Source organism: Pleurodeles waltl, chromosome 1_2, assembly GCF_031143425.1.
Source record: "Pleurodeles waltl isolate 20211129_DDA chromosome 1_2, aPleWal1.hap1.20221129, whole genome shotgun sequence".
Classification (NCBI taxonomy): domain Eukaryota; kingdom Metazoa; phylum Chordata; class Amphibia; order Caudata; family Salamandridae; genus Pleurodeles; species Pleurodeles waltl.
Genome location: NC_090437.1, coordinates 1,176,432,147 through 1,176,576,325, shown reverse-complemented (window position 1 = coordinate 1,176,576,325; position 144,179 = coordinate 1,176,432,147).

Below are 144,179 nucleotides of genomic sequence, written 5' to 3'. Positions count from 1 at the left end.
GGTGTCTGAGTGCTTGCGTTTGTGTACTTTGGGAGGAGGGTGCACAGACATAGTGAGAGAGGACACAGGGGACGTGTGCATGGATGTGGTGGTGGTGACTGCCAGTGAGGGCTGTGTACTGATAGGCGTGATGGTGATGGAGGTAGTGGATGAGGATGTAGTACACCATGTGCAATTTCAAGATTTGGAAACTGTACTCACCCCCTTGTGGCTGCTGCGATACCCTCAACTGCCCATCCAACTCCGGATAGGCAACCGCCAGTATGTGGAACATCAGGGGGATCAGGGTTCGACGGGCACTCTTTCCTCGTTGGGAGGCCATCCCCAGTTGGCCCTCCGCCATCTTCCTTGCCCAGCGTCTCAGGTCCTCCCACAGTTTGCAACAGTGGGTGCTCCACCTGTCGTAGACCCCCAGGCTCCGCACATCCTTGGCGATGGCATGCCATATACCCTTTTTCTGATGGGCGCTGACCTGCAGACAAATAAACATAGAATAATGCTATCAGTCATACCATCCGGCCTGTTACACTCATAGCCCACCATATCCCTCCCATCCCCTTACGCACATACATTGCCCACCATACATGCAGCATGCTGCTCAGGACCCCTTCGACCCCCCCTTAGGCGAGGCATTCACATTTAGCACTCCATGCATTCATGCCCCATTCATCGTTCACACAGTGTACTCCCTTGTTGGTCTGGAGGCCCATAAAGCAATCAGTACTGGGGTAGGACCCCATCCACCAGTCTCTCCAACTCCTCCGAAGTGAAGGCTGGGGCCCTTCCCCCAGAGACTCGAGCCATTGCCGCTTCCAGACCCAGGTCACAGCAGCACTTGCAGTGTTGTCCTGTTGAAGATCAGTTAGCAAGTGAGTGAACAGATAGAAAATGGCGGTCACGTCTGTGGCGGTCACCGCCTGCGTTCATCACCATTGGCTACTCGAACCCATAGGGCCCAATGATAACCAAGGAGAAGTTGCACTGCGGTTCTTGACCGCCTCCTGCAACAGCGCACAACATCAGCGGAATTACCTCATTTCCACCTGTCCCTCCACACAGGACAGGCGTCCGCCATTTCAGTGGCGGCAGGCCATGTCACCTAACTGTGTCACATCCGACATAAGCACATTTTGGGAATAAACATAAACATACAATTTCTGTCACACATGCTATGCATTGTACAATGAGGAAATGTTGAAAACGGACCAGATGCTCATTGTTTTTCCCCCTAGAGTACAACCACTGAGGATGAATAGGAGATGTAGACATCCACCCATGTACAGGCCCCTGGTGGACTTGGCAACAATGACGGACAGGCACATTATCCTAACCTATAGAGTTTATAGGGGCACAATCTAAGAGATGTGTGCCCAATTGGAGCCAGACCTGATCTCAGCTATCCGTCAGCCCACTGGGATCGCCCCTCTTGTGCAAGTCCTATCAGTGCTACATTTCTTGGCAAGTGGCTCCTTCCAAGTGACAGTGGCCATGGCAGCTGGAATGTCACAGCCAATGTTCTCAAACGTGCTGACCAGAGTGTTGTCTGCCCTGGTGAAACACATGCGCAGCTACATCATTTTCCCCCAGGTGGAGGATATGAACACAGTGAAGGCTGACTTCTATGCAATGGGGCATATCTGCAACATTATTGGGGCTATTGATGGAACACATATTGCATTTGTCCCCCCCCCCCCCGGCGAAATGAACAGGTGTTCAGAAATCGAAAGAGCTTTCATTCTATGAATATGCAGATAGTGTGCCTTGCAGACCAGTACATCTCCCATGTGAATGCAGAGTATACTGGGTCTGTACATGATGCCTTTATCCTGAGGAACAGCAGCATCCCATATGTGATGGCTCAACTCCAGAGGCACCGGGTGTGGCTAATAGGTGAGCCCATGGTCTCCACCCAGTGTCTGTTGGTATATGGGTGTGGGGTTGGCCCTAAGGGTGAGTGTGTGGCTAACAGGTATCCCTCGATATTTGCAGGTGACTCTGGTTACCCCAACCTCTCATGGCTACTTACCCCAGTGAGGAATGCTAGGACAAGGGCAGAGGAACGTTACAATGAGGCACATGGGCGTACAAGAAGAATTATTGAGCGCACCTTTGGCATCCTGAATCCCAGGTTCAGATGCCTCCATCTGACAAGTGGATCCCTGTGCTACTCACCCAAGAAGGTGTGCCAGATCATCCTGACATGTTGCATGTTGCGCAACCTAGCGGTGGGACGTCAGGTGCCTTTTCTGCAGGAGGATGGGGCTGGAGATAGGAGTGTGGCAGCTGTGGAGCCTGTGGATAGTCACGAAGAGGAGGCAGAGGATGAGGATGTGGACAACAGAACAACTATCATATGACAGTACTTCCAGTGACACACAGGTAAGACACTGTAACTTCATCTACCATTGCAGTTTTGTGTAGTTAATTTTCTCTAGGCAGGCTGAAGTTCCCACTACTCTGGCCACTTACTGTACCCTTTGACATGTCTATTCACAGATCGTATTGCCCTACTCTGGCTCCTGGTGTATTGACTGCAGCACATTACAGGTCATACCCATGTATACATAACTGTACAGTGTAATTGTAATGTCTACGGATTGTTAAACGAAGACATCTTACTTGTATTTTTCAACAGGGTGTTTAACTCAGTGCTGAGAAGTGTCTGCGGTTGTGCAATGGGCTGGGATGATGATGGAGGAAAGCCCAGGATAGAGTTCAGTCTATTTGCATCACAGGTGCATTGTCCAAGGGGGCTTAGGAAGTGGAGCAATGGCAGTTCAAGGTGGACAGGGTGACAGAGTGGGACACAAGGGTGACAATCAAGAGAGTCTTATTTTCTGGTGGGGGTCTTGGCAATGTTCTCTGGCTTCTGCCTGGATCGCAGAGGCTGTTTGCGTGGTGGTTCTCCTTTTGCAGGGGGTGGGGTGCTGGTGGCCTGTTGTTCCTGTGGCAGGGCCTCCTGTCCATTCACGTTGGTGGAGGTGGAGGACTGTTCATCGGTGTGGCTAGTGTCAGGGGACCGTTGGTGTGCCACTGCCTCCCTCATGGTGTTGGCCATGTCAGCCAGCACCCCTGTGAGGGTGACCAGGGTGGTGTGGATGTCCTTCAGGTCCTCCCTGATCCCCAGGTACCGTCCCTCCTGCTGCCGCTGGGTCTCCTGCAACTTGGCCAGTATATGGCCCATCGTCTCCTGGGAATGGTGGTATGCTCCCAGGATGTTGTTGAGTGCCTCGTGGAGGGTCGGTTCCCTGGGCCTATCCTCCCCCTGACGCGCATCAGTCCTCCCAGCTTCCTTGTTGTCCTGTACCTCTGTCCCCTGCATCCCCAGGTCCTTGGACCTGAACAGTGTGCCCACTGCCACTGACCCCAGGTCCTTGATTGTCCTGTGTTTGTGGAGTGCCTGGGGTCCCTGTAGTGGTAGATGCACTGCTGATTGACGTGTCCTGGGGACAGAGTTATGGGCCCGCTGGGTGGGTGCTGTGCTGGTGTTTCCTGAGGAGGGAGGCTCTTTGGTGGTATGGAACTGTGGCTGGGTAACCAACTGTCCGGAGGTCCCTGATGGGCCAGGAAGGTCATCCTAATCCAGGCGTGCAAAGCTGTTGTCATCACTGTGGGCATCTTCTGTGGAGGGGCTGGATGTTGATGGCATCTCCTCTCCAGTGACATTGTGTGGGGGACCAGTGGGGATGTAAATGCAGTGTTAGAGTTTCTGCTTGTGTCATCTTGTGCATGGGTATGTTGCCCTCTATTGTTGATATTGCCATGGCAGATTGGCCTTAGTGAGAGTTGTTATTTGGTGGGTTAGATGATTGTCTATAGTGTGCATGCAGTCGTGATGGTTGTCCATGCAGGTCTGTGAGTGGTGTCCATGCATTGGTATATCATGCAGGGCTTGGCATTGGGATGAGTGGGTTGTGATGGTGGGGTGTGTGAGTAGTGGTGGAGTGATGGGAGTGAGGGTGGGCGTATGAGATGGCATGCAGGTAGTGGGGTGAAAGTAGTAAAGATTTGACTTACCAGAGTCCAGTCCTCCAGCTACTCATGCAAGGTCCTCAGGATGCAGTATTTTCAAGACTTGCTCCTCCCATGTTGTTAGTTGTGGGGGAGGAGGTGGGAGTCCACAGCCAGTCCTCTGTTCAGCTATCTGGTATCTTGCAACCAGTGAATATAGCTTCCCCCGTAGGTCGTTCCACCTCTTCCTGATGTCATCCCTTGTTCTTTGGTGCTGTCCCACGGCGTTGACCCTGTCCAAGATCCTCCGCCATAGCTCCATCTTCCTAGCAATGGATGTCTGTTGCACCTGTGATCCGAATAGCTGTGGCTCTATCCAGATGATTTCCTCCACTATGACCCTTAGTTCCTCCTCAGAGAACCATAGGGTGTCTTTGTGGTGCCATGGGTGTAGTGTGAGTGGTGTGTGTGAGGGTGTGTAGTGTGATGTTTTGGGGTGTGTGCTGTGAGGTGCGTGTATGGTGTATGGGTGATGGTGTTCTGTGACTCTGGTTCTGTGGGTGCTCTTGGTGCCTCTCTCTCTCAGTTGTAAATTATTTTGTAGCCGTAAAGGGATGTGGGTGGTGTGGGTGGGTGTTTTATAGTGGTGTGGGTGTGTGGGTGTGGTGTGTGTATGAGTGTCAGGTGTGAGTAGTTTGAATTGTCCAATGTGGTGCAGTTTTGTATGTGTGTGTGCATTTTGAGAGCAGCAGTATGTACCGCCAATGGTTTACCGCGGTAGAATGTCCGCTGCAGTGATTCGTGGGTCATAATGCTGTGGGCGTAGTTCTGTTGGCGTAACGGTGTGGGTTTTGCTACCGCCATTTTATCACTGACCTTTGGGCTGGTGGACTTGTGTGTGTGTCTGTATAGTGACAGATTTCTATGAGTGGGTCATAATATGGGTAGCAGTATACCCCTGCGGTCGCGGTATGTTGGCAGCAGTCGGCATGGCGGTAAGTGGAACTTACCGCCAAAGTCATAACGAGGGCCTATGTTTGTTAGGGAATAAATCCTGTAGGACAGAGTTGTCATGCCGTTATTGACAACAGCTAAAGCCTTTTCTAAGTTTTCCTTGTCTATTTGCCTGAAACAAAAAGTCCTGTAAGTATATATCTTCAGAAAGAGTGTTAAGATATTCTTTGACTGTGGCTAACGTGTTAGACTGTACCCATTGTTGGCACAGTTTACCCACACTGTATGTTGTAACTATACCTGTGTGTTGACCCGAGATGAAGCAAGGGTCTGGCCGGCTAATCTTGAAACCCCCTGAGGAATTAAAAAAAATGTGTCAGACATCCATTTGTGTATTTTGGTCAAATTAACCACCCGCCGGGTTTGGAAAGTGAAAAGTTATAGGTACCAGCCTGAACCTTTGCATCTAGCTCTTCGTCAGTGACATTCAGGAAGAAATGCCAACCATTAAACTTTGCCGCTGTGGGGATACTGGGCGTGTTCATTACTTTTATTTTTGCTAACCCCAGACAGGATGTTGAATCATATCATTTCAAAAGATTATTTGCACAGGGACCAGGCATGCTCTAAATAAAGCTTCCCTACCCTGTATTTGCCAATCTCGTGCTCCCCAAACACTCTTTAAATCAACAGTGTTCCTCCAGTATTCGTAACCTTCAACTGCAAGACGGAAACAAACGAATATAAATAAATCAGCGTTGAATCAGTTAGAAAGATTTTCCTAATTTTTGAAGGAGGTAATTTGAAATAGTATGACTCTGGATGTCTTATGTCATGCCCAGAAAAATAAGTAAATTTATCTAAGTAACGTTTTGGGCTCCCCACAGGTGGTGTTGAACAGTGTTCCCACTGTGGGTAGTTAAGTACTGGTCTATGTCTAGTGGCTCTGTGCAGGTAGTAATGTCCCCAGTTCTTGTAACAGAACATTTTCCCATAATTCATTGTATGTCTATATACATCACCCCTTTCAAACACTGAATAGTCCTTTATTTCAGTTAACATAGAATCAACTGTCTGGACATCCCAATCATCAGATACAATACCAGGTGTAATTACATCAGTCATAGAAATTTTGAATACATATGGAATTTAAATAACCACAGTAGGCCCGTGTATATCAAATGGAATGTTGTCTCACACAATCCCATCAGGAATTGGTACAGCTGAAATGTTTACAAGGGACATGTCTCGTCGGACCTTATGTGAGGAATGATATGGAGTTAAGACTTCATCCACAAGCTCCACTGAGGAGCGTTCAGGAAGGTAATGACCACTTAAAAGTAAAAAGAAAACCGTCACAAAACCAATCCATAGAAACAACGCAGAAAATGTCAAGCAGAACCATAAATAGTTCCATGGGTGAATTAAATAGTTATTTTTAAGCCAGAGGTACAGCTTACGTGTCTTTGAAACATTTTCAATTACTGGAGTGTATGAGTCTGAAGAAATGTAATCAATGTCGATGAAATAACCAGAGGCAGTATTCAGCAAATGCAGAAGCAGGTGCATCACCGGTGGATGTATTCACTTCATGTGGAGGCTCATAGTAGAAGGTGCTATCAGTCTGTGTGGTGTTATTGTAGAAAACAGCCAAATCTTGGACAGGTGTTATCGTTGAAATGCTAACTGGAATCAGCAAGAGCTCATTTTCCATCCTCCCCACGATCAAGGAGGTATTTGTAGCATTGTTGTACATTGTTGTGCAGTCCGAAGTAGTGTTGTTATTTCTACTTTGAAAAGGTATGTCCTGTCGTGTAGTGAGAGGGAACCGGGAACTACCCAAGGGACCTCTGGGTTTACTGTGCAGGATCGGGCACATGGTGAACTTTGACGTCATCAATGGAAATTAATCTGTTTGATCTGGAACCAGGCATTCGTGGTAAGATGACAGTTCTAGTACCTTGTACTCCCAGGACTGGGAGTGGTGCTCTGTAGGATGGACTGAAATCCTTCTTCACAGTGATCTTCTCACGAACCAGATCTCTGACTTTAGGAATCCAGCCAGTAGAAGTTGTTGGTAAATCCCTTATTCCAAAGGTGGCAGCACTGACAGAGGATTTTTCATCACAAAATTGCTGAAGCTCCTGTAAAGCAGTGAGATGTTCATTTATGTCAAAATGTGTGTCTGCTGCCACCAAACCAGGGTCATCAAGATCTGGGACATACATAGGTATCCCAAAGGGAACTTCATCTGGAGTGCGTCCCCTCAAGGACCGTCTCGGCAGATTATTCAGTGCTCTCTGGATCCCATATAGGTGATGAAGCCAGCTGCAGCCAGAACCTAATATTCTAGGGGTTAAGGACTGCTTTAGATCACAGTTCCGCCTCTCAACGACCAAATTTCCCTCGGGATGGTATGGTGAGGAGTAATGCAGTTCAACACCCATCGTCCCCATGGTGTCCCTGAATGCCTTAGAGGCAAATGCAGGGCGCTGGTCCGCACGGAATGCTGCAACCTCATATGAACCAATAAAGATCAGCAAGTCTTTTGTAACAGTTTGAGCGTCAGCTGACCGCTGAGGTCATACCCACAGGAATCTTGAACAAGAATCTACAGCGACAAAGATGTATTTGTATGCAGCATCAGGTTGAAGTGGACCGCAATGGTCCAGGTACACACATTGTAGTGACCTGCTGGACACTAAGAGGGATGTCTGCGGTGGGCGTTTGATGTTTGAGCCCTTCATCTGCTGATAAATGTCAAAACAAAGGATGTATTGTTTTGTCTGTTTGTATAGACCTGGCCACCAGAAGTGTTTCCGTAAGAGTGTTACTTTTGGTCGAAATACCAGCATGTGCAGAAGCGACAGCCTCATGCACTGCTTTTATTAGATCTAATCACTTGTCTTGATTGGGGATCGCTCGATCTCCACCTCCAGGAACTGGACATTCTGCGCACTGATGTGGTAAGCATATTTTGTATGGTATGCTTTTGGGAGAGACTTGCCTTCAGCCGAAGCTTTCACGGCAGTCAGAATTTTCATTATCCAATCTCGTCTGAGAATGAGTCACTGCAGCCACAGAAACCCTAGCTACTGCGGATTTGGCTGCTTCATCAGCCAAAGTGTTGCCCATAACATGTACTCCTACACGTTGGTGGCCCAGTGTATGTACTACATACACAACCTCCCCCACAATGTTTTGTGGTTTATGGTGTTCCCTTTGGAGTCTCTAAACCCATTCAGCTTCTAATGATTGAGGTACTCATTGTAGGATTAGGCGTAGTAGTGCGAGTCACAGACAATTAAAGTCAGAAATCTTGGCTCTGTATGTTCTAGCACTAAAATAAGGGCTTTGAGTTCAGCCAGCTGAGCTGTGCAGTCCCCTAGAGTCTGTGTGTAGGTATTGTGAGAATGGAAAACTCCATCCTTCATCACTCCACTCACGGCTGCGCAAGAGGCTGCATATTGAAGTTTGGTACCTACAGCTGGTTGTGCTGAACCATCAGTGTAAATGACAGTATGGTATCTGTCAAGTGGCAAAATATCTAGAGGAGCGGGGTACTCCTGTTCGTATTGGAGAAATTCTTGTGTCTGAAGTTTTGGATCGAAGATGTAGTCAACATCGGTGGCAGTCAGGGAGGTTGCCCAGTGAATCCAGCGTGGATATAATGCTTTAGCGTTAGGAATGCTTGCTTTGGTGATGGCTTCTAAGGATGGCACCGGGGTAACAACAATGGTGCATTTGCGTTGGGCAAGTCACCTCTTCTTAATGACAGCCATCTGAACTAGAGTTCAAATTATTTCCTTGGATGCAAAATGTTGTCCAGTGTCTGCCAGAAAAATCAGGATGTATTAAGTCATAGAGTAGCTTGATAAGTTGTGCCTAGTCTGGAATGTATGTTCTGCCAAAGTTGAAGAAACCAAGTAAGACTGTAGTTTCTTCAGAGTGTTAGGTGGTTGAAGTTGTTCACATTTCTCTAGAAAGTGCGGGCCAGGCTCCTTCCCTTGTTTGATAGCTCGTATCCCAGGAATAGTACGCTGAGAAAGGATATTTTAGTTTTTCTAAAATTGAATTTGTAGCCAAGGGCTGCGAATCCTAAGACGATCTGATCGACCCTGGCAAGATAAATGTTGAGGTCGTCATCTGTGAAATAGATGTCATCCACGTTGGACAATGCCTCGGAATCAATATCATGTAATATTGATGTTACACGGGCTGAGAACAGCCCTGGACTCTTCCTACAGCCTTGGGGTAAACGTGAAAGCATTTTTGTGAGCCAAATGAGAATGCACTCAGGTTTCGACTTTCTTGTGCTAAGTTCTGGCAGAAAAAATCTGTTCGAAATATCAAATGTTGTTTTGTATTTTTTGTGTACTATGTTGTTAATTAGTGCTGTGTTATGTGAATTTTGTATAGGTTATGTACGTGTATGACTGCTTAAGTGTCTATAATCAAAGACTTTTCTGTAAGAATGGTCTGGTTTTGCAACAGGGAATAACAGGTTATTCAATGCAAAGACACAGGGCTCAATTACTACCTGGTATTCGAGCTGAGTGAGGATCTCTCTCACAAGAGCTTTTGCTTTGTGTTTAACAGGATATTGTTGCTGAGGTTGGGGTGTAGAACTGATAGGTATTACATGACAAGGAGAATCCTTGTCCCAACCTACATGATTGCTGTCCAAAGCAGGTGCCTGAGCCAAAACCCAATTGACAGCGTAGGCTTGTCTTACCGCCACTGGAACACGATCAGAGAAAGAAGGCAAAGTGACATCTTCCTCATGTGGAAGCCTACAGACATGCTACGGTGGCCAGTCCCTATTGGCCAGCAGTATATCACAACTAAGTTCATCCCAAAATATCACGCCAATGGTGCGCTCTACTTCTCCCTCAATTTGGATATTTAAATAATAAACCCCATTGGGTGGGAGAACATACCCGTCTGCAGTCTCAACTGCAATGCAATCGCTAGTTGCTGTCGCATCCAGATGATCTTCAGACTCTGGCGACATATTGTGATATCTGCTGTGCTGTCTAACAGTGTTGCTGCCCACGTCTTGTTTTCAGCAATGTTCTCAAGTGTACTGGCTTTTTTAATTGACTGTGCTGCCACCTTTTTCTTTTTAAACTGTGGATTTTGTTGTGGGGACTTTTCTACTTTTTTGTCTGAAGACTGTGATGAGTCTTTCTTCTGTTTCACGGATTCAGGATGTTGATCAGGACGTCCCCCTCTCTCGATACGTCTATTCGGAGCATCCTGAAAGGAACGAGAGGGACATGAATCAGTACACCTGTCAGGAGCTTTATTATTTTCTCTATTTCTGAGAGAATATCTCTTTTCGAGTTCTCCGGATGTGGAGAATCTGCTCTCTGATTTCGTTTAACTTTAAATAGTTTTTGTTTATCCCAGCACTTCTTAGAACCCTGCTGTGCTTGTATAGTACCTTTCTAAGGGGTGGTACTCTGTAATTCAAGCTTCTTTCGGCTTAGCTCCCAAACTATCCCGTCCTATATTGGTATAGGTGTCTGAAATAATGTTCGGTAGCTCTTTCTCCCGGTCCAAATGTGGAATCTCTCAGAGGCACTGGGTATAGCCAGTGCTACTGCTTCCCCTTTGATATTACTGAGTATGATTGAAGAGACTGCGTCGAAGTTACGCAATAATTTAATCCCCAAATCCAGGGCTGATGCAGCCCATGCTCATTCTGCATTTGTTTTAACACTTCTGGAAAATTGGCAAGTGTCGGGGTACCATGTGTGGTAGTAGAAATTGCAGTGAAGACTGTACTTCATGTAGCACAGTCATCCACCGAGGGAACCATCCCGAAGGGCAAGCATATTGTGAGAATTGTATGTTTCTCCTGTGGTCCTGTATAGGGAAACACAGCTTCCAGCTGATTTGTTTTCTGGGCTATTCCGAACGGTATTTTCTCCCGTTCTGTGGGTACTTTACCCATGATAGTACGTACTGTTTGTGGATTAATCCCAGTAGCCAATTGATATCCAGCAGGTGCTGGTGGTGCTGGACGCGTTGGTGTTGTGTTCAAGGTTCGCATTACGAACTGAACAAATCATCTGCAGAGTGTTACTATTCCAAGATATAGGTTTCACAGGTCTGCTGCCTGCATGTTTTGTATACCTGGGTGAGGTATGTATGTGACAAACATAGGGCATGTTGGTCTTTCATTACCTAAGGGACCTAATCTGATGGGTTGTATGACATGTGATAGGGCGCCTTCAAACCATTTCTGATGCTCCTGATAAGTAAGTGGTATTTCATGATACTGGTATGCTTGGTACTGTATTGGTACATTTGCAATTCTGTATGTGTGGATGTGAATGTAGTGTTGTCTTCCTTAGGAAAGTGAACCCAGGAATAAATTGTTTCTGTTTGGTAAGCTTCACTAGCTTCCACTATGAATGTAACATTCCCGCCCTCTTCTCTTAAGCCATGCACTACTAGGTGTAGAGTTAGTGCTTGTCTAGCATTCTCAGGACTTTTTATGGCGTTAGCCATGTTGTGAAATGAGTAAAATAGATGGAACACCAAAGGGGGAGCAAAGTCCTTTTAAGAGTTTGAGCTCGAACAACCTACAGCCTAATTAGGTGCTCTCTGTTCAGCTGAGGAGGATCTTCCCCAAGACCATGGACATCTCTGTGTAATGGTACATAGGGTGCCTGAAGTATGTGAGACAGTGATAGTCGGCGTATCTGTAAATTAGTGCCTAAACACCATCATTGGTGGTGTCTAGTTTGACTCTTGCTCTAGGCAAGACTGCTGGTTTAAGATTGACAGTACTTATGTTTGTAGGCGACTATGCCTGTCCTACAACAAATCGCAACTGTCGTCCCAACCCTCCCGGCTCACAAACAGCACCTCACCAAAAACCCAAAAGGAAAAGGTGATTTGTGGCAGCCTTTATGCATGGACTCAAGAGTGTGACATCTCAGGAAGTGTTGTGGTTAAACAGAGATTACCCCTTTCTCACATAAACACCATGGGGGTCATTCTGACCCTGGCGGTCATTGACCGCCAGGGCCAACGACCGCGGAAGCACCGCCAACAGGCTGGCGGTGCTCCCAAGGGCATTCTGACCGCGGCGGTACGGCCGCGGTCAGAAACGGAAAACCGGCGGTGTACCGCCGGTTTTCCGCTGCCCTGAGGAATCCCCCAAGCTGCGCCGCCATGGGGATTCCGACCCCCTTACCGCCATCCTGTTCCTGGCGGTTTTGGCCGCCAGGAACAGGATGGCGGTAAGGGGTGTCGTGGGGCCCCTGGGGGCCCCTGCAGTGCCCATGCCAATGGCATGGGCACTGCAGGGGCACCCCTAACAGGGCCCCACCTGGATTTTCAGTATCTGCCATGCAGACACTGAAAATCGCGACGGGTGCTACTGCACCCGTCGCACCCTTCCCACTCCGCCGGCTCCATTCGGAGCCGGCTTCCTCGTGGGAAGGGGTTTCCCGCTAAGCTAGCGGGCGGCCTTCTGGCGGTCGCCCGCCAGCCCAGCGGGAAACTCAGAATTACCACGGCGGTCTTCTGACCGCGCAGCGGTATTCTGTCGGGGGGGTTTTGTAGGGCACCAGGGGGGCTCGGAGTCGCCGGTGGGTCCTCCCTGAGGTGTTGGTTCTCCACCAGTCGAGTCGGGGTCACCGGGTGCAGTGTTGCAAGTCTCACGCTTCTTGCGGGGATTTGCAGGGGTCTTTAAATCTGCTCCTCTGTAACAAAGTTGCAGTTCTTTTGGAGCAGTGCCGCTGTCCTGAGGAGTTTCTTGTCTTTCTTGAAGCAGGGCAGTCCCCAGAGGATTCAGAGGTCGCTGGTCCCTTGGAAAGCGTCGCTGGAGCAGGTTTCTTTGGAAGGCAGGAGACAGGCCGGTAAGTCTGGGGCCAAAGCAGTTGGTGTCTTCTGTTCTTCCTCTGCAGGGGTTTTTCAGCTCAGCAGTCTTCTTCTTGTAGTTTCAGGAATCTAAATTCTTAGGTTCAGGGGAGCCCTTAAATACTAAATTTAAGGGCGTGTTTAGGTCTGGGGGGTTAGTAGCCAATGGCTACTAGCCCTGAGGGTGGGTACACCCTCTTTGTGCCTCCTCCCAAGGGGAGGGGGTCACATTCCTATCCCTATTGGGGGAATCCTCCTTCTACAAGATGGAGGATTTCTAAAAGTCAGAGTCACCTCAGCTCAGGACACCTTAGGGGCTGTCCTGACTGGCCAGTGACTCCTCCTTGTTTTTCTCATTATCTCTCCTGGACTTGCCGCCACAAGTGGGGGCTGGGTCCAGGGGGCGGGCATCTCCACTAGCTGGAGTGCCCTGGGGCATTGTAACACGAAGCTTGAGCCTTTGAAGCTCACTGCTAGGTATTACAGTTCCTGCAGGGGGGAGGTGTGAAGCACCTCCACCCAGAGCAGGCTTTGTTTCTGTCCTCAGAGAGCACAAAGGCTCTCACCGCATGAGGTCAGAAACTCGTCTCTCAGCAGCAGGCTGGCACAGACCAGTCAGTCCTGCACTGAACAATTGGGTAAAATACAGGGGGCAGCTCTAAGATGCCCTCTGTGTGCATTTTTTAATAAATCCAACACTGGCATCAGTGTGGGTTTATTATTCTGAGAAGTTTGGTACCAAACTTTCCAGTATTCAGTGTAGCCATTATGGAGCTGTGGAGTTCGTTTTTGACAGACTCCCAGACCATATATTCTTATGGCTACCCTGCACTTACAATGTCTAAGGTTTTGCTTAGACACTGTAGGGGCATACTGCTCATGCACCTGTGCCCTCACCTGTGGTATAGTGCACCCTGCCTTAGGGCTGTAAGGCCTGCTAGAGGGGTGACTTACCTATGCCACAGGCAGTGTGAGGTTGGCATGGCACCCTGAGGGGAGTGCCATGTCGACTTAGTCATTTTCTCCCCACCAGCACACACAATCTGGCAAGCAGTGTGTCCGTGCTGAGTGAGGGGTCCCTAGGGTGGCATAAGACATGCTGCAGCCCTTAGAGACCTTACCTGGCATCAGGGCCCTTGGTACCAGGGGTACCAGTTACAAGGGATTTACCTGGGTGCCAGGGTTGTGCCAATTGTGGAAACAACAGTACATTTTAGGTGAAAGAACACTGGTGCTGGGGCCTGGTTAGCAGGGTCCCAGCACACTTCTCAGTCAAGTCAGCATCAGTATCAGGCAAAAAGTGGGGGGTAACTGCAACAGGGAGCCATTTCTTTACACCCACCATCTTGCAATATCATGAAATGACATGAGATGTGAAATATGTCCTAATACCCTAATGTCATGTACCTAATCTCTAACATAAAAGAGAGCTAGGGGTGATAAACCTAATCTGCCAATGCTATATCCATGAGAAGAGGCCCCCAACCCTCGTTACCTTAGAATGAGGTCTCTAACTCAGACTCCGTAGGGACACAAAGACTGGGTCAGCATCATGGGGACGTGCAGCATCGATAGCAGTGATGGCATCTGGTCGGAATCCCTCTGACTATCTGTCTAAGTGAGGAGTATTTATACAGATCTGCTTGGACCCCTGACGTAGGTTCGTTCCCAAACAACAAATAACAAGACATGCTTGGGACGGTAATTTATATAAACAATTCCCTCGAAAGCGTGAAGAGGGAAAGTACCTAATGCGAACACATACAGTTTGTTTATCTTTGTCGCTTGATATTGATGCCTTAGCACGGTGGCACTGATACCGCAAAACTAAAACATAGGCCTAACTAAAAACAAGGCTGTCATCTTAAAAGATTTAATTAAATAAATGTGCTGAAACAGAGCAAGCTAAGTAGGGTAAAAGTCACTAGGTGACGGGGGTACGAGTTTGCAAGCCAAAGGCTGAGCTAACTCCTGTATCCCATTAAAACAAACTAGGATTCACTACAGTATCTAGAGACTAGACACAGGAATCTCACACGGGTAGCTTGGGAACTACTAGTAGCTCATCAATTGTTAATAAGTAGCTACTGGGCATGGATCCCAGCCTGGAACATGATTTGGAGATTATGGAACTTCGTAATCATGCCTCCTGCATAGGGCAAGATATAGCACAGCTGAGCTCTAGACCCTGGAGTGGCAGACAGCAAAACTAATGGCAAAGCCCCACAACTGAACAGACAAACATTGTGACTGACAGCACAGAGCTTATAATCTGACCAATCATCATGTGGCAAAGCGACATGCTGACTGGTCGCAAAGCAAACACGCTGTTAGTCACACTGCATTTTTGTGTATAGGGTTGCAAAAAAGAGAAGAGTAGCTTGAGTGCAGGACTGTACGAGTTGATGTGAAAGTGTGTGAGCTTAATGTAAATGATAATTTGGTGACCTTGTTTGAGGTAGTAATTATTGTCATAGTTATTATATTTGTTCGGAGCGCAGAATTAATTATATTGATCAGAAGTAGCTCTGATTACGGAAAAGTTAGAGACCCCTTGATTAGTGGCATGTATCCATGCCAATTTGTGTTAAATTACAGTGAACACCATTTGGTAACTTTTATGCAAAACAGATGTTTTCTGATTTTCATTGTTAAAGCACAACATATTTCTGCCACAAGACGAGGGCTCCAACTTTAGCACTTTAACAAGATTTCTTAATTAGATGAGGCAGAAAGTATCCAAGCATTTTTTGAAAGATGTCATTCTCAAGTTAGAAATGCTTCCACAATAGCAACTGTGTTACTTGGGATTTCCAGGTCTGTCTGTTTTTCTGTTTCTCCTTGTGAGAAATTGGGATATTAGTTGATGTAGGAAGTACTCACCTTATGTAATAAATACAATTCTTGTCAGGCTAAATCACTAAAATCACTAAAACCAGTAAATAAACCTGAGCTCAACGGTGCTTGGGCAAAATATTTGGTATGAAAATATTGTGCTGCAAAATTATTGTGTCAAGAATATCTGGATTACCAATAAATTGTGGACAAGAATGCCGAAGGTAAAAATATTGTTTTAAGTGTTATATTTAATATTGATGTAAAAAATATCGCTATAGTAAATATTGTTTGATATGACATCATTTTTTAGTGTTAAATAGTATGTAATGTATTTTTTTGTATTCTATGTGTTTATATTTGAGAAAATGTCTTATTTATTAAATTGTTCTATTTGTAATTTTTTTAATTGTTTGAATTTGTTTTCTAATTATTGGATTTGTTGCAGCAGGATGTTGGGTTATTAAGGGACAAGAGTGGGGATATGATTGGACAAGTGTATATTCATTTTTAATTCTAAGTTAGAAATGTTTAAGATATGCAACTGGTTCAATAATTGTAATGTATTATATTATTAGTATATTATTGTTTTTAATGTTAATATATTATTGGTTATTTTATTTTTAATTTTAATGTAAAAGAAGATATATTTTAATATTGTTTTACATATATTAAATATTTACAAATATTAAAAATAATTTTGAAAATGTTTATAAAGTATTATAGTTGTATTTATTTAGATGATTAAATGAAAAGTATAATGTTTATGAAATTCTTATAATTGTATAAAAGAACTGTACAAACAATATTTTGAAAACAAAAATAAAAACTGTTTTAATTTCAAACAATTTAAACATTTTGTGAAAATGTATTTATAAAGTTTTAAACAAATGTAAATGTTGTTTATAAAAATATATGAATGGTAGAAAATAGTTTCTACAATTTTGGAAATGTTATTACTAAATAAAAAATAATTTTATAAAGTTTTAATTTTTATATAAATATTAGTTTAATCAGTGTGCTATCATTTAATATTTTTGAATTTTTTATAACTTGCTAAAGTATGATAATGTTTAGTATTACTGTGTATTTTTAAAATATAATATTAGAATGTTATTTTTAATTAGTTTGATTTAATTTGCATTTTGATGTTTTTACACCTTCCCCGTGTTTGTTTTGATTGGATTGGGAATAGAAAATCTCACCCCTTTGGTGTTTAACGCCTTAACCAAATTGGTTTAGATTGAAGTGGAAATAGCAAATTTCACCCCTTTAGTGTCCAACATCTTCCCCAAGTTTGTTTCGATTGGTGAGGAAATAGTCACTATCACCTCTGAAGAATCCAAGACAATCCTCAAAATGGCTTATATTGGAGTGAGAATAGTAAATGTCACCCTTTTAGTGTCCAACGCTGTCCATGAGTTGATTTATAATGGAGAGGGAACAGTAAACCTTACCCCATGAGTGTCAAACACCTTCCCAAGTGTGTTTAGATTGCAGTGAGAGTAGTAAAGGTCATGACTTTAGTGCCCAGCACCTTCCCTGAGTTGGTTTATATTGTAGTGGGAATAGTACATTTCACCCCTTTAGTGTTCAAGACTATCCCCAAGTTGGTTTGGATTGGAGTAGGAACAGTAAATGTCACCCTTTTGATGCCCAACACCTTTCACAAACTGGTTTATATTGCAGTGGGAATAGTAATTGTCACCCCATGAGTGTAAGATACCTTCCCCAAGTTTGTTTAGTTTGGAGTTTGAATAGTAAATGTCACCCCTTTAGTGCCCGCCACCTTGCCATTGTTGGCTTATATTGGAGTGGAAATAGTAAATGCTACCCCTTTAGTATCCAACGACTTCCTCAAATTGGTTTAGATTGGAGTGGGAGAAGTAAATGTCATCCCTTTAGGGTCCAACACCTTCTTGTAATTGATTCAGATTAGAGTGGGAATAGTAAATGTCACCTCTTTAGTGTCCAACAGCTTCTTCAAATTGGTTTAGATTGGAGTGGGAATAGTAAACTTTAGCCCCTTAGTGTTCAACACTTCCACAAGTTGGTTTAGATTGGAGCGGGAATAGTAAATGTCACCCCTTTAGTGTCCAACATCTTCCCTGAGTTGGTTTAAATTGGAGTGGGGTTAGTAAATTTCACCCCTTTAGTGTCCAACACCTTTCCTAGGTTGGATTATATTAGAGTGTGAACATGAAATGTCTGTTACCCCCTTTAGTATCCAACCTCTTTCTCAAATTTGTTTAGATTGGAGCAAAAATAGTAAATGGCACCACTTGAGTTTTCAACACCTTCCCCAAGTTTGTTTACATTGGAGTTGAAATTGCCACCCCTTTAACGTCCAACACTTTCCCTGAGTTGGTTTATTTTGGAGTGACAATAATAAATCTCACCCATTTAGCATCCAACACCTAATGTAAATTAATTTAATTTTGAGTGGGAATAGTAATGTCACCACTTTAGTCTTCAACATATTTTCCAGATTTGTTCATTTTTGGTTGTAACAGTGAATTTCACCTTTTTAGAGTCCAGCGCCTTCTCCAAATTGGTTTAGATTGAAGTGTGAATAGTAAATGTCGCCCATTTAGGGCCTCATTACGAGTTTGGCAGTCTGACTGCCAGACCGCCATGGTGGCGGCCACCAAAAGACCACCATGTTGGCAGTCATATAAAGTGCTGAATTGCGAGTCACACAGGCAGGACCGCCAAAACCTAGGCAAAAAACCGACACCCCCAGGACTCTTGAAGGTGGGAAAGAGGTGGTCCCACCACCAGCACCGTCACAAACAACCACCAAACCTATTATGACTAACAAATCACAATAACAAACCTTCCATGGCGAACAACCAATGGGGGTGCAAATCGGGGCCGTCAGCGGTCACCACATATCACACAACACCGCTTTGTATAGTCCAAATTCCACACAGATGCCACACATCCACTCACTTGACACACCTACACACTGCACTGTAAAACACACCCCTTCACACACCGCAATACTTTGCAACAAGAATGTCACACATAGAAGCCAGAGACAAAAAGCAGAGACACAGAGTACCATAGATTAGGCCTCCCTTCACACTTCACATACCACTCATCCCACAACTACACAACACATCAACCACACAAAATAGTACCTCTACACATCACACACCAACCGTCACCCTCTCACAATGCAGCACCCAAAACCTCATCATCCATTTTAAATAACTTTTCCATGTTGTTGACCACCACCATGTCACCACAGAAAATCCTTGTTTCACTGACAACAAGTTAAGGGTCATGGTGGACGAAATTATCAGAGTAGAGCCTCACTTATTTAAAGCCCAAGTCCAGCAAATACTATTGCTCGGAAAATGGAAATGTTGCAAAGAATAGTCGACAAGGTGAATTCTGTAAGCAGCTATCCACGCACAAGGGAGGATATCAGGAAGAGGTGGAACAACCTTTGGGGAAGTTTCATTCCATGGCCGCCAGGCACCAGATGGCGGTCATGAAGACTGGGGGTGGTCCCTCACCTCCACCCCCAACAATCACATCATGGGAGGAGAAGGTCTTGAACATCCTGCATTCTAAGGGCTTGACAGGAAGACCAGGGGGTGTCGAGTTGGGTAAGTCACAACACAAAAGATTGTCAACAAAATATATTGGCATGCATGCTCAGTGATCACCTTTTGCCACTTTGACAGTCAACCCACTCACCACCCCTGTGTCCAACTGTCTGAATACCACAGTTTGGCATCTCACGTGTGAATTTAACTCACCTGGGGGCACAGTATCTGTGTATGGTGTGGGTAGTACAGGGACTGATAGCACTACAACTCCCAGCAGGCACTGTTCCACCACTAAGAAAACCAGAACAGTGTACCACAGTGACAATTGCCATGCATGTTAACTAAACACTGGAGTAAACCCACCTGAATGCTCCACAATTGCACAGTCTATGGCAAAGACGGCAATGCTATGGACATCTGCCAGTACAATACCACTAACACACAGCTACAACTGTGTCCTCTGCTAAACTGTCCCTTCTACCTCCATTAACTATTGAACTGTACTCATCTGTGGGGATCTCACATATATGCAGTGTGCTGTTCTTTGTGTAACCTGACCCATATGGCCAGGTAGAATGGTTACTCTTAATCTGGTTGCAGGTCAGTGTCTACATGACTTTGTGCAGCTGTCTGTCAACTCAACAATGAAGTACTGCTAACTTGGAGGTGCCATTAAACAAATAAAGCTACACAACTGCCAAGTTATGAGTCAATGAACAGACATCCAACTGCCAAGATACTCTGATATCCTGTGGCAAGGTGACTTAAATAGGAATTGTCTGGAGCCCATATATCAGGTCGTCATCATTGAAAGCAGGTGTCACTGTCATATAAGGGGATCAAGCAAAGCTAATCTGTACATGATCCAAAACATATCTACCTGTCAAATGTAGTACCACATGTTACATGCCAATATGTGTCTGTCTGTTCCACATCTTCAACAGGTCTACTTGCCACTGGAACCATGGTGAGCACACCAAAGACAGCCACTTCCCCCCGAGATGAAGCCCTCAGTGAGAAGAGCACTCCTGGATGTGTGGACAATGAGGACGGCTCTGGCCCATCTGGGCTACCGGGTCAGACCACAACAGTTAGCCTCACCCTGCCCGCATCGACTCCTCCAAGCCCTGTTACATTTACATCCCAGGCAAAGTCGCCTCCAATCCTGTGTCCCAAGGACAGTTATATTTATGATGTGCCGCACAGTACAGGTACCAGAGTCACAACTTGAAAACTCTGACAATGAAGGACCTGGCACCAGTGGCACTAGGCAAAGGTGCCAAGGACACAGGTACGTGGGGGTAGGGTGCATGGGAGGGATGGTGTGGGCGAGTGGCTTGAGGCTGCTAGTGATTGTTCTGGCCAGGACACATCTCCAAGTCTTGGGAACCTACCAACAATCTCAAGGTGTGGTGGGCCAGGTACTTGCCATAACAGGGGAAATCAAGCCGATGCAGAGGGACAAACACCAGATAGCCATGGAACAGTGGGAGGCCCTCAATGCCAACATGGTCTCCCTAACAGGGGTTCTGAGAGACATCACCACCACCCTGAGCAGGATATGTCCACAACACCATACCCCTTCCATTGACCAAGTGACCAAGTAACACCATCTCCTTCAAAATATCGATATAGTAAATATTGTTGGATATAATATCATTTTTTTGTGTTAAATAGTATTTAATGTATTATGTAGCAGCCAGTGGAATGGAGACACTTCCAGGGGAAGGCCAAGCCTCAAACCCCCATAACTCTGCAGCTGAAGAACGCCCCCCCGCAAGCATGGATGTCCACCCAAACAATCAGGAGGTGCAGATGCCAAGACAACAACTACTGCCAGAAAGTGATCCTCAAATGACTGGTTCCCTTTTTGCAGAGATGCACCCTGTTGACTCTTCTACAACCATTGTCTGATTTACAGGAATAGTAGGGCACTGAACTGGACTACCACCATGTCACCACAGAAAATCCTCGTTTCACTTACAACAAGTTAAGGGTCATGGTGGACGAAATTATCAGAGTAGAGCCTCACTTATTTAAAGCCCAAGTCCAGCAAATACTATTGCTCGGAAAATGGAAATGTTTCAAAGAATAGTCGACAAGGTGAATTCTGTAAGCAGCTATCCACGCACAAGGGAGGATATCAGGAAGAGGTGGAACAACCTTTGGGGAAGTTTCATTCCATGGCCGCCAGGCACCAGATGGCGGTCATGAAGACTGGCGGTGGTCCCTCACCTCCACCCCCAACAATCACATCATGGGAGGAGAAGGTCTTGAACATCCTGCATTCTAAGGGCTTGACAGGAAGACCAGGGGGTGTCGAGTTGGGTAAGTCACAACACAAAAGATTGTCAACAAAATATATTGGCATGCATGCTCAGTGATCACCTTTTGCCACTTTGACAGTCAACCCACTCACCACCCCTGTGTCCAACTGTCTGAATACCACAGTTTGGCATCTCACGTGTGAATTTAACTCACCTGGGGGCACAGTATCTGTGTATGGTGTGGGTAGTACAGGGACTGATAGCACTACAACTCCCAGCAGGCACTGTTCCACCACTAAGAAAACCAGAACAGTGTACCACAGTGACAATTGCCATGCATGTTAACTAAACACTGGAGTGAACCCACCTGAATGCTCCACAATTGCACAGTCTATGGCAAAGACGGCAATGCTATGGACATCTGCCAGTGCAATACCACTAACACACAGCTACAACTGTGTCCTCTGCTAAACTGTCCCTTCTACCTCCATTAACTATTGAACTGTACTCATCTGTGGGGATCTCACATATATGCAGTGTGCTGTTCTTTGTGTAACCTGACACATATGGCCAGGTAGAATGGTTGCTCTTAATCTGGTGGCAGGTCAGTGTCTACATGACTTTGTGCAGCTGTCTGTCAACTCAACAATGAAGTACTGCTAACTTGGAGGTGCCATTAAACAAATAAAGCTACACAACTGCCAAGTTATGAGTCAATGAACAGACATCCAACTGCCAAGATACTCTGATATCCTGTGGCAAGGTGACTTAAATAGGAATTGTCTGGAGCCCATATATCAGGTCGTCATCATTGAAAGCAGGTGTCACTGTCATATAAGGGGATCAAGCAAAGCTAATCTGTACATGATCCAAAACATATCTACCTGTCAAATGTAGTACCACATGTTACATGCCAATATGTGTCTGTCTGTTCCACATCTTCAACAGGTCTACTTGCCACTGGAACCATGGTGAGCACACCAAAGACAGCCACTTCCCCCCGAGATGAAGCCCTCAGTGAGAAGAGCACTCCTGGATGTGTGGACAATGAGGACGGCTCTGGCCCATCTGGGCTACCGGGTCAGACCACAACAGTTAGCCTCACCCTGCCCGCATCGACTCCTCCAAGCCCTGTTACATTTACATCCCAGGCAAAGTCGCCTCCAATCCTGTGTCCCAAGGACAGTTATATTTATGATGTGCCGCACAGTACAGGTACCAGAGTCACAACTTGAAAACTCTGACAATGAAGGACCTGGCACCAGTGGCACTAGGCAAAGGTGCCAAGGACACAGGTACGTGGGGGTAGGGTGCATGGGAGGGATGGTGTGGGCGAGTGGCTTGAGGCTGCTAGTGATTGTTCTGGCCAGGACACATCTCCAAGTCTTGGGAACCTACCAACAATCTCAAGGTGTGGTGGGCCAGGTACTTGCCATAACAGGGGAAATCAAGCCGATGCAGAGGGACAAACACCAGATAGCCATGGAACAGTGGGAGGCCCTCAATGCCAACATGGTCTCCCTAACAGGGGTTCTGAGAGACATCACCACCACCCTGAGCAGGATATGTCCACAACACCATACCCCTTCCATTGACCAAGTGACCAAGTAACACCATCTCCTTCAAAATATCGATATAGTAAATATTGTTGGATATAATATCATTTTTTTGTGTTAAATAGTATTTAATGTATTATGTAGCAGCCAGTGGAATGGAGACACTTCCAGGGGAAGGCCAAGCCTCAAACCCCCATAACTCTGCAGCTGAAGAACGCCCCCCGCAAGCATGGATGTCCACCCAAACAATCAGGAGGTGCAGATGCCAAGACAACAACTACTGCCAGAAAGTGATCCTCAAATGACTGGTTCCCTTTTTGCAGAGATGCACCCTGTTGACTCTTCTACAACCATTGTCTGATTTACAGGAATAGTAGGGCACTGAACTGGACTACCACCATGTCACCACAGAAAATCCTCGTTTCACTTACAACAAGTTAAGGGTCATGGTGGACGAAATTATCAGAGTAGAGCCTCACTTATTTAAAGCCCAAGTCCAGCAAATACTATTGCTCGGAAAATGGAAATGTTTCAAAGAATAGTCGACAAGGTGAATTCTGTAAGCAGCTATCCACGCACAAGGGAGGATATCAGGAAGAGGTGGAACAACCTTTGGGGAAGTTTCATTCCATGGCCGCCAGGCACCAGATGGCGGTCATGAAGACTGGCGGTGGTCCCTCACCTCCACCCCCAACAATCACATCATGGGAGGAGAAGGTCTTGAACATCCTGCATTCTAAGGGCTTGACAGGAAGACCAGGGGGTGTCGAGTTGGGTAAGTCACAACACAAAAGATTGTCAACAAAATATATTGGCATGCATGCTCAGTGATCACCTTTTGCCACTTTGACAGTCAACCCACTCACCACCCCTGTGTCCAACTGTCTGAATACCACAGTTTGGCATCTCACGTGTGAATTTAACTCACCTGGGGGCACAGTATCTGTGTATGGTGTGGGTAGTACAGGGACTGATAGCACTACAACTCCCAGCAGGCACTGTTCCACCACTAAGAAAACCAGAACAGTGTACCACAGTGACAATTGCCATGCATGTTAACTAAACACTGGAGTGAACCCACCTGAATGCTCCACAATTGCACAGTCTATGGCAAAGACGGCAATGCTATGGACATCTGCCAGTGCAATACCACTAACACACAGCTACAACTGTGTCCTCTGCTAAACTGTCCCTTCTACCTCCATTAACTATTGAACTGTACTCATCTGTGGGGATCTCACATATATGCAGTGTGCTGTTCTTTGTGTAACCTGACACATATGGCCAGGTAGAATGGTTGCTCTTAATCTGGTGGCAGGTCAGTGTCTACATGACTTTGTGCAGCTGTCTGTCAACTCAACAATGAAGTACTGCTAACTTGGAGGTGCCATTAAACAAATAAAGCTACACAACTGCCAAGTTATGAGTCAATGAACAGACATCCAACTGCCAAGATACTCTGATATCCTGTGGCAAGGTGACTTAAATAGGAATTGTCTGGAGCCCATATATCAGGTCGTCATCATTGAAAGCAGGTGTCACTGTCATATAAGGGGATCAAGCAAAGCTAATCTGTACATGATCCAAAACATATCTACCTTTCAAAAGTAGTACCACATGTTACATGCCAATCTGTGTCTGTTTGTTCCACATCTTCACCAGGTCTACTTTGCACTGGAACCATGATGAGCACACCAAAGACAGCCACTTCCCCCCGAGATGAAGCCCTCAGTGAGAAGAGCACTCCTGGATGTGTGGACAATGAGGACGGCTGTGGCCCATCTGGGCTACCGGGTCAGACCACAACAGTAAGCCTCACCCTGCCTGCATTGACTCCTCCAAGCCCTGTTACATCTACATCCCAGGCAAAGTCGCCTCCAATCCTGTGTCCCAAGGACAGTTATATTTATGATGTGCCGCACAGTACAAGTACCAGAGTCACAACTTGAAAACTCTGACAATGAAGGACCTGGCACCAGTGGCAGTAGGCAAAGGTGCCAAGGACACAGGTACGTGGGGGTAGGGTGCATGGGAGGGATGGTGTGGGCCAGTGGCTTGAGGCTGCTAGGGATTGTTCTGGCCAGGACACATCTCCAAGTCTTGGGAACCTACCAACAATCTCAAGGTGTGGTGGGCCAGGTACTTGCCATAACAGGGGAAATCAAGCCGCTGCAGAGGGACAAACACCAGATAGCCATGGAACAGTGGGAGGCCCTCAATGCCAACATGGTCTCCCTAACAGGGGTTCTGAGAGACATCACCACCACCCTGAGCAGGATATGTCCACAACACCACACCCCTTCCATTGACCAAGTGACCAAGTAACACCACCTCCTTCAAAATATCGATATAGTAAATATTGTTGGATATAATATCATTTTTTTGTGTTAAATAGTATTTAATGTATTATGTAGCAGCCAGTGGAATGGAGACACTTCCAGGGGAAGGCCAGGCCTCAAACCCCCATAACTCTGCAGCTGAAGAACGCCCCCCGCAAGCATGGATGTCCACCCAAACAACCAGGAGGTGCAGATGCCAAGACAACAACTACTGCCAGAAAGTGATCCTCAAATGACTGGTTCCCTTTTTGCAGAGATGCACCCTGTTGACTCTTCTACAACCACTGTCTGATTTACAGGAATAGTAGGGCACTGGACTGGACTAAAAAATGTTGTGTCAGAAACCCTAATGAGAACATCCACTATGGCTGAAATCTTCACTGTTTTAACCTTATTTCTTTGTTCACATTCATCCTAATGTCCTGTGCAGATGTAAATAAACACAACTAAAGCACAAACTCTGTTTGAGATTCATTTGTCATCTATGCTGAACAGTTAACTCTTAACAATTTTGCATGCACATGAATGACTCATATGAAGAAAATGTGAGAAGGGACATGTCACAGGTACTGTCCTGCCTGGGTTCAATATAAACACAATGAAGCAAGTGGAGAATCATCAATGCCCATTTTTTGCACCATGCTACACATAGGCCCTCATCACAACCAGTGCTGGCGGTATTCCTGGCACCCTATTTCGACTTTTCCGCTGGCCTAGTGGAAAAGACACATCAACATTGCTGCCGGCTCGTAATAGAGCCGGCGGCAATGCTGATATGCAGCAGGTGCGGTAGCACCCATTGCGCATTTCACTGCCCGAAATTGGGCAGTAAAATGCGCGATGGGGCTAGGCCTGGGGGCCCCTGAACTGCCCATGCCAAGTACATGGGCAGTGCAGGGGCCCCAGGTGCACCCCCAGTCCACCTTACTGCCAGCCTTTCCATGGCAGTGTTTACCGCCATGGCCAGGCTGGCGGTCAGGGACTCATAATCCCCAGGGCAGCGGTGATTGCACCGCTGCCCTGGGGATTATGACCGCCAGGCGAAAGCCTGGCGGTATAGTGGAGGGACTGGCAGTATGGCCGTGGCTGTAGCGCCACCGTCATAATAGCTGGCGGAACATCGCCAGGCTGTTGACGGTGTTACTGCCAGCTTACCACCGGCCGCCAGGGTTGTAATGAGGCCCATAGTATGACCAACTATCAGGGATCTCATAGTAGAGTGAGTCTTTACACCTTTTCGCATCTGCATAGGTGTCAGTAACTAACATCCCATGGAGCACTGAAGTAAGGCACATGTCAGACTTTGTCCATGCAAATAGGTTAACAGATTGGTAGAAATTGTCATCAGCTAAACCCTTATCAAAGACCTATACCATGCCAATCAAATGAACATACCCTGTAATACAGATATAGGTCAGCACAACTGTCCCTAGTCAGGGAACCTTCCACTTACCACGGTCAGGTATCTTTAGGCATGCTACACACCCACGTCAGTCTTGATACACATGCACTGTGGCCTGCAATGAGGAAACATGGTGACAGCTACATAGAAGTCACATAGTATCATTAACAAAATAATGACATGGTTGAGTGAATGGATTGCACAGGAAGTCATGTTTCAAAGACACATGATCACACGCATGACACCATTGGACCCAGATAACAATGCAGACAGGTCTATTGTGTAGAACACAAAACTGCCATCCTACTGTCCTGACAGACGGCATGGGACCACCAACATTTTGTCACACAGTACCTGGATCAATCCATGCCCACTTCATATGACACAATTCAGAAATGTCCACATGAGGATGGCATTGGGAAGAGATCTGGAAGGAAATAGTGGCAAACAAGCAGTTTAGACAGGTAAAGGCAAACCTGACCTAGAAATAGATGTTCTAAATACAATCGTTTCTTAGATTGTGCATTTTGACTGCCACTAACAGAGGAGATTATCATGAGAGTCACAACTCTATGTCCTAATTTGCTTGAAAGCCTGAGCTGTATACTGCAACGCAACAAATTACCTGTCTGATGGTCACACAAAGACCCTCTTCAAACATTCCTGACCCCCACACTACGTTACTGAGTCAGTCACATTACAGACCATCACATACTGACACTCAGGTGAAGTACTGATTGATGAGATCTGCCCGCAAGTCTCCACCTTCATTCTCATCATTGTCATCCTCACTTGGCATTTCTGCATTCTCCCCGATGGAACTGTTGGCTCCTGTCATCTGGGATGTATGGGATCTGACGCCTCAGGGTGAGGTTGTGGAGCATGCAGCAGGACACAATGATCTCACACACGTTGGTGGGTGAGTAGAGGAGGGCTCCACCAGACTTATTGATGCTACAGAATCTTGCCTTCAGGAGCCCAAAAGTCAGCTCCATGACACGCCTTGTCCGTCCATGGGCCTCGTTGAAGCGGACTTCCACTGGCATGGTTGGGTACCTCACTGGTGTCAACAAACAGTATCAGTTTGGGTAGCCAGAGTCCCCTGTAAGTAATTGTTACATGTGTGCAAACATTAGTCTAGGGCATTGTTACATTTGGCAGCAGACATAGCATACTAACCCAAATGACATACGTGTGCGCACCAACCACCCGGGCCCTCTCTGCATACAGTTGTGTTATCAGCTGTGGGATAGCGCTGTTCCGCATGATGAAGTCATCATGGACTGAACCTGGGTACTGTGCACATATTTGGGAAATGTAGAGGTCCGCCAAACAGACTACTTGGACATTTATGGAGTGGAAGTTCTTCGTGTTCCGATAGATCTGTTCATTGCCATGTGGGGGAACCAAGGCTACATGGGTACCAGCAATGGCTCCCACTACTTGAGGAATGTGTGTAACACATAAAAATCAGCCTCAAGTTTTGGAAATCGATGCAGCTCTCCAGGTATTTTAACAATGCAGACAGTACAGTCTTCAAGACCAGATTGAACATAGCCTAGGACATACCTACAGTTAGGGCCATTGTATTTTGGAAGGAGCCTGTGGCCAGGAAGTGCAGCACTGACATGACTTGTACAATGGGTGGTGTTAGACTTGGCATCCTTGGTGTGGTCTCCCCTAACTTTTGCCCCTGCTTCCCAGGGTGTTCATGTGTGGTGGACTCAGTTGTTGCTGTTTTTGATACTCTGGGCACTTTACCACTGATAACCAGTGCTAAAGTGCAAGTGCTTCTATGTAAACTGTATTTGTAATTGGCTTATCCATGATTGGCATATTTGATTTACTCGTAAGTCCCCCTTGTAAAGTGCACTAGAGGTACCTGGGGCCTGTAAATCAAATGCTACTAGTGAGCCTGCAGCACTGCTTGTGGCACCCACATAAGTAGCCCTGTAAACATATCTCAGACCTGCCACTGCAGTGTTTGTGTGTGGAGTTTTCAACTGTTAATTCGACTTGACAAGTATACCCACTTGCCAGGCCTAAACTTTCCCTTTTATACAAGTAAGGAACCCCTAAGGTAGGACCTAGGTAGGCCCATGGGCAGGATGCAGTGTATGTTAAAGGCGGGACATGTACTGATGTGTGTTACATATCCTAACAGTGAAATACTGCTAGATTAAGTCTTCACTGTTGCAAGGCCCATGTCTCTCATAGTTTAACATGGGGGCTGCCTTGAAATCAATTTAAAGTGTAGATTCCCTTTGAGAGCAGATAGATATCTGAAGTTTGGGGTCTCTGAACTCACAATTTAAAAATACATCTTTTAGTGAAGTTGGTTTTTAGATTGTTAGTTTGAAAATGCCACTTTTAGGAAGTGGGCATTTTCTTGCATAAACCACTCTGTGACTCTGCCTATTTGCGGATTCCTTGCCTGAGTCAGACTGACAGTTGGGCTGTCATTGCATCTCCACTAGACGGTGACACAAAGGGTGCTGGGGTGTAACCTCCATATCCTGATGAGCCATCTGATCTAGAGTAGAGGTAGGAGTGGTCACTTACACCTGAATGAGCTGTGCATGCCCTCACACAATGCAGTCTCCAACCCCCTGGTGTGTGTGTGGGCCTGGCCTGGGCAAGGCAGGATCCTGTAAACAACAGAAACTTTCCTTTGAAGCTTGCCTACTTCAAAGGCAGAAAGGGGTATAAGTATTGGAGCCAAAACCCCAGACTTTGGATTTCTTCAAGATCACTTCTGGATTGAAGAGGAACCTCTGCCAAGGAGAAGAGCTGAAGAGCTGAGGAGAAGTATTGCCCCTGCCTGTGACTGTGCTTTGTTGGGCTAGTCTGCAATTACTGCTTCTGTCTGTGAAGGGGAACAAAGACTGCATGTTGTTGTGCATTCCTGCTTGTGAAGAAGCTCCAAGGGCATGAACTGGGCTTGCCTCCTGTTTTGAAGTCTCAGGACCATCAAAGACTTCCTATGCATCACCTGGACTCTCTGTTGAGATGCCTTCCCTGCCAAGTGGTGCCCCATCAAGTCCCTGGGCCCATGAAAGGTGAAGTTGGCAGAACAAGGACTGAAATCTACGCACAGAACACTGTGCGGGGAAATTGTCAACGTACCACCTGCAACGCGGCTGAAAAATGACACGCCACCCACTTCACGACTAGAATCAATGTCTACCTGCATCGCGGCTGGGGGATCAATGCATAGTGTCTGTAGAAATGATGCAACACCCGCTTGCGGCTGCTGATAAGGATGCAAACCCCACACAGTGTGGTTTTCTAACAGCGTGCAACTGGATTTCTCACACATCATCGCAGGGAGTCAAAGTCATAGTGAACCTGCGCAGATCCGAGGTGCCCTGTCTGGAAATTGATGCATCTCTCTCTTGCAGGGGAGAAAAACAACGCATTGCCTACCGACCAGAGAAGAAATGACTCACGGCCTCACTTGCGAGTAAGGAATCGATGCATCACTGACTTCCGACTCACGCTCACCCGTGCAGCTTTATTTTTTATGTAAACCAGGTAGTTTGTTGAAAACCAATGTTCCATTGTTTTCTAGGGAGTAAGACTTATTCTTTTGAAAAGTCCTATCTTGATTTACTTCTGTTTGTTGATTTTATGTTGTTTTGGTCTTGTTTGATTTAGATAATTATTACCTATTTTCCTAAACTGGTGTGGTGTCCAGCTGTGACTCTGCCTGTTTGTGGATTCCTTGTCTGGGTAAGACTGACAGTTGGGCTGATTTTGTATCTCCACTAGACGGTGACACAAACGGTGCTGGGGTGTAACCTGCATATCCTGATGAGCCATCTGATCTAGAGTAGAGGAAGGAGTGGTCACATACACCCGAATGAGCTGTGCATGCCCTCACACAATGCAGTCTCCAACCCCCTGATGTGTGCGTGGGCCTGGCCTGGGCAAGGCAGGATCCTGTAAACAACAGAGACTTTCCTTGTAAGTTTGCCTACTTCAAAGGCAGAAAGGGGTATAAATATTGGAGCCAAAACCCCAGACTTTGGATTTCTTCAAGATCACTTCTGGATTGAAGAGGAACCTCTGCCAAGGAGAAGAGCTGAAGAGCTGAGGAGAAGTATTGTCCCTGCCTGTCACTGTGCTTTGTTGGGCTAGTCTGCAATTACTGCTTCTGCCTGTGAAGGGGAACAAAGACTGGATATTGTTGTGCATTCCTGCTTGAGAAGAAGCTCCAAGGGCACGGACTGGGCTTGCCTCCTGTTTTGAAGTCTCAGGACCATCAAAGACTTCCTCTGCCAACACCTGGACTCTCTGCTGAGATGCCTGCCCTGCCAAGTGGTGCCCCATCAAGTCCCTGGGCCCATGAAAGGTGAAGTTGGCAGAACAAGGACTGAAATCCACGCACAGAACACTGTGCGGGGAAATTGTCGATGTACCACCTGCAACGTGGCTGAAAAATGACGCGCCACCCACTTCACGACTAGAATCAACGCTCTACCTGCATCGCGGCTGGGGGATCAATGCATAGTGTCTGGAGAAATGACGCAACACCCGCTTGCGGCTGCTGATAAGGATGCAAACCCCACACAGTGTGGCTTTCTAACAGCGTGCAACTGGATTTCTTACACATCGTCACTGGGAGTCAAAGTTATAGTGAGCCTGCGCAGATCCGAGGTGCCCTGTCTGGAAATTGATGCATCTCCCTCTTGCAGGGGAGAAAAACAACGCATTGACTACCGACCAGAGAAGAAGCGACGGATGGCCGCTCTTGCGAGTAAGGAATCGATGCATCACTGGCTTCCAACTCACGCTCACCCATGCAGCTTTATTTTTTACGTAAACCAGGTACTTTGTGTAAAACCAATGTTCCATTGTTTTCTAGGGAGTAAGACTTATTCTTTTGAAAAGTTAGATCTTGAATTACTTCTGTATGTTGGTTTTCTGTTGTTTTGGTCTTGTTTGATTTAGATAATTAATACCTATTTTCCTAAACTGGTGTGGTGTCCATTTTGTAGTGTTTTCACTGTATTACTGTGGGTGATGGTACTTTACACATTGCCTTTGAAATAAGCCTGACTGCTTGTGCCAAGCTACCAAGGAGGTGAGCAGGGGGTATCTTGAGTGTGTATCTCCATTGCCCTGACTAAAGTGAGGGTCCCTGCTTGGACAGAGTGCAAACTGTCTGCCAACCGGAGACCCCATTTCTAGCAGTCACATATCTGTTAGTGAACCCTCAATTGAAGTGTACCCACCGGGGGGAGAATATTGGTCAAGTGTGTGCACTAGAGAGAGTGACGTGACTGCAACTCACAGGAGACACTGCCCAAACAACTCCAAACACCAGCACAGTGCGTACTTGTCTAAAGACTACTGTCTGGGATCTCACAATTTAAATTTACTCAGCTGGAAGGATACCATTTGTCAAATGTGAGAAGTAGAGGGAGTGACATGACTGCTAAGGTCAGGAAGGCCCTGTGTCTGTAAAACCAACCATCAGCCCAGTGCTCTCTTATCTAAATACCATTGTTTGTGAACTCTCAATTGAAGTGGACTCACCTGGGAGGATACCATTTGTTTAGTGTGTGTAGTACAGGGACTGACATCACTGCAACTCCCCGGAGGCTCTGATACTGTCACTCCAAACACCGGTCCAGTGGTCACTTCTCAAAATGCCCTTGTTTGTACCATCACAAATGATGTGTACTCACCTATTGGGTGATATCTATGAAGTGTATGAAGTAGAGGGAGTGACATGACTGCTAAGGCCAGGAGGCTCTATTTCTCTAACTACAAACACAAGCCCAGTATTCACGCACCCAAATACCCATGTCTGTTAACTCTCAATTGAAGTTTACCCATGTGGTAGGATAACATTGTATGACGGTGGGAACTAGAGGGAGTGATCTGAATGCTAAGCCCAACATGCCTTGTCCCCGACTCCACATTAAAAACCAGTGTACACTTGCACAAATCCATCTATTTGTGAACTCACAATTGAAGAGTACTCACCTGGGGAGATTACATTTTCATAGTGTGTGTAGTACAGGGACTGACATGACTCCAACTCTCAGCAGGCACTGTTTCCATAACGCCAAACACCATACCAATGGTCAATTGTCCAAATACACCTGTTTGTCAAATAACAATTTAAGGGTAAACACTCTAGGAAATATCATTTGTCAAGTGTGTGTACTACAGACAATGACATGACTAAAACTCCCAGCAGGCACTAGTCCTCAAACAACAAACAACAAACAACAAACAACAAACAATATCACAGTGTCCATATGCTACAATACATCTACAGTTGAACTCTCAATTGCACTGAACTCACCTGGGGGAGAACATTAGAAAAGGAAGTGAACTAGAAGACAGCTTACCCAGTGTGCAAAACTATGATCCCAAAAGCCTCATTTTGCATCACCAGAATGGTATTGGCAGCAGACACACTCACAATGCACTGACCACATGATGACTCCAAACTCATAGGTCTGCCTGCATCATATTCAACTAGGCATCAAAATGGACGAAGACGTATCTTGAATAGACACTGTTTTGCCTGCACTGGTGGCAAGATGGTATTCTCAAGCCACCCCTCCAAGGGCTAAAGATCTGCACATTTCAACTGCTGCTTGACTTGGCATGCTGCACAAATGTCAGGTCAATATAACCAATACCATGGAAGCCTGCCACAATAGGATTAACTGGAAATTAACTTTGTACAAGGTCCGTGCTTATTGTAACACTAAATTGTTGGAGGTGGATCTCACAATGCAACCTTTAACATTGTATCTTTCATATCAACAGGTCGAACTGCCACTACCACCCTGGATGAAGACCTCTGTGAAGAAGAGACTCCTGGACTGTAGGACGTGGAGGACGGTTCTGGCCCATCTGGGCAACCTGGTCAGACAACAACAGAGTCTCACTGTGCCCACATCAACACCCCCCAGCCCGGTTGCCTCTACATCACAGACAACCATTTGCCTCCCAACCTGTGTACTGAGCACAGTGGCTGCCATCTTGTGTCCCACAGTCCTGGCTCCTGAGTTGCAGTGAAGTACAACACTTCAGACAATGAGGGTACAGGACCCATTGGGTGAGGGCACCCTGTGGCAAGGGCACAGCGCCAATAGAGTAGGGTGCATGGGAGGGATGCTGGGGGCCAGGAGGGTGAGGCCACTGGGGCTGATCCTGACCAAGACACCATCAGCCATGTCTTAGGGGGTCTCAGGAGTCCCAAGGCGCGATGGGCCAGGTCTTGATCGAACTCTGAGAAATCAAGAAGCTACAGAGAGAATTCCATAGGGACATGCAAAAGCAGTGGGAAGCCCACAATACCAACATGGCCTCCCTACCAGGGGTATTGAGGGACAGGAAAACACTCCAGTGAGCAGGGCTCTACAACACCATTCTACCCCTCCCTTTGGCTCATCAACACCAGGCACCTCTACATCGGTGCCAGCCACTGGAAGGGAGGCCCTGCCAGTGGAAGAACCCGGCCCAGACACTCCTGCCTCTGTAGCAGGCGATCCCCCACCATGTAAGTGGGGCCATCCAGCAAAGAATCTAGGAGGTGTGGATGACAAGACACCCACCACTGCCAGCAACGGACCTCTACCTTAGCAAATCCTTTGTGTGCCACATATTCTCTATGTTGACTGATCCTCAACCACATACCAATTCCAATGGGAGGAGTACTCTGGACTTTGGACTACCAATGGTTTGGCATCTACTCTAAATGACACCTTCACTTTATTTTTTCTTCTTTTCTGTCCAAATCGTCATTGTAATAAATTCACCCATTACAAAATCATTGTCTGCTTGCTTAATTTCCACGTTTTGCTATGTAGAGATGTCAGACCATATGAACCTTATGATGAAGACGGAACTTATTTTGCAAGGAGGGATTTGTTACAGGTATGCAGTGTCCTACTCAGGATTACAACCATTACACACAAACACATATGTACAAATGTTTGTTCGCACCAAACATTTTATTCCAGTGTACAGCACATAGACTGCCCACATGTCTGGAATTTTTGAAACAAGATTGTGTGACTCATACTGAGTCAAAGTACATATCCCAAAGTATAACCCCTCCATACCATGGATAGAAGGGATTTCTCAGACATGATCTTGTAGAATAGGCAAACATTTAAGTGGTTGATGTCAGCAGCTGGAGCCTTATGACATACCAGACCAAAGTAATCCTATATCACATAATCCAAGATGCAGACACATGGCAGTATAACAGTTTCTGATCACAGGCCCATATTAATCCAATGACCATGAATCTGGAGGTATGGCACAAACAGGTAATACAAGAATAGTGTTTAGCCAATGTGAAGAGTGAATGCCTTGATCGCAATCAATGACAACATATTTCATGCCCACATGATGACACGCATGATGCTTTCGGCCGGCCACAGCACACAAAACAAGTGGAATCTGCACCTCTGACCTTCCACCCAAACACTGTGCATGCTGCCTCTGTGACCTACATTGACTAGAACAATCCATGTCCACTTCAAAAGTCAGAACAGCATCAGATACCTGCCAATGTCAGAACTCTAAAATGCGCACATGAGGATATCATGGTGAAGCTACCTGTACAAAGACAAAACAAGGAGCATAGGCTTGAAAATATACCTATGACACAAATCAGATAGCAAACAACTGGAAATGTCATTACATTGCGAGGAAACTGACACAAACAGAGCAACATCATCAAGGTGGAGATACTTCAAAGGGTATCTCTTTAAGCAGCCTTTGGCTGAACATTGCAGAGTATCAGCTCCCTAGTTCTTGTAATACACCAAACTCCACATATTCTCTACAACTACAGTTCATTGTACAGTCGCAGTCATTACATCAGATGACAAATGTACACTTATGATAAGTATCTGTGATTGAGATATTCCTGCAGGTCAGCTGTTTCCTCTTCACCACTGTCATCTTCACTTGGCATTTCAGGATTCCCACCCGGTGGCACTGCAAGCTCCTCCTCCTCTGAGATGTATGGAATATTGCTCTGCAGTGAAATGTTGTGGAGTATTCAGCATGCCACCTTTCGGGGTGAGTAGAGGAGGGCTCCACCAGTCTGGTCCTGGCACCTAAATGTGGCCTTCAGGAGCCCAAAAGCCCGCTCCACTAACTGCTGTGTCCTTACATAGACCACACTGAAGTGGAATGTCCCCAGGCATAGTTGGATTCCTTACTGGTGTCAATAACCAAGGATGTCCACAATTGTTTGCCTATCCAGGTGGTAGAACATTATTATGTGTCATTGCTCCATGGTCTGAAGGTCTCGCAGTGGATGGTGGACAGAAGCTTGTCGCACCCTGCCTCTCCTTGGGTATGACAAGAAAGTATTTCTGATATTAGTCAGTGTGTCCACATCAAAATACATGATACATGTCAAGGAAATCATGTGACAAAACTTTCCTGACTGGATAGACATGGCCCCCAGTACACATCACAGCTGTAAATTACACAAGGGTCACATGTGACCCCCATGGTTTAACGCACATGTGCATACAACACTGATATGGACCCAACTCAGAAATGTGCAACACATTCTCCCCTCGAACTGTGACTGTTAATCCTGACCACCAAAATGACTGTCAGTGGTGTTGGACTGTGCCCCACTGTTAAATGCCATCTGTGCCTTTCAACATACTGCAGTTTGAGTAGTAGGATCTACACCACAAGACAGGATAAGGATGTTTGTGAGCTTGAAAACCCTTTTTTGCAGGTGTAATGTAGTTTTAAAAGCACAATACAGCCAAAATGGCAGATGACTTACCTACTCAATTGCACACTATGAACAGTCCGCAACTGCTGGCGGAAGCCGTCATGGCGGTAGGCACTTGGAACCGCGGCTCACAGAGCCAAAGGCTAATGTTATTACCAGTGGCGGTCGCGGGAAAATGGCTGCGTCCGCTGGTGGTGACATCCACATACGTGGTGGACATGACTGCCATGATTTGCAGATTTACTCACTTGACTCCTCACACTGCTTCCAGCAACACCTCCATGACCTGAGGTGCTGTGTGCCGCCTCTGGGAGCAGTCATGCCATGTCCTGCAGGTGATAAGGCCCCTGCCTTCTCACAAGAGGAGCTGGAGAGGCTGGTGTCTGAGGTCCCATCCCTGAATGGACAGCTCTATGGCTCACCAGAGGAGCAAGTTAATCACTCACCCTCCTCATCGTCTAGAATATGTCTAGTTGTAGTCTGTGTGACATCAATGGTATGTAGAATGTGCAGGTATTGCTGGGCAGTACCATATGTTAAGGTCAGTCATATTGTGTTGTGTGAGGTTTTTGGGGTCCTAGATCATCCTTGTTTTGGATGCACAGAACTAGGTAATGAGACATCCACTGACATCTCTTTCCTCAAGAGAATTGCAAATTGCAGACAACATATATGTGCATGACAGGATGAGGTGTATATGAGTCAGTTAACAGACATGTGAGCATGTGTATAGTGCAACAGATCTTTCAACCCACACATGCCCTTGCTAAATTGTTGTGTGGAAGGCATGTCATGAGTCACTCTGCCCTTCAGGTTGTCACAAACACCACATGCCAAATTGCTGTTGGCTTCATGATGTACTGAAATGCATGGAAATGATGGAATGGAGTGTCATGTAGGTTCTGTTCTGCTCAGCCTGCAGAGACCAGGGTCTGCCACATTTATCTCCCAGTATGAGACCTAGCCTATGCTGTGGGAGAGTCACTGTGGCTACACAACTATGGCACTGTGTCCCCACCCAGTACACCAGCATGTGGACAATAAGAGGCTCTGGTGGAAAAACCTGCCCTGAATGCCTCATTCATTTGACTAGATTAGGAATAGGTACGGGTTAAATCATTAATCTAGTCAATATTTGCACTTAGTATCATTGTCAGTGTGTATCTTACCCTCATGACATGTCCCTTACTCCCAAAGCTTGATTGTCACCTTCCCACAGGTCATATTTGTCCTGTACAGGCATATTGCATAACTGACAGTCCCACAACGCAGACAGTGTGTTGAATCCCAGGAGGCCATGATATATCAGTCAGTAGCTTGGTCACAGAAGAAACTGTACAATGCATGCCTATGTATGTTGGATGCCATCTTTATAGGATGGACACATATATTCAAAAGAGTGTTTTGAGATACAGGTATATACCACAGAACCCCATCCCTTGAAGTGGAATGAGTATGCATTTTTTAGATCACATTTTCACACATGGGCAAGCAAGACACTTTCTGTGCCCACCATGCCACCCTCTTTATTATTACTGTGTGTAAAGTTGGCCTTTGTACTCTGGCAGTGCCTGTAGGGACTGCATGCAGTGAGTCTTTCTCACAAAGTGTGAATGTATTGGTTCCTTCGTGCCTAAGGGGTTTATCCTTCAGAAGCTACATTGATGTGTGGTGATTCATAGTGGCTCTCATCACAGTACAGGTTGTAAGACCATGGGCTTCCTGATGTCAGTAAGCTTTCTTAGTCATTGTGGGCCATGAGCAGGATAGTGGGTTAGTTTGCAGATGGGAATATATAAGTCTGTAGTCATGTCCCCATACTTATTGGCTTATGTGTCACATTTGGGGAGTATTGTCAAATAAATAAGGCCAAACTTGATTTTACTGACATGTATGTGGCTCAATCATTTGTAACGAAATGTATGATTATAATCTCTGAATTAGTCCTTTGCATCCATGCATTAATGCCCATCAAAAGAAAGCACTATGGAGAGCCCTCGCCTGCAAGGTGTGGAACCTGGAGGTCCACACCCGGCAGAGCACCCATTGCAGGAAAAGGTGGGAGGACCTGAGATGCTGGGCCAGGAAGATGGCTCAGGTGCAACAGGGGATGTCCTCCCAACGTGGGCAGAGTGCTAGTCAAACCATAATCCCTTTAATTGCTCACATCCTGGTGGTGGCCTACCCAGAACTTGATGGGCGTTTGAGCACAACACAGCAGCCACAAGAGGGTGATACAGGGCATATTCGTGCCTATCACATTGCCAAGTAAATGTGTTAGGTCCTGACATCTTCCCCTGATAATTACGGATGAGCCATGTGCCACACAGTAGATGATTGGTTGTTTGTGTAGGCATGTCATGTATTGTATACTGATGTGCCTTGCCAATTGGCCCAGAGACCTAGGACACAACTGTGTACAATCCACAAACCACTTGCTCTCCAGGGATGGCATATGGCTGTGTATAGTTATCAATCAATTACTGTTTGTTGTTGCAATGTGTGTAAATTCTATGCAACAGACAACTACTCCTCAGTGTTACAGGCCAAAGGTAAGTAAATGACGGATCACTGTCCTCAGCCATGTGTATGGGTAAATGAGTATATTGACATCTGCCAAACAGAGTCTAGTTGTCTTCAGCGTGTGAAGGGTGCTAGTGCCTCACTGTTGGCTGTAATATGTAGATGACCATCATACATGTGACAGAGCATGCATTGTACGTTGGGTGCAGTTACAGATCAATACTTTCCCTTGGTAAGAGAGGAATGTCAATTGACATGATTTATGTGCCATTACTTTTGCCAACATTCCTTGTGCCTACATGTCAGCATGTGAACCTTTCTCATTAGCCAAACATTTGTAAGCTGCTGTTTCATGCATGGTCTACCTGTGCTGATGGGATGATGTCTGTATTCTCTCACATGTATGTGCATGTCAACCTGGGTGTGGAATAAGGCATTTACAATTTGGCTATATTACATGTTGTGCCACATACAGGAGTGTGTCACAATTTTTGTTGGCTGACACATTCCCTCATGCATCATAGCACATCATTTGGCATGTACAGCTGCAGTATCAATGATGGGCATTACAGGTAGGCCTAGCGTTTTGAACCACAATGTGAATTTCTATGCCACTGATGTGGCAGCATGTAGTAAAGTGCACTGCATATGTGTAATGGGTAAAGGTTGTGACCTGACCGTTGACCCACATCATGGAGTGACTTGCAGTTATTTCGAAATCAATGTGTTTGGGAACAACCATTCATCTACAGACAGACTCCTGGGTCTGCATGACCCTAATGGAGACAATGGTGTAGCTTCCAATTGGGAAACATGTTGAGGGCCTTGAACAAGTACTTGCAAATCTCAGGGCCTCTCCAACATCCAAGGGGCTAAAGACATCTACTGAAACACTCGTAATATGTCATTGTAAGGGGTGCCAGGCATTGCTAGTGATTACTCTGGGGTCTGCTGATTCATTGTGTTGTGGATTCTGGGGACATCTCTCTCTGACATATTGCACATGATGTCTACAGTGTAAATTTCCATGCCTCATGTGTGGCCTATCTGAGCATCATTAGAACTACCTCCATGATTCTGTTGGGACAAAAATCAAGTGTGCATGGTGGAGCTGCTTCCGTTGTGGCATGACTATTTCAATGTCACAGTATCAAAGCTATTGTACATTTGTCGGCAACATGGCAGGATTTTGAAGCATCATTTCTTTTTGTTGGGTCATTATGTATGCGATAAATAGGTATGTGCATGATCTTGTGTGTGATCTGTGGGAATGTAGTTAGAATTGGCCTACTATTGTATGGCAACAGGTAACTGAGGTCTGCTCCATGTAACAAAGCTTTGAAGGTGATGAGGTCTCCTACCTGTTGAATAGTTATTGTGAGTGCACAACTTCAGCTATTTAATTGTAGTATTGTGAGATCCTGATTTCCTGTGGGCAACTGTTGACAGTTCAAATGGCATGCATGCATATGGTGTTTGACATGTATGGGCCATTTAGGTGGAGTTTTTTGCTGAGGCCTACTTGACATCATGATAATGTTTGCTAATCAGAGCTGTTGTTCAAGTGTGATCAGGGAAATGTGATGACCCTATATGTGATGATCCTATTTCTCTTTGTATTTGCAGCATCAGCACCAGGAAGCAAAAGAGACAGTGCATGGCCGAGTGGGACACTTCTGGCCATGGGACCTCAGGTCAAGACTAGGGGTGGGTGAAGAATTCCACTTCAGCAGTGGAGTTCACAGAGATTTCCCCATTCTACACTTCACGCAGAGTTCCAAAAAACTTCGTGAAGTGGTGCAGAGCAGAGTTTTTACTCTCGTTCGCAGTCGCCAATGTTAAGTTGGCGAGCGCAAGTGAGAGAAATCGCTAAGTTGGTGAGCGCAAATGAAATTTCTGAATGGGAGCAGTCGAGGTAGGCCGCGACAGCTCGCAATGAGAAAGCTGTCACTCACGTTAAGGAATTTGCCACTTGAGTAGAAAATCTCCACGAGCGGCAAAAAGAGGTTAGTGCCCTCTGACACGCCACGTGATGCCATTTGCACTGATTTTATAGCGCATGAGAAACTCCCTCGCTGAAATTCAGTGCAAACAGCGGATCTTACCCAAATTCCACTGCTCGAGGAACTCCGCATAGTACGGTGGAGATTTTTCTGCACTCTGTGAACTCCGCCCAGGCCTAGTCAAGACACTACAGACACAGAGGGACCCATTGGCTGTCACCCCCCATTTGACCACCGCCTTCCCTTTTGCTCCACACGTAGCTGGCTGTGCAAACTCACCTAAGATGGTGGGCGTCTCCTTTGATGCAGGTACCTCTTCCCCAGCCCCTGCTACCTTTGCTGCCCTCAGTGAGGAGGCTACTGACCTCTTGAGAAGTATCTCTGGGAGTCAGAGAGCCATTGTGAATGCCATCAAGCAGACTAATGCATTCCTGGAAAACATTCATGGTGGAATGTCTAGCCTATAGACATTTTTTAGGCTGTGGCCTCCTCACTGACAGTAGCCAGTCACCTCCCCACCTTCGGTCCCCCCTTCACCTCCCACTTCCCAAACCAAATCCCTCTTTCCCCCGACCTACCCAAAGTTTACAGGCAGATCGGCATGTACCCACCTCAACATGCAAGAGCAGCAGACACAAGCACCACAAAACACACCTGCACGCAAGCAAACAACAGACACCCGTAGACACAACATCACTCACCATTTCCCCAGACACCACCACCATCCCCAACGTAACTAACATAACATCAAGCATACCACAGGCACTGTCTAAACAGTCTGTATCATACCCATCACACCGAGCATACCCACAGACACCATCCCAACAGACACTACCACATCCACCACATCCAGCTTACCCAGAGACATCATACCTACAGGCACACACACATCCACCACTCCATCCCCCAGCACCTCCACCTCCGAGCCCTCTAAGACTTACAAATGTACACACTCACTCATGCAACAGACACCAGCCAACCACTGCCATACTGTCTGTCAAGGAGACCAGATCCTCAGGGCATGAGCATGTTCCCAACATGTCCACCTCTTGGCAGCTCCAAACTCCACTAGTTATATAGCACAGAGTTAAAGAATGGCCAAGTGGGGGAATGGGTTTTGGGTTGGGAACAACGGGGAAGGAGACCTGTGGAAGCAAGAGTTAAACAACACAATTGCAAGATTAATCACAATGACTTTCAATAAGTTTTGTTTCAAATAAAACACTTGTGCTGAAAACATGAATGGCCTAAGGCTTCATTATAACTAGGCCTCAAGAATCTCTCTCCGAAATACTGCTTAGAACACTCTCTGCATTGTAGCATGAATCAAAGAGCACATGTTTTTTTCTCTACATGAATGACCTGTACCAATACCATGAATAACACTTCTACGTCACTTTCTGATTAAGAGTTTCAAGACGTAAATGTTCAGAGAATATTATGATCTAAGTTTCAATGTCTAGAAATGATCGCGCACTCTGCCGACCTGTATTTCAAAAGTTAAACATCAGGAAAGAATTGCGCACTCTGTTGCTGATTCGAACATCTAGATTATTATACAATGAAATAATCACGCACAACGCCGATCTATGATTCAAGATTTAAATACAGGAAAAAGAACTGCGCACTGTGATGCCGATTGAGAATTCACAATACAAATGTAATGAAATGATCGCGCACACTGCCGATCTGAATGCCACAAAGTAAATGCCTGGAAGGAATCGCGCACACTGCTGCCGATTCAGAATTCACAATGTAAATGCCATGAAATGATCGCGGGCACTGCTGATCTGAATGTCAAGAAGTAAATGCCTGTAAGGAATCGCACACAATGTTGGCGATTTGGAATTTTTGGAATTTGGAATTCACAATGTAAACGCCATGAAATGATCGAGCACAGTGCTGCTCTGAATGCCAAGAAACAAATGCCTCGAAGGAATCGCGCAAACTGTTGCCGATTCGGAATTCACAATGTAAATGCCTTGAAATTATCGCACAATCTGCCGATCAGAATGCCAAGAAGTAAATGCCTGAAAGGAATCACGCACACTGTTGCCGGTTCAAAATTCACAATTTAAAGACCATGAAATGATCGCGCACACTGCCAATCTGAAAGCCAAGAAATAAATGCCTGGAATGAATCGCGCACACAGTTGCCGATTCGGAATTCACAATGCCAATGCCATGAAATGATCGCACACACTGCCGATCTGAATGCCAAGAAATAAATGCCTCGAAAGAATCGCGCACACTGTTGCCAATTCAGAATTCACAATGCAAATGCCATGAAATGATTGCATACTCGCGATTTCAAGTTTAGGCCCAAAACTCGAATGTCACTGAAAAACAGAGTCGGGGGCCTAACCCGATTTCCGCCTTATCTCCCTGCCTGAAGATCACCAAATAAGCAAGAGCAGGCCTGGAAATGACTGGTTAGGCCTCCGGGACAGGAGCTCTGGGAAATGCTGCTGCTCTGCACCGGGACCTCTGAATAGTGAGCATGTGGAGCTGGGCTCCCTTATATAGAGCCAAGCCCCGCCCACGAGCCACAGCCAACCATGCTGCAAGTAAGGCTTCTAGAAAGTCTTAGAATAAAGGACCACACCCTGTAGTCCTGCAAACAAGCCTTGCAAATGGACAATGAATTACTAACAGCATTAATTACTTTTCAAGGTGAAAGTTCTGCGATGCAAAAAGTTAACATTCTGCATAGAAACACAATGCATGAAATATGCCTCTGCATAAGGACTGGGTTTTTGCATTACGTCGCCCATAGAGCGCGCACTGTCCTGATGTTAACACATACCTCCCACACGCATGCACCCATGACATTCACACCGACACAGCAGACAACCACATCCTCGACCTCCAAATTCCAACCCCCTTCTGATGACCATCCCTGTGTCACTAAGAATGTTTTTGTTTGACCTTGAACTTTCTCCTGTTCCCTCCACCCCCTGTTCTAAACTCAAGAGGCCCTGACCCACCTCCCAACTCTCCCTTCCTCCTTCTGGTCCTCCCCTGTCACATCTGCCCCTCTGCAAGCACCTATCCCCACCCCTAAGAAGAAGCCCACACCTCCCAAAAAGCAGTCAACCCCTCTCAAACCCAAGGCGAAACCCACCCATACCAAATCTGACCCCTCCTCCCAAGATGACCTTTGAGGTGCCTGTCTGCCCACTTGATGCCCCTTCCTGTGGAGGTTCCCTAGCAGGGGTCAAGTGATGGCACCATAATGTACCTGTGCTGGGACAACTGGACTGGCCAATGGCCTTGGACTTCTCACGTTTTATTTTAATAAACCCAAAGAGAGTTTTTTTCACTATACATTTGTCCTGTAATTCCTTTTCTACCTTTCTGTTGTTCCTTAGTGACTTGTGTTGTGTGTCTACAGTTGTGTGTTTTTGAGCATGCTTGCTGATCCATTTGCTGTTGTTTGCAGTATCTGACTTTGTAGGCAGTGCTGGTGTCTCCCCAGTCAACGATATATGTTGACTGTATGGATATGCGGGTGCAAATGCAGTGGTGGTGTCATGGCATTGTATATTGTTTGTTATGGTAAGTGCTTCATCTTGTGTTGTCTCATGTGAGCATGTATGGTGTGATATCCTGCTGATATGGCTTATGGATTAATCTAATGTGTGGCAGCTTGAGTTTTGTTTGGGCAGACATGGAGTGTGTTAAATTGTGCACTTTTGTTTGTATTTGTGTGTGCATGTGCCCATTCAGCTGTGTGTACCTTGCAGCTAGTTCATAGAGATGTATGTCCCATGTAGTTGGAGTTTTATGGGCTTTGTTGAATTGCACTTCCACATTGTGCAGATAGGCATGTCATTTGAGTATAGTATTGTTTCTCCCCGAGATAGATGGAGGGCCAGTTCCTGTGTGAATGTTGTTTAAGGGGCATGTGCAAAGCAATATGTGTCCCAGTGCAGCCTCATTCCCTGAGGGTTTCAGATGCCCCCATCTGGTGCAGATATTGTATGCATACTGGTCTTTGTATATTTGTCTGTTGTGCATCCCATTGTCCTTCCATTGGGTGGCAATGTGTGTGATGTATGTGTCCATTCAAGGGCTGCTTGATGGTAGTAGTGTTTTGGTTCCACGAAACATCCATACATATTTGTGTTGAATGTGACGATAATGGCATGTGAGGAATGTGTGACGGGCTCCATGGCTGAACCAGACGTCTGAGGCTGCCTGCAGGTGAGCGTCTCCCTTTATAGTCCCCGTTTCCGCCTGCTGAGACGTGGTGGTAGGACCTCCACAGTCACATTGACGGTGTGCAACCTCATAATGTGTTCAGTGGCAACATAGGCTCTGCCAACCTTTTTCTGCAGCCTTGTGACGGCATCTGTCTGTGCTGCCTGGCGATGCCAGCAGGACCACAGCGGTCTTTGCTCCATAAGCCAACACGTCCATGGACCGCCAAACTTATAATGAGGCCCTTAGTGTCCAACACCTTCACCAAGATGGTTTAGATAAGTGTTTAAGATTTTCCCCAATTTATTTTAATAAAAAGATGTCACATGTATTTGTTAAATGTTATTCTTTGACAAGTTTAATTTATTGTACACTGTGACATCTTGCCAAATATATTTTACAAATAAAAATAACAGCAATTTTAAGTTAAATAAATAAAATAATGTATTTTTTAATTGCAAAAAATAAATGAATCAGATTTGATACACATACATTTAATGTACACTTCAGCCTATTTTACATTCAATATAATTTTAAAACCTTTTTAACACATTGTTTACACATAGTTAAACATGTTTATCATTTGTATATATGAAATATTTGTATATATTGAATACTATTATTTAATTGATACTTTACATTTTTTTAATATTTATTACAATTATGCTTGACATGTTTAATATTTTTAATAATTGTTTACATTGTCTTAACATTTATTAAATATTTTACTATGTGCCTCAATGATTTCAATGGGGAGTCTGTTTTTATGGTTTCATTTGGTGGCCATTTGTTTTACCGCTAGCTTCTATTTTGCAGTCTATTGGTGTTATTTCGGGTCTTTTTTCAAGAGCCAAGTCGCAGTTAGGTGCTGCTGTTCATTGGAACAGGTAAGCACCTTTTAAGGGATTTTTTAAGGGTTTTGAGGATAGGGGGGATTTAGGATGGATTTTTACAAGTTGGGTTTAGTGTAGTTTAAACCCATTAGCGTGGGTGTCAACCACTGACCAATGCCAGCACTACCGCCCTGGTGCAGGTCATGACCAGTGGCCGACACCAGGGAGGGGGTTAAAAAATCCTCCAGTGCCTTGCACCAGAGGATTTTTTTTATTTAGAAAATCCCTGACAGACACGCAAGAACTTCAGTGTCTCCCCCCGCCCCTTTGTGATGTCAGCGCCATTACTATCTGTTATCCCCACCAGAGTAAGAAGCAGTCCCCAGGCCGCTTCCTGCTCCGGTGGGGAAAATGGGCCCCTTTCAAACAAGGCCTTCCCGAACCGGTTTGCTGCGATAGAGGGCCAGGAAACCCCACTAGTTACCCCGGGGGCAATTTCTTTTTTTAAATAGGTAGGTTTACCCCTGGGGGGACTCGATCGATGTTTATATATAGATCTATGTATATAGATATACATATATGTCTATAGATATATATAGATAAAGAGATATATATATAAATCGATCACTTTTGTCAGCGTCGCGTGTGATCTCTTTACCTATATATATATATATATATATATATATATATATATGTATATTTATATATTCGCCACCAGTTCTGTTGCAGTTGCAGCTTGTGTCTTCAAAGCAATGCACATACTTTAACAGACGCGTTTCAACTGTAGGCAGCAATAAAAAAGTAAAGTCTTGTGATTATGTTTCTGCTACAAAAGGATCTGACTTTTGTCTGGTGGCAGTTTTGATGCCATAAAGTAGCGCAGAAGGTTTATATGCCTACTGCAAAGATCAAATCTGTATTTTATGTAAATAGCTGAGTAGATTAGTAAAGCCAGCCATTACCTGCGCTATAATACAAATGAAATGTATGTGCGAGGGGGGCTATGGACAGATAAAGGGCACTTTTGCTGGGTGGTAGTGAGGTCATCGGAGGAGGAGGTAATAGGAGTGGGAGCACCAATAATGATTGTTGGACTGGGTGCTAGAGGCGCTAAAGACTGTGATGATTGATATCTGACAAGGTGAAGTAATAGTGTGGCTTTTTTTAGTGTCTTGAGAGAGCGTGCTGAACGAGGGAAGAAGTGAAGGTAAGGTGACCTCTACTGTTGCAGGTATCACACACACACACACCAGCAATTTTTTGACTGTCTATGTAGGCTAGTGTTTTAGAGCAACAGTTTAGCCAGTAGCAGAGATGGCATCTCGTTGGATGACTACGGCTCAAGCTCTCACCCGGGTTATAGAGGACAGCTCTGACATAGGATCAGAGGCTGAGACAGCAGATACTGAGACAGCATCTGAGGGATAGGACAATGGCGCAGACTCTGGGAGTGATTTTTCAGTCAGAGGAGTCCCATTCTATTAATCCTCTTCCAGTGATTATGAGGGAGGTGATGAGGACAGTCCTGCTGTCCCTTCGCAAGCACAGTCTGTGCAGCGGGACAATAGTGGGTTAGCCCAACCTAGAGAGTAGGAGCATGTGGCGGCAAGCACAGAGAGAGTGCTCTCTTGGGAGCTCCCCAATTTTGTTGTGTCACAAATTCCACCACTCAAATCGTATTGTGGAGACATCAAAATTATCTATCACAAAACAACCGGTTTTGTAAGGCAGGCACCTTCCTTTTTGGTCCTGAGCTCGGCGACCATATAGGGAAACCTACCAAACCCAGACATTTCTGGAAACTAGCCACCCAGGGGAGTCAACAGAGTTGTGTCATGTGTGGATTCCCCAAAGTTTTCTTACCCAGAATACCTTGCAAAGGTGAAATGTTGAATACAAACTCAATTTATTCTTGCATTTCTGTCACACAAACTACAGGAATATGCTGGGATCCACAAAATTCCTACCACCCAGTGTTTCCCCACCTGTCCTGATAAAAACACTACCCCACTTGAGTGCCTCTACCTAGTGCCTGGGTCAGTAATTGATCACCCCCCCAGGGTCAACAGTTACCCTCATGTAAGAACCAACATTGACCATTGTGTGATCTGTTTCTGACACAGGCACCAGGCCTACCCACACAAGTGAGGTACCATTTGTATCAACAGACTTGGGGGAATGCTGGGTGAAAGGAAATTTGTGGCTTCTCTCAGATTTCAGAACTTTCCATCACCGAAATGTGAGGAAAAAGTGTTTGTTTGCCACATTTTGAGGTTTGCAAAGAATTCTGGGTAACAGAGCCTCGTGAGAGCCCCACAAGTCACCCCATTCTGAATTCCCCTAGATGTCTGTACAAAAATGTACAAAAATGTGTAGGTTTGCTAGGTTTCCCTAGGTGCCAGCTGAGCTAGAAGCCAAAGATCACAGCTAGGCACTTTGCAAAAAGCAGGTTAGTTTTCTTTAGGAAAATGTGATTTGTCCATGTTGTGTTTTGGGGCATTTCCTGTTGCGGGCACTAGGCCTACCCACACAAGTGAGGTACCTTTTTTATCGGGAGACTTGGGGAAATGCTGGGTGGAAGAGAGTTTGTGGGTCCTCTCAGATTCCAGAACTTTGCAAGATTCCAGAACTTTCCCTCAGATTTCCGAAATCTGAGAGGAAAGTACTCTGTTTGCCATATTTTCGGGTTTGAAAAGGATTCTCGGTAACAGAATCTGGTGGGAGCCCCACAACTCACCCCATTCTGAATTTCTCTAGGTGTCTCGTTTCCAAAAATATGTAAGTTCGCTAGGTTTCCGTAAGTGCCGGCTAAACTAGAGGCCAAAATCCACAGCTAGGCACTTTGCAAAAAACACATCTGTTTGCATTGGAAAAATGTGATGTGTCCACTTTGTGTTGTGGGGCATTTCCTTTCGCGGGCACTAGGCTTACCCACACAAGTGAGGTACCATTTTTATCGGGAGACTTGGGGGAATGCTGGGTAGAAGGAAGTTTGTGGCTCCTCTCAGATTCCAGAAATTTGCAGCACCAAACTCTGTGGGAAAAAAGTTTTTGCCAAATTTTGAGGTTTGCAAAGTATTCTGGGTAACAGATCCTGGCGAGAGCTCCACAAGTCACCACATCCTGGATTCATTTAGGTGTCTAGTTTTCAAACATGCGCAGGTTTGGTTGGTTTCCTTAGGTGCCAGCAGAGCTAGGTGCCAAAATCCACAGCTAGGCACTTTCCTAAAAACTTGTCAGTTTTCAATGTAAAAATGTGATGTGTCCATGTTGCGTTTTGGGGCGTTTCCTGTCGCTGGCACTAGGCCTACCAACACAAGTGAGGTACCACGTTTATCAGGAGACTTGGGGGAATGCTGGGTGAAAGGAAATTTGTGGCTCCTCTCAGATGCCAGAACTTTCCATCACCAAAATGTGAAGAAAAAGTGTTTTTTTGCCAAATTGAGAGATTTGCAAAGGATTCTGGGTAACAGATCCTGGTGAGAGCGCACAAGTCACCCCATTCTGAATTTCCCTAGATGTCTAGTTTTAAAAAATGTATAGGTTTGCTAGGCTTCCCCAGGGTGCGGCTGAGCTAGAGGCCTAAGACCACAGCTAGGCACTTTCCACAAAACACGTCAGATTTCAATATAAAAATGTGATGTTTCCATGTTGCGTTTCCTGTCGCGGGCATTAGGCCTACCCTCGCAAGCGAGGTTCCAATTTTATTGAGAAACGTAGGGGAACACGGAATAGCAGAACAAGTGTTATTGCCCCTTGTCTTTCTCTACATTTTTTTCTTCCAAATCTAAGACCATGTGTAAAAAAGACGTCTATTTGAAAAATGCCCTGTAAGTCACATGCTAGTATGGGCACCCCGGAATTCAGAGATATGCAAATAACCACTGCTTCAACACATTATCTTATGCCTATTTAGGAAATACAAAGGTTTCCTGGATACCTATTTTTCACTCTTTATATTTCACCAAATGAATTGCAGTACACACAGTACACTATAAAAACCCATTGCATGGTGCAGCTCCTTTATTGGCTCTGGTACCTAGGGTTCTTGATGAGCCTACAAGCCCTATATATACCCACAACCAGAAGAGTCCAGCAGACATAAGGGTATATTACTTTTGAAAATATGACATGGCAGGAAAATGTTACAGAGTAAAACATGGAGAAAATGGCTGTTTTCTTCACCTCAATTTCAATATTTTTTTATTTCAGCTGTTATTTTATGTGGGAAAACCTTGTAGGATCTACACAAATTACCCCTTACTGAATTCACAATTGTGTCTCCTTTTCAAAAATGTTTACCTGTCTGGGATCCAGCATTGGTTTCACACCCTTTTCTGTCAGTAACTGGAAGGAGGCTAAAAGCACAAAAATAGTAAAAATGGGGTATATCCCAGTAAAATGCTACAATTGTGTTACAAAAATGTGGTTTTCCGATTCAAGTCTGCCGATTCCTAAAAGCTGAGAAGATGGTGATTTTTGCACCATAAACCTTTTGTTGATGCCTTTCTCAGAGGAAAAATCGTATGCTTTCTTCTGCAGCCCTTTTCTCTTATTTTTCTGAAAAAAACTAAATTTTAGCTGTATTTTGGCTAATTTCTCGGTCTCCTCCAGGGGAACCCACACACTCTGGATACCTTTAGAATCCCTAGGATGTTGGAAAAAAAGGATGCAAGTTTGGCATGGATAGCTTATGTGGACAATACGTTATGAACGCCTAAGTGTGAGCTAACCCAAATAGCCAAAAAAGGGCTCAGCAAGGGGGGGCACCCAGCAGCTAAGGGGTTAAGAGTATTTGGTATGTTTAGATGGGTTTTTGTTAGTGTTTTGCACTATGTTACTGTGCCACTTTTTAAAACACATTATTAATGTATGATTACGTTATTTAAAAAATGTGATGTTAATTATGTTATGAAGAATATTACGTATGTATATATTTGGAGCTGTAATCTATTGTATGGGTGGGTGTATACATTTTCTTTTACAGGTTTTTATTCTACGAATGATTGCAATGGGAAGTTGGAATTTACATGTGTTTTAAGGAAATCTGTTTTTGGTTTACTATAAACTAATTGTTTTTAACTAGATTTTATTTTTTAGGGTTTCCTGAACCAGTTTTTTTTTTTTTAAGGAACCTACAGACTTTGGATTGCTTTGAGGGATTTTGATTGGATTGTTAATACTTTTGCATTATTTTGGGCTTTTTGTACTAGTTTTCCCCTGTTTTCTGGTGGATTCCAATTTTTTGTTACCTGGATTTGGTGAGAGATCAGCTACAGTAAGTGCCCAAATATGAACTTGATGGTCTAACTGCCAGACCGCCAATACAGCAGTGGGGAGGAGACAGCTAAGCCGGCGGCCTCCCCACTACTGTAGTATGATGTTCCTGTTGGTCCAGATGGCGGAAACAGTGCAGCAGCATTGGGAGAGCCGAGGCAAATGCTGCTGTACTGTCTACACCACCAGCACATTCAGAATGTGCACTGTTGTCATTGCAGACAGTGTGCATTCCAACTGTGCTGACAGGGAGGCCTCTAGACTGTCCATGACATGGGCATGGGCGGTGTAAGGTACACCTGTTGTCCTGCCTCTGCCTTTCCGCCAGCCTTTTTAGGGCAGTGTCCCCACCATGAAAAGGCCGGCAGAAAGGCAAGTCCTGATCAGCACGGCGGTACCGACATCAGCACTGCCATGCTTGACCACGGCTTTCCCCACCACCAACGCGACACAGTGGTGGGAGCGGTCTTGTGGCGGTCCGATTGCCAGCATCATAATCTGGCGATCAGACCACCAAGGATGCAGCAGTCGGACTGCCACCGCAGGTATGGCGGTCATAGGACTGCCTTACTCGTAATTGGGCCCTAAGTTTTATATTACTTTTTTGTTGTGGATGGGAAAAGTGACATTGTGCCCCATATTTATACTTTTTGACACAAACCTGTGTTAGCGCAGGTTTGCGTCAAAAAGTATATCGCCGGCTAGCGCCATTCCAGGACGCCAACCGGGTGCCATATTTAAGGCCCAGTTAGCATCAAAATACATGACGCTAACTGGGTAGGGGAGGCGTGGGGAAAACTGGAGATTATGCGTGAAAGAATGGCACTAGTCAGGTTAGAGTCAAAATAAGGACTCTTACCTGACTTGCACTATTGTTAGACGCACAACCCCCATGGACATGACTCCTGTCTAAGTAAACAGAAGAGTCATGTTCCCCAGCCCAATGGCTATGCCCAGGGGACATAAGTCCCCTGAGCATGTCCATTGGGCACAGTGCCATGTAGTGGGGCCCAAGTTAGGCCCCCTTTTGGCACTTTAAAAAATAAATACTTACCTCTACTTACCTGGGATCGGGATCCCCATCCACCTTTGTCACTTTGGTGTGGGTGGGGGTGTTCCTGGGGCTTGATGAGGGCACCTGTTGACTTATTCCATGGTGTTCCACCATGGAAATAGGCCCACAGGTCCCCTAATGCCTGCCCTGACCCAAGTGTTAAATAATGGCACTAAGCAAGCTTAGCACCATTATTTAGGCCCACCTCCCTCCCGTCTGGGTTTTTTGCATGGGAGGTTAATGAAGGCGCCGGGGCCTTAGAGTCATTTATTGCCAGGGAACGCCTACCTTGCATTTCATTGATGCAAGGTAGTTTTCTGCAGGCAAAAAATGACTTTAACTCCAATATTTTGGCGCTAGACATGTCTAGTGCCAAAATATAAATATGGAGTTAAGTTTGCGTCGGATTTGCATAAAATAAATTACGCAAATCCGGCGCAAACAGAGTATAAATATGGGCCTCTATTGTTTATGTAAATACTATGTGCTATTGTTTGCATTATGTGTTGGATTTTATTTGATGTGATGGATTAAGTATGTTTTTAAGTTGGTGAGTTGTTTAGTATTGTATATATATATATATATATGTACATATATATATATATATATATATATATATATATTATCTATATAGTGTTTTTACAGATGTAATAAAATATTTATATTACATCTTAAATATATATTTGGTTTGCTATGTTGGAGTATATTGTTGTTTTTGAGGTTTTTGGTAGGTTAACATGTATCTACTTTTTCTAATTAGTCTAGTCCTTTGTTGTTTCTGAAGTTTTTGATTTTACATTTTAACATGTCGCCCATTTATTTTTAGTTTGTTTGTTAAGTTTAGGGCCAATTTGGGTAACAGATAGTTCCATTCACAGTTCTTGGTAGTTTCATTCATTTTTGCAATGCTTCAAAAAATCTGTATAATGCAGGTTGAGCTCTCTCTAGTGTGGATTGCAAAGCAATATTCCATCCTTACACTGTGTTGTTTGTTTAGGCTTCCTGTGCCAGGGTCCCTCCATAAACATTCCACCAAGGTATCTTGAATTTGGCCCGGGGTCAGTGTCTGCCAACTGAAGTGTCTTCAAAACGGTCCATTAGAGGTCTGGGGCCCTCATTACGAGTTTGATGGTCTGAGGGTAAGACCGCCACGGTGACGGCCTCCAAAAGACCGCCATGTTGGCAGTCATACAGACCGCCGTATTATGAGTTAAACAGGCAGGACTGCCGAAATGCAGTCAAAATTCCAACACTGCCAGGATTCAGGAGGACTGGACAGAGGTGGTTCCACCACCAGCACTGCCAGCCTGTCAAAAATCCTCCGAACCAATCACGACCCCCAAAACACAATAGTGGTTCTCCTATGGCAGTAAACCAATGGCGGTGCCAACCGCGGCGGTCTACACAGTAATACACTACACCACATCAGATAGTTCAAATTCCACACAGCTGACACACATCCACAAACACGACATACCTACAAACTGCACTATAAAACACATCCCTTCACACGCCACAATCCTTTGCAACCAGAACGCCACACAGAACAGGATAGAGGTCACAAATATAAATATAGAACCATAGTATAGGCACACTTCCACACTTCGAAACTACTCATCCCACACCTGCACAACATACCCAACACACAAATTAGTGCCCTACACATCAAAAACCAACCGTTACCCACCCACAACACAGCATCCACACCTCATCACCCTTTTCTTTTCCTTATCGAGTTATCCACCACTACCACATGTCCACAAAAACATCCCTGCTTCACAGTTGATGAGTTGAGGGTCATGGTGGATGAAATCATCAGAGTAGAGCCACACCTATTGGGAGCACAAGTCTAACAACCCTCTATTGCCAGGAAAATGGAGATGTGGCAAAATATAGTTGAAAAGGCTAAATGCTGTAGACAGCTATCCATGCACAAGGGAGGGCATCAGAAAGAGGTGGAATGACCTCAGGGGGAAGGTACATTCCATGGCCGCCTGGTACCAGCTGGCGGTCTGCAAGACTGGCAGTGGGCCTCCACCTCCTCCCCCAACTTTCACATCATGGGAGGAGAAGGTCTTGGACATCCTGCATCCTGAGGGCTTGACAGGAACACCTGGGGAACTGGAGTTGGGTAATTCACAACACTGAAAATGTCACCCTAAAGTTCTATCTTGCCTCCTCACTGATCACCTTTTGACATCTTAGCAGCCATCACACTCACCACCCCGTGTCCAACTGTCCAAATACCCCTCTCTGACATATCACATGTCAACTAAACTCACTGGGGGGCACAGTGTGTATGGGGTGGGTAGTACAGGGACTGACAACACTACCACTCCCAGCAGGCACTGTCCTACCATTAAGAAAACCTAAACAGTGTACCATAATTAAAATAGCCTTGCATGTCAACTACACAATCGGCTAAACCAACCTGAATGATCCACAATTGTACACTCTAGGGCATCTGCCAGTACAATACCACAAGCACACAGCAACAGCTGTGTCCCATGCTATAACGGCCCTTTAACCTCTCATCATCCACTGAAAGCTACTCACCTGGGGGAAAACACATATTTGCAGTATGCCGTACTAGGTGTAACCTGATATATATGGCCAGGTAGAATGGTTAGCCCTAAGCTGATGTGCAGGTCAGTACCCACTTCACCATCTGCAGCTGGTGACTCAATACTGAACTACTGCTCACTGGGAGATGACATGGACAATATATAGCTACTCAGAAGACAAGCTAATCTGGTGCCCTGTAGCAAGGTGTATGTTATAAGAATTCCCTGTATCCCAAATATAGCTGTACCACAGATTTGAAAGCAGATGTCACTGTCATATCAGTGAATCAAGCTAGGGATTTCTGTACATGGCTCAAAGCACATCTACCAGTTAAAGTTTGATAACGCCTGTTACATACAACCTGTAATGTTTGTTCCACTTCTTGAACAGGTCACGTTCCCACTGTGACAGGGAGCGGACACCTGAGTCAGACACTTACCCCCTGGATGAAGCCCTCAGGCTCTCACCCTCAGGCTCTGGCCTTCACACTGATGTCAGCCAGACACCCTTTGTCTACCGTTCCCATTCCACCTTCCTCTTCCCAGTCCAATCCCCCCTTCCCCGACCCAGCCAAAGCACACAAACAGACAGGCATGCATCCACCTCAACATCCAAGGGTAGCTCAGACAAACATAAGCACCACAAGACTCACCACCGGCACACACACAGACAACATCCACCTGCAGACAGGGCAACAGTCACGACCTGCCCTGACACAACCACCACCAGCATCACAGACACAACACCTGGCACACCTGCATTTATGATGGGGGAGATCAAGCAGCAGCAGAGGGACAACCACCAGGAAGTCATGTAAAAGTGTGAGGCCCACAATTCCAACATGGCATCCCTAACAGGGGTGCTCAGAGACATTAATACCACCCTGTGTAGGTTATGTTCTCAACAGCAGACCCCTTTCCATGGGCCATGTGACATCAGCCCATTCTACATCTATGGCAGCCAGTGGAACGGAGGCTCTGCAATGGGAAGGACATGCCTCAGACACCCCAGCCTCTGTAGCTGAAGAACCCCCCGCAAATGTGGACATCCAGGAGGAGCAGATGCCAAGACTTCAACCACTGCCAGGAAGTGATCCTCTACTCATTGGTTCCCCTTGTGTATCACAAATACACCCTGTTGACTGTGTTACAACCACTCTTTGTGTCACAGATACCCCTGTTGACTGTGTTACAACCACTCTCCATTTTCCAAAGGCACAAGGGCACTGGACGTGAGACTCAAATGTTGTAGCAGCCACCCTGATGATTCCATCCACCATGATTGAACCCTTCACTGTTTGCAATTCATGATTTGATCCCATCCCCTACATTTTCCTGTGCACTTGTAACTAAACACAACTAAAGCGCATATCATGTTTGACACTAATTTTTCCATATCACTTGTACTGTTGAATTAGGGTTATATATAAGTACAATTTTACAAATGGACACACTCTTAATCCTATTTGTTTGTTTCACTTTCCTGCGCATAGGTTGACAACATGCCAATTATCACACAGTGCAGTACAGCTTCATAATGTAATGCTTTAGCATAGGTGTGAATAACAAGCACCCCACAGACTAATGAAGTTAGGGACATGTCAATCTTGGTCTATACAAATAGGCAAACAGATTGGTTCAATTAGTCATCAGCTAAAGCCTTATCACATACCCATACCATAACTCCCAATGACCACATCCCATAATACAGACAGAGGTCAGCACAACTATCCCCATTCATTGAACCTTCCACTTACCATGGTCTGGTATCTGTAGGCATGCTACTCACCTTGACCCACATGCACAGTGGCCTACAATGAGGAAACACAGTGACAGCTAAATACAAGCTCAATAGCATCATCTTCAAACCAACAAGAAGGTTGAGGTTTTGGATTGCACAGGATGACGTGTTAGATACACAAGTCCACACATATGACACCCTTCAACCTAGATAACATGGCACACAGTACTAATGTATGGAACAGTATACTAGCCTACCATCCCACAGTCCTGACAGTCTGGGCATGGAACTCACACACCACCAAAATGATGCCATACAGTACCTGGATCTATCCATGTTCACTTCGCATGTCAGACCTGCAAATCCCAACAGCCTGTGACAAAATTCAGAATTGACCACATGAGGATGACCTTGTGAACAAATCTGCAAAGTATAAATGTAATACAAATGGTATAGGCAGGTAATGGTAATGAAGACCCATAAAGACATGTCCCAAATACAATGGTAACACTGATTGTGTAATATGACAACCATTAACAAAGGAGAGCATCATGAAAAGCACAACACCAACTACAACTTTGCATGCACACCTGAGCAATGTACTACTAAGCAACTAATGAGCTGTCTGATGGTCACACAAAGTTCCTCCTGAAACATCTCCGAGCCCCCCAGTAACCCACTGAGTCAAGTATTTAACAGAACAACACATACCTACAGTCAGTTGAGGTATTGATTGGTGAGATCTGCCAGGCTGATCCACCTTTATCCTCATCACTGTCATCCTCACTTGGCATTTCTGCATTCTCACCCGTTGGAACTGCTGGCTCCCCCTCATCTGGTAAACATGGGATCTGACACCTCAGGGCGAGTTTGTCTAGCATGCGGCAGGCAGCAATGATTTGACACACTTTGGCTGGTGAGTAGAGGAGGGGTCCACCAGACTTATCAACTAAATCTAGCCTGTAGGAGCCCAAACGTCCACTCCACAACAGGCCTTGTATTTCTGTGGGCCTCAATGAAGCGATCTTCCCATGGCGTGGTTGGGTACTTCACTGGTGTCAACAACCAGGGGTGGTTCGGGTAGCCAAAATCCCCTGTAAGGAATTGTTACATGTGTGCATACATAAATCTTTGATATGATTACATTTGGCAGCATACATAGATACTGACAAACATCACACATATCACCTACCAACCAGTCAGTAGTTGGGATCTTGCTGTTCAGCATGATGAAGGCATCATGAACTGAACCCAGGTACATTGCACACACAAGGGGAAGGTAGAGGTCCACCAAACATACTACTTGGACATTTATGGAGTGGAAGTTCTTCCTGGTCCGATACACCTGTTCATTGCCACGTGGGGGAACCAGGGACACCTGGGTATCATCAATGGCTCCCACCACATGTGGGATGTGTGCCAAAGCATAAAAATGAGCCTTCACATGGGCCAAATCTTCAGTTTGTGGAAACCAGATGCAGCTGTCCAGGTGTTTCAATAGTGCTGAGAGGACATCCTTCAAGACCAAACTGAACATTGGCTGTGATAGCCCTGCAGTTAGGACCACAGTATTTTGAGGGGAGCCTGTGGCCAGGACATGCAGCACTGACATGATTTGTGCAATGGGTGGAATGCTATTGGGATGACAAATGGCAGGCATCAGATGTGGCTCCAACTGATGAAAGATATCCATGATTCCCTTCCTATCCAGGCGGTAGATATGAATGATATGTCAATCGTCCATGGTCTGCAGGTCTGCTAGTCGACTGTACAGTGGAGGTTATCTGACCCTTCTCATTCCAGGGTAACTAGATGATAGAATATAACAAGGTATGTCTATCAGTCATTGTGTCTATTTTAAGTGTGAATCTACATATGTCACACATGATGCTTGAACATGTATATGAAAAAAGTAAACATGGTACACAGGGCATAACTAGGGAAATAATGGCTTACTGCTGCAATGTCATGCCCTTACCTTGATTGTGACTAGTAAATGGATACCCGTCACTGAAAGTTTCAGTGATAATGACATCCTTACCATGTTTCACATATGATAGACACTAATACCATCAATCCAATTGCCATGAGGGTGCAGGCTATGCCACTAATGATACATTCCTCACATAGCATGAACATTACAACATGTTTATTAAATCTGATTTCAAATACATAGTTGTTCAAACCCAGCACTGAAAACTACGGCGTAGATATGTTTCTGACCTAGTGACGCATTTTAATTTTACTGTTCAGAGCATCTAAGGACCTTAGCTGCCTGACCTACTGTACTAGACGTTAGGAAATGACCAACCTCCGGCAGAGCACATTGTCATGGTGGTAGGCGGATACTACAGTGGTGGATATTGCCATTGGAACACATAGCTGCCTTTGGCGGTCTTAGGCCAATGGCCTTCTCAACCGAGGTGCTAGAAAAGCTGTTGGAGGTGGTTCTACCCCTGTATGAATAGCTCTGTGGTGCACCAGAGGAGCAGGTAAGCGCACCATGTGCACAAACATTTCCTTAGGCCAACTATACTTTGAAACATTAAGCAAAGGCTGATGGGCATTGTTACTGATTGAGTCCTAAAGGTCTGCAGGGTGCCAAAGTTGTGATAAAATGGGATGAGTTCCTGGTCATGTACTAATGTTTGGGGACAGAAACTGAGTCCTGAGTCATTGTGGAGAGTACTTGATGTATGTTCCCTGATCGACCTTGTGACTGTTGCACAAGGTTAGTGGAGTTGGTATACCAGACTCCTTCTGAAATATAATATTTTCATATGTGTTTGCTGTCTGGTCATATGTGATAACATGAAAGCTGTTGCTGGAGATGCATGTCATCAGCCTGTGTCCACCTCACATTTGGCCTGACTGCATATGCTCATCTATCAGCGGTGGGGTTGTTCAAGACAGTCAGTGTTTAGCTAGTTGTAGTGACTAGTTAGCTACCCTGCCTGTTTTAGTATGGAACATGTGGACATGACATTCTTTATTTTTTTCTACGTCATCCATGCAGGTCAACTCCCATCAGAAGAAGGGGATTAGGTGTGACATTGCCAAGAAAGTGTGGATCCTAGGGTTCCACAGCCGGCGGAGCACCCACCGTCGGAAGAGGAGGGATGACCTGAGACAGTGGGCCCAAAAGACTTCAGAGACCCAGTGAGGACCGGGTGCCCGTCGGACCATGACCCCCCTAATGGACCGCATTTTGGCTGTGGCCTACCCTGAGTTGGATGGGCATTTGAAGGCAGCGCAGCAGCCACAAGGGGTAAGTAAAGACCTAATGTATGTTTGTTCCTCTACCAGGTGATTGAGTTAGGGAACAGTATGTCAGCTCAGACAATGAGGTAAGTGCAAAGTGTCACAGATCTCCTTTGCACACATTGATATACTGTAGCCATCTATAGCACTCAGGTGTGCACATACCTATGTATTTGGAGGCATCTTACTCAAATATGTAGTCATCTCATTGCAATAGAATATTATGGTGCGCTTATGACTATGTCATATGTGTACCTTTATACTGCATTTCCTACAATGTTGATTGTACATACCCAACAACAGGCCAATCCTCCCAATATCATGGTGGTAAGTTGTGTAGGTCCTTGATTTCTGTCCTCTGCAATGTCTCGAGATTCTTGTCCATGTTCAAAATAGTGTCATACATATTCTAGGCATCTCTAGGTTTCTATTGCTTTCTGATAAGTGACAGCAGCATTCAAGGCTGTGACGTCCACCTGCCATATGACATGACATATAAGGTTAACTCCTTCACATCTGTTACAAGGTTATCCCCCAACATGCATGTTGGATACCATTGAGGTGTTGCTACATTTCAATGGGCACACATACATTGGTATCAGAGGCTAGGTATATTACTACCTTGCTAATGTTCTGTTAGTGAAAAGTCACCACACTGCTTTGTCCTTGGACATACTGTACTAGGCATGATTCATAGGCAATGATAGCCTATTCAAGGTTAAATTCTTGACAGACGTGTAATTTGAAAGGTTCAGTAATTAATCAACATTGGAAATAAGTATGTCTATATGCTGTTGCTAAGACAGATGTGGAAGTGGAGGCCTGGCTGTTTGGGAACCTAATGTTGGCAATGACACCTAAGTGTCACAGGTGTGAAAGTTGCCATACCACATGTGAGTTGTATTGTAAGAGTTTCTAGGCTTTTTGCATGCATCATGGTAGATGCACTTGTCTTGTTAGCATCACATGTGCTTTGGCTCTGAGAATCCTACACAAACAGATGTAAGGCTTGCCATTTCTGATGTGTGTGTAGTTATGTTTCGTCTCAGTCAGTGGCCTATTGATGCACTAATTGCATGATTAGGTAGGTCTGCTTGTTATCTTTCTTCACAATATAGTAGTCCACACATAAGGTACATTCTTTTTGACATCTTGTGGTTGTGTGTGGAACATAGGTCTGGGCTTACTTCGCCCCTACTTGACTGATAAAGTTTGTTTACAGAAGACCAGTGAGCTGGATGACTTGGTCCACCTTGTAATTTCAATACTTGATACAGTATAATTGGTGGATGTGAGTGTGCCATGTGTTCTGACTCCTTAACCAAAAATTGGGATGAATGGGAATTTGACTTGTTACAGGTTTCCATATGCCCATGGTGTATGGTTGTAACTATGTGAAATGAAGAAGTTATGGCTTGTCTATACTAGGCTTGCCTGCCTTTGCTTTATAACATGTCATAGCCTAATATCTTACATCAGAGTAATATATTTTTCTGGGTTGAGTATGTGTTTTTGATTAGTGGTAAGCAAATTGACATTCCTAAAATATTGTTTGATTAGTGCTTGACTATGTTGTTGGGGATAGAGAATCTGTAGAATGTGGCAAAGTCACCTTGTCGTGGCATGGTCGTGTGATTGCTCAACTTGATTATTGGTATTGTAGGTGTCAGTTAGGTTCCTTAGCTATTGTATACCAATGTTTATACTGAGGAACCTACTTCACATTTTCTAGTGACATGATGTTGGCACTTAACTGGCACTACCTCGGGGTGTTGGTAAACAGGATGTAATGAGATTTATGTGGACTGTATGATGGAAGTGTTATCTTGTGAATGTGATGACCATACCTGACTTTCTGTTTTTCAGCATCAGCACCTGCAGACACAGGAGACAGGCCACATCTGAGTGGGGAAGCTTCTGGCCTCGGGACCTCCAGTTATGAGAACACCGAGAGTGAAGAACCACTGGCCCGGAGGGCGAGGGAAGTACTATTGGGGAGACCGGATCTAGTACCTCTCCTTCAGAATCCTCCTCCAGTGGCCACTCCTTCAAGGTGGTTTACCCATCTGGAACCACCCTAGGACCATCTCTGTCCACCACCCCCATTCTATCACCACCCTCCCTGTAGCTTCCCATCCAGTTGGCCTTGCCCGCCCATCCAAGAGGGTGGGCATCTCCTTCTCAGCAGGCACCAGTCCCTGTTAGCCCTGTTGCCCTTAGTAAGGAGGCTATTGACCTCCTGAAGTTAATCTCTGTGGGTCAGACAACCTTTGTGACTGCAAACCTGGGACTGGCAACTGAAATCCAACAGAGCAATGTGTTCCTGGAGGGCATTCACGGTGCACTGTCTGGCCTACAGAGATAATTTCAGGCTCTGGCCTCCACATGGATGGCAGCCAGTCACCCTTTGTCCACCGTCCCACCTCCACATTCCTCTTCTCAGTCTGAATCCCCTCTTCCCTGACCCAGCCAAGATAGGCATGCGTCCACCTCAACATCCAAGGGTAGCACTGACAAAAATAAGTACCACAAGACTCACCATCCGCACGCACACCCACACACAACATCCACCTGCAGACACAGCAACAGTCATGACCTGCCCTGACACTCCCACCACCACCAGCATCACAGACATACCTGGCACACTGGCAGACACCACACCAACTTTAACAGATCCAGGGGGTCATTCTGACCGTGGCGGACGGCGGAGGCCGTCCGCCAAGGTACCGCCGTCAGAACACCGCACCGCGGTCGAAAGACAGCGGCGGTGATTCTGACATTTGCCCTGTGCTGGCGGGCGGCCGCCAAAAGACCGCCTGCCAGCACAGGGCAAATCAACCTTCCCACCAGGATGCCGGCTCAGAATTGAGCCGGCGGAGTGGGAAGGTGCGACGGGTGCAGTTGCACCCGTCGCGTATTTCAGTGTCTGCTGGGCAGACACTGAAATACTTTTTGGGGCCCTCTTACGGGGGCCCCTGCCGTGCCCATGCCATTGGCATGGGCACGGCAGGGGCCCCCAGGGGCCCCGCAGCACCCCCTACCGCCATCCTGTTCATGGCGGGAGAGCCGCCATGAACAGGATGGCGGTAGGGGGTGTCAGAATCCCCATGGCGGCGGAGCGCGCTCCGCCGCCATGGAGGATTCTGACGGGCAGCGGAAAGTCGGCGGTACACCGCCGACTTTCCGTTTCTGGCCGCGGCTGAACCGCCGCGGTCAGGATGCCCAGCGGTGCACCGCCAGCCTGTTGGCGGTGCTACCGCCGACCTCCGCCATGGAGGTAATTACCGCCATGGTCAGAATGACCCCCCCAGTCACCACACCTATACTACCCACAGACAGCACCCCAGCAGACCCTCAGACATCCACCCCAGTCACAGTAGCACACCTGCAGACACGCCTATATATGCAGCACATCACAATACCTGCAGTCTCCATCCCACCAGACAGATATCCACCCACAACAGCATCCCCAGCACTACCACCCCAGCCCAAGAAACATAAACACCCGCACTCACCCACCCAACAGACATCCACCACCCACAAGCACACCTCCCACAAACATGCACCCAAAACATCCACACCAATATATCATATAATCACTCCCTCACCCTCCACACCCAAACACCCTTCAATGACCATCCTAGTGTACCCAAAAAAACTTTCCTTGCTGAGCTTGACCTTTTCTCTACTCCACCCCCTGTGGCACCCCTAAAAGAACCATTCCCTCCCCAAGGCCATCCCATCCACCTCCAAGGCCTCCCCAAGCCCCCCACCAGCACCCATGCCCGTCTGCCTGCCAAAAAGAAGTCCAGCCCTCCCAAAAAGGTCTGACGCTCTCCCAAGCCAAAGCCTAACCACCCTCCTAAGCCTAAGCCTGAACGGCCCCCTTCCGCACCACGAAACCCTGAGGTGCCTGCCTGCCCCCTTGATGTACCTACCTGTGGAGGTTACTGGCAGTCAGGAATGAAGTAGGGGCACCATTTAGTGCCTTTGGTTCTGTTCTATTATGGACAATGGACTGGCCTCTGGCCTTGCACAAACTGATTTAAATCCCTATAATTTACATACACTTCACCTATCAGTCATTGTTTTTTTTGGTTACATCTTTGTCCTGCATTTCCTTTCCTTGGTTTGAGTTGTTCCTGGCTGACATTGGTTGTGTCCCAGTACATGTGTGTGTATGCTGCTTGAGGCTTCCAGTATTTTCTGAGCAGTCTGTGAGGTTGTGTGCAGTGCTTTTATCTCCCAGGGAGAGAGTATGTTTTGTGTGATGGGTATGTGCATATAGCTGAAATGTTATTGTCATGGTGGTGTTTTGTGTTAGTGATGCTATGAGTTTGTGCAGTTGTGTGTGGCTTTGTGTGTTTAAACTGTTTGAGTCTTTATGTATTGTGCATGGCATGATAGGTTTGGTGTCCTGTATGTGTGTGTGTCATGTGTGTGTCGATGGCTAGGTTGTGTGATGGTTTAATTGTGTGTGTTCCATCACAGATGATTGCACATTGTGTTGTATGTGTGTGAAGTCTCTGGCCAGTGTCCGTAGTGAGTGTCTGATATGTGTTTATATTTGTGCGGTTGTGTTGTTGTTACGAGTTCGCATGTTGTATGTGTATTTGTGAGGCTGGGCCTGTGCTGTGTTGCCATGCGTAACTGTGTGTTCTCGACGTGTGGTGTGTGTGTGCTGGCTGCAGTGTGTGTGCTGTATATGTGTGGGAGTATAGCCCTCGCACCCCTTCCCTAAAGTATGTGTGATGCCCAAGTTCAAATTCATACATTTTACAAATGTAACAGGTGCGTATGTGTACATACGGTTGTTGTTGTCCTCGTCAGCGATGATTCCATTGTCTTTCTGCCAGCAGGCACAGCGGGAGGACGTCTAGTAGTGGTGCCATGGCAGCTCCAGGTGAGTGGCGGTTCTGTTGGCGGTGTGCAGCCTTGTAATGAGTCCGGCAGAAACATGGTCACTGCCGTACTTTTGGTAGCTCCATTCGACTGCAGCAGTCTGACTGCGCTGGCGGTGCTGGTGGTACTTTGACGGGATTCTGTAAGCATCACCGCCAATGTTATGATTTAAAGTTTTTTCCGCCAGACTGTTGGTGGTCGGACTGCCAACATGGGAGTCCTCGGACTGCCAAACCCATAATGAGGCCCTAAGTTTGTATTCATTTTGTTGATAGAAAGCGTTTTCTATTAGTAAGTTATAGTAGGTGACTACCTCTGTGACAAATACTTAGGCTAGCACTATCATTTGTTTTTACTTCGAAGGGAAATAGGCTGTTAGTGGAATATTCTACAATCAGGGCCTAGTTACGATTTTGGTGGTCGGACCACCAGACGGCCATGTTGGTGATCCCAAAAAGACAGCTGTGCCGGTGGTGCCCCAGACCGCTGTATTACAATTGATACAGGCAGGACCGCCGTCTGCCAAGCAAGAATAGGCAGACTGCCAGCGGCTTGGATTTAGGTGGTCTAACCTCCAATGCCATCAGCGACACAGCCAACCACCAAGCCTATTACAAACACACAGTTGCCATGGCAGTTTCCTTGCAGCGGTCGACCACATCGGTCCCCGTTCAGCAAAGTAACAGATAAGTGCACATTGGATGAATTCAAAAACACCACAGCTGACATACATTGGCCAAGTGGACACACCTGCAAAGGACACTATAGAACACAAGCCTTCACAGACCACAATCCTTTGCATTTCCACTGCAGCACACCACATCATTTTGTCAATTTTTTTTCATAAGACACCCCTTTTTTCCTAACCCAATTTGCACCATTCACACACATCGTCTATTTTTTTGTCCCCATATTCACTTGTTTTTGTTTAGTTAATCAATGTTACCCCCTTTAATTTCCAGTCATATCATGGTCCAAAACCCCACAATTTTCAGAGGATGAGTTGAGAGTCATTGTGGGTGAACTCATTAGATTAGAGCCAGACTTGTTTGGAGCCCAAGTCAAGCACACTCCTCTCAGTAGGAAAATAGAAATGTGGGACAGGATAGTCGACAGAGTGAGTGTTGCAGGAACCACCCTGCTCACAAAGGTGGACCTTAGGAAGAGATGGAATGGCCTCAGCGCAAGGTCCGTTCCCTGGTCTCCAGGAATTAGCTGGAGGCCAATAAGACTGGCAGTGGAGCCCCATGGCCTATTAAGACTGAGAGAAGAAGGTCTTGGCCATCCTGCATCCTGAGGGCTTGACAGGAATACTTGGGGGAGTGGAATCTTATAAGTTACAACACAAAACAGTCACAAAAATGCAATGTCATGCATGCTCACAACTCAGCTTTTACCTCTGTCTTGTTCATGTGCATGAGCAACATTCAATACCCAGATTATCTGAAATTTAACAATGTCAGTCTGTATAATTTGATTCAACATCAAAACTACCAAGGCCCATCACATGCCATATACAGAAATGGAGTCTAGAAATCTCACAATACCAAAAACACATTCCAGAATTCATGGTATGTCCCAAAATGTAAATGTATGCTCAAACCTAAATGCAGCCTGTTAGAAATGGGGTCTTTGGTTGACAGTCAGGTTACCCCCTGTTCAAGCAAGGACCCTCACTCTAGTCAGGGTAAAAGAGAATCACCCTCAGCTAACCCCTGCTTACCCCCTTGGTAACTTGGCAGAGCAGTATGCTTAATTTCAGAGTGCTAGGTGTAAAGTATTTGTACCAACACACACAGTAACACACAATAAAATCACCCATCACTGACTCATTGTCTGCTGATTTTGATTTCATATTTATCCACATAGATTTGTCACATAGATTTGTCAGATCATGAGAACCACATGATGATGATCCAAGGTACTTGTTCAAGATAGGATATGTTGCATGTATACAGTTTCCAGCTCAGGATTACAACCATCCAACACAAACACATTCATATAATTGTCTGCTCCAACTAAAACAAATATTACAGCATTCAGCACATAGGCTGTCAATATGTCCGAACTACTGGAAATCATAAATGATTGACTCATACTTAATAATGAACACATTTACAGGTACAGACCTCCAGACCATGGGTGGAAGAAATTTACCTGGCATTGTCCTGTAGAATATGTAAACATTGAAGTGGTTGATGCCACCAGCTTGAGCCTTATCACACACCACACCAAAGTAATCCAACATTACACAATCCAAGCTTCAGACAGATGGCAGTACAACAGTTCCTGATCACAGGGCCATTATAATCCAATGCTCATGCATCTAGTAGTATGACACAAACATATGTCAGTGCCAACTGAGTGTCAGTGTCAGATGCTCATGCATCTAGTAGTATGACACAAACATATGTCAGTGTTTTGGCACAGGCACTGTGGCCTACAATGATGAAACACATCTACGGCTATACACAGGTCATACAAAAAGAATGTTTAGCCAGTGCGAATAGAATCTGACTAGGTTGTGACCTAGGACTACAAATTTTATGACCACATGATGGCACACATGATGCATCAGGTCCACCACAGGACACAAAACAGTTTCAATGGGCACTTCTGAACTTACATCCAAACACTGCAAGCTGTCTTGGTACAGGTCTCCTACACCCAAACTATGTGACCTACATTACCTGGAACAATCCATGGCCACTTCGTATGGCGACACCCAGCTCGTCATCTCCCTCACCCGAAACCCCACCACCGCCAAAACCAACTTCCATGTCGGACTCCTTGACACCGCCAAATGGATGACAGCAAATCACCTCAAGCTAAACTCCAACAAAACTGAAATCATCATCTTCGGCCCCAACAAAACTATATGGGACGACTCCAGGTGGCCCACTGCCCTCGGATCCCCCCCCAACACCCGCAACGCATGCACGCAACCTGGGCATCATCTTGTATTCTTCTCTCTCCATGACCCAGCAAATCAACGCCATCTCCTCCTCCTGTTTCAGCACCCTCCGCATGCTGCGAAAAACCTTCAAATGGATTCCTATAGAGACCAGAAAGACCGTCACCCATGCACTCATCAGCAGCAGCAGGCTAGACTACGGAAACGCCCTCTACGCCGGCTCCACAGTCAAGCTCAAGCGAAAACTCCAGAGGATCCAGAATGCAGCCGCCCGCCTCATCCTGGACCTCCTACGCCATGAACACATCTCCTCTCACCTCAGATCCCTTCACTGGCTTCTGATCGACAAAAGGATCATCTTCAAAATCCTCATCCATGCACACAAATCCCTCCACAACACTGGACCAACCTACCTCAACGAAAGAGTGAACTTCCACACTCGCCACCTCCGCTCTGCCGACCTCGCACTCGCCACAGTCCCCTGCATCCAACGCGCCACCACCGGAGGCAGATCCTTCTCCTACCTCACCCCCAAAACCTGGAATTCCCTCCCCACCAACCTCCGCAAGACTCAGAACCTCCTGCTCTTCAGAAAACACCTCTGAGACATGGCTTTTCAAACAGTAATCGGCATCCCCTCCCCCCTTCTCCTCTTCCCCCCCCCAGCGCGTTGAGACCCTCATGGGTGAGTAGTGCACTCTATAAATTGTTTTGATTGATTGATTGATTGATATGTCAGAATAGCATCACATACCTGCCAATGTCACATCTCTGAAATGCGCACATGAAGATGTTATGGTGAAGGTACCTGTACAAAGAATAAAACAAGGGGTATATGCTTGAAACAATACATATGGCACAAGTCACATAACAAGCATCTGGAAAACAAAGTGCATTACAATAACTCTGACATAAACAAAGCAATATCATCAAGGTGGGGATGTGCCAACAGCTATCTTATATGGAACATTAGTCACTGTGTTAACAGCAACATACATGATGCATGATGGCAATATCATGTGACAAAGCATTTATGACTGCATATAGATGACACCTAGTACACATCACAGCTGGCAACTACACAAGGTTCAAATGTGACCGTCATGGTTGTAAATACATGTGCCCACAACTTGGATGCAGGCGACACCCAACTATCTGCTACACAATTGCCCCTTGAAATGGGACAGTATTTTCTGAGTGGCAAAAATACCATCAGCGGTGGGGGGGTGTGCACCACTGTCATATGCCATCTGTGTCCTGTAACACATTATGCTGGTAGTTGTGTAGTCGGACCTACACAACAAGACAAATTGAGGATGTTTGTGATGATCTTAAACTTATATGGTTTTTGTGAAGCATATAATAGGGCCATATACAGGCCCTCATTATGGTAATGGCGGTAAATGCCGCCTACAGCCATGGCGACGGCCGCCACAAGACCGTCGCCGTGGCTACCTACCATCCACCATAATATGACCATAGCTGGAATTCCACCAAAAGGCTGGTGGAATTCTGGCTACGGTCATGGCGGCAGATGGCGGTAAGGTGGCGCTGCTGCCAGCAGCAGCGCCATGCCAGAAGAACGCCACCGACCGTATCATGACACATGATACGGCATGGCGGTGTTCCGCTGGCAGACGTTGCTGCTGGGAGCAGCGCCATGTCCCGTCTCCTGCAGGAGGACCCCATGCAAGCAGGTAAGTTGGGTGCTCCATCAGGAGAGGGGGTGGTGGTGTTGTGTGTGTTTGTGTCTGTGTGTGTGCATGCGGGTGTGGGCCGTGTGTGATGTGTGTGCACATGAATGAATGTGAGTGTGAGCGTATGTTGTGATGTGTGAATGTGTGTGCCGGTATGTATGTCAGTGTGTGTGGGTGTGTGTGCATGGATGTATGCATGCGTGGGTGAATGTGGGTATGCGTGTGTTTTGCCGTGTGTGTATGTGTGTTTATTTTGGGGGAACGGATGGGGTAGGGGGAAGGTGGGGGAGGGCTCTGGGGAGGGGAAGAGGGGCGGGGAAGACCCCTATCAGTGCCAGGGAAGGAATTCCCTGGCACTGATAGTGCCTACCGCCATGGTTTTCGTGGCGGTACAAAAGCCACGGAAACCATGGCGGTGGGTGGGGTCATAATGCCGTGGGCGGCCTAGTGACGTCCGCCGGGCTGGAGACTGTAGTCTACAGCCTGGCGTTTGTTACCGCCCTGGCGGTTGGTGTGGTACATTGGCGGTTTGGCTTTGGCCAAACAGCCAATGTCATTATATGGAGGTTTGTACCTCCAGACTGTTGACAGTACTACCGCCACTATACCACCGACCGCCAGGGTCGTAATGACCCCCATAGTCTTTTAAACTGCCAAAATGGCAGACGCCTGACCTACTCCACTGGACATCAGGAACCGCCCACATCTGCCAGCGGAGTTCATCCACACAGTAGCGGTTCCAACCACGCAGACACAGACATAGGCTAACATTATTGCCCGGGGCAATTGCAGACCAATGGCTGTGTCTGTCAGTGGTGATGACTGCATAGGTGGAGTACTTGTACGCCGTGTTGTGCTAAATCTGTCCCCTGACTCCTGACACTGTCGCCAGCAACACCTCTACCACTTCAGCTTCTGTGTGTTGCCTCTGGGAGCAATTATGCCACGTCCAGCAGGTGATAGGGCCCCTGCCTTCTCTCCATAGGAACCGGAGAGGCTTGTGACCGACTTTCTTTCCCTGTATGGTTAGCTCTATGGCTCACCAGAGGAGCAGGTAAGTACCTCATAGGCAAAAATGACTATGTTCAACGCCATCCTTTCCCTCCTCACGGGCTTCAATTTGCCCCTGTATGACAATGAGACTCCTTGTGTCTCTGTTGTTGCAGTTTGTGTGGCATCAAAGGGATGGACATGACATGGTGCAGGAACTGCAGACCAGTACTATATGTTGTATTCATTCACACTGTGTTCTGTGATGTTTTTGGGGCCCTAGATCCTCCTTGTGTTGGATACGCATAATTAGGCAAGGGGACTTTCCTGCCATACATTAATATTTCTTTGTTTTTGAGGGTTCTAAAAGTTAGACAACACGTATGTGCATGACAGCATGAGTTGTGTATGCATCTTGTCTGAGACATTTGCGAATCTTGTAAGCAATGTGTATTGTGCCACAGATCTTTCACCTCACATATGGCACTGCCAAACTGTTGTCTGGAAGGCATATCATGACTTACAGTTCGCTTTCAGTTTGCCACACAAGCCACATTGCTGATGGCCACATGATGGACTGTCATGCATGCAAGTGATGGAACTATGTGTGTCATAGAGATTTTGTATGCTCAGCCTGCAGAGACCAGGGCCGGTCAAATGTATCTCCCAGTATGGGACACAGTCCAGGTTGTGGGAGAGTCACTGTGTCTATGCAACTGTGGCACTGTGCCCACTCCCTGTACACCTACAGATCCTGTCAGGTGGCCAATATGAGGCTCTAGTGGCAAAACCATGACTAGATCAGGAACGGGTACTGAGGTAAAGCCTTGAACTGGTCCATATGTGCATGTTGCATCATTGTCAATGTGTGTCTTTGTCTCATGACAGGTCCCTTACTCCAACAGCTCTGTTGTCACCATCACAGAAGTCATATTTCTCCTGTACAGGCTTATTGCACAAATGACAAACCCACAGTGCAGACAGTGTGTAGATTCCTGGGAGGCCATGACTCAGTAACTTAGGGCCAGATGCAGGAACCGACTAGCGAGTCGCAAACTGCAAAAATTGCCGTTTGCGACTCGCTAATCGCATTTCCCGATGCAGAAATGCATATTGCGAATCGGGACCGACTCGCAATATGCATTTCAGAATCGCAAATAGGAAGGGGTGTTCCCTTCCTATTTGCGATTCGGAGTGGCATGCAATACCATTTGCGATTTGCGGTCGCAAATGGTATCACAGTTACCATCCACTTCAAGTGGATGGTAACCCACTCGCAAATTGGAAGGGGTCCCCATGGGACCCCTTCCCCTTTGCGAATGGACCCAAAACCATTTTTTCAGGGCAGGTAGTGGTCCAAGGGACCACTACCTGCCCTGAAAAAATACCGAAACGAAAGGTTTCGGTATTTTTTAAAGTGCAGCTCGTTTTCCTTTAAGGAGCTGACCTCTACCTTAGCAAATCCTTTGTGTGCCACATATTCTCTATGTTGACTGATCCTCAACCACATACCAATTCCAATGGGAGGAGTACTCTGGACTTTGGACTACCAATGGTTTGGCATCTACTCTAAATGACACCTTCACTTTATTTTTTCTTCTTTTCTCTCCAAATCGTCATTGTAATAAATTCACCCATTACAAAATCATTGTCTGCTTGCTTAATTTCCACGTTTTGCTATGTAGAGATGTAAGACCATATGAACCTTATTATGAAGACGGAACTTATTTTGCAAGGAGGGATTTGTTACAGGTATGCAGTGTCCTACTCAGGATTACAACCATTACATACAAACACATATGTACAAATGTTTGTTCGCACCAAACATTTTATTCCAGTGTACAGCACATAGACTGCCCACATGTCTGGAATTTTTGAAACAAGATTGTGTGACTCATACTGAGTCAAAGTACATATCCCATACCATGGATAGAAGGGATTTCTCAGACATGGTCTTGTAGAACAGGCAAACATTAAAGTGGTTGATGTCAGCAGCTGGAGCCTTATGACATACAAGACCAAAGTAATCCTATATCACATAATCCAAGATGCAGACACATGGCAGTATAACAGTTTCTGATCACAGGCCCATATTAATCCAATGACCATGAATCTGGAGGTATGGCACAAACAGGTAATACAAGAATAGTGTTTAGCCAATCTGAAGAGTGAATGCCTTGATCGCAATCAATGACAACATATTTCATGCCCACATGATGACACGCATGATGCTTTCGGCCGGCCACAGCACACAAAACAAATGGAATCAGCACCTCTGACCTTCCATGTGGCCTTCAGGAGGCCAAAAGCCCGCTCCACTAACTGCTGTGTCCTTACATAGACCACACTGAAGTGGAATTTCCCCAGGCATAGTTGGATTCCTTACTGGTGTCAATAACCAAGGATATCTTGGACACATGTCCACAATTGTTTGCCTATCCAGGTGGTAGAACATTATTATGTGTCATTGCTCCATGGTCTGAAGGTCTCGCAGTGGATGGTGGACAGAAGCTTGTCGCACCCTGCCTCTCCCTGGGTATGACAAGAAAGTATTTCTGATATTAGTCAGTGTGTCCACATCAAAATACATGATACATGTCAAGGAAATCATGTGACAAAACTTTCCTGACTGGATAGACATGGCCCCCAGTACACATCACAGCTGTAAATTACACAAGGGTCACATGTGACCCCCATGGTTTAACGCACATGTGCATACAACACTGATATGGACCCAACTCAGAAATGTGCAACACATTCTCCCCTCGAACTGTGACTGTTAATCCTGACCACCAAAATGACTGTCAGTGGTGTTGGACTGTGCCCCACTGTTAAATGCCATCTGTGCCTTTCAACATACTGCAGTTTGAGTAGTAGGATCTACACCACAAGACAGGATAAGGATGTTTGTGAGCTTGAAAACCCTTTTTTGCAGGTGTAATGTAGTTTTAAAAGCACAATACAGCCAAAATGGCAGATGACTTACCTACTCAATTGCACACTATGAACAGTCCGCAACTGCTGGCGGAAGCCGTCATGGCGGTAGGCACTTGCAACCGCGGCTCACAGAGCCAAAGGCTAATGTTATTACCAGTGGCGGTCGCGGGAAAATGGCTGCGTCCGCTGGTGGTGACATCCACATACGTGGTGGACATGACTTCCATGATTTGCAGATTTACTCACTTGACTCTTCACACTGCTTCCAGCAACGCCTCCATGACCTGAGGTGCTGTGTGCCGCCTCTGGGAGCAGTCATGCCATGTCCTGCAGGTGATAAGGCCCCTGCCTTCTCACAAGAGGAGCTGGAGAGGCTGGTGTCTGAGGTCCCATCCCTGAATGGACAGTTCTATGGCTCACCAGAGGAGCAAGTTAATCACTCACCCTCCTCATCGTCTAGAATATGTCTAGTTGTAGTCTGTGTGACATCAATGGTATGTAGAATGTGCAGGTATTGCTGGGCAGTACCATATGTTAAGGTCAGTCATATTGTGTTGTGTGAGGTTTTTGGGGTCCTAGATCATCCTTGTTTTGGATGCACAGAACTAGGTAATGAGACATTACTGCCATCCACTGACATCTCTTTCCTCAAGAGAATTGCAAATTGCAGACAACATGTATGTGCATGACAGGATGAGGTGTATATGAGTCAGTTAACAGACATGTGAGCATGTGTATAGTGCAACAGATCTTTCAACCCACACATGCCCTTGCTAAATTGTTGTGTGGAAGGCATGTCATGAGTCACTCTGCCCTTCAGGTTGTCACAAACACCACATGCCAAATTGCTGTTGGCTTCATGATGTACTGAAATGCATGGAAATGATGGAATGGACTGTCATGTAGGTTCTGTCTGCTCAGCCTGCAGAGACCAGGGTCTGGCACATTTATCTCCCAGTATGAGACCTAGCCTATGCTGTGGGAGATTCACTGTGGCTACACAACTATGGCGCTGTGCCCCCACCCAGTACACCAGCATGTGGACAATAAGAGGCTCTGGTGGAAAAACCTGCCCTGAATGCCTCATTCATTTGACTAGATTAGGAATAGGTACGGGTTAAATCATTAATCTAGTCAATATTTGCACTTAGTATCATTGTCAGTGTGTATCTTACGCTCATGACATGTCCCTTACTCCCAAAGCTTGATTGTCACCTTCCCACAGGTCATATTTGTCCTGTACAGCCATATTGCATAACTGACAGTCCCACAACGCAGACAGTGTGTTGAATCCTAGGAGGCCATGATATATCAGTCAGTAGCTTGGTCACAGAAGAAACTGTACAATGCATGCCTATGTATGTTGGATGCCATCTTTATAGGATGGACACATATATTCAAAAGAGTGTTTTGAGATACAGGTATATACCACAGAACCCCATCCCTTGAAGTGGAATGAGTATGCATTTTTTAGATCACATGTTCACACATGGGCAAGCAAGACACTTTCTGTGCCCACCATGCCACCCTCTTTATTATTACTGTGTGTAAAGTTGGCCTTTGTACTCTGGCAGTGCCTGTAGGGACTGCATGCAGTGAGTCTTTCTCACAAAGTGTGAATGTATTGGTTCCTTCGTGCCTAAGGGGTTTATCCTTCAGAAGCTACATTGATGTGTGGTGATTCATAGTGGCTCTCATCACAGTACAGGTTGTAAGACCATGGCCTACCTGATGTCAGTAAGCTTTCTTAGTCATTGTGGGCCATGAGCAGGATAGTGGGTTAGTTTGCAGATGGGAATATATAAGTCTGTAGTCATGTCCCCATACTTATTGGCTTATGTGTCACATTTGGGGAGTATTGTCAAATAAATAAGGCCAAACTTGATTTTACTGACATGTATGTGGCTCAATCATTTGTAACGAAATGTATGATTATAATCTCTGAATTAGTCCTTTGCATCCATGCATTAACGCCCATCAAAAGAAGGCACTATGGAGAGCCATCGCCTGCAAGGTGTGGAACCTGGAGGTCCACAGCCGGCAGAGCACCCATTGCAGGAAAAGGTGGGAGGACCTGAGATGCTGGGCCAGGAAGATGGCTCAGGTGCAACAGGGGATGTCCTCCCAACGTGGGCAGAGTGCTAGTCAGACCATAATCCCTTTAATTGCTCACATCCTGGCGGTGGCCTACCCAGAACTTGATGGGCGTTTGAGGACAACACAGCAGCCACAAGAGGGTGATACAGGGCATATTCGTGCCTATCACATTGCCAAGTAAATGTGTTAGGTCCTGACATCTTCCCCTGATAATTACGGATGAGCCATGTGCCACACAGTAGATGATTGATTGTTTGTGTAGGCATGTCATGTATTGTATACTGATGTGCCTTGCCAATTGGCCCAGAGACCTAGGACACAACTGTGTACAATCCACAAACCACTTGCTCTCCAGGGATGGCATATGGCTGTGTATAGTTATCAATCAAGTACTGTTTGTTGTTGCAATGTGTGTAAATTCTATGCAACAGACAACTACTCCTCAGTGTTACAGGCCAAAGGTAAGTAAATGACGGATCACTGTCCTCAGCCATATGTATGGGTAAATGAGTATATTGACATCTGCCAAACAGAGTCTAGTTGTCTTCAGCGTGTGAAGGGTGCTAGTGCCTCACTGTAGGCTGTAATAAGTAGATGGCCATCATACATGTGACAGAGCATGCATTGTACGTTGGGTGCAGTTACAGATCAATACTTTCCCTTGGTAAGAGAGGAATGTCCATTGACATGATTTATGTGCCATTACTTTTGCCAACATTCCTTGTGCCTACATGTCAGCATGTGAACCTTTCTCATTAGCCAAACATTTGTAAGCTGCTGTTTCATGCATGGTCTACCTGTGCTGATGGGATGATGTCTGTATTCTCTCACATGTATGTGCATGTCAACCTGGGTGTGGAATAAGGCATTTACAATTTGGCTATATTACATGTTGTGCCACATACAGGAGTGTGTCACAATTTATGTTGGCTGACACATTCCCTCATGCATCATAGCACATCATTTGGCATGTACAGCTGCAGTATCAATGATGGGCATGACAGGTAGGCCTGGCGTTTTGAACCACAATGTGAATTTCTATGCCACTGATATGGCAGCATGTAGTAAAGTGCACTGCATATGTGTAATGGGTAAAGGTTGTGACCTGACCGTTGACCCACATCATGGAGTGACTTGCAGTTATTTCGAAATCAATGTGTTTGGGAACAACCATTCATCTACAGACAGACTCCTGGGTCTGCATGACCCTAATGGAGACAATGGTGTAGCTTCCAATTGGGAAACATGTTGAGGGCCTTGAACAAGTACTTGCAAATCTCAGGGCCTCTCCAACATCCAAGGGGCTAAAGACATCTACTGAAACACTCGTAATATGTCATTGTAAGGGGTGCCAGGCATTGCTAGTGATTACTCTGGGGCCTGCTGATTCATTGTGTTGTGGATTCTGGGGACATCCCTCTCTGACATATTGCACATGATGTCTACAGTGTCAATTTCCATGCCACATGTGTGGCCTATCTGAGCATCATTAGAACTACCTCCATGATTCTGTTGGGACAAAAATCAAGTGTGCATGGTGGAGCTGCTTCCGTTGTGGCATGACTATTTCAATGTCACATTCTCAAAGCTATTGTACATTTGTCGGCAACATGGCAGGATTTTGAAGCATCATTTCTTTTTGTTGGGTCATTATGTATGCGATAAATAGGTATGTGCATGATCTTGTGTGTGATCTGTGGGAATGTAGTTAGCATTGGCCTACTATCGTATGACAACAGGTAACTGAGGTCTGCTCCATGTAACAAAGCTTTGAAGGTGATGAGGTCTCCTACTTGTTGAATAGTTATTGTGAGTGCACAACTTCAGCTATTTAATTGTAGTATTGTGAGATCCTGATTTCCTGTGGGCAACTGTTGACAGTTCAAATGGCATGCATGCATATGGTGTTTGACATGTATGGGCCATTTAGGTGGAGTTTTTTGCTGAGGCCTACTTGACATCATGGTAATGTTTGCTAATCAGAGCTGTTGTTCAAGTGTGATCAGGGAAATGTGATGACCCTATATGTGATGATCCTATTTCTCTTTGTATTTGCAGCATCAGCACCAGGAAGCAAAAGAGACAGTGCATGGCCGAGTGGGACACTTCTGGCCATGGGACCTTAGGTCAAGACTAGGGGTGGGTGAAGAATTCCACTTCAGCAGTGGAGTTCACAGAGATTTCCCCATTCTACACTTCACGCAGAGTTCCAAAAAACTTCGTGAAGTGGTGCAGAGCAGAGTTTTTACTCTCGTTCGCAGTCGCCAATGTTAAGTTGGTGAGCGCAAGTGAGAGAAATCGCTAAGTTGGTGAGCGCAAATGAAATTTCTGAATGGGAGCAGTCGAGGTAGGCCGCGACAGCTCACAATGAGAAAGCTGTCACTCACGTTAAGGAATTTGCCACTTGAGTAGAAAATCTCCACGAGCGGCAACAAGAGGTTAGTGCCCTCTGACACGCCACGTGATGCCATTTGTACTGATTTTATAGCGCATGAGAAACTCCCTTGCTGAAATTCAGTGCAAACAGCGGATCTTACCCAAATTCCGCTGCTCGAGGAACTCCGCATAGTACGGTGGAGTTTTTTCTGCACTCTGTGAACTCCGCCCAGGCCTAGTCAAGACACTACAGACACAGAGGGACCCATTGGCTGTCACCCCCCATTTGACCACCGCCTTCCCTTTTGCTCCACACGTAGCTGGCTGTGCAAACTCACCTAAGATGGTGGGCGTCTCCTTTGATGCAGGTACCTCTTCCCCAGCCCCTGCTACCTTTGCTGCCCTCAGTGAGGAGGCTACTGACCTCTTGAGAAGTATCTCTGGGAGTCAGAGAGCCATTGTGAATGCCATCAAGCAGACTAATGCATTCCTGGAAAACATTCATGGTGGAATGTCTAGCCTATAGACATTTTTTAGGCTGTGGCCTCCTCACTGACAGTAGCCAGTCACCTCCCCACCTTCGGTCCCCCCTTCACCTCCCACTTCCCAAACCAAATCCCTCTTTCCCCCGACCTACCCAAAGTTTACAGGCAGATCGGCATGTACCCACCTCAACATGAAAGAGCAGCAGACACAAGCACCACAAAACACACCTGCACGCAAGCAAACAACAGACACCCGTAGACACAACATCACTCACCATTTCCCCAGACACCACCACCATCCCCAGCGTAACTAACATAACATCAAGCATACCACAGGCACTGTCTAAACAGTCTGTATCATACCCATCACACCGAGCATACACACAGACACCATCCCAACAGACACTACCACATCCACCACATCCAGCTTACCCATAGACATCATACCTACAGACACACACACATCCACCACTCCATCCCCCAGCACCTCCACCTCCCAGCCCTCTAAGACTTACAAATGTACACACTCACTCATGCAACAGACACCAGCCAACCACTGCCATACTGTCTGTCAAGGAGACCAGATCCTCAGGGCATGAGCATGTTCCCAACATGTCCACCTCTTGGCAGCTCCAAACTCCACTAGTTATATAGCACAGAGTTAAAGAATGGCCAAGTGGGGGAATGGGTTTTGGGTTGGGAACAACGGGGAAGGAGACCTGTGGAAGCAAGAGTTAAACAACACAATTGCAAGATTAATCACAATGACTTTCAATAAGTTTTGTTTCAAATAAAACACTTGTGCTGAAAACATGAATGGCCTAAGGCTTCATTATAACTAGGCCTCAAGAATCTCTCTCCAAAATACTGCTTAGAACACTCTCTGCATTGTAGCATGAATCAAAGAGCACATGTTTTTTTCTCTACATGAATGACCTGTACGAATACCATGAATAACACTTCTACGTCACTTTCTGATTAAGAGTTTCAAGACGTAAATGTTCAGAGAATATTATGATCTAAGTTTCAATGTCTAGAAATGATCGCGCACTCTGCCGACCTGTATTTCAAAAGTTAAACATCAGGAAAGAATTGCGCACTCTGTTGCTGATTCGAACATCTAGATTATTATACAATTAAATAATCACGCACAACGCCGATCTATGATTCAAGATTTAAATACAGGAAAAAGAACTGCGCAATGTGATGCCGATGGAGAATTCACAATACAAATGTAATGAAATGATCGCGCACACTGCCGATCTGAATGCCACAAAGTAAATGCCTGGAAGGAATCGCGCACACTGCTGCCGATTCAGAATTCACAATGTAAATGCCATGAAATGATCGCGGGCACTGCTGATCTGATTGTCAAGAAGTAAATGCCTGAAAGGAATCGCACACAATGTTGGCGATTTGGAATTTTTGGAATTTGGAATTCACAATGTAAACGCCATGAAATGATCGAGCACAGTGCTGCTCTGAATGCCAAGAAACAAATGCCTCGAAGGAATCGCGCAAACTGTTGCCGATTCGGAATTCACAATGTAAATGCCATGAAATGATCGCACAATCTGCCGATCTGAATGCCAAGAAGTAAATACCTGAAAGGAATCACGCACACTGTTGCCGGTTCAGAATTCACAATTCAAAGACCATGAAATGATCGCGCACACTGCCAATCTGAAAGCCAAGAAATAAATGCCTGGAATGAATCGCGCACACTGTTGCCGATTCGGAATTCACAATGCCAATGCCATGAAATGATCGCACACACTGCCGATCTGAATGCCAAGAAATAAATGCCTCGAAAGAATCGCGCACACTGTTGCCAATTCAGAATTCACAATGCAAATGCCATGAAATGATCGCATACTCGCGATTTCAAGTTTAGGCCCAAAACTCGAATGTCACTGAAAAACAGAGTCGGGGGCCTAACCCGATTTCCGCCTTATCTCCCTGCCTGAAGATCACCAAATAAGCAAGAGCAGGCCTGGAAATGACTGGTTAGGCCTCCGGGACAGGAGCTCTGGGAAATGCTGCTGCTCTGCACCGGGACCTCTGAATAGTGAGCACGTGGAGCTGGGCTCGCTTATATAGAGCCCCGCCCACGAGCCACAGCCAACCATGCTGCAAGTAAGGCTTCTAGAAAGTCTTAGAATAAAGGACCACACCCTGTAGTCCTGCAAACAAGCCTTGCAAATGGACAATGAATTACTAACAGCATTAATTACTTTTCAAGATGAAAGTTCTGCAATGCAAAAAGTTAACATACTGCATAGAAACACAATGCATGAAATATGCCTCTGCATAAGGACTGGGTTTTTGCATTACGTCGCCCATAGAGCGTGCACTGTCCTGATGTTGACACATACCTCCCACACGCATGCACCCATGACATTCACACCGACACAGCAGACAACCACATCCTCGACCTCCAAATTCCAATCCCTTTCTGATGACCATCCCTGTGTCACTAAGAATGTTTTTGTTTGACCTTGAACTTTCTCCTGTGCCCTCCACCCCCTGTTCTAAACTCAAGAGGCCCTGACCCACCTCCCAACTCTCCCTTCCTCCTTCTGGTCCTCCCCTGTCACATCTGCCCCTCTGCAAGCACCTATCCCCACCCCTAAGAAGAAGCCCACACCTCCCAAAAAGCAGTCAACCCCTCTCAAACCCAAGGCGAAACCCACCCATACCAAATCTGACCCCTCCTCCCAAGATGACCTTTGAGGTGCCTGTCTGCCACTTGATGCCGCTTCCTGTGGAGGTTCCCTAGCAGGGGTCAAGTGATGGCACCATAATGTACCTGTGCTGGGACAACTGGACTGGCCAATGGCCTTGGACTTCTCATGTTTTATTTTAATAAACCCAAAGAGAGTTTTTTTCACTATACATTTGTCCTGTAATTCCTTTTCTACCTTTCTGTTGTTCCTTAGTGACTTGTGTTGTGTGTCTACAGTTGTGTGTTTTTCAGCATGCTTGCTGATCCATTTGCTGTTGTTTGCAGTATCTGACTTTGTAGGCAGTGCTGGTGTCTCCCCAGTTAACGATATATGTTGACTGTATGGATATGCGGGTGCAAATGCAGTGGTGGTGTCATGGCATTGTATATTGTTTGTTATGGTAAGTGCTTCATCTTGTGTTGTCTCATGTGAGCATGTATGGTGTGATATCCTGCTGATATGGCTTATGGATTAATCTAATGTGTGGCAGCTTGAGTTTTGTTTGGGCAGACATGGAGTGTGTTAAATTGTGCACTTTTGTTTGTATTTGTGTGTGCATGTGCCCATTCAGCTGTGTGTACCTTGCAGCTAGTTCATAGAGATGTATGTCCCATGTAGTTGGAGTTTTATGGGCTTTGTTGAATTGCACTTCCACATTGTGCAGATAGGCATGTCATTTGAGTATAGTATTGTTTCTCCCCAAGATATGGAGGGCCAGTTCCTGTGCGAATGTTGTTTAAGGGGCATGTGCAAAGCAATATGTGTCCCAGTGCAGCCTCATTCCCTGAGGGTTTCAGATGCCCCCATCTGGTGCAGATATTGTATGCATACTGGTCTTTGTATATTTGTCTGTTGTGCATCCCATTGTCCTTCCATTGGGTTGCAATGTGTGTGATGTATGTGTCCATTCAAGGGCTGCTTGATGGTAGTAGTGTTTTGGTTCCACGAAACATCCATACATATTTGTGTTGAATGTGACGATAATGGCATGTGAGGAATGTGTGACGGGCTCCATGGCTGAACCAGACGTCTGAGGCTGCCTGCAGGTGAGCGTCTCCCTTTATAGTCCCCGTTTCCGCCTGCTGAGACGTGGTGGTAGGACCTCCACAGTCACATTGATGGTGTGCAACCTCATAATGTGTTCAGTGGCAACATAGGCTCTGCCAACCTTTTTCTGCAGCCTTGTGACGGCATCTGTCTGTGCTGCCTGGCGATGCCAGCAGGACCACAGCGGTCTTTGCTCCATAAGCCAACACGGCTTGTAATACGGCCGTCCGACAGGCAATCAAATGGTGGTCGACCATCAACGCCGCCATGGCCGTCCATGGACCGCCAAACTTATAAGGAGGCCCTTAGTGTCCAACATCTTCACCAAGATGGTTTAGATAAGTGTTTAAGATTTTCCCCAATTTATTTTCATAAAAAGATGTCACATGTATTTGTTAAATGTTATTCTTTGACAAGTTTAATTTATTGTACACTGTGACATCTTGCCAAATATATTTTACAAATAAAAATAACAGCAATTTTAAGTGAAATAAATAAAATAATGTATTTTTTAATTGCAAAAAATAAATGAATCAGATTTGATACACAGACATTTAATGTACACTTCAGCCTGTTATTTTACATTCAATATAATTTTAAAACCTTTTTAACACATTGTTTACACATAGTTAAACATGTTTATCATTTGTATATATGAAATATTTGTATATATTGTATACTATTATTTAATTGATACTTTAATTTTTTTTTATATTTATTACAATTATGCTTGACATGTTTAATATTTTTTATAATTGTTTACATTGTCTTAACATTTATTAAATATTTTACTATGTGCCTCATTGATTTCAATGGGGAGTCTGTTTTTATGGTTTCATTTGGTGGCCATTTGTTTTACCGCTAGCTTCTATTTTGCAGTCTATTGGTGTTATTTCGAATCTTTTTTCAAGAGCCAAGTTGCAGTTAGGTGCTGCTGTTCATTGGAACAGGTAAGCACCTTTTAAGGGATTTTTAAGGGTTTTGAGGATAGGGGGGATTTAGGATGGATTTTTACAAGTTGGGTTTAGTGTAGTTTAAACCCATTAGCGTGGGTGTCAACCACTGACCAATGCCAGCACTACCGCCCTGGTGCAGGTCATGACCAGTGGCCGACACCAGGGAGGGGGTTAAAAAATCCTCCAGTGCCTTGCACCAGAGGATTTTTTTTATTTAGAAAATCCCTGACAGACACGCAAGAACTTCAGTGTCTCCCCCGCCCCTTTGTGATGTCAGCGCCATTACTATCTGTTATCCCCACCAGAGTAAGAAGCAGTCCCCAGGCCGCTTCCTGCTCCGGTGGGGAAAATGGGCCCCTTTCAAACAAGGTCTTCCCGAACCGGTTTGCTGCGATAGAGGGCCAGGAAACCCCACTAGTTACCCCGGGGGCAATTTCTTTTTTTAAATAGGTAGGTTTACCCCTGGGGGGACGCGATCGATGTTTATATATAGATCTATGTATATAGATATACATATATGTCTATAGATATATATAGATAAAGAGAGATATATATAAATCGATCACTTTTGTCAGCGTCGCGTGTGATCTCTTTACCTATATATATATATATATATATATGTATATTTATATATTCGCCACCAGTTCTGTTGCAGTTGCAGCTTGTGTCTTCAAAGCAATGCACATACTTCAACAGACGCGTTTCAACTGTAGGCAGCAATAAAAAAGTAAAGTCTTGTGATTATGTTTCTGCTACAAAAGGATCTGACTTTTGTCTGGTGGCAGTTTTGATGCCATAAAGTAGCGCAGAAGGTTTATATGCCTACTGCAAAGATCAAATCTGTATTTTATGTAAATAGCTGAGTAGATTAGTAAAGCCAGCCATTACCTGCGCTATAATACAAATGAAATGTATGTGCGAGGGGGGCTATGGACAGATAAAGGGCACTTTTGCTGGGTGGTAGTGAGGTCATCGGAGGAGGAGGTAATAGGAGTGGGAGCACCAATAATGATTGTTGGACTGGGTGCTAGAGGCGCTAAAGACTGTGATGATTGATATCTGACAAGGTGAAGTAATAGTGTGGCTTTTTTTGAGTGTCTTGAGAGAGCGTGCTGAACGAGGGAAGAAGTGAAGGTAAGGTGACCTCTACTGTTGCAGGTATCACACACACCAGCAATTTTTTGACTGTCTATGTAGGCTAGTGTTTTAGAGCAACAGTTTAGCCAGTAGCAGAGATGGCATCTCGTTGGATGACTACGGCTCAAGCCCTCACCCGGGTTATAGAGGACAGCTCTGACATAGGATCAGAGGCTGAGACAGCAGATACTGAGACAGCATCTGAGGGATAGGACAATGGCGCAGACTCTGGGAGTGATTTTTCAGTCAGAGGAGTCCCATTCTATTAATCCTCTTCCAGTGATTATGAGGGAGGTGATGAGGACAGTCCTGCTGTCCCTTCGCAAGCACAGTCTGTGCAGCAGGACAATAGTGGGTTAGCCCCACCCAGGGAGTAGGAGCATGTGGCGGCAAGCACAGAGAGAGTGCTCTCTTGGGAGCTCCCCAATTTTGTTCAGCCACAAATTCCACCACTCAAATCGTATTGTGGAGACATCAAAATTATCTATCACAAAACAACCGGTTTTGTAAGGCAGGCACCTGCATTTTTGGTCCTGAGCTCGCGACCATATAGGGAAACCTACCAAACCCAGACATTTCTGGAAACTAGCCACCCAGGGGAGTCAACAGAGTTGTGTCATGTGTGGATTCCCCAATGTTTTCTTACCCAGAATACCTTGCAGAGGTGAAATGTTGAATACAAACTCAATTTTTTCTTGCATTTCTGTCACACAAACTACAGGAATATGCTGGGATCCACAAAATTCCTACCACCCAGTGTTTCCCCACCTGTCCTGATAAAAACACTACCCCACTTGAGTGCCTCTACCTAGTGCCTGGGTCAGTAATTGATCACCCCATGGTCAACAGTTACCCTCATGTAAGAACCAACATTGACCATTGTGTGATCTGTTTCTGACACAGGCACCAGGCCTACCCACACAAGTGAAGTACCATTTGTATCAACAGACTTGGGGGAATGCTGGGTGAAAGGAAATTTGTGGCTTCTCTCAGATTTCAGAACTTTCCATCACCGAAATGTGAGGAAAAAGTGTTTGTTTGCCACATTTTGAGGTTTGCAAAGAATTCTGGGTAACAGAGCCTCGTGAGAGCCCCACAAGTCACCCCATTCTGAATTCCCCTAGATGTCTGTACAAAAATGTACAAAAATGTGTAGGTTTGCTAGGTTTCCCTAGGTGCCAGCTGAGCTAGAAGCCAAAGATCACAGCTAGGCACTTTGCAAAAAGCAGGTTAGTTTTCATTGGGAAAATGTGATTTGTCCATGTTGTGTTTTGGGGCATTTCCTGTTGCGGGCACTAGGCCTACCCACAAGTGAGGTACCTTTTTTATCGGGAGACTTGGGGAAATGCTGGGTGGAAGAGAGTTTGTGGGTCCTCTCAGATTCCAGAACTTTGCAAGATTCCAGAACTTTCCCTCAGATTTCCGAAATCTGAGAGGAAAGTACTCTGTTTGCCATATTTTCGGGTTTGAAAAGGTTTCTTGGTAACAGAATCTGGTGGGAGCCCCACAACTTCCCCCATTCTGAATTTCTCTAGGTGTCTAGTTTCCAAAAATATGTAAGTTCGCTAGGTTTCCCTAAGTGCCGGCTAAACTAGAGGCCAAAATCCACAGCTAGGCACTTTGCAAAAAACACATCTGTTTTCATTGGAAAAATGTGATGTGTCCACTTTGTGATGTGGGGCATTTCCTTTCGCGGGCACTAGGCTTACCCACACAAGTGAGGTACCATTGTTATCAGGAGACTTGGGGGAATGCTGGGTAGAAGGAAGTTTGTGGCTCCTCTCAGATTCCAGAAATTTGCAGCACCAAACTCTGAGGGAAAAAAGTTTTTGCCAAATTTTGAGGTTTGCAAAGGATTCTGGGTAACAGATCCTGGCGAGAGCCCCACAAGTCACCACATCCTGGATTCATCTAGGTGTCTAGTTTTCAAACATGCGCAGGTTTGGTAGGTTTCCTTAGGTGCCAGCAGAGCTAGGTGCCAAAATCCACAGCTAGGCACTTTCCTAAAAACTTGTCAGTTTTCAATGTAAAAATGTGATGTGTCCATGTTGCGTTTTGGGGCGTTTCCTGTCGCGGGCACTAGGCCTACCAACACAAGTGAGGTACCACGTTTATCAGGAGACTTGGGGGAATGCTGGGTGAAAGGAAATTTGTGGCTCCTCTCAGATGCCAGAACTTTCCATCACCAAAATGTGAAGAAAAAGTGTTTTTTTGCCAAATTGAGAGATTTGCAAAGGATTCTGGGTAACAGAACCTGGTGAGAGCGCACAAGTCACCCCATTCTGAATTTCCCTAGATGTCTAGTTTTAAAAAATTTATAGGTTTGCTAGGCTTCCCCAGGGTGCGGCTGAGCTAGAGGCCTAAGACCACAGCTAGGCACTTTCCACAAAACACGTCAGATTTCAATATAAAAATGTGATGTGTCCATGTTGCGTTTCCTGTCGCGGGCATTAGGCTTACTCTCGCAAGCGAGGTACCAATTTTATTGGGAGACGTAGGGGAACACGGAATAGCAGAACAAGTGTTATTGCCCCTTGTCTTTCTCTTCATTTTTTTCTTCCAAATCTAAGACCGTGTGTAAAAAAGACGTCTATTTGAAAAATGCCCTGTAAGTTACATGCTAGTATGGGCACCCCGGAATTCAGAGATATGCAAATAACCACTGCTTCAACACATTATCTTATGCCTATTTAGGAAATACAAAGGTTTCCTGGATACCTATTTTTCACTCTTTATATTTCACCAAATGAATTGCAGTACACACAGTACACTATAAAAACCCATTGCATGATGCAGCTCCTTTATTGGCTCTGGTACCTAGGGTTCTTGATGAGCCTACAAGCCCTATATATACCCACAACCAAAAGAGTCCAGCAGACATAAGGGTATATTACTTTTGAAAATATGACATCGCAGGAAAATGTTACAGAGTAAAACATGGAGAAAATGGCTGTTTTCTTCACCTCAATTTCAATATTTTTTTATTTCAGCTGTTATTTTATGTGGGAAAACCTTGTAGGATCTACACAAATTACCCCTTACTGAATTCACAATTGTGTCTCCTTTTCAAAAATGTTTACCTGTCTGGGATCCAGCATTGGTTTCACACCCTTTTCTGTCAGTAACTGGAAGGAGGCTAAAAGCACAAAAATAGTAAAAATGGGGTATATCCCAGTAAAATGCTACAATTGTGTTACAAAAATGTGGTTTTCCGATTCAAGTCTGCCGATTCCTGAAAGCTGAGAAGATGGTGATTTTTGCACCATAAACCTTTTGTTGATGCCTTTCTCAGAGGAAAAATCTTATGCTTTCTTCTGCAGCCCTTTTCTCCTATTTTTCTGAAAAAAACAAAATTTTAGCTGTATTTTGGCTAATTTCTCGGTCTCCTCCAGGGGAACCCACACACTCTGGATACCTTTAGAATCCCTAGGATGTTGGAAAAAAAGGATGCAAGTTTGGCATGGATAGCTTATGTGGACAATACGTTATGAACGCCTAAGTGTGAGCTAACCCAAATAGCCAAAAAAGGGCTCAGCAAGGGGGGGGCACCCAGCAGCTAAGGGGTTAAGAGTATTTGGTATGTTTAGATGGGTTTTTGTTAGTGTTTTGCACTATGTTACTATGCCACTTTTTAAAACACATTATTAATGTATGATTACGTTATTTACAAAATTTGATGTTAATTATGTTATGAAGAATATTACGTATGTATATATTTGGAGCTGTAATCTATTGTATGGGTGGGTGTATACATTTTCTTTTACAGGTTTTTATTCTACGAATGATTGCAATGGGAAGTTGGAATTTACATGTGTTTTAAGGAAATCTGTTTTTGGTTTACTATAAACTAATTGTTTTTAACTAGATTTTATTTTTTAGGGTTTCCTGGAGCAGTTTTTTTTTTTTAAGGAACCTACAGACTTTGGATTGCTTTGAGGGATTTTGATTGGATTGTTAATACTTTTGCATTATTTTGGGCTTTTTGTACTAGTTTTCCCCTGTTTTTTGGTGGATTCCAATTTTTTGTTACCTGGATTTGGTGAGAGATCAGCTACAGTAAGTGCCCAAATAGGAACTTGATGGTCTAACTGCCAGACCGCCAATACAGCAGTGGGGAGGAGACGGCTAAGCCGGCGGCCTCCCCACTACTGTAGTATGATGTTCCTGTTGGTCCAGATGGCGGAAACAGTGCAGCAGCATTGGGAGAGCCGAGGCAAATGCTGCTGCACTGTCTACACCACCAGCACATTCAGAATGTGCACTGTTGTCATTGCAGACAGTGTGCATTCCAACTGTGCTGACAGGGAGGCCCCTATACTGTCCATGACATGGGCATGGGCGGTGTAAGGTACACCTGTTGTCCCGCCTCTGCCTTTCCGCCAGCCTTTTTAGGGCAGTGTCCCCACCATGAAAAGGCCGGCAGAAAGGCAAGTCCTGATCAGCACGGCGGTACCGACATCAGCACTGTCAGGCTTGACCACGGCTTTCCCCACCACCAACGCGACACGGTGGTGGGAGCGGTCTTGTGGCGGTCCGATTGCCAGCATCATAATCTGGCGATCAGACCACCAAGGATGCAGCAGTCGGACTGCCACCGCAGGTATGGCGGTCATAGGACTGCCTTACTCGTAATTGGGCCCTAAGTTTTATATTACTTTTTTGTTGTGGTTGGGAAAAGTGACATTGTGCCCCATATTTATACTTTTTGACACAAACCTGTGTTAGCGCAGGTTTGCGTCAAAAAGTATATCGCCGGCTAGCGCCATTCCAGGACGCCAACCGGGTGCCATATTTAAGGCCCAGTTAGCATCAAAATACATGACGCTAACTGGGTAGGGGAGGCGTGGGGAAAACTGGAGATTATGCGTGAAAGAATGGCACTAGTCAGGTTAGAGTCAAAATAAGGACTCTTACCTGACTTGCACTATTGTTAGACGCACAACCCCCATGGACATGACTCCTGTCTAAGTAAACAGAGGAGTCATGTTCCCCAGCCCAATGGCTATGCCCAGAGGACATAAGTCCCCAGAGCATGTCCATTGGGCACAGTGCCATGTAGTGGGGCCCAAGTTAGGCCCCCTTATGGCACTTTAAAAAATAAATACTTACTTCTACTTACCTGGGATCGGGATCCCCATCCACCTTTGTCACTTTGGTGTGGGTGGGGGTGTTCCTGGGGCTTGATGAGGGCACCTGTTGGCTTATTCCATGGTGTTCCACCATGGAAATAGGCCCACAGGTCCCCTAATGCCTGCCCTGACCCAGGTGTTAAATAATGGCACTAAGCCAGCTTAGCACCATTATTTAGGATCACCTCCCTCCCGTCTGTGTTTTTTGCATGGGAGGTTAATGAAGGCGCCGAGGCCTTAGAGTCATTTATTGCCAGGGAACGCCTACCTTGTATTTCATTGATGCAAGGTAGTTTTCTGCAGGCAAAAAATGACTTTAACTCCAATATTTTGGCGCTAGACATGTCTAGCGCCAAAATATAAATATGGAGTTAAGTTTGCGTCGGATTTGCATAAAAAAAATTACGCAAATCCGGCGCAAACAGAGTATAAATATGGGCTTCTATTGTTTATGTAAATACTATGTGCTATTGTTTGCATTATGTGTTGGATTTTATTTGATGTGATGGATTAAGTATGTTTTTAAGTTGGTGAGTTGTTTAGTATTTTATATATATATATAAATGTGCATATATATATATATATATATGTATAGATATATATATTATCTATATAGTGTTTTTACAGATGTAATAAAATATTTATATTACATCTTAAATATATATTTGGTTTGCTATGTTGGAGTATATTGTTGTTTTTGAGGTTTTTGGTAGGTTAACATGTATCTACTTTTTCTAATTAGTCTAGTCCTTTGTTGTTTCTGAAGTTTTTGATTTTACATTTTAACATGTCGCCCATTTATTTTTAGTTTGTTTATTAATATTAGGGCCAATTTGGGTAACAGATAGTTCCATTCACAGTTCTTGGTAGTTTCATTCATTTTTGCAATGCTTCAAAAAATCTGTATAATGCAGGTTGAGCTCTCTCTAGTGTGGATTGCAAGGCAATATTCCATCCTTCCACTGTGTTGTTTGTTTTGGCTTCCTGTGCCAGGGTCCCTCCATAAACATTCCACCAAGGTATCTGGAATTTGGCCCGGGGTCAGTGTCTGCCAACTGAAGTGTCTTCAAAACGGTCCATTAGAGGTCTGGGGGCCTCATTACGAGTTTGATGGTCTGACGGTAAGACCGCCACGGTGACGGCCTCCAAAAGACCGCCATGTTGGCAGTCATACAGACCGCCGTATTATGAGTTAAACAGGCAGGACTGCCGAAATGCAGTCAAAATTCCAACACTGCCAGGATTCAGGAGGACTGGACAGAGGTGGTTCCACCACCAGCACTGCCAGCCTGTCAAAAATCCTCCGGACCATTCACGTCCCCCAAAACAGAATAGTGGTTCTCCTATGGCAGTAAACCAATGGCGGTGCCAACCGCGGCGGTCTACACAGTAATACACTACACCACATCAGATAGTTCAAATTCCACACAGCTGACACACATCCACAAACACGACATACCTACAAACTGCACTATAAAACACATCCCTTCACACGCCACAATCCTTTGCAACCAGAACGCCACACAGAACAGGATAGAGGTCACAAATATAAATAAAGAACCATATTATAGGCACACTTCCACACTTCGAAACTACTCATACCACACCTGCACAACACACCCAACACACAAATTAGTGCCCTACACATCAAAAACCAACCGTTACCCACCCACAACATAGCATCCACACCTCATCACCCTTTTCTTTTCCTTATCGAGTTATCCACCACTACCACATGTCCACAAAAACATCCCTGCTTCACAGTTGATGAGTTGAGGGTCATGGTGGATGAAATCATCAGAGTAGAGCCACACCTATTGGGAGCACAAGTCTAACAAACCTCTATTGCCAGGAAAATTGAGATGTGGCAAAATATAGTTGAAAAGGCTAAATGCTGTAGACAGCTATCCATGCACAAGGGAGGGCATCAGAAAGAGGTGGAATGACCTCAGGGGGAAGGTACATTCCATGGCCGCCTGGCACCAGCTGGCGGTCTGCAACACTGGCAGTGGGCCTCCACCTCCTCCCCCAACTTTCACATCATGGGAGGAGAAGGTCTTGGACATCCTGCATCCTGAGGGCTTGACAGGAACACCTGGGGAACTGGAGTTGGGTAATTCACAACACTGAAAATGTCACCCTAAAGTTCTATCTTGCCTCCTCACTGATCACCTTTTGACATCTTAGCAGCCATCACACTCACCACCCCGTGTCCAACTGTCCAAATACCCCTCTCTGGCATATCACATGTCAACTAAACTCACTGGGGGGCACAGTGTGTATGGGGTGGGTAGTACAGGGACTGACAACACTACCACTCCCAGCAGGCACTGTCCTACCATTAAGAAAACCTAAACAGTGTACCATAATTAAAATAGCCTTGCATGTCAACTACACAATCGGCTAAACCAACCTGAATGATCCACAATTGTACACTCTAGGGCATCTGCCAGTACAATACCACAAGCACACAGCAACAGCTGTGTCCCATGCTATAACGGCCCTTTTACCTCTCATCATCCACTGAAAGCTACTCACCTGGGGGAAAACACATATCTGCAGTATGCTGTACTAGGTGTAACCTGATATATATGGCCAGGTAGAATGGTTAGCCCTAAGATGATGTGCAGGTCAGTACCCACTTCACCATCTGCAGCTGGTGACTCAATACTGAACTACTGCTAACTGGGAGATGACATGGACAATATATAGCTACTCAGAAGACAAGCTAATCTGGTGCCCTGTAGCAAGGTGTATGTTATAAGAATTCCCTGTATCCCAAATATAGCTGTACCACAGATTTGAAAGCAGATGTCACTGTCATATCAGTGAATCAAGCTAGGGATTTCTGTACATGGCTCAAAGCACATCTACCAGTCAAAGTTTGATAACGCCTGTTACATACAACCTGTAATGTTTGTTCCACTTCTTGAACAGGTCACGTTCCCACTGTGACAGGGAGCGGACACCTGAGTCAGACACTTACCCCCTGGATGAAGCCCTCAGGCTATCACCCCCAGGCTCTGGCCTTCACACTGATATCAGCCAGACACCCTTTGTCTACCGTTCCCATTACACCTTCCTCTTCCCAGTCCAATCCCCCCTTCCCCGACCCAGCCAAATCACACAAACAGACAGGCATGCATCCACCTCAACATCCAAGGGTAGCTCAGACAAACATAAGCACCACAAGACTCAACACCGGCACACACACAGACAACATCCACCTGCAGACAGGGCAACAGTCACGACCTGCCCTGACACAACCACCACCAGCATCACAGACACAACACCTGGCACACCTGCAGACTTCACACCAACATTCACAGATCCAGCCACCACACCTATGCTACCCTAGCAGACCCTCAGACATCCATCCCAGTCATAGTCGCACACCCGCAGACACCTGGATGTGAGGAAAATGAAGACGACTCTGGCCCATCTGGGATACCAAGTCAGTCTACAATTGTCAGCCTCACCCTGCCCACATCGACTCCTCCCAGCCCTGTTGCTTCACCATTCCTGGCAACCATTGGCCCCCAAACCTGTGTCCCAAGGACAGTTAATACCATCATGTGCCCCCCAGTATAGGTACCAGGGTCATTACTAGAGAACCCAGACAATGAAGGAATTGGCACCAGTGGGGGTGGGCAAACTGTGCCAAAGGTACAGGCACATGGGGGTAGGGTGCATGGGAGGGATGGTGTGTGCCAGCGGATTGAGGCTGTTGGTGATACAACTGGCCAGGATCCCATCTCCCAAGTTTTGGGAGCCTACCAAAAGTCCCAAGGCGTGATGGGCCAGGTACTTGCTATGATGGGGGAGATCAAGCAGCAGCAGAGGGACAACCACCAGGAAGTCATGTAAAAGTGTGAGGCCCACAATTCCAACATGGCATCCCTAACAGGGGTGCTCAGAGACATTAATACCACCCTGAGTAGGTTATGTTCTCAACAGCAGACCCCTTTCCATGGGCCATGTGACATCAGCCCATTCTACATCTATGGCAGCCAGTGGAACGGAGGCTCTGCAATGGGAAGGACATGCCTCAGACACCCCAGCCTCTGTAGCTGAAGAACCCCCCGCAAATGTGGACATCCAGGAGGAGCAGATGCCAAGGCTTCAACCACTGCCAGGAAGTGATCCTCTACTCATTGGTTCCCCTTGTGTATCACAAATACACCCTGTTGACTGTGTTACAACCACTCTTTGTGTCACAGATACCCCTGTTGACTGTGTTACAACCACTCTCCATTTTCCAAAGGCACAAGGGCACTGGACGTGAGACTCAAATGTTGTAGCAGCCATCCTGATGATTCCATTCACCATGATTGAACCCTTCACTGTTTGCAATTCATGATTTGATCCCATCCCCTACATTTTCCTGTGCACTTGTAACTAAACACAACTAAAGCGCATATCATGTTTGAGACTAATTTTTCCATATCACTTGTACTGTTGAATTAGGGTTATATATAAGTACAATTTTACAAATGGACACACTCTTAATCCTATTTGTTTGTTTCACTTTCCTGCACATAGGTTGACAACATGCCAATTATCACACAGTGCAGTACAGCTTCATAATGTAATGCTTTAGCATAGGTGTGAAAAACAAGCACCCCACAGACTAATGAAGTTAGGGACATGTCAATCTTGGTCTATACAAATAGGCAAACAGATTGGTTCAATTAGTCATCAGCTAAAGCCTTATCACATACCCATACCATAACTCCCAAATGACCACATCCCATAATACAGACAGAGGTCAGTACAACTATCCCCATTCATTGAACCTTCCACTTACCATGGTCTGGTATCTGTAGGCATGCTACTCACCTTGACCCACATGCACAGTGGCCTACAATGAGGAAACACAGTGACAGCTAAATACAAGCTCAATAGCATCATCTTCAAACCAACGAGAAGGTTGAGGTTATGGATTGCACAGGATGACGTGTTAGATACCCAAGTCCACACATATGACACCCTTCCACCTAGATAACATGGCACACAGTACTAATGTATGGAACAGTATACTAGCCTACCATCCCACAGTCCTGACAGTCTGGGCATGGAACTCACACACCACCAACATGATGCCATACAGTACCTGGATCTATCCATGTTCACTTCACATGTCAAACCTGCAAATCCCAACAGCCTGTGACAAAATTCAGAATTGACCACATGAGGATGACCTTGTGAACAAATCTGCAAAGTATAAATGTAATACAAATGGTATAGGCAGGTAATGGTAATGAAGACCCATAAAGACATGTCCCAAATACAATGGTAACACTGATTGTGTAATATGACAACCATTAACAAAGGAGAGCATCATGAAAAGCACAACACCAACTACAACTTTGCATGCACACCTGAGCAATGTACTACTAAGCAACTAATGAGCTGTCTGATGGTCACACAAAGTTCCTCCTGAAACATCTCCGAGCCCCCCAGTAACCCACTGAGTCAAGTATTTAACAGAACAACACATACCTACAGTCAGTTGAGGTGTTGATTGGTGAGATCTGCCAGGCTGATCCACCTTTATCCTCATCACTGTCATCCTCACTTGGCATTTCTGCATTCTCACCCGTTGGAACTGCTGGCTCCCCCTCATCTGTTAAACATGGGATCTGACGCCTCAGGGCGAGTTTGTCTAGCATGTGGCAGGCAGCAATGATTTGACACACTTTGGCTGGTGAGTAGAGGAGGGGTCCACCAGACTTATCAACTAAATCTAGCCTGTAGGAGCCCAAACGTCCACTCCACAACAGGCCTTGTATTTCTGTGGGCCTCAATGAAGCGATCTTCCCCTGGCGTGGTTGGGTACTTCACTGGTGTCAACAACCAGGGGTGGTTCGGGTAGCCAGAATCCCCTGTAAGGAATTGTTACATGTGTGCATACATAAATCTTTGATATGATTACATTTGGCAGCATACATAGATACTGACACATCACACATATCACCTACCAACCAGCCAGGCCCTCTCTGTGTACTGTTGTATCATCAGTAGTTGGGATCTTGCTGTTCAGCATGATGAAGGCATCATGAACTGAACCCAGGTACATTGCACACACAAGGGGAAGGTAGAGGTCCACCAAACATACTACTTGGACATTTATGGAGTGGAAGTTCTTCCTGGTCCGATACACCTGTTCATTGCCACGTGGGGGAACCAGGGATACCTGGGTATCATCAATGGCTCCCACCACATGTGGGATGTGTGCCAAAGCAAAAAAATTAGCCTTCACATGGGCCAAATCTTCAGTTTGTGGAAACCAGATGCAGCTGTCCAGGTGTTTCAATAGTGCTGAGAGGACATCCTTCAAGACCAAACTGAACATTGGCTGTGATAGCCCTGCAGTTAGGGCCACAGTATTTTGAGGGGAGCCTGTGGCCAGGACGTGCAGCACTGACATGATTTGTGCAATGGGTGGAATGCTATTGGGATGACAAATGGCAGGCATCAGATGTGGCTCCAACTGATGAAAGATATCCATGATTCCCTTCCTATCCAGGCGGTAGATATGAATGATATGTCAATCGTCCATGGTCTGCAGGTCTGCTAGTGGACTGTACAGTGGAGGTTATCTGACCCTTCTCATTCCAGGGTAACTAGATGATGGAATATAAGAAAGTATGTCTATCAGTCATTGTGTCTATTTTAAGTGTGAATCTACATATGTCACACATGATGCTTGAACATGCATATGAAAAAAGTAAACATGGTACACAGGGCATAACTAGGGAAATAATGGCTTACTGCTGCAATGTCATGCCCTTACCTTGATTGTGACTAGTAAATGGATACCCGTCACTGAAAGTTTCAGTGATAATGACATCCTTACCATGTTTCACATATGATAGACACTAATACCATCAATCCAATTGCCATGAGGGTGCAGGCTATGCCACTAATGATACATTCCTCACATAGCATGAACATTACAACATGTTTATTAAATCTGATTTCAAATACATAGTTGTTCAAACCCAGCACTGAAAACTACGGCGTAGATATGTTTCTGACCTAGTGACGCATTTTACTTTTACTGTTCAGAGCATCTAAGGACCTTAGCTGCCTGACCTACTGTACTAGACGTTAGGAAATGACCAACCTCCGGCAGAGCACATTGTCCTGGTGGTAGGCGGATACTACAGTGGTGGATATTGCCATTGGAACACATAGCTGCCTTTGGCGGTCTTAGGCCAATGGCCTTCTCAACTGAGGTGCTAGAAAAGCTGTTGGAGGTGGTTCTACCCCTGTATGAACAGCTCTATGGTGCACCAGAGGAGCAGGTAAGTGCACCATGTGCACAAACATTTCCTTAGTCCAACTATACTTTGAAACATTAAGCAAAGGCTGATGGGCATTGTTACTGATTGAGTCCTAAAGGTCTGCAGGGTGCCAAAGTTGTGATAAAATGGGATGAGTTCCTGGTCATGTACTAATGTTTGGGGACAGAAACTGAGTCCTGAGTCATTGTGGAGAGTACTTGATGTATGTTCCCTGATCGACCTTGTGACTGTTGCACAAGGTTAGTGGAGTTGGTATACCAGACTCCTTCTGAAATATCATATTTTCATATGTGTTTGCTGTCTGGTCATATGTGATAACATGAAAGCTGTTGCAGGAGATGCATGTCATCTGCCTGTGTCCACCTCACATTTGGCCTGACTGCATATGCTCATCTATCAGCGGTGGGGTTGTTCAAGACAGTCAGTGTTTAGCTAGTTGTAGTGACTAGTTAGCTACCCTGCCTGTTTTAGTATGGAACATGTGGACATGACATTCTTTATTTTTTTCTACGTCATCCATGCAGGTCAACTCCCATCAGAAGAAGGGGATTAGGTGTGCCATTGCCAAGAAAGAGTGGATCCTAGGGTTCCACAGCCGGCGGGGCACCCACCGTCGGAAGAGGAGGGATGACCTGAGACAGTGGGCCCAAAAGACTTCAGAGACCCAGTGAGGACCGGGTGCCCGTCGGACCATGACCCCCCTTATGGACCGCATTTTGGCTGTGGCCTACCCTGAGTTGGATGGGCATTTGAAGGCAGCACAGCAGCCACAAGGGGTAAGTAAAGACCTAATGTATGTTTGTTCCTCTACCAGGTGATTGAGTTAGGGAACAGTATGTCAGCTCAGACAATGAGGTAAGTGCAAAGTGTCACAGATCTCCTTTGCACACATTGATATACTGTAGCCATCTATAGCACTCAGGTGTGCACATACCTATGTATTTGGAGGCATCTTACTCAAATATGTAGTCATCTTATTGCAATAGAATATTATGGTGCGCTTATGACTATGTCATATGTGTACCTTTATACTGCATTTCCTACAATGTTGATTGTACATACCCAACAACAGGCCAATCCTCCCAATATCATGGTGGTAAGTTGTGTAGGTCCTTGATTTCTGTCCTCTGCAATGTCTCGAGATTCTTGTCCATGTTCAAAATAGTGTCATACATATTCTAGGCATCTCTAGGTTTCTATTGCTTTCTGATAAGTGACAGCAGCATTCAAGGCTGTGACGTCCACCTGCCATATGACATGACATATAAGGTTAACTCCTTCACATCTGTTACAAGGTTATCCCCCAACATGCATGTTGGATACCATTGAGGTGTTGCTACATTTCAATGGGCACACATACATTGGTATCAGAGGCTAGGTATATTACTACCTTGCTAATGTTCTGTTAGTGAAAAGTCACCACACTGCTTTGTCCTTGGACATACTGTACTAGGCATGATTCATAGGCAATGATAGCCTATTCAAGGTTAAATTCTTGACAGACGTGTCATTTGAAAGGTTCAGTAATTAATCAACATTGGAAATAAGTATGTCTATATGCTGTTGCTAAGACAGATGTGGAAGTGGAGGCCTGGCTGTTTGGGAACCTAATGTTGGCAATGACACCTAAGTGTCGCAGGTGTGAAAGTTGCCATACCACATGTGAGTTGTATTGTAAGAGTTTCTAGGCTTTTTGCATGCATCATGGTAGATGCACTTGTCTTGTTAGCATCACATGTGCTTTGGCTCTGAGAATCCTACACAAACAGATGTAAGGCTTGCCATTTCTGATGTGTGTGTAGTTATGTTTCGTCTCAGTCAGTGGCCTATTGATGCACTAATTGCATGATTAGGTAGGTCTGTTTGTCATCTTTCTTCACAATATAGTAGTCCACACATAAGGTACATTCTTTTTGACATCTTGTGGTTGTGTGTGGAACATAGGTCTGGGCTTACTTCGCCCCTACTTGACTGATAAAGTTTGTTTACAGAAGACCAATGAGCTGGATGACTTGGTCCACATTGTAATTTCAATACTTGATACAGTATAATTGATGGATGTGTGTGTGCCATGTGTTCTGACTCCTTAACCAAAAATTGGGATGAATGAGAATTTGACTTGTTACAGGTTTCCATATGCCCATGGTGTATGGTTGTAACTATGTGAAATGAAGAAGTTATGGCTTGTCTATACTAGGCTTGCCTGCCTTTGCTTTATAACATGTCATAGCCTGATATCTTACATCAGAGTAATATATTTTTCTGGGTTGAGTATGTGTTTTTGATTAGTGGTAAGCAAATTGACATTCCTAAAATATTGTTTGATTAGTGCTTGACTATGTTGTTGGGGATAGAGAATCTGTAGAATGTGGCAAAGTCACCTTGTCGTGGCATGGTCGTGTGATTGCTCAACTTGATTATTGGTATTGTAGGTGTCAGTTAGGTTGCTTAGCTATTGTATACCAATGTTTATACTGAGGAACCTACTTCATATTTTGTAGTGACATGATGTTGGCACTTAACTGGCACTACCTCGGGGTGTTGGTAAACAGGATGTAATGAGACTTATGAGGACTGTATGATGGAAGTGTTATCTTGTGAATGTGATGACCATACCTGACTTTCTGTTTTTCAGCATCAGCACCTGCAGACACAGGAGACAGGCCACATCTGAGTGGGGAAGCTTCTGGCCTCGGGACCTCCAGTTATGAGAACACCGAGAGTGAAGAACCAGTGGCCCGGAGGGCGAGGGAAGTACTATTGGGGAGACCGGATCTAGTACCTCTCCTTCAGAATCCTCCTCCAGTGGCCACTATTTCAAGGTGGTTTACCCATCTGGAACCACCCTAGGACCATCTCTGTCCACCACCACCATTCTATCACCACCCTCCCTGTAGCTTCCCATCCAGTTGGCCTTGCCCGCCCATCCAAGAGGGTGGGCATCTCCTTCTCAGCAGGCACCAGTCCCTGTTAGCCCTGTTGCCCTTAGTAAGGAGGCTATTGACCTCCTGAAGTTAATCTCTGTGGGTCAGACAACCTTTGTGACTGCAAACCTGGGACTGGCAACTGAAATCCAACAGAGCAATGTGTTCCTGGAGGGCATTCACGGTGCACTGTCTGGCCTACAGAGATCATTTCAGGCTCTGGCCTCCACATGGATGGAGCCAGTAACCCTTTGTCCACCGTCCCACCTGCACATTCCTCTTCTCAGTCTGAATCCCCTCTTCCCTGACTCAGCCAAGATAGGCATGCGTCCACCTCAACATCCAAGGGTAGCACTGACAAAAATAAGCACCACAAGACTCACCATCCGCACGCACACCCACACACAACATCCACCTGCAGACACAGCAACAGTCATGACCTGCCCTGACACTCCCACCACCACCAGCATCACAGACATACCTGGCACACTGGCAGACACCACACCAACTTTAACAGATCCAGTCACCACACCTATACTACCCACAGACAGCACCCCAGCAGACCCTCAGACATCCACCCCAGTCACAGTAGCACACCTGCAGACACGCCTATATATGCAGCACATCACAATACCTGCAGTCACCACCCCACCAGACAGACATCCACCCACCACAGCATCCCCAGCACCACCACCCCCAGCCCAAGAAACATAAACACCCGCACTCACCCACCCAACAGACATCCACCACCCACAAGCACACCTCCCACAAACATGCACCCAAAACATCCACACCAATATATCATATAATCACTCCCTCACCCTCCACACCCAAACACCCTTCGATGACCATCCTAGTGTACCCAAAAAAACTTTCCTTGCTGAGCTTGACCTTTTCTCTACTCCACCCCCTGTGGCACCCCTAAAAGAACCATTCCCTCCCCAAGGCCATCCCATCCACCTCCAAGGCCTCCCCAAGCCCCCCACCAGCACCCATGCCCGTCTGCCTGCCAAAAAGAAGTCCAGCCCTCCCAAAAAGGTCTGACGCTCTCCCAAGCCAAAGCCTAACCACCCTCCTAAGCCTAAGCCTGAACCGCCCCCTTCCGCACCACGAAACCCTGAGGTGCCTGCCTGCCCCCTTGATGCACCTACCTGTGGAGGTTACTGGCAGTCAGGAATGAAGTAGGGGCACCATTTAGTGCCTTTGGTTCTGTTCTATTATGGACAATGGACTGGCCTCTGGCCTTGCACAAACTGATTTAAATCCCTATAATTTACATACACTTCACCTATCAGTCATTGTTTTTTTTGGTTACATCTTTGTCCTGCATTTCCTTTCCTTGGTTTGAGTTGTTCCTGGCTGACATTGGTTGTGTCCCAGTATATGTGTGTGTATGCGGCTTGAGGCTTCCAGTATTTTCTGAGCAGCCTGTGAGGTTGTGTGCAGTGCTTTTATCTCCCAGGGAGAGAGTATGTTTTGTGTGATGGGTATGTGCATATAGCTGAAATGTTATTGTCATGGTGGTGTTTTGTGTTAGTGATGCTATGTGTTTGTGCAGTTGTGTGTGGCTTTGTGTGTTTAAACAGTTTGAGTCTGCATGTATTGTGCATGGCATGATAGGTTTGGTGTACTGTATGTGTGTGTGTCATGTGTGTGTCGATGGCTAGGTTGTGTGATGGTTTAATTGTGTGTGTTCCATCACAGATGATTGCACATTGTGTTGTATGTGTGTGAAGTCTCTGGCCAGTGTCCGTAGTGAGTGTCTGATATGTGTTTATATTTGTGCGGTTGTGTTGTTGTTACGAGTTCGCATGTTGTATGTGTATTTGTGAGGCTGGGCCTGTGCTGTGTTGCCATGCGTAACTGTGTGTTCTCGACGTGTGGTGTGTGTGTGCTGGCTGCAGTGTGTGTGCTGTATATGTGTGGGAGTATAGCCCTCACACCCCTTCCCTAAAGTATGTGATGCCCAAGTTCAAATGTAACAGGTGCGTATGTGTACATACGGTTGTTGTTGTCCTCGTCAGCGATGATTCCATTGTCTTTCTGCCAGCAGGCACAGCGGGAGGACGTCTAGTAGTGGTGCCATGGCAGCTCCAGGTGAGTGGCGGTTCTGTTGGCGGTGTGCAGCCTTGTAATGAGTCCGGCAGAAACATGGTCTCTGCCGTACTTTTGGTAGCTCCATTCGACTGCAGCAGTCTGACTGCGCTGGCGGTGCTGGTGGTACTTTGGCGGGATTCTGTAAGCATCACCGCCAATGTTATGATTTAAAGTTTTTTCCGCCAGACTGTTGGTGGTCGGATTGCCAACATGGGGGTCCTCGGACTGCCAAACCCATAATGAGGCCCTAAGTTTGTATTCATTTTGTTGATAGAAAGCGTTTTCTATTAGTAAGTTATAGTAGGTGACTACCTCTGTGACAAATACTTAGGCTAGCACTATCATTTGTTTTTACTTCGAAGGGAAATAGGCTGTTAGTGGAATATTTTACAATCAGGGCCTAGTTACGAGTTTGGTGGTCGGACCACCAGACAGCCATGTTGGTGATCCCAAAAAGACAGCTGTGCCGGTGGTGCCCCAGACCGCTGTATTACAATTGATACAGGCAGGACCGCCGTCTGCCAAGCAAGAATAGGCAGACTGCCAGCGGCTTGGATTTAGGTGGTCTAACCTCCAATGCCATCAGCGACACAGCCAACCACCAAGCCTATTACAAACACACAGTTGCCATGGCAGTTTCCTTGCAGCGGTCGACCACATCGGTCCCCGTTCAGCAAAGTAACAGATAAGTGCACATTGGATGAATTCAAAAACACCACAGCTGACATACATTGGCCAAGTGGACACACCTGCAAAGGACACTATAGAACACAAGCCTTCACAGACCACAATCATTTGCATTTCCACTACAGCACACCAAGACAGACCCCACATCATTTTGTCAATTCTTTTTCATAAGGCACCCCTTTTTTCCTAACCCAATTTGCACCATTCACACATATCGTCTATTTTTTTGTCCCCATATTCACCTGTCTTTGTTCACTTAATCAATGTTACCCCCTTTAATTTCCAGTCATATCATGGTCCAAAACCCCACAATTTTCAGAGGATGAGTTGAGAGTCATGGTGGGTGAACTCATTAGATTAGAGCCAAACTTGTTTGGAGCCCAAGTCAAGCACACTCCTCTCAGTAGGAAAATAGAAATGTGGGACAGGATAGTCGACAGAGTGAGTGTTGCAGGCAGCACCCTGCTCACAAAGGTGGACCTTAGGAAGAGATGGAATGGCCTCAGCGCAAGGTCCGTTCCTTGGTCTCCAGGAATTAGCTGGAGGCCAAGAAGACTGGCAGTGGAGCCCCATGGCCTATTAAGACTGAGAGAAGAAGGTCTTGGCCATCCGGCATCCTGAGGGCTTGACAGGAATACTTGGGGGAGTGGAATCTTATAAGTTACAACACAAAACAGTCACAAAAATGCAATGTCATGCATGCTCACAACTCAGCTTTTACCTCTGTCTTGTTCATGTGCATGAGCAACATTCAATACCCAGATTATCTGAAATTTAACAATGTCAGTCTGTATAATTTGATTCAACGTCAAAACTACCAAGGCCCATCACATGCCATATACAGAAATGGAGTCTAGAAATCTCACAATACCAAAAACACATTCCAGAATTCATGGTATGTCCCAAAATGTAAATGTATGCTCAAACCTAAATGCAGCCTGTTAGAAATGGGGTCTTTGGTTGACAGTCAGGTTACCCCCTGTTCAAGCAAGGACCCTCACTCTAGTCAGGGTAAAAGAGAATCACCCTCAGCTAACCCCTGCTTACCCCCTTGGTAACTTGGCAGAGCAGTATGCTTAATTTCAGAGTGCTAGGTGTAAAGTATTTGTACCAACACACACAGTAACACACAATAAAATCACCCATCACTGACTCATTGTCTGCTGATTTTGATTTCATATTTATCCACATAGATTTGTCACATAGATTTGTCAGATCATGAGAACCACATGATGATGATCCAAGGTACTTGTTCAAGATAGGATATGTTGCATGTATACAGTTTCCAGCTCAGGATTACAACCATCCAACACAAACACATTCATATAATTGTCTGCTCCAACTAAAAAAAATATTACAGCATTCAGCACATAGGCTGTCAATATGTCCGAACTACTGGAAATCATAAATGATTGACTCATACTTAATAATGAACACATTTACAGGTACAGACCTCCAGACCATGGGTGGAAGAAATTTACCAGGCATTGTCCTGTAGAATATGTAAACATTGAAGTGGTTGATGCCACCAGCTTGAGCCTTATCACATACCACACCAAAGTAATCCAACATTACACAATCCAAGCTTCAGACAGATGGCAGTACAACAGTTCCTGATTACAGGGCCATTATAATCCAATGCTCATGCATCTAGTAGTATGACACAAACATATGTCAGTGTTTTGGCACAGGCACTGTGGCCTACAATGATGAAACACATCTACGGCTATACACAGGTCATACAAAAAGAATGTTTAGCCAGTGCGAATAGAATCTGACTTGGTTGTGACCTAGGACTACAAATTCTATGACCACATGATGGCACACATGATGCATCAGGTCCACCACAGGACACAAAACAGTTTCAATGGGCACTTCTGAACTTACATCCAAACACTGCAAGCTGTCTTGGTACAGGTCTCCTACACCCAAACTATGTGACCTACATTACCTGGAACAATCCATGGCCACTTCGTATGGCAACACCCAGCTCGTCATCTCCCTCACCCGAAACCCCACCACCGCCAAAACCAACTTCCACGTCGGACTCCTTGACACCGCCAAATGGATGACAGCAAATCACCTCAAGCTAAACTCCAACAAAACTGAAATCATCATCTTCGGCCCCAACAAAACTATATGGGACGACTCCAGGTGGCCCACTGCCCTCGGATCCCCCCCAACACCTGCAACGCATGCACACAACCTGGGCATCATCTTGTATTCTTCTCTCTCCATGACCCAGCAAATCAACGCCATCCCCTCCTCCTGTTTCAGCACCCTCCGCATGCTGCGAAAAACCTTCAAATAGATTCCTATAGAGACCAGAAAGACCGTCACCCATGCACTCAGCAGCAGCAGGCTAGACTACGGAAACGCCCTCTACGCCGGCTCCACAGTCAAGCTCAAGCGAAAACTCCAGAGGATCCAGAACGCAGCCGCCCGCCTCATCCTGGACCTCCTACGCCATGAACACATCTCCTCTCACCTCAGATCCCTTCACTGGCTTCTGATTGACAAAAGGATCATCTTCAAAATCCTCATCCATGCACACAAATCCCTCCACAACACTGGACCAACCTACCTCAACGAAAGAGTGAACTTCCACACTCGCCACCTCCGCTCTGCCGACCTCGCACTCGCCACAGTCCCCTGCATCCAATGCGCCACCACCGGAGGCAGATCCTTCTCCTACCTCACCCCCAAAACCTGGAATTCCCTCCCCACCAACCTCCGCAAGACTCAGAACCTCCTGCTCTTCAGAAAACACCTCTTAGACATGGCTTTTCAAACAGTAATCGGCATCCCCTCCCCCCTTCTCCTCTTCCCCCCCCAGCGCGTTGAGACCCTTATGGGTGAGTAGTGCACTCTATAAATTGTTTTGATTGATTGATTGATTGATTGATATGTCAGAATAGCATCACATTCGTGCCAATGTCACATCTCTGAAATGCGCACATGAAGATGTTATGGTGAAGGTACCTGTACAAAGAATAAAACAAGGGGTATATGCTTGAAACAATACATATGGCACAAGTCACATAACAAGCATCTGGAAAACAAAGTGCATTACAATAACTCTGACATAAACAAAGCAACATCATCAAGGTGGGGATGTGCCAACAGCTATCTTATCAATCAGCCCTTGGCTTATTTTTGCAATATCAGCTCACTGTTTCAAAAACACAAAATTCTACACATTCTCACAAGTTCAGTTCATTGTACAGTCACAGTAGTGTCATCAAATGACGTATTTCATGAGAAGTAGCTGTGGATGAGCTATTCTTGCATGTCAGCTCCTTCCTCTTCATCTTCACCACTGTCATCTTTAGTAGGCATTTCAGGATTCTTACCCAGTAACACTGCAGGCTCCCCCTCCACTGGGATGTCTGGGATATTCCTCCGCAGGTGATGTTGTGGAACATGCAGCATGCCACAGTGATCTGACACACTTTTCCACATTATGAAGGAATTATGGGATGATCCAGGGAAACAGGCACAAATGTTTGAAATGTAGAGATCAGATAAACAGGCAACTTGCATGCTAATTTAATGGACCTTTTTCCTGTTGCAATAGACTTGCTCAGTGGCCTGTGGTGGCACCAAGACAACATGTGTGCCATCAATGGGCCCCAACACATATGGGATGCAGGCAAAACCATAGAAGTCAGCCTTCACATTGGCTAAATCCTCAAGCCGGGGTATCCTGATATAGCTGTTAATGTATTGCAACATTGCTGATAGGAAAACTCTCAACACCAGACTGAACATAGATTGTATATAACACCAGATAGGGCCACTGTATGCTGGAAGGACCCCGTGGCCAGGAAGTGCAATATTAACATAACTTGAACAATGGGTTGTATTCAATATGGATTACTGTCAGCTGGCATCAGATCTGGCTCCAACTGATGGCATAAATCCACTATTGCTTGCCTATTCAGATGACAGAGCTGGAGGACGTGGTGTTCTTCAATGGTCTGAAGGTACCTGGCAATGAATTGTAAACGGGAGGTTGTTGCATCCTCCCTATCCTATATGGAACATTAGTCACTGTGTTAACAGCAACATACATGATGCATGCTGGCAATATCATGTGACAAAGCATTTATGACTGCATATAGATGACACCTAGTACACATCACAGCTGGCAACTACACAAGGTTCAAATGTGACCCTCATGGTTGTAAATACATGTGCCCACAACTTGGATGCAGGCGACACCCAACTATCTGCTAAACAATTGCCCCTTGAAATGGGACAGTATTTTCTGAGTGGCAAAAGTACCATCAGCGGTGGTGGTGTGTGCACCACTGTCATATGCCATCTGTGTCCTGTAACACATTATGCTGGTAGTTGTGTAGTCGGACCTACACAACAAGACAAATTGAGGATGTTTGTGATGATCTTAAACTTATATGGTTTTTGTGAAGCTTATAATAGGGCCATATACACGCCCTCATTATGGTAATGGCAGTAAATGCCGCCTACAGCCATGGCGACGGCCGCCACAAGACCGTCGCCGTGGCTACCTACCATCCACCATAATATGACCATAGCCGGAATTCCGCCAAAAGGCTGGTGGAATTCTGGCTACGGTCATGGCGGCAGATGGCGGTAAGGTGGCGCTGCTGCCAGCAGCAGAGCCATGCCAGAAGAACGCCATCGACCGTATCATGACACATGATACGGCATGGCGGTGTTCCGCTGGCAGACATTGCTGCTGGGAGCAGCGCCATGTCCCGTCTCCTGCAGGAGGACCCCATGCAAGCAGGTAAGTTGGGTGCTCCATCAGGAGAGGGAGTGGGGGGTGTTGTGTGTGTTTGTGTCTGTGTGTGTGCATGCGGGTGTGGGCCGTGTGTGATGTGTGTGCACATGAATGAATGTGAGTGTGAGCGTATGTTGTGATGTGTGAATGTGTGTGCCGGTATGTATGTCAGTGTGTGTGGGTGTGTGTGCATGGATGTATGCATGCGTGGGTGAATGTGGGTATGCGTGTGTTTTGCCGTGTGTGTATGTGTGTTTATTTTGGGGGAACGGATGGGGTAGGGGGAAGGTGGGGGAGGGCTCTGGGGAGGGGAAGAGGGACGGGGAAGACCCCTATCAGTGCCAGGGAAGGAATTCCCTGGCACTGATAGTGCGTACCGCCATGGCTTTCGTGGCGGTACAAAAGCCACGGAAACCATGGCGGTGGGTGGGGTCATAATGCCGTGGGCAGCCTAGTGACGGCCGCCGGGCTGGAGACTGTAGTCTACAGCCTGGCGTTTGTTACCGCCCTGGCGGTTGGTGTGGTACATTGGCGGTTTGGCTTTGGCCAAACAGCCAATGTCATTATATGAAGGTATGGAGGTTTGTACCTCCAGACTGTTGACAGTACTACCGCCACTATACCACCGACCGCCAGGGTCGTAATGACCCCCACAGTCTTTTAAACTGCCAAAATGGCAGACGCCTCACCTACTCCACTGGACATCAGGAACCGCCCACATCTGCCAGCGGAGTTCATCCACACAGTAGCGGTTCCAACCACGCAGACACAGACATAGGCTAACATTATTGCCCGAGGCAATTGCAGACCAATGGCTGTGTCTGTCAGTGGTGATGACTGCATAGGTGGAGTACTTGTACGCCGTGTTGTGCTAAATCTGTCCCCTGACTCCTGACACTGTTGCCAGCAACACCTCTACCACTTCAGCATCTGTGTGTTGCCTCTGGGAGCAATCATGCCACGTCCAGCAGGTGAAAGGGCCCCTGCCTTCTCTCCATAGGAACCGGAGAGGCTTGTGACCGACTTTCTTTCCCTGTATGGTTAGCTCTATGGCTCACCAGAGGAGCAGGTAAGTACCTCATAGGCAAAAATGACTATGTTCAACGCCATCCTTTCCCTCCTCACGGGCTTCAATTTGCCCCTGTATGACAATGAGACTCCTTGTGTGTCTGTTGTTGCAGTTTGTGTGGCATCAAAGGGATGGACATGACATGGTGCAGGAACTGCAGACCAGTACTATATGTTGTGTTCATTCACACTGTGTTCTGTGATGTTTTTGGGGCCCTAGATCCTCCTTGTGTTGGATACGTATAATTAGGCAAGGGGACTTTCCTGCCATACATTAATATTTCTTTGTTTATGATGGTTCTAAAAGTTAGACAACACGTATGTGCATGACAGCATGAGCTGTGTGTGCATCTTGTCTGAGACATTTGCGAATCTTGTAAGCAATGTGTATTGTGCCACAGATCTTTCACCTCACATATGGCACTGCCAAACTGTTGTCTGGAAGGCATATCATGACTTACAGTTCCCTTTCAGCTTGCCACACAAGCCACAAGCCACATTGCTGATGGCCACATGATGGACTGTCATGCATGCAAGTGATGGAACTATGTGTGTCATAGAGATTTTGTATGCTCAGCCTGCAGAGACCAGGGCCGGTCAAATGTATCTCCCAGTATGGGACACAGTCCAGGTTGTGGGAGAGTCACTGTGGCTATGCAACTGTGGCACTGTGCCCACTCCCTGTACACCTACAGATCCTGTCAGGTGGCCAAAATGAGGCTCTAGTGGCAAAACCTTGACTAGATCAGGAACGGGTAAAGCCTTGAACTGGTCCATATGTGCATGTTGCATCATTGTCAATGTGTGTCTTTGTCTCATGACAGGTCCCTTACTACAACAGCTCTGTTGTCACCATCACAGAAGTCATATTTCTCCTGTACAGGCTTATTGCACAAATGACAAACCCACAGTGCAGACAGTGTGTAGATTCCTGGGAGGCCATGACACATGACTCAGTAACTTAGGGCCAGATGCAGGAACCGATTAGCGAGTCGCAAACTGCAAAAATTGCGTTTGCGACTCGCTAATCGCATTTCCCGATGCAGAAATGCATATTGCGAGTCGGGACCGACTCGCAATATGCATTTCAGAATAGCAAATAGAAAGGGGTGTTCCCTTCCTATTTGCGATTCGGAGTGGCATGCAATACCATTTGCGATTTGCGGTCGCAAATGGTATCACAGTTACCATCCACTTCAAGTGGATGGTAACCCACTCGCAAATTGGAAGGGGTCCCCATGGGACCCCTTCCCCTTTGCGAATGGACCCAAAACCATTTTTTCAGGTCAGGTAGTGGTCCAAGGGACCACTACCTGCTCTGAAAAAATACTGAAACTAAAGGTTTCGTTTTTTTTTTAAGTGCAGCTCGTTTTCCTTTAAGGAAAACGGGCTACACTTAAAAAAAAAAACTGCTTTATTGATAAAGCAGTCACGAACATGGAGGTCTGCTGACGACAGCAGGCCTCATGTTTGCGAGTGCCTAGACTCGCTATGGGGCCGCAATTTGCGACCCACCTCATTAATATTAATGAGGTGGGTCATTGCGACCCCATAGCGACTCGCAGACGGTGTCTGAGACACCGTTCTGCATACCAATTTGCGAGTTGCAAATTGCGAGTCGCAGGGACTCGCAATTTGCAAGTCGCAAATTGGCATTTTCCTACATCTGGCCCTTAGTTACATAGCAGAAACTGTACCATACATACCTTTTATGTTGGATGCCATTTCTGCAGGTTAGAACCGCATGTTGAAGGTGTGTTCTGTGGTACAGGTACATACTACAGAAAACCACCCTGAAGTGGCATGAGTCTGTTTTTTGTTAGGCCACATGTCCACACATACACAGGGAAGACACTTTCCCTTCCCACCGTGCCAACAGTTTCATTGTCACACATGTATAAGGGTGAAGTCTGTTCTATGGTAGTTGCCTGTAGGGACTGAATGCATTTAGCCAATCTTGCAGAGTATAAATGTGTTTGTCCAGTCAAGCCTAAGGAGTTTACCCTTCAGAAGCCACATTGGTGTGTAGTGTTTCACTGTGGCACCTGATGTCAGTAGTCTTGCTTCGTAATTGTAGGCCATGAGCAGGTTTGTGGGTTTGTCTGCTGATGACTCCAAAAGTACGTAGTCATGTCCCTGTATGTATTGGCATGTGTGCATTACACTTGTGGTGTGTTGACAAATTGCCCATTTTCTGCTTGGTGTTTCTGACATATGTGTGGCACAACCATTTGGGCAAAAATGTGTGTTGATAATTGCTTGAATTATCTCTTGCATCCATACATTTAAACACCCATCAGAAGAAGGAGATTTGGAGAGCCATCACCTGGATGGTGCGGACCCGGTGGGTCCATAGCCTGAGGAGCGCCCACTGTCATAAGAGGTAGGAGGAGCTGATGCTGGGCCTGGAAGATCGCGGTGGTCCAGTTGGGGCTATCCTCCTAACGTGGGCGGGGAGAACGTTGGAGCATGACCCCCCTAATACCTTGCATTCTGGCGGTGGTGTTCCCAGACCTTGGTTGGCATTTGAAGCAAGCGCAGTAGCCACAGGGGGTGAGTACTGGGCATATTCCTGCATGTCACGTAGCTAAGTTGATGTGTTAGGTTTTGACATCTCCCGACGATTCGGGATGGTCGTTGTGTGACATACAAGATGAGTAAGTGTTTATGTAGATATGAAATTTGGTGCATACTGATGTGCCTTGCCTATTCGCCTAGGGACCTAGGACACAACCGAATACAGTACACAAAACCAACTGCTCTCCAGGGACAAGTAATGTTTGTTGTTATAGTGGGTCTAAATTCGACGCAACAGACCACCAATCCTCAGTGTTACAGCCCAAAGAAAAAGAAGTGATGGATCACTGTTCTCAGCCATGTGTCTGGTCAAGTGAGTAAATCGGAATCTGCCCCCCAGAGGCCACTTGCCTTCAGTGTGTGACAAGTGCTGGTGTTTCACTACTGCCTGTCATGTGAAGGTAGCCATCAAACATGTGACAGAGAAAACATTGTACTTTGGGTGCAGCTACAGATCAAAACTTTTACTTGGTAAGTGAAGAATGTTCATTGACATGATTTATGTGCCATTGCTGTTGCCAACATTCCTTGTGCCAACATGTTAGCATTTGTCCCTTTCTCTTTTAACAAAATGTGTACAATGCTGTTTAATGCATGATCTACCTGTGCTCATGGGATGATTTCTGTATTCCCATGTATGTGCATACCAACCTGTGTTAGGAACTGGACAAATGTAATGGATCTACATTTCATGTGGTGCCACAGACAGCAGTGTGTCACCATTGATTGTTGGCTCTCACATACCCACACCCATCATTGCATGTCATTTGGCATGTACAACTGCAGTAGCAGTGATGGGCATTAAATGTAGGACTACAGTTTTTACCCACAATGTGCATTTCCTTGCCATTGATCTGTCATTATGTGGCAAAGGGCTCTGCACATGTGAAATGGGGAAGTTCATTACCTGACTGTTGGCATGCATTATGGATTGACTTGCAGTTATGTTGGAATCACATATGGTTGGGTACAACCATTCTTCCATGGACATCTGGGTTTGCAGGACCAAAATGGAGACATGGATGTAGGATCCCAATGGGCAACATGCTGAGGGGCTTCTACAAGTACTTGCGAATCCCTGGGCCTATCCAACATACAAAGGACTAATGAATTCTACTGATGCTGTCAGAGTATGTCATTGTAATGGGTGGCATACAACAGTGCTGATTTCCCTAGGGATAGCTGATTCACTGTGTTGTGAATTTTAGAGACATATCTCCTTGACAATTTGTGCATTTTGTCTACAGTGTAGATTTCCATGCCAAACGTGTAGCATATCTGAGCAACATTTGTACTACCTCCATGACTCCATTAGGACAACTTACACATGGTGAAGTGTGCATTGTTTCTGTATTTCCATGACACCTCCTTGAGGATATTGTACTGCTGTCAGTAACATGGCAAGATTTTGGAGCATCATTTCTTATTGTTGTGTTATTGTGTATGGGACAAATAGATGTATGCATGTCCCTGTGTGGGACCTGTGAGACTGAAATTGGCATTGGCCTACTATTGTATGACAACATGTAACTGAGGTATGCTTCATGAGGCAAAGCATTGACGGTGATGAGGTCTCCTACTTATTTAATGGTTACTCTGATTGCACAACTCCTCCCATGCAATTGTAGCTGTCTGATGCCCTGATGTTCCTGTGGGCAACTGTTGACAGTTCATGTGGCATGCATGCTTATGGTATAGTACATGTAGAGGCCACTTTGATGCAGTTTGTTGCTGGGGCCTACTTGACATCATGGTAATGTTTGCTAATCACAGCTGTTGTTCAAGTGTGATCAGGAAAATGTAGTGACCCTTTTCCTCTTTGCATTTGCAGCATCATCCTAGGCAAGTAAAAGAGGAAGGGTGCAACCAAGTGGGGAAGCATCTGGCCACGGTACCTCCAGTCATGGCTCCACCAACACCGAGGGACCCAGTGGCCCAGAGGGTGAGTGGAGTGCCGCAGAGGACACAGGATCAACTTTATCATCTTCAGAATCGACCTGAAATGGTCACTCCCAAGTGGTGGCGGACCCATCAGGACCTGCTCCGGCACCATCCTTGTCCGCCATCTCCAGTTCTATCGCCACCTTCCCTGTTGCTCCTCACCCAGTTGGCCATGCTGGCTCACCCAAGAGGGTGGGCATCTCCTTTGCCCCAGGTACCTCAAGCCAGCCCCTATTACCCCTGCTACCATGAGTGAGGCAAATGCTTTCCTAGAAGGCATTTGTAGTGGCATGTATGGCCTACAGCAATCTTTTCAGACTCTGTCCTCCTCACTGACAGCAGCCATCCTCTCCCACAATTCACCCCACCACCTCCCTCTTCCCAGTCCGAATTCCCTATTTCCCTACCTGTTCCAAGCACACAGACACATCCAACAAACCTACCTCAACACACACAAGCAGCACACATCAACACTGGCATGCACTCAAGATTCACCCACAGACACCACATCAGCCACAATTTCAACAGACACCCCCATCACTCCCACTGACCCACACACCACAACCACCATACCCACAGCCACCACCACAGCACCCAGTGGCACATCCACCACAGCCACCACACACCCAGACAACAACTCACAACCCACAGACCCACACACTTCAGACACCATACCCCAAGATACCCGCACAATACACCCAGATACATCCACAACGTCAACCATACCCCCAGACACCACCCCAGCACACACAGACATATCCACCACATCCACCATATCCCCAGATACCACCCCAACTCACAGATACATCCACAACATTCACCATACTCACGGACACCACCTCAACAGACTCACACACATCCACCACACCTTTATCTCCCAGCCCACAAGACACCCATACTCACACACGCAATAGACATAACCAAAGCACAAGCATACCTCACACTTGCAAACACCCAAGGCATCTACACCCACAGACAAGCCCACCATTCCCTCAACCTCCAAATCCCTAACCCCTTCTGATGAACCTACCCGTTTTCCCAAGGAGAGATTCTTTTTTGACCTTGCCCTTTCCTCTGTTGCCTCCAAACCCAAGAGGCCCCCACCCACACCCCAACCTATCCCTTCTACATCTAGGTTCTCTCCCATCACACCTGCCCCCTCTGCAAGCACCCATACTCCTTGTCTCAAGAAGAAGCCCACCCCTCCAAAGAAAAAGCCCCCTTCTGAAACCCAAATCCACCCATCCCAATTCAGACCCCACCCCAGGATGATCCCTGAGGTGCCTGCCTGCCCACTTGAGGAGGTTCCCTGGCAGTGAGTCAATATTAGACACAATTCTGTGTGTGAAGTCATATGGGCTGGCCAATCGCCTTTGCTCTTCAGCATTTGGACTGAATAAACCCAAGTTGTTGTTTTTCTGGGTACACATTTGTCCTGCCACTACTTTTCTACCTTTTTGTTGTTCCTGGTTAACTTTTTTAGTATGCATATAGTTGTGTGTGTTTCACCCATTTGCTGTTGTTTGCAATATCTGACTTTGTAGGCAGTGCTGTATGGATATGTGAGTGGTAATCCAATTGGGGTGTAATTGTGTTGTGTTATGTTTGCTATGGTAAGTAATTCACTGTGTTGACCAATGTCAGTGTGTATGGTGTTAGACTTGTCCTCTTGATATGGATTGTACATTCGTCTCATGTGTGGGGGCTTGACATTTGTTGGTCTACACATGGAGGGTGTTCATTTTGTTTCACCCTGAGATACATGAAGGGCTAGTTCCAGTGCAAATGGTGTTTTAGGGGCATGTGCAAAGTGAAATGTGTCCCAGAGCAACACCCTTGCAGGAGTGCTCCTGATGCCCTTATCCCTATTGTGCAGGTATTGTTTGCATTGTGAGCTTTGGATATTTGTTTCACAAACTATTGTGCATCCCACTGACCTTCCATTGTGTTGCAATGTGAGTGATGTGCGGGTCCATTACAAGGATGTTTCATGGAAGGGTACTTGTGTTCCATGTCACATCTATACATATGTGTCTTCAATCTGATGACATTCCAAGGCATGTGAGCAATATGAGGGTGTCAGTTGAATTGGTAGATGTGATGTTGCTGAGCGGTTGCTGTTGTGTGACACAGTATTCAGTACACTTCTCTGTCCCTGTGCCTGAGATGAGCAGACCTGTGTTTTTGTGGAGTGTGGCAGTGCAGTGTCAGTGACCTGCTGAAAGGTGGCATTTTATAGCTGTGAATGTGACTCATTCTTTGTGAATGACTCTGACTGTGGACACAATGTCAAGTGTACTTGGTGCCCGAAGCATACCCCCCATATCATGTGGATGACGGTGCAACAGTCTGTTGTTGAGCTCAATGATACATGTAGTTGTGTGTTCTTACCATCGATTGGATTCACGGCAGTGTGGATTTTGTGGATTTTGAGCTCCATTGATGAGCAGCAGCAGTGGCAGGACATGTGTGATGGACGTCATGGCTGCACAGGACATGTAACCCTGCTTGCAAGTGAATTGCTTCCTTTATGCTTTCCGTTTCCATCTTCTGTGACGTGGTGGTTGAACCACCATGGTCACATTGGCAGTAGGCAACATCATAATGTGTCTGGTGGAAACACTAGCTCCGTCGGCCTGTTTGTCCTGCCTCCCCACGGTGGTACTGCCTGGCGGTGCTGGTCGGACTGCAGCCGTCTTTCCTCTATGGGACTTCTAGCATTGTAATACAGTGGTCCGACCGAAAAGCCAATGGCGGTCGGATCTGCTGACACCGCCATGGACGTGCACAGGCTTCCAAACTCGTAATCAGGCCCTCGTGTAGATTTTTGGAGGTTCCCCTTATACTTTTATTAAAGTGATAGTAACAGCCGTGTATGGGTGTCTTAGTACTGTTTGAATCATGGCTTGTCTAAAGTAGATGATTATTTTTTGGGGGTAGTAGTTATTTGTTTGCTGTTTTGTATAGTTTAGAAGTTCATAGTAGGTACTGCTTTGTTTATTTGGGAGTAAAGCATATATGAAATGGATATTGGTGTTTTATTATTCACCATGTATGGTATCTATCTATGTGAATGTTATGGGACACATTTTGAAGGCCCCATCCATCATCCATGTTTGGCACTGGATAAGTATATTAAGTTGTTTGCAGTGGAGAAGATTAGGATTTTTTTTTCATTATTTTGACTGTCGTGGAATAGGAAGTGTTCTGCATTATTTGTAATTGTTAAATGGTCTGGTATGTCTATGGCCTGGTGTCTTCTAGGACCAGGTTGGGTAACGCTGGTTGCCATTTTAGTGCCTGTAATTAGATTTTTTCAAGTGGGGATAGATGATGGTTGGCCTTTTATGTTTTCAGGCACCTTGGGTAGTATGTCTTTAAGGATTTTGCTTGTGGGTTTCTGAGAACTAGTGATTGCCTCTCTTATGTCTTCTGAAATTTCTCTAATTTCTATTTCTGTAATATTTGGGGGATGGTTGTGTTCTTTTACATTAATTACAACCGTTTATTTCCATAGCATGCATTAGAATACTATTTAGTACATTTCCTGGTTTATAGTTTCTCTCAATGCACTTTCTTGTCTGTACGTGTAGCCCATGCGGTGGCTTAATAATTGCTTTCATTTTTGTGAAGTGATACATTTGGCACCTTCTGTCATTATATCTGTAAGTAGTTCAATAATATAAACATTTATTATAGTTCAATTTTGTATGTTAGTTATTAATATATTTAAAAATGCAGTTATTTTTATTCTATTTACTTACTAGCACGTTCTGTTGAGATGTTTTGCATGGCTGTGCATTTTTTTCTTTTAGCTCGTTTTGAAGTAGTGTTTGTTTTCTGTTGAAAGAGGAAAAAATATAAGAGTAATATAAATTGGTATTTTTTGCTAGTTTGTCAAGGTTTATGGAGTTAGGTTTATTTTTGCTGGTCTGGTGAGTTTCATATTTATTATTTATATTTTCTTACTTTATTATGTATTATTAGTGATTTATTATATATGAGATTTTGTATCAGGTTCTTGGTTTGGCAGTTGCTTGTTTTCTTTCAGGTAGTTTGTGTAAAATGCTAAAAGCTACAGAGTGTGGTACTATATATATAACCTGGTTAATTAATAATTTTTTAGTTTATTAACATTTGATTTTTCGTTTAAACATAAGTTGTAATTACTTGAATATGCAGCTGCAGAGGTGTATAGCTTAATGAATAATCCTTTGTTGGGACAATCCAGCAGTTTCCTCCTCTTGCAGTGTTTTTCGCTTTTGGATTAATCGTTTACTTTAATTAGTATGCCTTTTATACTGTTTGTTCAATTGCTTGAGTTATTTTATTGGTCAAAGTTGTTTATAGTATTATTTTATTGGTTGGTTTAGTATAATTTTATTGTTATAATCAGTTAAATCCTTGTTTGGTGAACACTAAGTTATGTTTTCTTTTAGTAGTATTATACATAATTGTTTGACTTAAATATGGATTTATTTGTATTGATATTATACTTTATGTTGTTTTTGATATTTAAATGTTTATAGCTATTGATAATTTTTTTGGTGTATTGATTGTATATTGTTCGGGTGTATTTTTATGGGATGAATCTTTAATTTGTGGGTGATGTAATATTTTTAAATTTAATTATAGATGTTTGTTGTAAGTTTAAGATTTATTTGAAGTAATTGGTTAATCCTACAATTGGGTTTTTGGTGTTTTTAATGGCTTTATTTGTTATTGTAACAATAATTTGGTAGTCAATAATGTGGTAATCGATATTTTTGACATAACATATGTTTATTTATAGGCAACAATATATGTGTGCCTGATATTTTTGTTATCAATATGTAAAAATCATAATTTTTGTTAATGATAATTGTGTGCTCTATACTAGTGATTTTTTATAGTTATTGTATACAGAGTTGATATTTTTGCGTTTCTCGATATTTGTTGGATCGATAATATGTCACTTATCCAGCTGAGCCATTTGCTAGCTATGGCACAGTGTGAACAGGCCTAACATTTTTTCCAGGGTCACTTGAAAAGCACGGACCATCATGCCATTTTAATGAGTACCAGCATTTTTCATGACTCAAATTACTCAGATGCAACACTACCATACCCCATACTCATCTTCAGTCCTCTCCATCAATGTATACATCTTTGTGCATTAAGTATTCAAATCATCAGCTAATTCACCATCCATCATGACCATTTCCAACCTGAGTTCTTCTGCAATTGCACACTCCAGTACGTCTTTCTCCCAGGGTACTAGGGCCAGACTGCGCAATTTAGGCCAGTGTAAAGCAATCTGACATTTTGCCAACACCAAGCCCAATAGTGTACAGTAGAACGTAATCAGTGATTTCTTGGGTTTAGGAATAAGATTGAGTAAACCGAGTTTAATAGACAGTTCTATTGCAAAATCTGCATTCCTTTGTAACTTATTAGTTACAGATTGCTGGTACATTTGCATTTGGTCACAAGTCCAGGTCATATGCAAGATATCAGCTCTTTCCTCACCACATCTAAGGCATAAACACAGCCTATCCATATATATTGTAGACAATTTCAAAGTTGTCAAATAACTATGATGACAGAAAATAAAATGTGTCAACTGCTAAAAATCTGTTAGAACATGTGCACAGGTCTATTTTTTCTGCATTTGTTAACTGTGTATCCAATTCACTCTGTCAGTGCCTGTAGATTTAACAATAGGTCAACCACATGACCCTTGGAGTCCACATATTTGTCTTTGGATACAAGATGGAGAGCAGGTCCAGTCTTCTAGGCTCTTATCAGGACTCACACAGCACGTTCTCTCCCCTTCTGATCTTCTACAAGTCCAGGAGTGTTCTGAAGTGGGTGTGAGGAGATGCTACATTTGTTCCTGGCATTAACTATGGGTGGGAATAATCTTTGAAGATGCCCTAGGCAATGGGGAAAAGGTTTCCGGGGATCACCCTACCCACACAGGGTATTTTTAAGAAAAGACTGAAGTCTTTGGCAACACTAAACTTGGGCTCTGAGAGCTGGGGTGGTGTGGGGAGCGTACCACGGCAATCCCAGTGTCATGCCTCACCTCACACTAAAATCAATTTAAAGCAGTTCCTATAACCCCAACTAACTCAGAGACACAGGTCTGGTAGAACAAAGCCGGGCTTTCAGCAACCAGACAGTGCATAAACATAAACAGTCTGTGCATTATGTATCCCTCCTTTGAAGAGTATCCCAAATGATTTATACAAACATTGTAGACCCATCAATCAGCTCCTACCACTCCAGCAGGATCTGACACTGTAATGTCAACAAAGGGTCCACTGTGATGGTGGACAGCCTGACAGGGTGCAGGCCCCAGTCCTGAGTGTTAGCTATATCTGCTTGTGAGAGGGTAGACCTCTTTAAAGTTAATCAAGCCCTTGGGCCAAGCCCACAGACCATGCTGTCAGGAGCACAACAATACCTCCTCACACCCAAAGACTTTTGTCCCTTTCCTGGGTGCAGGTTCACATCTGATTCTTGCCCACTGAAATGCTAATTACTAGCTAGCAGAAGTGGGAAAACAAAATGTAGATCTATGGCCCTATTACGAGTTTGGCAGTCCGAGGACCGCCGTTAGACCTGGCATCATTGGCATGGTCTCCCATAACTTTTTGCCTCTACTTCCTAGGTTGTTGCTGGGTGCTGGACTCTGTTTTTGCTATTTTTTTTTCTCTGGGCACTTTGAACGGATCCGAGGTGCCCCGTCTGGAAATCAACTCATCGCTCTCTTGCGCGGGAGAAAAACGATGCATCTCCATCCCAACCGGCGAAGAAAACAATGTACTTTCTCACTTGCGAGTAAGGAATCGAGACATCACTGACTTTTCTGACGCACACTTGCCCATGCAGCTTTATTTTTGACGCAAAAGAGGTACTTTGTGTTAAATCAATGTTTCTATGATGTAAAACTCTTAGGGGGTCATTCCGACCCTGGCGGTTGACTACCGCCAGGGCCGGGGACCGCGGATGCACCGCCAACAGGCTGGCGGTGCATCCATCGGCATTCTGACCGCGGCGGTACAGCCGCGGTCAGAAACGGGAAACCGGCGGTGTTCCGCCGGTTTCCCGCTGCCCTAGGGAATCCTCCATGGCGGCGCTGCAGGCCGCCAATGGCATGGGCACTGCAGGGGCCCCCTAACAGGGCCCCACCAAGATTTTCAGTGTCTGCCAAGCAGACACTGAAAATCGCGATGGGTGCAACTGCACCTGTCGCACCCCTTCCACTCCGCCGGCTCCATTCGGAGCCGGCATCCTCATGGAAGGGGTTTTCCCGCTGGGCTGGCGGGCGGCCTTCTGGCAGTCGCCCGCCAGCCCAGCGGGAAACTCAGAATTACCGCAGCGGTATTTTGACCGCGCAGCGGTATTCTGACGGCGGGACTTTGGCGGGCGGCCTCCGCCGACCGCCAAAGTCAGAATGACCCCCTTAGTCTTTTGAAAATTCATATCTTGAGTTGTGTATGTTGGATTTTTGTAGTTTTGGTCTTGTTTGATTTAGATAAATATTGCCTATTTTTCTAAACTTGTGTAGTGTCCATTTTGTAGTGTTTTCACTGTATTACTGTGTGTGTTGGTACAAATACTTTACACATTGCTTCTAGGATAAGCCTTCCCTGGACTTGTATTTGTACTTGACATACAGTGATGACGTGTACACTACTGTTTTCAGCGCTGACCATTATGAGACCACATAATACTTGTTTTTGCTTTTTCTCTTTTTGAACTTTTTTTCTGCGTACATATTTTTGGTGATCATTTTGTTGATTCTTGAACTTCTCATTGGGAACTCTTTTTTTCTGACTTGGAACTATGCACTTTTGACTTGCCATCATGTCTCAATCTGGAGATGCACCAGCTGGAGCTGTTTGTGAGTTAGGGAAACTTGAAAGTTACACAGTTGATCAACTGAAACAATTCTGTAAGGATCTTGCTTGTCCCATTAACTGTTTCACCGGGAAGGAGGAACTGCAAAAGGAACTGAGGGCCTGGGTGACAGCCAAGGAGGCACACAGAGAAGGAGGTGGAGGTGGAGGAGGAGAAGGAGGATGAGGAGGTGCAGAGTGCTCACAGTTGTGTAGTGGATGTACCTGTTATGCCTGGAGGGAGGGTCTCCAGGGCAGGTAGCAGTGAGTCATATAAGGGTCTGACTCCTGAAGAGTTGCAGGACAGACAGGCAGAGAGGTCGCACTCACTTGAATTAGAGAAGCTTAAGATGGAAGAGATAAGGCTAGCCGTTGAATAGAGAAAGATGCTCTTGGCTCATGAGCTCAGTTCTCAAAGGAGCTGGACCAGAGGAGCCAACCTAGCAGAGATGGTAGCAGCAGTACCACAGTGCAGCTTGAGAGGAGGGTGCACATTCCTAAAGACCTAGTGAAGGCTTATAAGAGGGAGGATGACATATGTGGTTTAAGGGGTATGAGTCTGCTCTCAACATGAACATGGTCCCTGAAGCATATGGGGGGGGCGGGTCTGTGAAAGCACTTTGAGGTAGAGGGGAGGGATACTCTGACATCCTTAGGGGATCCTCACGGGCTCACTTACTCTATCATGAAGGACGCCCTACTCATAAAGTATGGTCTCACCCCTGAGCAGTAGAAGGACAAGTTTAGGTCCAACAAAAAGAAGGAATCCCAAACATGGTAACAATGTGTTGACTCTTTTTGCAGGTCACTGGATGGTTGGGTAAAGGGCAGTAAGGTAACAACTTTTGAGGGGCTGTACAATTTGATTGCTTGGGAGCATATGTATAGTCTTTGTTTTCCAGAGCTGCGCCAACACCTGATTGACAGCAAGATGACTGACCAGCAAAAAGCTTGCACAGTAAGCAGACAGTTGGGAAAGCACCAGGGTCCAGAGGAGGTATGGGGGAGATCACGCCAAGGGTGGGCAGGGTCCCTCTCAGAAGAATAAGGGGGTAAGGGTTAACAAGGGGAGTTCTTTAAATGGCCCCAACCTAGTTCCAGGGTAAGGAATCCCAGACTCAAGTTGAAAAGAAGACCTGGTTTTCAAGAGGGAAATTTGCAGAGGGGGCTTCCAGCAAATTTTATACATGTGACCAGGTGGGCCATGTGAGGGGGGGGGGCCAAATGCCCCAAGTGGACACCGGCACCCACTGGTGCTCAGTCACAGGGTCTGGCCAGTGTAGCGCTTGGGGAGGAGTTGGTTCCAGGTGGGTGGGAGCCAATTGAGATGACCCTTGTCTCACTAGGGGACAGTGAGATGGTCCTGAGAACCCTTGTGTCTAAGAACACTAAGAACTACAGGCAGTGGGTGACCATCAATGGACAGAGGGTGGAGGCTCTGAGAGACACAGGAGCCAGTGTGACTACAGTGACAAGTCACCTGGTGTCTGAAGAGCAGATAGATCCCCATGTACTTCAAAACGTAGTTACGGGAGACAACTCAGAGTGCCTGTGCAGAGTGACACAGGTACCCTTTGAATGGGGGGTCTCAGGAGCCTTGAGAGTAGCTGTGAGTCAAACCATGCCTGTAGATTGTTTGCTTGGCAATGACCTGGAGGATTCCCCTTAAAAGGAGGTGGAACGGGACGTGGCCTGACAAGATGGCCGCAAGGACGTTATCCCCGAATGCTCTCCCCTACCACAAAGGAATCCTCCACTAATTTGGCTTAATCCTGGCATCCTGCTACACATCCTGAGCGCAGGTGGAGTGGGGACCCTGGTGGACCTGACGTGCCAGGGGACAGCTCTCTATGGCCCCTAGGGAGTGGCGGGGGCCTACGCGGCCCGCACGAGCTGCAAGGCTAACATACGGCACGCCGCGGCCAAGGGCGGAGGAAGGAAGCTGCGGCGCGCCTGCTTCCCGAGACGTTGCTAGTCCTGCCATATCGGGCAGAGGGGGTGATGACTGTGGTGGTCACCTGGGGTGCTGCCGCCCCTCCAGGCACATTGAGGAACGGAGCAGCGATTGGCCAGTGGGTGGGCCGCCCCGAGGGCCCACCGGAGTGGAGGAGGGAGGAGCCCGCTTCGAGGTGTGGTGAGCTGTGGGAGAGATCCGGTGTGGCTGGTGGGCCGACGGGCCGGTGGTGGCCTCTGTGGTCTGCAGGGCGGCTGACACTTGGGGGGGCCACCCTGTCGGGAGTGGCGGCCTGTTTCGGCGGCCGCGGTCGTGCGCCCTGCAGGAGCAGAGTCCCTGGTCCCCCCCCAGGTGGCGAAAGGATCCTGGGGGTGCTGCACGGAGGTCCTGTGCTGCCTGGGGGCACTCCCCCTACCTTTGATTTTACGGAGCACTGGCCTGAAGTGGAGTACTGGTCCGGAGGTGAGAACTGGCGGCAGGGAGCTGGGAAGGAGGAGCGTGGAGGACTCCAGGGAAAGAAAGCCGGGTGGAGACTGTTGCACTTGCCCTATACATGCACAAGAGACATCAAAGGGCCCTCTGAGGACAGATCATCAGAGGGGGTGCGGGCCCATACTGGGCTGAGGGCACTGGGATGAGTGGTGGACTGTGGCCTGACCGCGGCTTGGGGTCAGGACCCAAGGCAGTGGAGCACCTCCTCAGGGTGGTGATCTGGTGAAGCCTGGGAGACTCGGAGCAGTGGCCCTGCTGTCAACACCATGGCTGCCCGCGCGGTCTATGGCCCGCCTGATGCCAGAGTCCGTGCATTACTGTTTCCACCACACAGTCTTGGTCCAGAGACTGCCATTTGCAGAGTATAGTTGCTGCTGCAGCGCACTGTGCGCGCATTGTCTTCATTTCATGGCATTGCTCCCAAGTATCTTTATGGCAGCCTTCTTGGGCTGGGCACTCTGGGTGTTGCACTTGGGGGCGGGGCACAAGTCTATTTAAGTGACCCCGCCCAGTTCTCACTGCTCACTATCCTGAGGATCTCGTGAGGACCGGAGCTTTTCTGTTTAAAGTCGGGTGTTTCCATGTTCCTGCTTGTTCACCTGGGATTTCCCTGTGTTGAGGCATTTGAAGCAGTGAGTAGCAGACACTCAGGGCAGTAAGACGGATGGTGGTTTCTAGCTTCCATCATCCGTTTTCTTATTTGATAAAACTGTTTAAAGGTTGATATTCTTGTTTTTGGAGAAAGTAGTAATCTTTGGCACTCAGCTGTAAATATTTAAATTTATAACAAACTAAGCAAATGTTTTGCTGTTGCAGCGTTACCGCTTTCTCGCGGTCACTTTTCAAGTTCAGCTGCTTACTTGTTGAGTCACTCGGTAGTGACAGAGATAAATTGTATAAACGCGGTTATTCAGAAAAGGTTTAAATGGTTATGAATAAATGCTAAGGAAATAATTTGATTATGGTTATTGTAAAATACGGACACAAACTGAAATCATGTATCTTAGAAAGTTTTTGAAAGGTGAAGTAACATTTCTTTGAGTAAATACCGTGTTAACCTTTCATTTCTTGAAACTTATGAAAGGCGCTATGATTTACTATTGTTCCAAGCTACTGCTGGATTTATAGTTGACAGATTCCGAAGAGTTCTGTGATTGATATTTCTGTGTAGTATCTGTGATTCTTGTTTCTGCAGGTCTCCTTCCCCGCTGTACCCTTCCTTAACTCCCTACCCCCACTTGGCCACTCTAAGACTCTGCGCTGTTAAGGCTTGTAGAGATGGAGCTGCCAGGAGGTGGGCCTATTGACAACAACGCGTGTACCCTGAGGATTTGGTCTCAGTGACACCCGCTCCGGGTTGACTGGGGGCCATCCGAAGCAGCAACCTGAGGAGGAAGAGGCTCATTTGCGGAGGGAGGAGAACGTTTTCCCCTCGGGGGACCCGCCCTGAGACTGCTGGGGTACATAAAGAGTGCGGAGATGGGGAAAGACAAAGCCGCGAAGGCGGTTGGAACACGGGCCATTATACAATACTCTACCCCAAGACCATCTACGCAGCGGCTTGCCATGCGTGCCGGCACAAATGATGACGATCCTCCGGGGGGAGACACAGTGGAGCCCACAAGGGTGGACTTGATATACACCATTCAAGGTCTCCGCTCAGGGCTGGAACAACAGATATAGACTGTATCCATTGATCTTAATTTACTAAGAACAGACCTCTGCAAAGTCTCAAAGAAAGTCAACACAGCGGAAACTAACATAGGGTCCCTCCAGGGGAAAGTGGCCTCACTGAAAAAACAGATGATCTCCGTACACGCAGAGGTGGCTGAGCTTGGCAGGCGGGTGGAGGATGCAGAGGGCATTTCCCGCAGCAGCAACATTCGGGTGTTGGGGTTCCCAGAGAAACCGGAGGGGACCGCGGCGGAGCGTTTTCTGGAAGAGTGGATCAGATCATCACTGAGGCCCACGGAGTTGTTTGTCATTGAGAGGGCGCACAGGGCCCTGGTGGCTTTGCCCCTTCCGAGGGCCCCCCCTAGAGCCATCATTGCAAAAGTCCTCAACTGCAGGGATAGAGACTGCATCCTAAGAGCGACCCATGAACAGCAAGTACCGCAATATGGAAAATTGTACTATTGCCATATTCCCCAACTACACCAAACAGGTGCAGGAACAGCGCAAATCCTTCTTGGCAGAGAAACAGGAATTAAAGGCAATGGGGCTCACATATATGCTGTTATATCCGGCCAAATTGAAAGTCATCCACAATGGCAAGGCACACTTCTTCGAGACGTCGCAAGAGGTGTGGGACTGGTTGGAAATTGGAGTACCAGGGGCCGCGGGCCGCTGCCGAGAGGTCAGGAGAGGGAAAAGGACATGATACGAGCGACCAGCAGGAGCTCCTATCAATCCTGGCGGGGGACCCTGCGGGCGAGAAGCGTCAACCACACACGAGATCCAAACACGGGAAGATGATACTATGTACATGTCACAGTCCAGCTCGCGGGGGAGGACGTACCGGTCGTGGGAGCCGGAGCCCTCCGGGGAGCCTGCCCCATGCGGCCGGGGCTCCAACCTGGAGATGATGTCAGATGGGGCAACCCGAGGGACTGTTCTACTGGAGAGCTGAGAGACACGGTCCTGGACGAGTGGACTTGCCAGTTTGCTGCACTGCAGAGTCAGCAACGCAGAGACGAACATGAGCGTGCCAGGCGGTCATACTGGACTGATTTTTTCCGGGTTGATGGGTCATGAACCACTGTATGGCAATGCTGGTATAATACGCTGGGTTTTAGGTATGACCAAAGAGCTACAGCAAGCAGACAGCAGGATGTCTTGATGGAGTAAGAAACAGGTTTGGAATGTGAGGGGACTTGGCACAGACTCCAAACGATACAGGGTGATGTCATTGCTTAAACTCTGAGGAGTCAGTATAGCCTACCTCCAAGAAACTCATCTGACGGAAGCTAAAGCGCAGAAACTGGCAAAAAATGGAGGGGGCAGAACTACTAATCTACTTTCTCATCTTTTGCTAGGGGAGTACACATTTGGTTGGCCCCGGGGGTCCCTTTTGCACTGCGCTCAATTGAGCCAGATCTAGAAGGCAGATACATCCTGCTTAGAGGGACCTTGGATGGTCACCAATTGGAAATACTCAACTCATATGCCCAGAATACGGATGACCCCACATTCTACCCCGCCATAGCTAGTGAGCTGTCCAGACACATGGGATCTGATGTCTTTTGGGTGGGGGACTTCAATTGTATTATAGATAGGAACTTGGACAGACACCCCCCAGACAGGGGACCAAGCCAAGAATGACTGCAGATTTGAAGACCACAATGTCACACCTTGGGCTCACAGACATTTGGAGGGACACCCACTCAGACTGTAGGGAATACGCCTGTTACTTGAATACTCATGGTGCTTTCAGTCGGCTCGATCTCATATTGCTCACTCAACATACCACGCCTAGGGTGCAGCAAGTATCTCACCTTACATGATATTTGTCGGACCAGACCCCTGTGGCATGTGTCATTTAATGGGGCTGTCCCTTTCTTACTCTCTATAGCTGGAGATTCCCTCCTGAGGTACTTCAGGATCTGGTGGGAAGAGACACACTGACACAATTACTAACAGAATACATGGAACATATTGGAAGTCCACGCACAGCTGCGCGACAGAATGGGAAGCATGTAAGACAGTGCTTCGGGGAGGTTGTATGGGGTTTACATGTGGAGTGCGGAAGAGTCTCAAGGCAGAACTGACTGATAGAGAAGATGTCCTGGAAGCATCCCAGCAGGGTGCAGCACGGGCCTACCACTCAAGGGGAGGAAGTTAACCTGCTACGTTAGATGATTGAAACCAGAGACGGGCTGGAGCATTACACTTTAAAATCATATTGACAATTCCTGCACCGTGAGGGTGATGGCTCCGGGAAACTCCTTGCATAGATCCTCCGGCAGGAACAGCCATGCACTTTAGCACTCCACCTGACGAATGCCCTTTGTGGAGAAGCGAACAGAGAACATGATATAGTCACAATATTTAGGGATCACCTGGAGGGAGTATACGAGAACCCTGGAGACCCAAACATAGATAGATTAGGGGAATATCTGACGGAGGTGCATCTCCCCCAGTTGAGTGAAGCAGGAGTGGGGACGCTGGAAGCAGACTTCACTCTGGAGGAACTGATGGTGGCCATTAAATAAATCAGACGGATTCACAGGAGAATTCTATCAGACATTTGCGATGTTACTCACTCCACGGCTATTGGCTGTATACAATGAGGCGTTCAATGCCAAGATGTTGCCAGACTCGATGCAGGAAGGCCTCATAGCAATGATCCCTAAATCGGGGACGGTGGCCTCCGATCCGGCGACTTCCCGCCCGACCACAATGATTAACCTCAACGTAAAGATCCTGTCTAAAATCCTGGCAGTGCGACTTGCTAACGAGGTGACTCATTTGGTCCATTCGGACCATTGTGGCTTCATACCGGGGCGAAATACCACTGTGAATTCATATAGGCTTATGCATGTCCTTCATGGGGTTGAGGACAGTGATGAGGACTTACCACTGGTATTGGTAGATATAGCCAAAGCGTTTGACACAGTTAACTGGGCGTACCTCCACCGGGTCCTGGATGCCTTTGGGGTGGGACCTCAATTTCAGTGGTGGATCGAAATCCTATACACCGAACCGTCGGCGAGGGTCAGAATGGGGGACAGTGCTCAGACAGTCTCAGGATACAGAAGGAGACCCGGCAGGGGTGTCCTTTGTCGCCACTGCTCTTTGCAATGGCCCTGGCGCCCTTAGCATGCAAGCTTAGGTGGGAAATGGAGAGGTGGGGTATTTGGCTCGGTGGGAAATGCCACCTGCTATCGCTCAATGCCGATGATACACTTTTTTATCTGAGGGATGTCTTGATGCAGGAGCTAGTGACCTTTGGGCATTTGTCTCGGCTATGAATCAATGAAAACAAGTCTCTGATATTCCCTCTGGGGAATTTAAAGCGCATCCCACCAGTAGTGCTGCCGACCATGCCCCTGCGATGGGAGACTGACCATTTCTGATATCTCTGGATAATAGTGGCCCACACGCCTCAGTGTCGGAATCAGCTCAACATTGAAAGGGTGTTCTCGGGCGTGGAGAGTTCGGTGCGCTTTTGGAACTCCCTCCCACTATCAATAATGGGACGAGTCGTGATTGCAAAGATGGTATTTTTACCTCAATGCTTGTACACCTTGCAAAATTCGCTTGATACACTCCCTTGCTCGGTCTTTAAACGTCTCCACTCATTGCTGGTGTCCCTGGTGTGGGTGGGGGGTCGCTGCAGGGTAAATCAGGAGACTCTTCAGCTCCACCTCGAGGAGGGGGGGCTGGCATTACCTAATTTGGAGTACTATTATTTAGCCTCCCAGTTACAATACGCAGGCTTTGATCAACGGAGGGTGATAACTGGGAAAAAACCCTACAAAGGGATGATACCCGGTTCGAAACCCTGACACAGCTGCTGCAAGCGGGGAATAGAGGGGAACAATCACTTCCATACCTAATGCAACACACAGCAAAGTTCGGGATGCGGGTGGTAAAAGTAATCATGCGGCGCACGCCCTTTGCACGGGACTTGGAGTTCTGGGAGCTTCCGGTATACAGACACTTGGCCGCCACGCTGGATCCTCAACTTTGGCAGGAGGCTGGGTTCTTGACTCTTGCAGACCTCTAGCCCCATGATACCTTTTTCACATTCGAGGTGGCACAGGATACTTTCGGGTTGAATCAAGGACAGTTCTTAACATATGCCAGCATCCTTCATATAACCCAAGAGATATGGCCCACTCACCCGGAGGCCCCGCCCTCATCAGTCCTGCTTCGGCTGCTCCTGGAATATGGGGGGATGGGAAGTCATCTTATATCACACATATATAAAGCCATGATAGCAGATACACCCAAGCCTGTTTTGCGAGCACGTGTGGCATGGGATGGAGACCTGACTAAGCCATTGGGGGAGGAGCAGTGGAAGGCATTGTGTGCTTTGCTCCGTCGGGGGACCTGTAATGCCAGATTCAAGCTGATACATTTTAACTATATACATTGTACGTATGTCACTCCGGCCTTCCTCCACAGAATCGATCCTAGCAGAGATGGCGGATGCCCCCGCTGCAATGCGTGACCAGCAACTTTCTTACACTTAGCTTGGGACTGTCACATAGTACAAACTTTCTGGGAGGCAGTGGTCCAAACTTTAGGAGAAGTGGGGGCGGTGAGAGTTGAACAAACTCCTATGCACTGCCTTTTGGGGGATGTTAAGAGAAAAAAAGGCAAAAAAATGGAATGGAAATTTGTGCATTTGGCACCGGAGTTGGCCAGGCAAAGGGTGGCGATTACTTGGATGAGTGCATGGGGGCCAAGCATACAAACATGGTGTACAGACGTCAAGGAATGGGCGTTGGCAGAAGAAATACACTTAAGGCAGGTTAGGAGAGATGAACACCTTGAGGGGACTATACTGACATGGCAAGAGATGGTTACAAGTATTGCTGAGCATGAAGACACAGGGCAGGATGTCTCCTTGAGTACTCAGCAATAGCGCTGGGGCAGCCTTGGCTACAATAAATAGTATTTGCAAAGTTACTTTGAATATGATGAATTTCTATGTGGCACACTTTTTGTACCTTTGAACGTTGGGAAACAGACTAACTCAGAAATGCCATATCATAAAGTACTGTTGGGGGGACCAGCCTATGTGTGCAAATGTGGTTATGGTGCAAGTTTTTGAATGTACCGAAGGTTAAAAAATGCAAAAATAATGTTGTTTTTTAAAAAAAAGAAGGATGTGGAACGCAGGTCTCACTTGGAGATGTTTGGTCTGCCTGGGTAGGTGGGTGTGTCCACCCAGTCGATGAAAGCCTATCAGGGTGATCACAAGACCCTGGAGCCTGAAAGAGTGGCCCAGGTGTCTGCCAGAAGGAGGATGGGTATGGGGCACGTGAAACCCACTCGGTCCAGGAGGAGACTGAACCTGAGGGGGATGCCATGGAGCCTACAGGAGAACAAGTGGCTGAACTGGGTGAGGTCCCTGAGCCGACTCAATGGCAGCAGGAAGGAGGACCCACCAGGGAAGCATTCTGTGAGGCACAGAAGACATGCCCTACTCTGGAGGGTTTGCGGGAGAAATCTGCAGACCAATCGTTTGGCAAAAAGTATGGATAGCACTTGATCTACTGGGAGGATGACCTCCTATATAGTGATGCTATGGTTGCTGAGCCTGGGTCAGCCTGTGTGCTGGTGGTACCCCAGTGCATCAGAGCCTTCCTACTGGGCCTGGCTCATGATGTGCCTTTAGCTGGACATTTGGGGCAAGACAAGACCTTTGAACGGCTTGTCACCCACTTCTACTGGCCCCAAATGTGCAGGCACTCAGATGCACACTGTAGGTATTGCCAAACTTGTCAGGCAAGTGTCAAGAGTGGGGGAATGTAAGGCTCCCCCTTAACCTTTTACTGTGGTCAGCACCCCCTTTGAGAGTGTTGGTATTGACATTGTGGGGCCTCTGGATCCCAAGACAGCCATGGGCAAAAGGTTCATCCTGGTCTTGGTGGACCATGCCACCCACTCTATCTGCTGTTCAGACACCAGGTGACTCCTCACTGTAGTCACACTGGCTCCTGAGTCTCTCAGAGCCTCCACCCTCTGTCCATTAATGGTCACCCACTGCCTGTACTTTTTAGTGTTCTCAGGCACGAGGGTTCTCTGGACCATCTCACTGTCCCCCAATGAGACAAGGGTCATCTCAGCTGGCTCCCACCCACCTGGAACCAACTCCTCCCCAAGCGCTACACTAGTCAATCTCTGGGACTGAGCACCAGTGGGTGCCGGTATACTCCTGGGGAATTTGGGGGCCCCCCTCACATGACCCAACTGGTCACATGCATAACACTTACGTGGGGGACACCCTTCCACAGGTTTGCCTTTGGAGAACCATGGCTTCTTTTCAATGGGGGGCTGGGAATCCTTGCCCTGGGAACTAGGTTGGGGCCCTTTAGAGAACTCCCCTTGTTTACTCTTAACCCCCTTTCTTCTGAGAGGGACACATACCCTTGGTGTGGTCTCCTCCATAACTCTTCTGGACCCTGCTGCTCTCCCAGTGGTCCGCTTCCTGCACAAGCTTCCTGGGGTCTGTCAGCTTGCTGTCAATTAGGTGATGGTGCAGTTCTGGAAAACATAAACTGTACAGTGCTCCCAAGCAATTAAATTGTAAAGCCCCTCATATGTTCTCCCCTTACTGGCCTTCTCCCAACAATCCAGTGACCTGCAAAAAGAATCAACACATTCCAACCATATTTGAGATTCCTTCTTCTTATAGGACCTAAACCTATCCTTATACTGCTCAGGTGTGAGACCATACCTTGTGAGTAGGGCATCCTTCATGATAGATTATGTGAGCCCCTGGGGTTCCCCTAAGGATGTCAGAATATCAATCCCCTCTACCTAAAAGTACCTCCACAGATCTGCCCCCCAGTGAGCTTGAGGGACCAGATTCTTATGAAGAGCAGACTCATACCCCTTGAACCACAAGAATATGTCATCCTCCCTTTTGTAATCCTTCACAAGGTCTTTAGGAATGTGCATCCTTCTCTCAGGCTGCACTGTCATATTGTTGCCACCATCCCTACTGGACTAGCTCCTCTGATCCAGCTCCCTCAAGCTGAGCTCATGAGCCAGCAGTATCTTCTTCTCCTCTATGGCCATCCTCCTTTCTCCCATCTCCCTTTGCATCCAAAACGTTTCCAACTCCAGCTGGTGAGCCCTCTCTGACTGTCTGTCCTGTAATTCTTCAGGAGTCAGACCCTTTGATGACATACTGCTACCTGCCCTGGAGACTCTCTCCCTGGACATAACAGACCCACCCTCTATACCATTGTGTATGGATTGCACCTCCTCACCCTCATCCTCCCCCCACTCTGTGTACCCTTCAGCCTCCTTGGCTGTTACCCAGGCCCTCAGTGTCTTTTTCAACTCCTTCCTGGTGGAGCCTTTAATGGGACAAGCAAGGTTTTGCAGAACTGCCTCAACTGGGCAACTTTATAGCTCTCCAGTTTCGCTAAATCAAATGCAGCTCCATCTAATGCATCTCCAGACTGAGACATGATGAAGACTTAAAAGTGCAAAGTTACAAAGGCAGAAAAACGAGTTCCCAATAAAGTTTAAAAAAGCCAATCAAAGATCAGGAATCATATGGAAGTAGAACAAAAAGAGTCCAAAAAGAGAAAAAGCTAAAATCATAAAGACAAGTAGTATATGGTCACGTAATGGTCTGCACTGAAAACAGTAGTGTACACTTAATTACTGTATCTCAAGTACAAATACAAGTCTAATCCTCTCTGCAGTCTGGTTACCACCTGTCCAAGCAGGGACTCTCACTCTAGCCAGGGTAAACGAGAATTACCCTCACCTAACCTCTGCTCACCCCATTGGTAGCTTGGCAAGAGCAGGCACGGTTAACTTCAGAAGCAATGTGTAATGTATTTGTACCAACACACACAGTAACTCAGTGAAAACACTACAAAATGACATAACACAGGTCAAGATATGAATTTTTAAAAGAATAGGAGTCTCAATCCTTAGAGAACAGCGAGAACACTGTTAGCGCACAAAAGTACCTCGGTAGCATCCAAATAAAGCCGCACGGGCGAGTGTGCGTCAAAAAAGCGAGAACATGCATCGTTCCTCCTCTGGTCGGGTCGGCGTGCTTCGTTTCTTCTCTCCCACAAGAGAGCCATGCGTTGATCCAGACGTGCACCTCAGGTCCAGGCAGACGTTGCATTGATTTTCTGCGCCCAGCGATGTTGCGTTGAAATCCGGTTGCACGGTGTCAATAAACCACCCCGCGTTGTTAACAGCAGCAGCTTCCAGCCGCAATGCAGGTGGAGCATCAATTTTAGCTGTGAGTCTGTCGGCGCATCGTTTCTCAGCCGGGAGGAGGGTGGTGGATCGAAGATTTCCCCACACAGCGGTCTTTGCGTGGATTTTCAGTTCTTAGCTCCCAGCTTCACCTCTCAAGGGCCCAGGGACTGGGTAGGACACCACTTGGCAGGGCAGGAGTCTCAGCAGAGAGTCCAGGTGCTAGCAGGGGAAGTCTTTGATGGCCCTGAGACTTCAACAACAGGAGGCAAGCACAGATCAAGCCCTTGGAGATTCTTCTGAAGCAGGAATGCACAATAAAGTCCGGTCTTTGCCCCCTTTCACAGGCAGAAGCAGCAACTGCAGGAAAGGCAAAACGAAGCACAGTCACAGGCAGGGACAGCACTTCTCCTCAACTCTTCAGCTCTTCTCCTTGACAAAGGTTTCTCTTGATTTCAGAAGTGATCTAATTTTCAAGGTTTTTGGGAGTTCTTATTATACCCCTTTCTGCCTTTGAAGTAGGCAAACTTCAAAGGAAAGTCTCTCTTGTTTGTAAGATCCTGCCCTGCCCAGGCCAGGTCCCAGACACACACCAGGGGGTTGGAGACTGCATTGTGTGATGGCTGGCACAGCCCTTTCAGGTGTGAGTGATCACTCCTCCCTTTCCTCCCAGCACAGATGGCTCATCAGTATATGTAGGCTACACCCCAGCTCCCTTTGTGTCACTGTCTAGAGAGAGGTTCAAACAGCTCAACTGTCAAACTTACCCAGACAGGAAGTCCACAAACAGGCAGAGTGACAGAATGGTTTAAGCAAGAAAATGCCTACTTTCCAAAAGTGACATTTTCAAACACCCAATCTAAAAACCAACTTCACTAAAAAATGTATTTTTAAATTGTGAGTTCAGAGACTCCAAACTCCACATGTCTATCTTCTCTCAAAGGGAACCTGCACTTTTATAACATTTAAAGGCAGCCCCCATGTTAAACTATGAGAGAGAGAGGCCTTGGAACAGTGAAAAACTAATTGGGCAGTATGTCACTGTTGGGATATGTAAAACACAGAAGTATATGTCCCACATACACTGAACCCTGCCCATGGAGCTACCTAGGGCCTACCTTAGGGGTGCCTTACATGTAAGAAAAGGGAATGGTTGGGCCTGACAAGTGGGTACACTTGCCAAGTCGAATTGGCAGTTTAACACCGCACACATAGACACTGCAGTGGCAGGTCTGAACCATGTTTACAGGGCTACTAATGTGGTGGCACAACCAGTGCTGCAGGCCCACTAGAACCATTTGATTTACAGGCCCTGGGCACCTCTAGTGCACTGTACTAAGGACTTTCTAGTAAATAAATCAAATATTCCAATCATGGAAAGCGAATTACACATACATTTTACATAGGAGTACATGCACTTTAGCACTGGATAGCAGTGCCCATAGTAACCAAAACAGCAAAAATAGAGTCCAGCACACATCAACAACCTTTAAAACAGGCAAAAAATTAGAGGAGACCACTCCAAGGATGCCAAGTTTAACAGTCTAGTTGAGAGATTCAACTGTACCTTGAAAGGCATGATAATGGGCCTGTCAGAGCACTTGAGGCGTAAGTGGGACATCCTGTTGCCATGCATTCTGTTCGCATACAGGGAGGTGCCTCAAAAGCGTCTTGGATTTAGCCCTTTTGACCCTGTCAGGGGACCTTTGAGTCTGGTTAGTGAAGGCTTGGGGAAGGGCTCCAGTAAGCCCCCCAGGATGTATTCAGTTACATGCTGGCTTTTAGGAACCAGACAGCCCGCTTCAGGAAGCTCGCCCAAGAGAATCTGGAAGCAAGCCAAGAAGATCTGAAGTGCTAGTACAACCAGAATGCCACCCTGGTTGAGTTCCAGCCTGGCCAAAAGGTTTGGGTGATGGCCCCAGTGGAGCCTAGGGCTCTCCAACATAAGTGGACTGGATCATTTGAGATGTTGAAACACAAGAGTGATGTCACCTATCTGGTGAACTTACGGACTCACAGGAACCCTTTGAGGGTCCTACATGTCAATCGCCTCAAACTTCATTTTGAGAGGACAGAGGTAGCAGTGCTCCTAGCAACAGATGATGGGGTGGAGGAAGAAAGTGAGCCTCTTCCTGGCCACCTGTCCGCCAAAGAGAAAGATGGTTCAGTAGAGGGTGTGAACCTCTCCCCCTCCCTGACCCCAGAGCAACAGAGGGACTGTCGCCAAGTGTTGTTATAGTTTGCCCCTCTATTTTCCTTGATCCCAGGGGTCACTCATCTGTGTACACATGAAGTGGACTCCAGAGACAGTCCTCCTGTTAAACATAAGGTTTAACGAGTGACTGACAAGGTTAGGGCCAACATAAAGGATGAGGTATCAAAAATGTTATCCTTTGGGTTAATTGAGTTCTCCAATAGCCCTTGGGCCAGCCCCATGCTCTTGGTCCCAACAGCTGTTGCTTCTGGTGCCACCCTAGAAATCAGGTTCTGTGTGGATTACCGGGGGCTCAATGTGATCACTAAGACTGACGCGCACCTCATCCCCCGAGCTGACGAGCTCATTGATCGGTCAGGGGCTGCCAACTATTTCAACACATTTGACATAATGTCTGGATATTGGCAGATTTCCCTGACTGAGGGGGCCAAGGAGAGGTCTGCATTTTCCACCCTAGATGGGCCCTTCCAATTTAGGGTGATGCCCTTTGGGATGAAGAATGCCCCTGACACCTTTCAGAGGTTGGTCAACCAGGTGTTGGCTGGACTGGATGATTTCAGTACAGCCTACCTGGATGACATTGCTGTGTACAGCTCTACTTGGGAGGAACACTTGCAGCACTTTTGTAAAGTGCTAGAGGCCCTGCAGAAGGCAGGTCTCACCTTTAAGGCTAGCAAATGCCAAATAGAGCAGGGTTCTGTAGTGTACTGGGGACACCAGTTGGGAAGTGGCCTGCTGGCACCCCTAAAGCCAAAAATGTACACCATTCTGGCTTGGGAGCCTCCCAAGACCCAGATTGAGGTGAGAGCTGTTTTAGGTCTCACCGGATACTATAGGAGGTTTGTCAAGGGGTATGGCACTATTGTTGCTTCCCTGACTGAGTTAACCTCCAAAAAGCAGCCCAGAAAGGTGATCTGCACTGAGTTTTGCCAGACAGCTTTTGATGACCTGAAGGCAGCCATGTGCATGGTGCCCATTGTGAAGGCACATGACTTCTCCAAAGAATTTGTTGTGCAGACTGATGCTTCAGAGCATGGTGTAGGAGCAGTGTCATCACAGTGTCATCACAGCTAAATGAAGAGGGCCTAGACCAGCCTGTAGCCTTCATTAGAAGGTCATTTGCCCGGGAACGTAGGTGGAGTGCAATTAAGCATGACGTTTTTGCTGTGGTATGGGCACTGAAGAAGCAAAGACCTTACTTGTTTGGGACTCACTTCCGCATTCAAACCGACTGCAGGCTCCTCAGATGGTTAATGCAGATGAGGGGTCAGAATCCAAAACTGTTGAGGATGTCCATTTCCCTACAGGAGATGGACTTTACAGTGGAAAACCAACCCGGAACAACACAAGCCAATGCTGATGGGCTGTCCAGATTCTTTTGCCTTAGTGAAGAGAACTCCCATGAGGTTGGGTTATTCTTCCCACTTTCAACCGTGTTAGACTTGGCATCCTTAGCGTTGTGTCCCCCAAACTTTTGCCTCTACTTCCCAGGTTGTTGCTGTGTGCTGGACTCTGTTTTTGCTGTTTTTGTTACTCTGGGTACTTTACCACTGCAAAACTGCAAATGCTCCCTATGTGAAATTACATCTTTAATGTTTTTTTCCCTGATTGGCATATTTGATTTACTAGTAAGTCCCTAGTAAAGTGCACTTGGAGTGCCTAGGGCCTGTACATCAAATGCTACTAGTGGGCCTGCAGCACTGATTGTGCCACCCACATAAGTAGCCCTGTAAACATGGCTCAGTCCTGCCACTGCAGTGTCTGTATGTGCAGTTTTAAACTGCCAATTGGAACTGGCAAGTGTACTCACTTGCCAGGCCCAAACCTTCCCTTTTTTATACATGTAAGGCACCCCTAAGGTAGGCACTAGGTAGCCATGGGCAAGGTGCAGTGTATGTTAAAGGTGATGTGTTTTACATGTCCTAACAGTGATATACTGCCAAATTCGGTTTTCACTGTTGCACAGCCTTTATCTCTCATAGGTTAACATGAGGGCTGCCTTTACATATTTGTAAAGTGCAGTTTCCCTTTGAGAGATTGGAGTTTGGGGTCTCTGAACTCACAATTTAAAAATATATCTGTTAGTGAAGTTGGTTTTTAGATTGTTTGTTTGAAATTGCCACTTTTAGAAAGTAGGCATTTTCTTGCTTTAACAATTCAGTGACTCTGCCTGGTTATGGATTTTCTGTCTGGATCAAACTGACTGTTTGTGAATCTCCTCCAGACAGTGAGACAAAGGGAGCTGGGATGTAGCCTGCATATCCTGGGCTGGAGTGGAGGAAGGAGTGGTCATTTACACCTGAATGGCCTGTGCCTGCGCTCTCACAATGCAGTCTCCAACCTCCTGGTGTGGGTCTGGGGCCTGGCCTGGGCAAGGCAGGATCCTGTAAACAACAGAGACTTTCCTATGAAGTTTGCCTACTTCAAAGGGAGAAAGGGGAATAAGTATTGGACCCAAAACCCCAGACTTTTAGATCACTTCTGGAACCAAGAGGAACCTCTGCCAAGGAGAAGAGTTGAACAGCTGAGGAGAAGTGCTACCCCTGCCTGTGACTGTGCTTTATTAGGCTACCCTGCAGTTGCTGCTTCTGCCTGTGAAAGGGAACAAAGACAGGACTTTGTTGTGCATTCCTGCTTGAGAAGAATCTCCAAGGGCTTGGACTGAGCATGCCCCCTGTTCTGAAGTCTCAGGGCCATCAAATACTTCATCTGCCAGCACCTGGACCCTCTGCGGAGACTCATGCCAGGACATGTGGTGCCCCACCTAGTCCCTGGGCCCTTGACAGGTGAAGCTGGCATAAAAAGGACTGAAATCCACACACCGAACACCGTATGGGGAAATTTTTGATGCACCACCTGCAACGCAACTGATAAACAACATGCCGCCCAATTCACTGTAAAGATCGATGCTCCACCTGCATCGCGCTGGGAGATCGATGCAGCACAGCTGGAGAAACGACACAACACCCGCTAGCAGCTGCTGATAATGACGCAAAACCTACGCATCTCAGTTTTCCAACACCGTGCGACCGGATTTCACACGCGTCGTTGCGGGGCATCAAAGTAATTGAGAACCTGCACGGATCCGAAGTGCCCCATCCGGAAATCGGCGCATCCCTCTCTTGTGAGGTAGAAAAACATTGCATCGCCGACCTGACCGGAGAAGAATATGACGCACTTGCGAGAAAGACATCAACGCACTGCTGACTTTTCCAACGCACGCTCGTCCATTCAGCCTTATTTTTGATGCAAACCAGGTGTCGCGTAGGCTCTCATTATTCTAATGAGACTACTGGATTTTGAGCAGCAAGATCGTCCACGGTGTGGGAGACTGAGTCTGACTCACAGTGGGTGACCCCCGTTTGCTCCAAATCTGGGTTACTAGCAGTGCCTCATCTCTCCCGAAAGGTAGAGATGATTGGGCAGCCAAGCGCATGACATATCATACTTCTCAGGGAAGGCGTGGTCACTCAGGTCGCATGTGGTTCTCTCATTCGTAATTCAGTCTCATATATAAATGACAATAAAAGCAGTATGAGTTTTAAAGACTGGTTTAATAAAACAACTGCATTTTAGATAGCAAAGGATGAGCTGCAATAACCAGAATGACACAACATGACAATATTAAAATGGTGATGATGAGAGTGAAGCATAAGAATAACGCTATCATATTGCCACTAGAATTGATGGACTACTTTCTATCTGAGTCATAATTTGAGCACAGCATGTTAAGCTCTAATTCTGCCTTTCAGGTTCCCCCGGGAGGACATTGACCCTCATACCTGAGCAAAGGCCTGTAGTATGCGTTAGCATCTGCAGCGAAGCATTCAGTAATCGGCATACAGTTGTGGTTCCCTGGCTGGAATCTCCCTCTTAACGTGAAATGGGACTAGGAAGTGTTTTTATAATAACACAGCTAATGTTCTAAGAAAATGTCCCTACGTAAGGATGTGTATTTTCTAATCAATCAATCAATCAATCACAATATTTATAAAGCGCGCTATGTACCCGTCAGGGTTTCGAGGCGCTGGGGGGAGGGGGAGGGGGCGTGGAGCGCTGCTGTTTAGCGGTCGAAGAGCCAGGTCTTGAGGAGCCTTCTGAATGCGAGGAGGTCCTGGGTCTGGCGTAGAGGTGTGGGGAGAGAGTTCCAGGTCTTGGCGGCGAGGAAGGAGAAGGATCTGCCGCCGGAGGTCTTGCGCTGGATTCGGGGTACGATGGCGAGGGCGAGGTTGGCGGATCGGAGTTGACGAGTTGGAGTGTAGAAGTTAAGTCTGGTGTTGAGGTAGGAGGGTCCGGTGTTGTGAAGCACCTTGTGAGCGTGGGTGAGGAGTTTGAAGGTGATCCTCTTGTCTACCGGGAGCCAGTGGAGTTCCTTCAGGTGAGGGGAGATGTGACATCGGCGGGGTATGTCGAGAATCAGTCGGGCGGAGGCATTTTGGATACGTTGGAGTCGTTTGATGTCTTTGGTTGGGATGCCTGTGTAGAGTGCGTTGCCGTAGTCAAGTCTGCTGCTGACGAGGGCCTGGGTCACCGTCTTTCTGGTTTCTGTTGGAATCCACTTGAAGATTCTGCGGAGCATTCGAAGGATGTTGAAACAGGAGGAGGAGACGGCGCTGACCTGTTTGGACATGGTGAGGGCGGAGTCCAGGATGAAGCCGAGGTTTCTTGCGTGGTTGGCAGGGGTGGGCGGGGGTCCGAGGTCGGAGGGCCACCATGAGTCGTTCCAGGCCGAGGGAGTGCGCCCGAGGATGAGGACTTCCGTCTTGTCGGAGTTGAGTTTCAGGCGACTGTTGTTCATCCAATCGGCGATGGCTTTTAGTCCCTCGTGGAGGTTTGTTTTGGCAGTGAGCGGGTCTTTGGTCAGGGAGAGGACGAGCTGGGTGTCGTCGGCGTAGGAGATGATGCTGAGATGATGTTGGCGGGCCAGTTTGGCGAGGGGGGCCATGTAGACGTTGAACAAGGTAGGGCTGAGGGAGGATCCTTGGGGGACGAATGTTGGAGACTAAACTTCTACCACGTTCACCGGCAATGTACCAAACTGTAGCCTTGACTGAAGCACAAAGTGATCAAGAATGTCTTGTTTGAGAACACAGTGCTGGGCTAAGCAAAACAGTTAGATAGAAGAAATTAAAACAAGAACGTAAAACTGGTTATTGTAAAAATAACAATGCAAAGCTGAATAAAATATATCTAGGTCAAAGTGTACAGCGGCCTAGTGTATTAAACTAACGTGCATGGAGCAATAGCAAAAATGGCTACACAACACAGGTACTTCGAATATTTGTCTTCTATGGAATAAGTCTCCTATTATTTTGAAAATTCATACCTTGACTTGTGTATGTTGGATTTTTGTCATTTTGGTCTTGTTTGATTTAGATACATTTTGCCTATATCTCTAAACTGGTGTGGTGTACATTTTCTAGTGTTTTCACTGAATTACTGTGTGGGTTGGTACCAATACTTGACACATTACTTCTGGGATAATCATTCCTGCTCGTGCCAAGCTACCAAGGGGGTGAGTGGGAGTTAACCAGGTGTGTTCCTTCTTTGCCCTGACTAGAGTGAGGGTCCTTGCTTGGACAGGGGGGAACCTGACTGCCAACCAAAGACCCCATTTCTAGCAGCCGCCAAACCCGTGGTGAAGGTCAGACAGCATCACTCCTGGCAGCCAGACTGCCAGATTACCACCACTGCCCGAATCATGGATCATGGCGGGTGGTGGCATTCAGAGTCATGGTCAGCCGCGCCTTGCTGATCCCGAGACCTCTTTTCGCCAGCCTTTTCATGGCAGGGTCCCTGCCATGAAAAAGGCCTCAGAAAGCCTGTGTGGGGGGCCACAGGGTTGTTCATGTGCATGGCATGGGCATAGCAGGGATCCCCCTGCCAGCACCCTCAGAATGTGCACTATCTCCATTCCGAGGGTGTATTTGTGCCAGGGCATTGGCCTCAGGTCTCTTAAGGGAGCCAAGGCCAATGCCATGACACTGCTTCCACCAGTCTGACCAGCAGAAACGTCGTAATACAATGTTTCCGCCAGTCAGCCCAGTGGAAACATTGTAATATGACTGGAGGGGAGGCTGCTGGTATGACAGCAGCCTTCTCCCTGCGGCTTTGGAGGTTGGATCATATCAACTGCCAAAGTCGAAATCAGGCAGGGCAAAGGCAACTTTTTAAAAGTCATCTTTGTAAAATATTTATTACAAATCTGACTTCACCAGTGAATTGGACTTGTAATAAACATTTCAAAAAGTCTAAAAAAATTTTTTGGGTATTTCATAGGCAGATAAAACATTTATCAAACTTAATATTGCATACCAATGTTTTCCTGTGGAAGAGACAACCCTGCTAAAGCGTAAATAGATTTTATGGATTTTTCACTGTACTGACATGTTTTACTTTAAACAATTAAAATTCATACATTCAAAAAACATTCATCCTGCTTCTGGGTAAGCAGGCCTACTTAGCAGTGGCATAACAAAGGCACATGCAGCCCCCATGATGCAATGGGCCCCAAACTCCTGGGACGTTCAACACAGTACCCTGGCCTGACAGCTTCTAAGTCTAGAGGTGAACCCCTCCAGGCACAGTGCAAGGGGGGCCCCTCAAGTTTTGTTACACCACTGCTACATAGGGTTGGCATGAATATTCAAAAGGAAGGTTTAGGCCTGTTAAAAGGGGTTACATTGACAGGTCAGTTTTGCACATAAATCTTGCACAGCCAGGCTATTGATGGCAGGCCTGCAGTCACGTTTACATTGTCACTGTAGCAGATGGCACAAAGGGTGGTACACTGTACTTGTGACATATAATTTACAGGCCCTGGGTAAATCTTGGTAACATATACTAGGGATTTAAATGTAAGTTAAATATGCAAATACGATGCATACCAATTTCATTGTGTTGAAAAGAGTAGCGCAATCACTTCACCGCTTGTTAGCCGAGGGGTAAAATGCACAGAGTGCTATAGCCAGCAACAACGGGGGTTCAGCAAAAACACAAAACAATACAGGGTGACCCTGCATAAAGTGCACATTTCCAACAGACACCCTGGCCAAACGCTAGGGCAGACTAATCTTTACCTTGATTGGCTTCCTTCCTCAGGTGATAGAACATGGACATTTTGCCTCTTCCGCAGTGGCACATATCGGTTCTATGCAAGGGCACATTTCTAACAGTCCTGACATTAACATCCTAAAGGAACCTTTAATCGGGTGTTTGAAAGTATCTGAACAAGAAAAGCAATGGACCCGTTAAATAGTGACAAGTCTTTTTTACTATTTATACTTTTTCTATCAATTCTTGAAACAGAAACCTAAAATGCCTCCCTTCCACATCTCCCATGTTTGCTTTTAATGTAACAATACAGGGAGAGATCACTCCAGGTTACAGAAAACAGAAACCTATTGTTTGTTCATAACGAAGCTACTTATCTGTCTGAAAGATAAAATAAGAAATAAAATACTGCCAGAATCCACACACTTTCTAGACCTGAAAAGATTACACATGCTTCTTCCAAACCAAGATGAAAGAATTTTGGAATATGCAAACATGTTTTGGCAAATTAGCCTCTGTGAAAGTCAACTAACTTCCTATTTTCTGCCATTCTGTACAATGACACACCAAATTCAGTTTCTAAATAATTGCATTCAAACAGACCTGTCAATCATTTTTCGATTCTGAGTGATAAAAAAAAAAAGAAAGAAATGTTGCTCTCAAAGCTGAATTTGTGCAGTAAGCTGCTTATAGAAAAATGGAAATTAGAAGGTTCAGAGGTGAAAGCTGGATACGCAACAGAGAACATAGTTATCAAATTTCCTATCTATCAGATTAAAATAATATTTGCAGTATCAATATACTGTTATAAGGAACTATATTAAATTCATAATTTACAACATGTAGGTTTCTGTAATTTTAGTTGTAACAGTGTAAAGAACATGGTCATCTGCATACATAAAAGCATACATATTGGTTCACTGATTCACATTTTTTAAAAATAGTTTTGTTGGAGTTTTTATGATGAGTATAAATATTTCACATTAGCCAAGGTGCCAATGCCTTTGTGAATGTGTAGTTAATAAACCAACACTACCTGAAAGTTCTAAATAAATTTTTTAAGAGTTGTGGCTAGTTGGAATTGTTTAAAACATATTTCATTATCATTATCATGTAAGTTTATTATAGTTAGTGTAGATTGCTCAGAGTTATTTTACACATGTTCCAATCAAAGGTTCCAGCTTGATTAAAATTCCTTCTTGAGTTTAGGGAATTTTGAGCAAAACATCATGAATTCTATCACGCCCTTAGAAATTTTTAACGGTTTGTATATTTTTAAAACATTCTAGTACCTCTTTAGAAACTCAAAGATAGGCATGTTGAGTGGCTGCCATTTTAGGAGACATATCATAATGTTCCTTTTCGCTCTACACCAGCACAGACGCACATGAATTCGAATGATTGAGGGGTCGGAAACACATGGCAGTAATTGCCTCTTTGCTAACAAGAAGTCACAGACCTCTTCTGTGCTGCTGCAGCGCAGAAAATGGCACCGCCATGGTGTTTGGTTGAGTGACTGGACCTATCAAGCCCAGCTACAGGCACCCCAAGAGGCATATTTATACTCTGTTTGCATTGAATTAGCATCATTTTTTTTTAACTCTAATTCGGTGCAAATCTAACTCCATATTTATACTTTGGCGCTAGACCAGTCTAGCACCAAATTTATGGAGTTAAAGTCATTTTTTGGACATGGAAAACTACCTTGCCTTAATGAGATGCAAGGTAGGCGTTCCCGTGCAAAAAAAACCGACTCTATGGCCTTAACGCCGTATTCATCCTCCCGTGCAAAAATGGTGCACAGAGGGAGGAGGAGTCAAAAAATGGTGCAAAGCTTGCTTTGCCCCATTTTTTAAAGCCTGGGTGAGGGCAGGCATTAGGGGATCTGTGGGCCTATTTCCATGGTGGAACACCATGGAATAAGCCCACAGGTGCCCTCCCAGGCCCCAGGGACACCCCCACCCA